General features: G+C 40.9%; 1 protein-coding gene and 4 long non-coding RNA genes across 6 annotated transcripts in view; 3 read left to right on the top strand and 2 right to left on the bottom strand.

Annotated features, from left to right (window-relative positions):
- Positions 1-2,362: 2,362 nt before the first annotated feature.
- LRPAP1 (LDL receptor related protein associated protein 1) lies at positions 2,363-33,392 on the bottom strand. The gene is made up of 8 exons (XM_075194365.1): positions 33,147-33,392; positions 22,161-22,305; positions 20,489-20,613; positions 19,157-19,277; positions 12,003-12,158; positions 11,761-11,843; positions 5,552-5,728; positions 2,363-2,604 (listed from the first exon to the last, which is right to left on the bottom strand). The coding sequence occupies exons 1-8, from the start codon at positions 33,315-33,317 to the stop codon at positions 2,536-2,538; spliced, it is 1,047 nt and encodes a 348-aa protein (XP_075050466.1). The 5' UTR covers positions 33,318-33,392; the 3' UTR covers positions 2,363-2,535.
- Positions 33,393-38,655: 5,263 nt separating this feature from the next.
- On the top strand, positions 38,656-82,040 carry LOC142129537 (uncharacterized). Of its 2 annotated transcripts, none has more exons than XR_012685905.1 (7): positions 38,656-38,811; positions 60,969-61,057; positions 61,584-61,774; positions 80,220-80,279; positions 81,004-81,050; positions 81,317-81,397; positions 81,768-82,040. It is a non-coding gene; the product is annotated as an uncharacterized LOC142129537 (long non-coding RNA). The 2 variants fall into 2 exon arrangements; XR_012685870.1 differs by having other exon boundaries at positions 60,969-61,041.
- An 18,914-nt stretch (positions 82,041-100,954) lies between these two features.
- On the top strand, positions 100,955-105,595 carry LOC142104192 (uncharacterized). The gene is made up of 2 exons (XR_012679524.1): positions 100,955-101,174; positions 105,241-105,595. It is a non-coding gene; the product is annotated as an uncharacterized LOC142104192 (long non-coding RNA).
- A 30,110-nt stretch (positions 105,596-135,705) lies between these two features.
- Positions 135,706-141,894, top strand: LOC142104197 (uncharacterized). The gene is made up of 4 exons (XR_012679528.1): positions 135,706-135,826; positions 138,280-138,445; positions 141,206-141,270; positions 141,667-141,894. It is a non-coding gene; the product is annotated as an uncharacterized LOC142104197 (long non-coding RNA).
- The window catches only part of LOC142104203 (uncharacterized), a 7,338-nt gene continuing 4,042 nt past the window's right edge, over positions 140,884-144,179 (bottom strand). The window contains exon 2 of the long non-coding RNA XR_012679530.1: positions 140,884-141,251. This is a non-coding gene — a long non-coding RNA (uncharacterized LOC142104203). The remainder of the gene's footprint in view (positions 141,252-144,179) is intronic.

The following is a 144,179-nucleotide window of genomic DNA, read 5'->3' on the forward strand; positions in this document are numbered from 1 at the left end:
CTATCACATTCCAGTCACTTACATTATATATACAGTATATACAGTGGTAGAAGTGGGGGTGTATACGGTGGTATGTCATACCGCCACTTCTACTACTGTCTTCATTGTAACACTATCACATTCCAGTCACTTACATTATATATACAGTATATACAGTGGTAGAAGTGGGGGTGTATACGGTGGTATGTCATACCGCCACTTCTACTACTGCCTTCATTGTAACACTATCACATTCCAGTCACTTACATTATATACACAGTATATACAGTGGTAGAAGTGGGGGTGTATACGGTGGTATGTCATACCGCCACTTCTACTACTGCCTTCATTGTAACACTATCACATTCCAGTCACTTACATTATATATACAGTATATACAGTGGTAGAAGTGGGGGTGTATACGGTGGTATGTCATACCGTCACTTCTCCTACTGCCTTCATTGTAACACTATCACATTCCAGTCACTTACATTATATATACAGTATATACAGTGGTAGAAGTGGGGTGTATACGGTGGTATGTCATACCGCCACTTCTCCTACTACCTTCAATGTAACACTATCACATTCCAGTCACTTACATTATATATACAGTATATACAGTGGTAGAAGTGGAGGTGTATACGGGGGTATGTCATACCGTCACTTCTACTGCCTTCATTGTAACACTATCACATTCCAGTCACTTACAATATATATACAGTATATACAGTGGTAGAAGTGGGGTGTATACGGTGGTATGTCATACCATCACTTCTCCTACTGCCTTCATTGTAACACTATCACATTCCAGTCACTTACATTATATATACAGTATATACAGTGGTAGAAGTGGGGTGTATACGGTGGTATGTCATACCATCACTTCTCCTACTGCCTTCATTGTAACACTATCACATTCCAGTCACTTACATTATATATACAGTATATACAGTGGTAGAAGTGAGGTGTATACGGTGGTATGTCATAGCCTCACTTCTCCTACTGCCTTCATAGTAACACTATCACATTCCAGTCACTTACATTATATATACAGTATATACAGTGGTAGAAGTGGGGTGTATACAGTGGTATGTCATACCGACACTTCTCCTACTGCCTTCATTGTAACACTATCACATTCCAGTCACTTACATTATATATACAGTATATACAGTGGTAGAAGTGGGGTGTATACTGTGGTATGTCATACCGTCACTTCTCCTACTGCCTTCATTGTAACACTATCACATTCCAGTCACTTACATTATATACACAGTATATACAGTGGCAGAAGTGGGGGTGTATACAGTGGTATGTCATACCGCCACTTCTCCTACTGCCTTCATTGTAACACTATCACATTCCAGTCACTTACATTATATATACAGTATATACAGTGGTAGAAGTGGGGTGTATACAGTGGTATGTCATACCGCCACTTCTCCTACTGCCTTCATTGTAACACTATCACATTCCAGTCACTTACATTATATATACAGTATATACAGTGGTAGAAGTGGGGGTGTATACGGTGGTATGTCATACCGCCACTTCTCCTACTGCCTTCATTGTAACACTATCACATTCCAGTCACTTACATTATATATACAGTATACACAGTGGTAGAAGTGGGGTGTATACAGTGGTATGTCATACCTCCACTTCTCCTACTGTCTTCATTGTAACACTATCACATTCCAGTCACTTACACTTTCCCATACCGCCACTTCTAAATTTCCACTTCGACCACTGTTGCAGATCATAAACTTTATTTAGTGAAAGGGGAAAATCCAGTTCATAGGAATAAGCAATATGCAATATGACATTTCCTGTTTTTATTGGCGTACCAAGTCCCTCTACTTATAGTGAAGTCAGCAGTTTTATTAAAGGAGCCAGTAATATTGAGTATGCAGCCCATCCATTCACTAGGAACCAAGGTCATCCGTCAGGCAAAAAAATAAATAAATAATAAAAATTGATATTATGCAAGTTAGTCAAGCCAATTTCTTGAGAATATACTATGGATTGTACAAGTTCAATACGTGTTTCCTACCTTTGGCAAAACACACTAACAATATACTATAGGGGGGGGAAGACTTTTTCCTCCAAGTAGTAGATTACTTTGCTGAAAGGTGGATAATTACAGAGATTTAAATCCCAGCAAAAAAAAGATTTATTCTGTTTCATACAAAATGTTTATTCCATCTCTAAAGGCAATTTAAAGTCATCTGGCTCAATAACACACAAAACACAGCATGATGAATGAACATACAAAACAAACAGTAGAATTTTCATATCTATAAAACGTGGTAATTGGCGCTAATCAATTTAAGTAAACTCTACTAACGCTAACAGATTTGGAATATTAATTCTTAGCTGATAAAAAAAAAAAATATGAACACATTTGTGTAGACAAATGGACAATTAGACCGACAGCAGTCACGGAATGTAATCTGATGGACACATTTGGAAAGTGACGCCTCTGGTCCGGGACGTCACGAGTTGCCTTTAGAACAGCAGGAGAAATGTCTATGTTTTTATATCCCGCTTCTTTCAGAGTTCATTGTGCGAGAGTCCATCTTTGGACACACGGCTTGTCAAGTCTTGCAGATGTTTCTTCACCTAAATAGGGAATAGGATATGGCTGTATAAAGTGTTCTTTTTAATGAATAATCTACAACACACTTCAAAAGGCAGTTACATACAATAGAGCCACGTTGGCATAATTGCAAACAACCCTCCAAAAATAGTTCATGTCTGAAATTTTGGCTGACTTTTTCAAACCACTGGTCATCTAAAAAGACGTGCAGTACTGGATGTGGGCTGAGGGGGGCAGTCAGTGAAAAGAGAGAGTGGAATGTATTATATAGGATAAAAAGGCCACAAGGGTACAGGAAAGAATGTACTATAGCAGTGGTTCCCAAACTGTGCGCCTAGGTTCCATGGGGTGCCTTGGAGATCTCACAGGGGTACCTCGGGCAGGGCCAGTGGTAACCAAGGCTGGGGACTACTTGGTGATTATTTTGGCTTAGGGGTGCCTTGAAAATTTTTTGGAGACCCTAAGGGTGCCTTGAAATGAAAAAGTTTGGAATCCACTGTACTATAGTATAAGGACAATATGGGGAAAGCAGTCACAATCAATTTAAAGAACAAGAAACACATTCACTGCTAAATTGTTCCACAAAAGGAGGGGGAATACACCATTTGCATTAGTTAAAATATAACTCAACATACGGTGATGAAGCTCATTCACATTAACATGAACCGGTCAGGATCAGGCTAGTACATTAATGTAGCAGCCAGGTTTACATGCCAATATACATGCCAGGTTTCAGGTTGCCAATCGCTGGTTTAAGGAATCCAGCAGTACTGGGTATATTAATTCTCCTGAGTCTGTGATACCTCACAATTAGGTAAATAGGAGTTTCCGCTTGTGAAATAGTTAAATTGAAGTACGGATGTACAGGGAATAGTTTGTTTGTAAATGTTGCCGACAGGTCCTCGTTAATAATCACTAATAAAGGTTGACCCATTTCAATATTTAAATTTATAGTCCTTAAAACGTAATGGATCTGTGCAAACACAACTTGCCAAAATGAATGAAGAATTGACCAATATTCACCAAGTATCTGATCAAGCGATTACATTGCAGTTGTGCTGCAGTATATTCTAATTGAATGCCTGAGATGTATATGTAAGAATGCACAACTTATTTTTATTGAAGTGAACATTTTAATTTGATTAGTGAAAGTCTATGGTCTCCTCTTAATTACGCTAATGAACAGAAATTTCAAAAAAGTTGGAAAGCTGGTCAAAACATGTTGGAAAATAAAATAACTTGTGATTATATTACAAAGATTTTCCAACATCCTAATGTTTAAAAGATAACAAAAATAAAACTCTGGCCCTACAGTTTTGCACATAAGTAAACTACACTAAAATGCATATAGGGAATATTTAATTTAAAGCAAGTACAACAGCCTTTCATGTCCTTAGGACAGAGAGCTTAAGTTTCTCCCAGCAGTATAATTAGATCATCTAAAAAAAGGACATTTATATTTTTAAAAAAAACCTTTTAGCACAGCGATACTCAAAAAGTTATAAATGGCAAAATAATATTATGTGGCTATTATACTGCAGCAGTCATTATATCAGCAAAATTAAAAACATTATATAACCACAAAACAATATTTTAAGCAAAAACAGTGATCATGATGGACAATCATTTTATCTAATGCACAAATCATGTCACCAACGTTAATTTCTTAACGGCAGCTGCCCTTTGGATCAGTGTGCTCATGTCAAAGTAAATACGACACATCAATAGGTTCGGTCCTTTTCTTGGGCACATCAACCACATCAGACAAATGTCAGGAGCTGATGAACATTTTACTGCTGATGAATACAGATTGTGTTCTTTATTAGTTCCCAAGATTACGAATACTCTGGAGTGGCTCATAAAAGCTGAGGAAACCCTAACGTTCATCCGTCTGCCAAAGCTTTGTTGTGTCCATTCCGTTAAATGTACAGAAAACGCTTTAACAGGGAATAACTAAGGGATACTAGATCCTTACAGACAATAAACTGTTTATAAAGACGCAATGACCATTGGGACCAATAGGTCATGGCGCATTTGTCATTTATTGATCAAAGATGCACCTAGACGCAATATTTTGTCTCTAACTCCGAAAGTGTGACCGTATATAAGACGGATGGTGGCTTCAGACCTGCAGCCACCACAACGTAGTCATTTAAGACCTCCCAATGGCTAAACTACTAAATGACCATCATCTGTCGGCCAGCTAACATTGGTTAACGTCAGAACGAATGTGGTGGCCTTGAACGTTTAAGAAAAGCCTTGGGTACCTGTGAAGTGGCCAAGAGTTGCCTTACACAGCGCTTAAAGCGAGAAACAAGATCCGTTATAAATGTTCACAATCAACATTGGATCCTATGACCGCAATAGTGAGGTAATCAGAGATTTCCCTGGTAAAGGGAAGTCTGGGGTGTTGTAAGCACTGATTGATCCAGTGTAACCTGGATCTAACACTCACTGACATGTTAGCTGTTGTTAGATACAGGTTACAATCAATCTATCACAGCTTGCAATCGGGGTAGACCCGTGACAGCTTCCGTTGATAGAATTAAAACTAAATGAAAAATAAAAAAAATAAAACCGCCCTCTGTCGCTACGACCCCTATAGCTATGGCACATCTTCTACACAATATACATAAGTGGCATCACTGAACGAATCATGGAGGAACTTTCAATGGTTGATCTAAGTGGGTCTGTAGCTGGGAATCATGGCAAAAAGTGATTTTTGCATATCTGTGATTATAATGTTTTTTTTTTTTAAAAGAAGTATAAAATTGATGTCACTATGTATACCTAAACAAAGCTCCATCTATACCTCAATCTTCAAACAAAACCAATACGAAATTCAATTTGCGTACACAAAATTGGAAAAGTATTCTTTTTTTTTTCCCCGGTCCCAAAGGGGTTAACAATGTGACTATGCCTTGCAGTTTGTACTTAATACAACACATATATGCCGACGTACATACACACCTTGTACCCCAGCTCCTTGATCTTCTGCGTGAGAGCGTTGTATTTTTCTTTGCTCTTTATGATGTGCTCCTTGTCCCCGCTTTCTGCGATGTGTTTCAGCTTCTCATGCGAGATTTCCAGCTGCTTCTGATAGTGTTGGTGCTTCTCAATTTTTGTTTCAAAATGCTTCAGTTCCTCCTTCAGGACATGGCGAGAGATAGGAGACAGAGAACCTTGGTCAATTCAATTACCAACACAGCCTAGAACAGACACTGACCTGATAAATATATTAATGCTATTCCCGCCAGCTCTAAGCAACATTATCTCAGGGGAGTAGATGTGAGGATACTTGAAAATCAATATCTTTTAAAACTAGAATTAGAAGTTGCTTAAAAGGACAAAATAAACTTCAAAACAGAAAGCATTACATAGTTACATAGGTTGGAAAATATAAAAATATAAATTAAAAGGACACTGGTTCAAGTTTAAATTTTTATAAACTCGTAAGGGGTTGTTCCCTATTTAGCGGGGATCGTAGAACATCTTTCTCCCTGCAAAAGAACTTAATGATTAAAACATCATCTGGAGATGGTGGAAAGACAGACAGCAACCTAAACTTTCTACGTTCCAGGTGATCAATGGAATAAAAACATTCACAGAAAATTGCACAAGATAATAATGAGAGTCCCGATGTCACCGAAAAATTTAATTTAATGTTCTCAAGGGATGGGAAGCAGGTCAAAAAATGGAGACTGCAGCCATTATAGCTGCTATGATATTACTGTATTACTGGCCCCGCGAAAGAATCCACCAATCCACACAGTGGAATTATGCAGAACCAGTCTACAAACAGTGGCTGGGCAGGAAGGGGGTTATATGTAACATACAGATGCAACCTTCAGTTATTTTAGATATACTATTCAGTGGGTTAATACACTGCCTTTGATTATATTAATATACTGTATATTATTCATCATCCAATTTATTTACATAGCGACAATAATTTCGTAGCGCTGTACAGAGAACTCACATCAGTCTCTGCCCTATTGGAACTTACAGTCTAAATTTTCGAACATACACACAAACAGACAGAGAGACTAGGGTCATATTTTGATAGGAGCCAATTAACCTACTAGTATGTTTTTGGAATGTGGGAAGAAAGCGGAACACCCGGAGGAAACCCACGCAAACACGGGGAGAACATACACACTCCATACAGATAAAGGCCATGGTCGGGAATTGGACTCATGACCTAAGTGCTGTGAGGCAGAGGTTCTAATCACTGAGCCACCGTGCTGCGCCTCTTATTGTCATACACTTGGTATTCAAAGTGAAGTGTACCAGCTGCCACTAAACAGAGAATATTAGCGGAGAACGCAGTCTAATAATTCACCAAAAGTCAGTGACATCACAGAGACAAAAAGTGGTTTGATAGGCTGCAACTTCGTGAATATTGATCTAGCCCCCAAAATGGCCATTTCTACTGTCTAGAGGCAACATGACTATTTCAAGACACCAACCAATTTGTAATTAAAACATTAATTTAATGTAAGTAAACAATAACACACAGCCATTGCGTTTCCACAACATATAAAATACACATCCACTGCAATTTATCAGATAGCATTAATAAAACATAATAACAAAAATCCACCTTGTTAAAGATAAGATACGGTTCACGACGTCAGAGAGCACTCAATTCGGAAACTATGAGCCGATGCAATAGCTAGTAGAAATATCACTTTCATAGTCAAGAACCGTAATTCTACAGTTCAAAAGGCCCTTGAAGCATATTAAGCACCAGGTGCAGATCCCAGGGGGCCGATGGTGGAACATATGGAGGTTGGATTTGCAGGACTCCTTGCAAGAAGGTCCTGACATCCGGAATGTCTGCAAAGCGCAGGTGAAAATATACAGAAAGGGCCGATATCTGTACTTTCCATGAACCTAGATGATGGCCCGCATCCAAGCCACCACGGAAAAAAGCCAGAAACCGTGGAAGACAAAAGGCAGCCGTGTGGCATGGTCGGCTCTCACACCATCTGATGTAGGTTCACCAGAAGCAGTAGTAAATACGGGCCGGAACTGGTTTTCTAGCCTGAAGGAGGGTGGAGAGAACCCTCTGTCCCTCCACAGGTTGGCCTCAACAGCCATGCCGCAAAACTGAGCCGAGAAAATTCCTGATGTGTGAATGGTCCTTGCTGAAGGTTTTCTCGAAGAGGTAATTTCAGACCTGGACCTACCGCTAGCCCCAAAATTTCTGTGTACCAAACTCACCTTGACGAAGCAGGAGCCACTAGTATGACTGGGAGTCCCCCTTGCTTCACTCGTCAAAGGACTCTAGAAATCATACGGAAGGGAGTATAGTGTTTTGACGCAATGACATCAAGTCCAGGTCCAGGATCCCCCATTATAGGACCAGAGATTGGATGACCTCCGCATGCCGGCTGAGAAAGTCTGCTTCCCAGTTTTGCTGATATAGCAGGAATGTGGTTCTCTGCCCAGGTCAATATCCGAGTAGCCACCCTCATTGCTCCTGTGCTTCTGGTGCCCCGCCTGTTGACATAAGACACTGCCGTCGCATTGTCGAACTGCACACGAACTGGGTATCCGTGAAGTATCGTCTGGGCCTTCTCTAAGGCCATTATCATGGCTTTTAGCTCCAGAATATTGATGGGGAGAGAAGCATCCCGAGAGGTGCAGAGTCCCTAGAGCCGTAACTTAAGTACCACAGCCCTTCATCCTGTCAGGCTGGCGCCTGTGGTTACTAAGATTCCAGACTATGGGGCAAAGTACCTTTACACTGTCAGATTGTCCTGGACCATCCATCAACTAAGGGAATGAAGAAGGCTGCCATTACTACCCTTTATTTTTGTAAACACTCTTGGTGCTGTCGAAAGGCCAAATGGGAGAGCTCTGAATTGGTAGTGAGACGGTCCCACTGTGAATCTGAGAAGGGCCTGATGAGCCTTCCAGATAGGTATGTGAAGGCAGGCGTCCTTGATGTCTATAGACGTCATGAACGGATATGGTTCCAGTCCACTGATGATGGACCTGAGGGTTTCCGTTCGAAACCTGATGACCCGTAGGTGTCGGTTTAACTGATATATATCTAGAACAGGTCAGAACGAGCCGTCCGGCTCTGGGACCAAACAGCGATTGGAGTAAAACCCCTATCTTTTTTGGTGTTCTGGAACTTGGCAGATGACTCCGGTGGAAAGAAGAGAGAGGCAACACATGTAAGCATTTCCTTTTTCTTTTAAGGGTCGCGGGGCAAGCTGGTTGTGAAGAACCGGCGAGGTTCCGGACCCGATAGGTGTATCTTGTATCCTCTGAATCCAACGGTCTTCCGAGGACGCTGCCCAGTGATCTCTGAACAGTAGCAGACGTCCTCACACTCCCGCCGTCGCGAGGAGGAGAGGGACATTGACTGTCAAATTGACTGTTTTTCTGGAAGCTTGGGAGATGGAAGTTTCGTGGAGGAGGAAGACCTACTTCTATACGATTGTCCTCTAGAGGCCGAAGTTCTCGGTCTATGTGTGGTTCCGGCCAAAGGAGCCCCCACGAAAGGACTGTATAAATGAATTAAACCTTGGTGCCCTAGGTTTTGGGACATTTACTGTGAGGAAGCTGCTTTTGCCTCCTGTGGTCTGGCAAATTATGCTATCCAGTTCAGGGCCAAATAACACTCCCCCTGAATAAGGGAGTGATTCTAAAGACTTTTTTTGATTCCGTGTCTACATCCCAAGACCTGAGCCATAAGGTTCTCCTGGCCGCTACTGCGTTTGCAGAAATAGATGAAGAAACGGAGGCTGCATTCTGGGCAGCCTCGTATAAGTATCCGGAAGCCTCCTTGAGATGCAGGGTAAGGGGAGCAATATCGAATTTTGCAGACAGCCCATGTCTCCATAGCCCTGGCAACCCATGTCGATGAAAACATAGGTCTGAATGAAGTACCTGCCGTTTCCTAGCTTTTTTGAAGAGACTTTGATCTGATGTTCTAGTCTCTTCTAGATCCAGAATACCGAATATCTGATGAACTGCTACTACGAGGTCATCAATACCTTGATATCTGGAAGACTCTTCTGAGTCTATAACTTGTGTAGAATCAGAGTCTTCTATAAGCTCACCCTCCTCCTCTGACAATCCCGCTGAATCAGACAGGGTCAGAAGGGGATTAGTGAATCGGTGTCACTTATTTTTGGGTAAGGGTCTTGGCGCATCCAAGAACCGGTTTAACATATCAAGTCCTCTAACTAGGGAAGCTGACCAAGCCGGTTCTCCTGTAGGAAAACCACCGCAACTGCTGGAATCTCTGTTGGTTTAGATAGCAGCTTAACCAATGTCTCAACCCCCCCGTGTCAGGGCATTTGCCCATGATGGCGTTTACGCTAGTGGCGGTGCGTTGACCTGTGCCTGCACGGCTAGGGTAACCCTGCTGCAGTCAGCACAAAGCGCCCCCGGGTTCTGTAGTCCCATTGGTAACTTATCTTTACACTTGGAACAGGTATAATATTTACCCGAGGTGCCTTTCCACTATCAGACAATCTTTTAAGGGAACAGTACAACTGTAAAGGAATTAAATAAAGGCAATTAAATAAAGGCAATCACTCACAAGCAAACAGAGAAATACTAACTAGTCTATGACAGAATCAAAAATGAGTATACCTTGCCAAGGCTATGTGTTATGCAATTAGTATTCTATAATTTTATTCTACTGCAACAACAACTTTAGTTTCAATATACCCCTATCTATTATATAGAGATATAAGAAAAGTGGTACTTAGCTTTCCAATCAGGCTAAAATATCTTATGGAGCAGTAGAGGTCTGTTAGCAACTCAGTGTCCCAGAGAATGTCTGCTGCTCTTTTTCCCGGGCAGTGTTTGGCACCCTTGGAATAGCTCACTTGCTCCAGAGTGCAGGGGGAAAGGGGGACTCTGTCCTTAGTACCATCCGATGGCACTGCTTTCCTGCTCCTCCTCGAGTTTTCTGCTGTTAAGAAGGCTATCTGCTGCATCTATATTATGCAGCAGTCGCTAGTAGCAGATTCCTGGTGGCCGTTTTTTTCCTGCTGGCACAAGAACCACCCCCTCCTTTGCTGAGGAGAGGACTTGGTACAATCCAATATGGCAGCCGTCGTTCTGATTACCGGCACTCTTTGCCGATTTAGACAGGGCCAGTATCTCGATCCTGGATCAGCCTGGCAGTGGCTATAAGCCGCTAATCAGTGCTGACTGTTTTTAAATGAATAAAAGAAAAAAACAAAGTAAAATAACTTTCGATGTTAATGAGTGCCGCCCGGCGCTCACTGTCTGAATAAGTGTGCTCTGTAAGCTAACAGAACACACTGCTGCAAAAAATAAGTTAAATAAAGAGAAGAAAAAATGAAATAATTTCTTCCTGTCATAAAAGTAAGCCCAACTCCCTTGGGCACTTAACCAAGACTGAAGAGGCTACAGGGGGTTGCAGAGGGGAGAGGTTTGTCAACTTATAACAATACATTAACATAGTTAACCTGTTAAGTGCCAACCCCACCTCCACTCTCACAACCCGTGGTAGCAGTGTCCCCCAGATAGGATGAAAGAGAAATACTACATAAATTCAGATATTCCAGGACTAAAATCTTGCAGCACTGCTGTGGCCTGTTGCTGCATGGTCACAATACGATAACAGAGGGCACTGATTGGTCTGTGTGTGAGGTCGTCTTGCAGATCATATTTACAAACATGCCTTTATAAAGATTTCCACAGGATCATTATTGGATATACGTGTACACTTTAATGCTACAATGCAGCTGAAACGTTTAAACTCTCCAATTTAACGGAAAGGCAGCAAAACGGTTATGATTTCAGATTATATTTTTTAGCAGCATAAAACTATTCTTGTCCTAGTTTCTGTGATGGTGGTAGTGAGTTTGCAGAGCTCACTATTCAGTACAATTGCCATTGTTTCACTATCCTTGCCCATAATCCCTTACTCTCCCCTCCCACACCTCTACTGTCAATTGCGTAGAGGTTTTAGAATCTTCTCGTAATGTAATAGCTTGGGGGTTCATAGCCTAGCGGCAGGGGACATGTATGACATCACTTGGGGCGCTGTACAATATAATTAGGGGATTGTCCAGGCCCTGAAAGCACTAAATATATGACAGAGAGCAGACACAATTACTAAGAGTATGAATAATGAACTGCATTTAGTAAGAACAGGTTTTATTATGGAACTTCCTTACCTTAAATGAATCCAATTCATTATCCGAAAAGTTTGCACCTTTTGCCAAATCCCACAAGTCATTCACTCGGGGTTCATTAAACTCTGAAATAAACATTTAGCACAGAGTCAATATTAAAACCATGTTAATAAACAAAAAGTTTGTGCCCCCTCATTTCATTCCCTAAACATCAAACTGTCCCAACACGCGACCAGATTCTGAGAATGAATTCCATTATCAGAGTGTATCTTACAGCATCTCACCTCTTCCACCAGTGAACCCTTCGTGGCTAATCTTCCGCAGACGTTCAAACCCGTGGTTGATGCTTCTGAGTTTTTCTTTGAGATCTCCGTGTTTGTTGTGCAAGTCTTCTGCCTTAACCTCGTGCTCATCTGGGTCAATAACATTTTTGTGAATTTCTGTTAAAAAAAATAAAAGAGAAAATTAATGAAAAACAGAGAAGGGAAATATTTATTGTAAATGCATAAAACACAATATAACACAGTGTTTCCCAAACCCAGTTCTCAGGTACCCCTAACAGTGCATGTTTTCCATATCTCTTTGCTGGAGCACAGGTGTATTCATTACTGACTGACACATTTTCAAAGATGCACAGGTGGTATAATTATATCACTTGTAACCTGGAAAACCTGCACTGTTCCCTGAGGACTGGGTTTGGGAAACACCGATATAACAGAACAGTCACCTCCCTCCCACGCAACATCTTCCCACTATTACACCACCAATTAGACCCAAACATTACTCCTACAAAATGACCGCACTTCCAGGGGGCTGGCAGAAATTTGTCCACCTTTATCTGTCCCCTTTCAGGCCCCTCGCCCAGATCTCCTTACTACATGCCTGCCCGCTTTTATTTTGTACATTACTAACAATAAAACAGTGTTGAAGCTCATATAAATGAATCAACAAAAGGCACTCCAGCCCACTACTAAGAATTTGTGCAAATAAAATTATTTTTCCATATTCATTGTATCTTTTCTCATTATTTGGCAAATCTGCCTTTATTCCAGAGATTGGATATTGGCGAAATGGTTTAAAAAAAAAAAAAAAAAAGGGTGTATAGAAAATGTGTAAAAGAAAAGAAGCTGTGAGTGTTCAGTGTTCATCTGATATCAAATGTTCATTATATTATTTTAAATATTTCGCCAATATCCAATCTCTGGTCTTTTTGTTAGTCAATTATGTTGGAAGCGCATCCTTTCTGGAACATGGTCTCTATAATTGAGAGGATAATTCCATTAAAGAGGTTAGTTCGCCTTTCCTTGTGCGATAGCTTAAAAAAAATTTGGGTCGCTTTTATTTTGTGTCTGCCCCCTTTGTCTATCCATCCCACCTTGTCATCTACTTCAACTTCCTTTGAGACCACAGAAGCACAAGAGCAGCCATTGTAGCAGATATCAGGTGTAGCTCTGGATTCTTGTGACAGATATAGAAAGTCTTGTTTAACTCTATAAACCTAACTGGTGCTTCCATGGTTGCAAAGAGGGGGAAAGAAAAGCTCAACCTCTGTGGACAGCTGAATTTGGAAGAAGAAAGAAGAAATGCGTGAGCCGAAGCCATCTAAAGATATCTGACGCACAAACAAAGTCTGTTGCGCACGCACATTCCAGCATGACGCACTGTGCCAGTGTACATTATATTGTACATAAGAGAACAGCGAGCATGAATTCTGTACCACATCAAGGAAAAGAAGACTTGTGAAAAGAACAAAACCATGGAAGGAAGATATTAAAAAATAAAATAAATGTTGTTTTATTAGAATTTTGAGAAGATAAAAAAAAAAAATCCTGACATCAGACCAGCGCACACTTAAGTTTGTTTTGCTTTCTCGTCTTACTATTTGCTGCCCGTTTCTCTATAAAACAAATGTCAGTTAAGGTTATGGATTAGACTTCCAAGACACATTTGCCAGAGGCTTATTCAAACCCTCTTTGAAGACCTTTGCTTTGTTATCATCACCTGCACTTCACCGTGAAAAGAGCAAGTATTATTTCCTGAAAATCCACCTGCAAATAACAAGTAAACATTACACTTGTTGGGCGCTCTTTATGGCCTGACTTTGACTGCCTTTGGCACAATATTTGTCATCTCCCCGTGAAAGCTTTAGATTCTCTTTAATTGCCTCTGTACTGAAAACACAGCTCCTGTCCAATACGTTACTTAAACAAACAAAAGTTACTTTGAAACCTACATTGTCATAAAATACAATTCCAATCTGATAATATTAAGTGAGAAAAAAAAAAAAGTGTTATGAAATATTATATTCAAAGAGAATTACAAAAAGCATCTGCATCAATAGCAGTTATCTGTGTAAATTGCAGAAAGATTAGTATGTGTTCAAGAGGCTGTAAAGTAAGATCTCCAGGAAGCTTTTTAATTTTGGTATAATTTAAATATGATTATATAATAATTGGATATATGATTTTCATTTCATCTAGAGCTGCATTTGACAACACAATTTTCGGGCATCAGCACTGTGCTGTAGGGGGATCCTGTAATTTTCACTATCTATTATCCAGTCTGTGAAATCCTGCTTTCCTCAATTCCTCTCCCTATTTCATGACACTGCCCTGTCACATGCAGCCCTGTCCTCACTAACACACCCACATGGAGAGGTCAATGGGATATATTTACTAAATTGCGGGTTAGAAAAAAATAGAGATGTTGCCTATAGCAACCAATACAATTCTAGCTGTCATTTTGTAGAATGTACTAAATCAATGATAACAAGAATCTGATTGGTTGCTATAGGCAACATCTCCACTTTTTCAAACCCGCAGTTTAGTAAATATACCCCAATGTCTCCAACTAGACAAATTCACTCATCCCCTGACATGCTATATGCAGCTGTGAACACTTGGAATATTCAATCGTTTCCTGCTTGTTCTATCTACACTCACTTCAAAAACTGGGGACAAATGGACAAGTAGGAGATAAAAAGGACTCGGACCATAGTCAAGCACACCTTAATAATAATAAAAGGATAAATATATATCCTATGGCTGGTTCCATACTGTGAGATTGTCAATTCTTTTGAATTTTCTGTATTCCTACATTTATTCATTCGACCAAACAAAAAAATAAAGAAAATAGTGTTCTGGTCTTTGTCCAAATAATTTAAAACAAAAAAAGAGAATATACTCAAACTAAATAGAATGCAAACAATAAATACAGTCATGGCCAAAAGTTTTGAGTATCTCTGCTGCCTTGGTTTTTATGATGCCAATTTGCATATACTCTAGAACAGGGGTGGGCAAACCTGTCCTCAAGGGCCATATCCAGTTCATGTTTTTAGGATTTCTTTAATCATGTACAGCTGAGTTAATCTATTTGACTGGGTCAGTAATTATCCCACCTGTTTCTACAGACAGAAATCCTAAAAACATGAACTGGATATGGCCCTTGAAGACAGGTTTGCCCACCCCTCTAGAATGTCATGAAGAGTGATCAGATGAATTGCAATTCATTTCAAAGTCCCTCTTTGAAATGACAATGAACTTTATCCCAAAAACATTTCCACTGCATTTTAGCCCTGCCACAAAAGGACCAGCTGACATCAGGTCAGTGATTCTCTCTTTAACACAGGTGAGAGTGTTGACGAGGACTCTGTCATGCTGATAAAGTTAGAATAACAGACTGGAAGCTTTAAAAGGAGGGTGGTGCTTGAAATCATTATTGTTCTTCCTCTGTTAACAATGGTTATCTGCAAGGAAATATGTGCAGTCATCATTGCTTTGCACAAAAAGGTCTTCACAGGCAAGGAAATTGCAGCTAGTAAGATTACACCTAAATCAACCATTTATCGGATCATCAAGATCCTTTTCCAGCATGATGGAGCACCTTGCCATAAGACAAAAGTGAAAACCAAGTGGCTTGGGGATCAAAACATCTAAATTTTGGGTCTATGGCCAAGAAACTCCCAGACCTTAATCCCATTGAGAACTTGTGGTCAGTCCCCAAGAGGCGGGTGGACAAACAAAAACCCACAAATTCTGAAAAATTCCAAGCATTGATTAGACAAGAATGGGCGGCCATCAGTCAGTATGTGGCCCAGAAGTTGATTGACAGCATGCCAGGGCGAATTGCAGAGGTCTTAAAAAAGAAGGGTCAACACTGCTTATATTGACTCTGCATAAACTTAATGTAATTGTCAATAAAAGCCTTTAACACTTAATGGTAATGGCTGGTAATTTTACTTCAGTATACCATAGCAACATCTGACAAAAAGGTCTAAAAACACTGAAGCAGCAAACTTTGTAAAAAAACAATACTTGTGTCATTTACAAAACTTGATTGTACAATGATTCTTATTGAAATGAAACACAAAAAATATTCCAGAACTTTTCATCAGAGACTGATCTTCCTGACACAGGTTTATTACTACAAATTAAGCCATGATTGAAAGATTGAAGATTAAAGGACCTCCAAACAAAAACACTCCTATAGACCTTCCACCTAATACTAAATGCTCTGTTCCCAATCTTCCATCTTAATTTACCTATTGCAGTCATCTGTACTCAATAAGTAAAGTGATGTTTAAGATAACATCCTTCTGATTGAGTCATTCAGTACAGGTAACAGTAAATAAAAAAGGAAGGAGCAGAACAATGTTGGGTCATGTTGAGTATCTACTCAACATGACCGATTGATGAAGGTCCAGATTTGGACCTCCATCAATCTACATGCAGCCAGATAGTAGAGTATAAAACTCAACACCATTGTTCCTGGAACAAGAACCAGTTCTCCAACAGCAAAGTGATCAATACTATCTGAAGTCACAGAGCCCAAGAGCAATGGCCAAGTGCATGTAAACCTCTCCTGTGTAGGCGATTTCCACTATTCACTGAACAGAAGTGGTGTACATGAGGGGGCACCATGTAGGAAAACATGGCTCTCCAAAAAGAACATTGCACACATCTCTAGGTTGCCAACGTGGTGGCCAAATGGATGATCACAATGGCTTCTACAAACATGTCTCCTTGACAGAAGAAACCGCCACACGCTGATCGCAGAATACACAATGCTGTTTGATGGGCACTTTAGACCTATTATGAATTGCAGCCTATGTGGGTACTAAAAGTCCACCAATCCTAAAACAGACATCGGATCAGATTTTGGACGGGGTGGATATTATTATTATCGTTTATTTATATAGCACCATTCATATTACTCAGCGTTGTACTGAGAATATGAAGTAATTTGTAATTGGGCAGCACAGTGGCTCAGTGGTTAGCACTTCTGCCTTACAGCACAGGGGTCATGAGTTCAATTCCCGACCATGGCCTTGTCTGTGTGGAGTTTGTATGTTCTCCCTGTGTTTGCGTGGGTTTCCTCCTGGTGCTCCGGTTTCCTCCCACACTCCAAAAACATACTGGTAGGTTAATTGGCTTCTAACAAATTGACCTCTAGTCTGTGTGACTGTGTGTGTTAGGGGATTTAGACTGTAAGCCCCAATGCTGCAGGGACTGATGTGAGCGAGTTCTCTGTACAGCGCTGCGGAATTAGTGGTGCTATATAAATAAATGGTGATGATGATGATCAGTCCCTGCCCCATTGAAACGTACAATTTAAGTTACCAACCACACACAAAATCACTCACACACACACACTGGGGCCCATTTTGTATGAAGCCAATTAACCTACCAGTAGGTCTTTGGACTCTGGGAGGAAACCGGAGCACCCCACGCAAACATGGAGAGAACGAAGAAACTCCACACAGATAGGAACCTGGTAGGATTGAACCCAGCTCTGTGAGGCAGCAATGCTACCCACTGTGCTACCTTCCTACCCAATAGTAAATGTGGTCAGATGATGCCTGTATCTAGTCATCCTCCCACAATGTGATCATGCCCAATAATATTCTGAACATCCGGATCTTACAGAATTGGACACACAGAATTGTTTGTACGTTTATGGCCAACTGTGATAGATCTAGCCTCTGGATTGTAAGCTCTGACGAGCAGGACCCTCTCTACGCCTCTATGTCTCTTGTCCTCACTTTCATTGTCTACCTCCTATGTAACTTATTGTGTTACATATTGTGTCCGTTCAACTTGTTGATTTGTATTCTACTTGTTTTTGCTCTCCCATTCTTTGCTATTTTGTGTGTTTTTTTGTTAATATGTTTATCAGTATGCCATGATTTGTTTACCGACTGTCCGGAGCCGCGGAATTTACGGCCACCCAGTGATGTAACTGAGCAGCCAGATCGTCTGATGTACGGTCAATTAGTCTCTTCCTATACAGAGACGTTTTATGGAATCCAATACAATACAAAATACCTAGGGAAATTACCCTGTAAATAAATTACAAACTGAACTTTATGTGAATAATTAGGAACATCTTACTCCTTTGCATAGAACTGGCAAATCATAAGTAATTAAACTGGATAAACCACTGCTCTACATCCAGATATGATTAATTTATGACAACAGACCACAAGGGGGGACCAAATTACCATGACAAATACACCATATACAGATATGCAAATTCAGAGTGTTTTTTAATTATTTATGCAGCGTAAGATATAAGATTTCTCACAATACAGAGGTTTTTAAAACACACTGCCCGTGAAGAGCTGTAATTCATATATGTACAGAGAGAATTTTGGCTAAATGACCCAAAGAACCACAATGACTTGTACATCTATACAAAACACATCTAGGGGTACATCTATCAAGCTGAGAGTTTTCTGGCGGGTTTGAAAGGTGGAGATGTTGCCTATAGCAACCAATCACATTCTAGCTATCATTTTATAGAATGTACTAAATAAATGATAGTTGAATCTGATTGGTTTTTCAAACCCGCCGGAAAACTCTCAGCTTGATACATTTACCCCCTAATCTTAGAAGATGAGAATGCTGCATAACTATTCACCAGGAGCTACATCACGGGCAAAAAGAAACGTTACCCCTGTGTGCGAATCAGTTAGGTCTGTACAGGATAATTCTGTTAAGTAGAACACCGCCAGCCAATCACAGCCTTTACCACCTCTCCAGAGGGAAGCAGGACAATGAATCACTGTCCTCTTAAAAGGACAATTATACGAAACAAGAAATAAAATGATTAAAGGAGTTAACCAGTTTCCAAGGCACCTTTGTTAAAAAATAAAAATAAAGATCAATTGAACTATTTCCATCATCCCTAGAGGTCTTAAACATGGTATAAAGGGCATTGGATGAAGGACAAAAAGTTGAAATTCTCAAAAACACAACTTGCCTTTAATCTAATTTTGTAAAACATAAAATTAGGATTACAATTTTTTTATTCAGGTCAAAAGGCAAACAATAAAACAACCCACAAGCTTGTAATTTAGCAAGAAAGAATATGATCCCCCTCCCCCCCAAAAAAAATAATGTGCAATTTTGTTAGTTTGACTAGGTGCCTCGATCTGTACCTTCAGTCCTGCTGACAGTGTCTAAGAGTATGTTGTACTCATTGGTCTTTTCCTTATGATGGAGGAACTCCCGCCACAGGTTATCCAGCTCATCTTCCGAAAATTTCCCAGAAGCCTTTGCCTGTGGTAGGAAAAAAATACTATGAAATATTGCGCAATAAAACTGCCTAAAATACATCTCGTTCAGCTTCTGCTTGCTTTATGTAAAGAGAATTTCAGGTGCTGTAAGGTTAAAGAGATCTTCACCTTCAGGGCTTGTTCGCACCCATCTGCTTTATCAGCTGCTAACTAATACATGAGAAGCAGCACAACTAATTTCTTATTCATTAACATGCTACCAGTATAACAGATTGTATTGGTAATTGCGCAATATATCAAAAGTGCATGGAAAACTGGTTTAGCATCACTAAAACGGGTGTTAGTTCCATGGGTTTCTACCCATCAGCTCAGCACTTGTGTGTGAACAAACTCTGATGGAGGAGTGTTTGTATCCAAGCTTAACTGTAAATTGCAATGTATTTGTTTGCTACATGCAAAAGCACGAAGTATTTATTCTGCATGAACATTTTTTTATTTTTGCCCTTTGCACTGCAACATGGTCTGTCCAAGTGCTAATCTGCACCCTCTAGAATGCTTGGACGCCTGGTAATGAGGCACTTGGTGTTAAGCTGTAGCAGCACCAAATGAAAGCCTTCCAACCAACACACAGAGATAAAGTGATGGTTGATTCCAGTTTAATAAGGAGCATAGAGGTAAGCACTGAATTTTGCAAACTACAAGAGTACCAAAGGAGGGACCCCCGAGTGATATACTAGTCTGGGGCACGGGGTAACTAGGTATGACCATATCTCCCCCCTGAAAACAGAAAGGCAAGGGTAAAACTCTAATGTTAGGATTGTTTTCTTAAGTAGTAAAGCAAGTATCTTGGCTAGTCCAATCACAAACTTATTATCAATACAATCATAAGAACAGTGCTCCCTTCTACTCCTATGACAAACAGTATATTCAAAATGTACATTCAAAAGGACTTGGAAATAAACCTCTAATAAAACCAGCACATATAGCTCAAAATAAAACGTTAGGTGTAAGCACTGAAAATGCTTTTCAGAACATTAGTATTGATTGCTTGGTGGCAGCGTACTAGAGGACACCATCTAATGTGTAAATCCAGGACATGTATGTTTTAGCTTTATCTTGCGTTAGTGTTACCGCTAAGCGTGCTTGTAGAGCCTGTAATGACTTTCCTGGCAGTGGTGCCTGGAGATTGGAACGACTCTCTATGTAATGTATAGACAGTGTGATATTCCCAATGACCCATAATGTAACTCTTACCTTGTTCCACAGCTTCTCTAAACGTGGATCATTTAACACGTCATTTTCAGTGCCATCTTTAAGATAGTTACTGTCTTCTGTCTGTGTTTTCTTTTTCCCATCCAGTCCATACTTGGTCAAAATAACTATTGAGAAAATCCATAAAATGAAACATCATGAACTGTATAACGTATAGACAAAAGGGATTTAATACTATGGTTTCGGTTATTATAAATCTCCTCGGCACAATTACATTAAAGCAGAACTAAACATAATGAAATATTTTTTCAATAAACTGAATACTTTCCTTAGGAGCAGTGTACTCTGTGAAGGTAACTTACTACTCACAAAACATCTGCTGTGCTAAAAACAGCTTTGGAACTATTATAGGTCAGTACGTCTAGATTTCTACATAGGTTTACAGAGAAAGATGGATGCCTTTGTGGGAGAGCAGCAGTGGGCAGCAGGCAGAGGGAATAAGATGAACAAATTGAAGGCATTCCCACTGAAATATGGAACAGTGCACCAACGCACCTCATTTTGCAGAGCAGTGTAAAAATCAAGATATTTTTTGAGGAGTGAGATTATTGTAATGGAATAAAGGGTTGGAGAGCGTGCACAGCTATTTTCATTCCACAAAAGGATTTTAGTTCAGCAGCAGTTTAGAGTTGGGGGTCCTATACTGTGTATGGGCAGCACGGTGGCTAAGTGGTTAGCACTTCTGTCTCACAGCGCTGGAGTCATGAGTTCAATTCCCTACCATGGCCTTATCTGTATGGAGTTTGTATGTTCTCCCCGTGTTTGCGTGGGTTTCCTCCGGGTGCTCCGGTTTCCTCCCACACTCTAAAAACATACTGGTAGGTTAATTTGCTGCTATCAAAATTGACCATAGTCTCTCTGTGTGTGTGTGTCTGTGTGTGTGTATGTTAGGGAATTTAGACTGTAAGCCCCAATGGGGCAGGGACTGATGTGAATGAGTTCTCTGTACAGCGCTGTGGAATCAGTGGCGCTATATAAATAAATGGTGATGATGATGATGAATGGGACGCGTTCTGCTCTCCATGTTGCAGTTTGACAGATAAGCGCACTACGATGTAATGAAAGGTTCCTCACCCAATTATCATTCTCATGATAAATATGAGCCATAAAGCAGGCTGATCCGAGCAGCAATTCAGTTGAAAAAGTTTATTTAATGTAAAAGACGAGGAAGAATGAACTAGAGCATTTCCATTACCGTACACATTCCCTCCAGTGTATATAATGCAGACTATGGTAGCCCTTATTAAGCACAAGCCAAGATTACACCGGTGCCTGCGACTAGGTATAAATAGATTTTTAATAATAAATCAGTTCCGTCTCATGGGTGCAGCTCCACTTTAACTCCCATTCATACAATATTCATTGTTCTGGTTATTAATCCTCTCTAGATAGGTGGAACTGAATGACTGCCTCCAGCGTAATGATCTCAGACAGACGACCATGATTGCTGAGTAACCAGAGGACTGCACACTACATCCTACAGGAGATTAGATGGGTTAAGGCACTGGTGGTCATGCGTGCCAAGGGGCCTGATCCAATCAACTCATCCCTGCAAGAGGCACATTCCATAAGAGGATTAGGGTAAAGGTTCAGAAATGAGTCACTTGAAATTGATGCTTGTAATCATAAAATAAAAAAAAATAATAATACTTACCATAGAGAGATCGCCTGAGCTTGGCTTCTTTTTCTCCATCGTCGTCTAACCCTTCCGCCTTCAGCTTTTTCCAGTTCAGTTCGTCTTTTTCTTGCATCTTTAGATCGCTGTGGAGTTCTGCAAACTTCACTGCAGAAAGTTGGAGCTAAATCAAATACAAACAAGAGGAGGCTGAGAACGTGCTCCCTCGATTCCAAGCACAAAACCAGTGAGGCGGAGATACAGGCTGGAGAGTAAAGTACACAGCACATCTCATTAATTATTATTTTACAATTAGTTTCCATACCTACACGGAGTTGTACCCCCAACGAGTACAGCCCTGGGGGTCCCATGTGTCCAGGACCCCACTGATTGGCAGCTACTTGCCCGTTGCTGATCCCTGTTGCATTATGTCTCCATTAAGAAAGATTAGGGATGTTGGGTGGGATAGAGAAGAGTCATTGGATAACTGTGATTCAGGGAATTTGTGGGCTGAGTGATAGAATATTTAATTTGCCTGTAATTTTTCTTTGTTTTATCTTTCAGGTTTTTTTTCTTTTTTTGTCTGGAGTTAGATACGCACCAAATCTATATTTTGATATTCAGATGAATGGGGAATACTTTTACAAAAGGTTCTGCCGTAAAACAAACGGAATCCAAATCCTAACTTGCATATTAAAAGTAAGCAGGAGGGGTCTATTGGTAGAAAAGATATTCGTAACATTAGCCCTGGAACGGAATCCTCTGCATCTTGCACAATAACATTGAATGATGATTCAGATTCAGCCGTGCAACTCCCAAACTCAATCCTGAATCCAGTACATTCTTAAAAACAGATATGGTACATGTCAGTAGCTGTCCGAGCTGTGCTTTTTCATTGTCAACTTGCTGACAAAAAACAAACAAAAAAAAAACAACAACAGTAACAAAAAACACTGCATCAAAATAGCAATTAAAAAAAAAAGTAAAGAAAAAAAAAAAAAAGTGATGCGTCACTTGTCGTTTCATATAAAGGCGAGTTTGACAGCAAATCCTCCCAAACCAAACTCAAATCGCTACTCTGTACGGTTGGCATCATCGAGATGCTCCGATTGGCCACATCTGGGCTTAGACCCTTCTCTTTCACACAGGGAATGGCTGAGATGGAAAACTGTGCTGTAGTTAACTTTTGACTGCAGGTTGTTTGAGCAAGGCCCAGTTTATCTCCTGCCCATCTGTGTGTCTCTAATTCTGAAGACTTACGACATAGGTACTCAGAACCTATAGACTAGAGTTAACAAAGAGCAGTCACTATTGTCTAATGCAAAGGTAACAATATAATCTTATGTTGTATTAAAGAAACAGTAAATGTATTGGAGAGAAATGTAGACAATTCAATAGAGCTGTTTTATTACTTTGCTCACTGGTCTACCACAAACAATTATTTCCATATGCTGTAATTACGAATACAGGACAACATAATATTTAAAAGTTTGTGACTTAAAAAGCAAGTACAGAGCTGATATAACAAAAAGTTGACTACTAAAAAGGACACATCACCTGCTGCAGGTTGTCATATTAGGAGGGAGTGGATTCTGTGAACAGATAGTGATTGACAGGTCCACTGGGTTGACCTGTATAAATAGGCTTTGTGGATTGGTGGAAATATACATCGGGGCAGTGATGTCACAGCAGCTTAATCTACATAAGATCACATCAGGACACCGGCCTAAAGATGTGGAAGAGGCATCAACTGTCTAATCTAGGGGAGAGATAATACGTTACTTTTTAACAATGCTGCACTGGAATGTCAGGTTAACACTGAACCGGTTCATATGTGAAAGATTATATTCTGTGGTTTAGTAGTTCCTTGAATAGTCATTCCCACTGTTAGGATATTGCTAGCTGTATTGTCCATAAGGCAGTGTTTTTACTGCATAACTAGTTTTATATATAACTGAATGTTTACAAGAAAGAAAAAAAAGAAAAATAAAAAAAATGATATATCATCATCATCATCATTTATTTATATAGCGCCACTAATTCTGCAGCGCTGTACAGAGAACTCACTCACATCAGTCCCTGCCCCATTGGGGCTTACAGTCTAAGTTCCCTAACACACACACAGACAGACACACACACCAACTCCCTCGTGTACGTCTGAGCGACAAAGAAGGCTCCTATAAGTATCAGCGGTGTTATCGCAAACAGCCAATCACAAGCAGCTCACTAGTGAAAATAGATGACGGGGATGATAATGCGGCCAAGCCTGATAACCTGCTTTCTCAGGGGTATAAAGGTCTTTTACCTATTCTACATCCATTCACCACCCTTACTGCACTAAGCCTACATTAGAACGCATCTGGCAGAACTCTCCCGGCGCAGATTGGCGTAAGTGGAAGAAACACACAGATCTGTTTCTGCACCTAGGCGTGCGTCCACTTTCTGGACACGCCCAGAGCCATTTTAACGCTCCATTTGCTACACGGACTGGACTAGTACATCAGCCCCATTATGTGCGTCTCAATACCTCACACACATGAAGAAAACGGCCATCGGGTATAAAAGTATTTGCATGTAAAATGGAATCAGTGGCCTAGAGGTGGTTGCTGCTGGTGGCGATGGTGGTTTCAGCAGCTTCTGGTGTACGATATTAATGTAGAGAAGAAATCAGTGCTTGGGATGGGCTCCTCAGATGGCAGGATGCTAAGGTTGGGCGTCATGGGTGTAATTAGAGACTTTAATAGTCCATATAATTGCAAGGCATTTTAAGTTGAGGGGAACATGGGGGAGAGGAGGAATTACTTCATGTACCAGGAACCCCCATCAGTGGGAGCAGAATTTGAATTTGTTCTTTTGGTGGGTTTTTTTTTTTGCTTCATTTTCAGCCTGAGAAATGGATGACTTGTTTCTTAGCAGCCTGAAGAACTGTATTTCTGATCTTTACTGTTTGTCTGCACTAATATTTTGCTCAATAGAACACTGGTATCTAATATCAATGAAAACAGACAGTCCTTTTCAAAACTCAGTTTCATGTGAAGAATTAGATAAGACCATTTTAAGTTTCACCACCTAGGTGCAAAAAATATGCACAGACCACAGCAACCAATCTGCAATTACTATCAATTTAGCATTGGTTAATATTTTGTCTGAACTGAAGCATTAATTTAAATATGAATGGTAGCAGTAAAAAGGGCCAGACATGGACTCCATTGGCACCAAGATGTTAGCAGCAGATCCTTTAAGTCCTGTAAGTTGCAGGGTGAGGCCTCCATGGCTCGGACTTGTTTATCCAGCACAGCCCACAGATGCCTGATTGGATTGAGATCTGAGGAATTTGGAGGCCGTGTGAACAAATTGAACTCTTTCTTATGTTCCTCAGACCATTCCTGAACATTTTTTGCAGTATAGCAGGGTGCATTATCCTGCTGAAAGAGACCCCTGCCATCCGTGAATACCTCTGCAATGAAGGGATGTACTTGGTCTGCAACAATGTTTAGGTAGGTGGTACGATGTCATAGTAACATCCACATGAATGTCAGGACCCAAGGTTTCCCAGCAGAACATTGCCCAGAGCAGCGCACTGCCCTCTTCCCATATTGCATCCCGGTGCCATCTCTTCCCCAGGTAAATGACGCACAAGCACCCTGCCGTCCACATGATGTAAAAGAAAATATGATTCATCAGACCAGGCCACCTTCTTCCGTTGCTCCATGGCCCAGGTCTGGCATTCACCTCTCCAGTGTAGTCGCTTTCGGTGGCAGATATGATCTGTGGGTATACAGCCCCATACGTAGCAAACTGTGATGCACTGTACGTTCTGACACCATTCTGTCATCACCAGGCATTTGTACTATAGTAGCTCTTCTGTGGGATTAGACAAGACGGCCTAGCCTTCGCTCCCCACGCGCATTAATGAGCCTTGGGCATTAATGACCCTGTCACCGGTTCACCGGTTGTCCTTCCTTGGACCACTTCTGGTAGGTACTAGCCATTGCATACTGGGACCACTCCACAAGAGCGGCGGTTTTGGAGATACTCTGTACCAGACATATAGCCATCACAATGTGATGTGTGTATACATACACACACACACACACACACACTAGCTGAAGTAACCGGAATTGCCCATTGACTCTTCAAGTTATTAAGTTACAAATGAGTTGGATGTAACCGTCAACATTTTAAAAATAATTAGCAGCTTCAGCTTTTCCAACACACTCATGAGGTGGCTGCCCAGTGTCGTTTTTGTTTTTATATTTAAGGTCATCCAAATCCATCCAATGGACGGCCCAGAACAGGCTCCCCTGGTCAAAGTTCTGGTCAGCCTAAACCAATAGGAGGTTCGACCAGGACCTGAATCCTTCTTAAACCTGGCCAGGATCCAACTGGACCACCTTGCGTTGGTTTCATTCCAATCGGTGAATAAACTAAAATATATATATATATATATATATATATATATATATAAAAGCACAAGATCAATATAATAAGGCGCTAGCAACCACACTGTAACCACCAGTTTATATAATTGGTATAAAAATGTGCCAGATGGTCAGTCCCGCAATAAACACATATAGCTCAATTGAAGAGCGGCAGCCGCAGATAACTTGTGTCCAGGTGGTAAATCCGGAAGAATTGAGGTAACTGTTGATAGAGAAAACAAGTAGGGCGCCCAATGTGTAGTATCAGATAGAAATGGGGACGATATAATAAACTGCGTACCGTAAGGATTCCAGGATCAAGTGGTATGGTAGGAGTTCCTCTTCAGAGGTAGTACCTCCCCCTCACCCACAGGATGATGACAATGTGGATATAAAAGCACATATAGTGTAGTATAGTTGTGTTATGTAACACCAATTGTGATAAATCCTCCACCACTATCAATAGTGGAAGCCCAACAACCAAAATGGCTTGATATTAGGTATACACCTCCAAATAAAAACAAAAAATCTGCGTACCAGAAATCCTGTTATACAAGTAGCGTATGTGTGCTCAGGGTCAACAGTCTCCCAGGTATAGGGGTTTACATCTAGCAAAGGCAGCCAGTTTATTATATCGTCCCCATTTCTATCTGATACTACACATTGGGCGCCCTACTTGTTTTCTCTATCAACATATATATATATATATATATATATATATATTTTACACACACAATTATAATTCAGACCACTGTCACCGGATCTTACTGCATGCTTCAGCCCAACTATCATCATCAACTGTGTGACTCAAGGAAATACGCGACACTAAACACTAATTAGCAACCAACATATGCCCCAGGGGCGGATCTAGACAATTTTTCTACCTGGGGCGATTTTAGGGGGGGGGGGATGTAGGCCCCGCCCCCCTTTCTGATTTCTAAGGCTGCCGGCGGCTGCACAGTATGTGTAGGTCCGCTCGGCAGTGACAGTGTGCTGCCCCGCTGCTCTGAATGTGTTTAAAACACAACCAGAGCAGCCGGGCAGCACACTGTCACTGCTGAACGGACCTGCACAGTGTGCAGCTGTTGGCAACAAGCCCCTGCTAGGGGGGGGGGCGATCACCCCGATGGCCCCCCCCCCATGTTCCGCCACTGATATGCCCACAGCTTACAGATTGTACAGTAAATAACTGATCACAGATCTCTAATTAACCAGTGAGCAATAAGATTTCTTGTGCTGCCCTGATCACTATTCAGAATTTCTTTTGAACTTTTACAGAAGTTGAGCCAGACATGGTGTCTTCTGTACGTTTACCACTTACAAAACACAATATATTTAGATTACATTATATCTTTTTTTATTATTTATTTTTCTATACAGCGAGTATTTCCCATAGGAGACAATAGACTTTGCAAGGTCTGACCTGCGGAATTCCATTACAGCGTAGTTTTGTTGTTATAATTTGTAAATAAGCAACGTTTATACTTGTAATAGACTTGAAAGTGGAAGAAGTGGAAAAAAGGAAATGCAGTGAAATATGCCATAGTCAACACTTTAATAATTAGAAGAGATTAAAACACGTAGGTTTAAAGCACTCCTGGGTGATCATTGTGCAGTATGTAGCAAGAGAAAAAAAAATATGTATTATGTAGTTCAACAAAAAAAAACAATACTGATCACCTTGAATGAAATTCTATTGTATCTGTATTATAAATGGACACCAAAATCTTCTGGTGTTAGATCATATTTTTAACTGGAACCCACATATATTAGCAATGGTTTCACAATTATGAATAATGTATTGCTTAATCTCACAGCTGCACAGAATTTCAGTGATTTGCAATGAGCAAAAAGTCCTTTAATTCATTATGAAATATTTTAAACACTTCTATCTCACAGCACTGGGGTCATGGAGTTTGTATGTTCTCCCCATGTTTGCGTGGGTTTCCTCCGGGTGCTCCGGTTTCTTCCCACATTCCAAAAACATACTAGTAGGTTAATAGGCTGCTGACAAAATTAACAATAGGCTGTGTGGGTGTTAGGAAATTTAAACTGTAAGCTCCAATGGGGCAGGGACTGATGTGAGTGAGTTCTCTGTACAGCTCTTCGGAATTGGTGGCGCTATATATATATATATAGATTATGATTTTGTAATGACTTTGCCCTATTAATTTGCACACATGTACTGTAAACACTAGTTGGTCCATATATACATTTTCATACATTTATTCCATAATGTTATTACGACAAAAGTAAAATATTAAAAACATAGTTTTTAGATTTATTGCAGAACAAAAATAAATGTATTAGATAACTATGTATAAAACAGTTATACTGTAGATGAATAGCCACCAATTGACTGTATTAATATATTGGGCTTTATTTCAGTTTTTTAGCTTTCCCCAACCAATAATAATGTGTGCTTTCGCTGTATAATGTAATTTCTAAGAGATTTATATAACAATACATACTTTTACGTACTAGACCAAATGGAATAACAGAATACAAGCACGTCATAAAATTAATTAATAATCAATGATTACTACCTGAGTAAACACTACTGAGATTTGTCCAACAGCCTATATTTTGAGCATAAATAAATGGTGATGATGATGATGATATCTGAGGGTGTTGATAGACCACTAATTTCTGTCAGATCTTAATTAATACAGCTGTTTGTTTTTTTAAGAACCAACTTTTCCATATTAAATTCTATAGTAATACATAGTTGTATTACTATAGAATTTTTAATATTGTGATACATTTTACTGAAATAATCACAACCACAATGAGTACCAACATATCATATACTCAGCCTGGCAATAAGAATAAAAAGAGGGAGTACATTGTTATATTATAAGGAAAAATAACCAGTCTGAAGTAGTGTATTCATGTCAATGTAAGGTGACCAGGTGAAATTATTTCCAAGCTGAATTTGCCAAATTTGTACTGAATCTCACGCAAAAAAAAGAAAATAAATGGTCAATTCTTACTTTACCATGCTTTCCTAGTGATCATATATCCATGATTAGTAACATGTTGCACATAATAAAAGCGAAGTTATTGTTACTGAATAATTACTATGGATATGCATAAACCTGTATATGACAAACATACACTTGTTATATTCAGCAGTTATATAATATGAGGACAGAATATTGGAATTCTATGACCATATTAAAAGTACAAAGTGACCGTTTTTCCCCAGGCCAAGGAACTTGAAAAATATCCTTAATATCTATAATAGACTTTGTAACCTGCCTAATATGTACCTCAAAGACAGATTAATGTTTGTATTTTTACTCAAAATAACAATTTACTGGAGTTAAGGATGTAGAAAAACTGAATACTTATTAAGCATTGAAACGGGAAGATTTTTCAACCATTCTTGGTCTTAGGTTAATGAGTGGCTTGTCTCAGCTTTAAAGGACACTTGTGGACTTCAACATATTCAAGAATGTCTCCGACTAATTAACTGGGAAATGGGGGGAGGGCGGCTGCTAGCTACCCCCAAACTCAAGTGTGGACAGAGACACTGATCTCTATATTAAACAGGCAATCAGTGAGTGTACATGGACTTTCTAGAAAATCGATGATGTATCCCGTGTGTTGAAAATGAGTGAATACTGCATCCATGATGCATCACCTGTTTCATACATCATCGTCACCATTTATTTATATAGGGCCACCAATTCTGCAGCGCTGTAAAGAGAACTCACTCACATCAGTCCCTATCCCATTGGGGCTTACAGTCTAAATTCCCTAACATACACACACAGACAGACTACGGTCAATTTGTTACCAGCTAATTAACCTACTAGTATGTTGGTTTTTGGGGGTTTTTTTGAGTGTGGGAGGAAACCGGAGCACCCGGAGGAAACCCACGCAAACACAGGGCCATGGTTGGTAATTGAACTCATGACCCCAGTCTGTGAGGCAGAAGTGCTAACCACTGAGCCACCGTTCTGCCCCATACCCTCTGTACACAGAAACACTATTTATCAGAGGGATTAATACTCCCTATGTTTTCGTCAGATAGTGCTAAAACCATTACAGGTGAAAAGCAGAGTAAATGCGCTCATCTAAGTTCTCCATAGCGATGGGCGAACGTAAAGTGGGTACACAGTAAACACAGGGGTACTTGTAAGGGTGACACCTTTTCTTGGGAAAAAAATGCAGTCCTCCCTATGTCCACTATGTTTTTGCCCCATTATTAGCATTGGTACTCCGTAACATTTTTACCCGCCAGGACAATAAAGTACTGGCAGGGTGGCAACCCTAAGTACTTGGTGAGAAAGAGGGTAGTAAGGGGGAAGCAGTTTTGTCCCCAGAAAATTTTGCCAACTGGGTGGTATTAAGAAGCAGCCAAGTGGGGTAGTTGTAACACTTTGCAATAATAATGAAAAATGTTGGAGGTTACTGCCCACACCTGCCAGGACTGGTCAGACTGGTGGTCAGTGGTCTAACACACACTGCTGGCTGTAGTGCTCACATAGCACCTGTTCTAATAGGATAAACAATAGTTTATTCTATTATAATAGGACTCTGTTGGGCTCCAAGAGCCAGGTGGCAAATAAAAACAGACGGGTGAAACACATACAGTATTAATCAGTATGCACAAAACATTCAGTCAGCAGAGCAAATTACACAATATATGTATGAAAGCCATCAGTCACGCCAGGGTTTCACAACTTGTTTTTAAACATGTATCGCCTTTTGATGGTAACCAAGTACCCTTAAACTCATAATAAGTGTCCCACAATCGGACTACATTTATACCAAACCACTCCTTACACCTTTTAAAGTTTTAAAAATAGCCGTTTAGTTTTGCATTATCTATTCTTATCTAATAAATTTATGCTAATTTCAGCTACATTCAACAGACTGAAGCATTCCCATCCCTTGAAGCTATCCTGAAGCTATCATTGGTTGAGAACCAATATTCTCCACTCCCTACATTAAGGGGCAGATTCAATTTGGTGCAAAGGGACTCGATGTGTATCTGGATCAGTCCGCGGAGACACATCACTTCTGAGTTTTTAACAGAAATCTGCGCTCATTTTCCCTCGCGTTTCATAGAGGTGCAGAGTAAGATAAGCCGATATTTCAGTACCATATTCGCCAATAAAGTGCGCAGCTGGATATTGAGGTGGCTAATTTAATGTGGCCCTAAATATATACAGTTTAAGTAGGAGTTATACCACTCTGCCTCCTGTGATATAGAATATCACAGTATATGGAAATGACCACATGCCATCAATGCATATCCATATGTATGTCAGTTACTATGCTGTACCACATCCCATCCTCCCCATTCTAATGGAGTAGGTCACATCACACACAGCGCGCGCTCTCTCTCTCTCTCTCTCTCTCTCTCTCTCTCTCTCTCTCTCGAGAGAGAGAGAGAGAGAGAGAGAGAGAGAGAATTAAACATACATGCATAGTACATTGCTAGCACAGTATTAGTTTTGCACATACATACATAGTGCATTGCTAGTACAGTATTACTTTTGCACATACATATATTACATACATACATGCATAGTACATTGCTAGCACAGTATTAGTTTTGCACATACATACATACATAGTGCATTGCTAGCACAGTATTAGTTTTGCACATACATATATTACATACATACATGCATAGTACATTGCTAGCACAATATTAGTTTTGCACATACATACATAGTGCATTGCTAGCACAGTATTAGTTTTGCACATACATATATTACATACATACATGCATAGTACATTGCTAGCACAGTATTAGTTTTGCACATACATACATAGTGCATTGCTAGTACAGTATTAGTTTTGCACATACATATATTACATACATGCATAGTACATTGCTAGCACAGTATTAGTTTTGCACATACATATATTACATACATACATACATGCATAGTGCATGGCTAGCACAGTATTAGTTTTGCACATACATACATACATAGTGCATTGCTAGCACAGTATTAGTTTTGCACATACATATATTACATACATACATGCATAGTGCATTGCTAGCACAGTATTAGTTTTGCACATACATATATTACATACATACATACATACATAGTGCATGGCTAGCACAGTATTAGTTTTGCACATACATATATTACATACATACATACATGCATGCATAGTGCATGGCTAGCACAGTATTAGTTTTGCACATACATATATTACATACATACATGCATAGTGCATGGCTAGCACAGTATTAGTTTTGCACATACATATATTACATACATACATGCATAGTGCATGGCTAGCACAGTATTAGTTTTGCACATACATATATTACATACATACATACATGCATGCATAGTGCATGGCTAGCACAGTATTAGTTTTGCACATACATATATTACATACATACATGCATAGTGCATGGCTAGCACAGTATTAGTTTTGCACATACATATATTACATACATACATGCATAGTGCATAGCTAGCACAGTATTAGTTTTGCACATACATACATACATACATACATACATAGTACATTGCTAGCACAGTGTTAGTTACAAGCACTGCATCCTGCCCATTGTACAATACAGAATAACATTCTGGCTATGGAGGTCACATGGCTCACTCACCCGCTGAGCCTTTTCCCAGACTTGGTTCAGCCTCTGTATCCGGAACTCGGCGTTCTCTCCTCCCGCCCGGTTCTCATTCACCTCCCGGGAATACTTCCCTCCGCCCTGGGCCTGGGCCCCCAGCAAGGACAGGGAGCAGAGCAGGGACAGGCGACACAAGACAACATACATGTCTGCACAGCAGAGCGGTGGTGCACAGGGACACAGGAGACGCCGCTGCCGAATGTCAGGCCTGAGGATCCGGCTGCTTATTGGTCACCCCTTGACATGGCCCACGAACTCCCTCCTCATTGGCTGATCCCGAGCACTTGGATCCGCCCCCTTCAAATGTTAACTCTAGCAGCGCTGTGGGAGTGTGCAGCATTGTTTAGCATCATTACCTGCAAAGGAATGCAAGGATGGGAGCCAAGGAAGAGAGGGGCTGGAATAAAGAGACCTGTGTGTAGCATAGAGCAGAGATATTTTAATATTTTAAACTAAATAAACTAAACTAATAAACTAAAAAGTTATTAACACTAACTGCAATGTTAACATAAATCAGGGTTTGATCACCTGTTGCTGTCCAGCGGCTGTAGAACTATAATTCCCAGCATACCCTGAGAGCCCTAGGTTGATAGGACATGCTGTTGCTGAGACCTTTAGTTCTATAACATAAATATTTTTTATTTGGGTTATTACTTTGTGCAATAATGCTGTTTGCTAACATAATGTGCCTTATTGTCATTTTATTCTTTTTATTTATTTTCTTGCTACTTGATTTTACCAACTACCTATTTTCTACAGGATCAATAACGAATGAAGAGTGGATGTTGGATATAGTTGCTTGAGGGGTGTTAAATCACTAATTTGGAAGGTATTCTTAACGCACAGTGCTTAAGACAATGTCAAATTTATTGAACTTCATGCATTTCATCCAGTAGAAAATGATCTGCCCCAATTATCTATTGCATGTTTTTCTGTGGTGAATTGATTAAACTGATTGTAAGCTTGCGAGCAGGGCCTTCTCACCTCTTTGTCTGTTTTACCCAGTTTGTTTATTAGATTATTATGTTTGTCCCCAATTGTAAAACGCTACGGAATATGTTGGCGCTATATAATTAAATGATGATGATGATGATTAAAATGATGATTGAAAGCACAGGTAACTGTCATAGGGAAAGGTCTCAAGGATGTGATTTTCTGATCTGGAAACTGCAGTGTGTTAAAGTGAGTTCAGTCATCCTAACATTAAAATAAATGAGAAACGCTATTTCACTGGCACACCACAGTGACTCGAGGGTCTATCTAATGGTTCAGGCCACCCTAAGATAATATGCTAATAGCACCATACGACTTCCATGCCAGGCTAATGCAAGGTAGGCAAGCCACAACTCATCCTTAATTTAAAATCCGACATCCTTCACCAACAAACACCAATGTTTATGTTCCCGTGTTTTCCGAACTCATCTCGACTTGGCTTCTTAAACGGGTCATGGCTGTCTTTGTCACTCATTTCGTTTCCATTAAAATCTGAACTGTATAGGGAACCTGAGGTGTGAACGAGCGTTACTGAGGGTGAAGGTGGAGGGGGCTGTCACAACTATGGCTGTAGTCATCCTTGTCTCTTCTACTCACTTATCCTCAAGTGCTTGCTCAAGGATGATTCCGTGTCTTCACTTTTTACCATGGGAGTATGTCAAAATTAAAACTATACAACATTTTGATTTCATGTTTTCTTTTACTTTGGAGAGAAACTATTCTCTTATGTTTTAAAATGAATTTCAGTTTATATCTCTGCTTGTCTGTCACAATTTTTCACCCCAAAAAATGTCATGTCCCCCAGCTAAAAGCCTAGTCAGCCTATTGGATGATCAGGCCCTGGTGACTCGCTATAAAATTACTGAATGCAGCAATTTGACAGTGTGGAGGGAAAACACAAGCAAGTGGCCATATGGTGTATGACAACATTTCCGGCAAGCTTGCTATAAACTCCTATAGGAGAATAAGCCGACACTGTGATTGTCGTAACTTAAAATGGCGACAGTTACATTGCTGGTATTAAGGGGGTAATGTGAGGACCCGGCGCCTGTATAATGACCAACGTCATAAAGCGTGGGGGTGGTGGCTTCAAACACCGTTAACCTTAATTTAATTTAAGTTAATGTTTTTTACGAATGGTTGGACATTATACAGGCTCCGGGTCCTCGCATTGCCCCCTTAATACCAGCAAAGTAACTGTCGCCATTTTAAGTGATGACAATCACAATGCAAGCTTGTTCTCCTGTTGGCGTTTATAGCAAGCTTGCTGGAAATGTTGTCTGTCACTTTTTCAGTAAGTTTCCATTTCCTACATGTCGGGATTACGCAAATTGGCATTTTACTGTCACTCTTGTCGTAATTACCCTAATCGTCATTTTGTGCCCCACCCGTAAGTCAAAGGGAAATACCTGTTTTATTCACCTGACTTTTGTTAATTGAAAACGTTAATAATTTTTCATGAGGACAACAAAAAAAAAATCTTATACCTACTATGTATAGCAGGAGTTGAAGAGTGAACCAGTGTTAAGGTACTAAACTCACCGAACAGAAGAAAATATATGAAGAGAGAAATAACAAAGTGGAGGAATTGCATATAAGTATAGCTGGTTATATTACTTATTTACTGGTGTACTGAGGTTCTACTCTTAGAGTGAAGAGTATAGGGATAGTGTGGGGAGTCCTGAAAATATGGATTTGTATTATTTCCTTTTGCTAGTGCTGGACTGCGATATCTATATCAAGGGCAATAGAGATTAGGGAGAGAGGGTGGTTGGGTTTGAGAGACCAAGTTTCACCTGCTTTAAGTGATATAGATGCTGAGCAAACAGATTGCTACTGCTGTCAGATGTTGTCGGACTACAGGATAAAGCTGCCGAACAGAGAGAATTGAGCTTACTACCCACCATTTTGTGTGAATACAGGTCAGCCCAAACCATTCTAAGATTACAGGGAAAGTTGTACTTTTTGTCATGAAAATCTGTGGCTGCATTTATTCAAGAGTCAAGTGATGAAGTATCATGTTATTAGTTGTGTGTGATTGAACATCATTTATTTACGTGACTGTGTTGGAATTCAAGTTGCTCATCTGCATAGAGTGAGAGGTAAAGCTAGTACTGCAATGGAAATTATAGTACTACAAGTGCCAGCATATCTATGGCTGCCAGGGCCAACTTTGTAGTGCAGCTGTGAAAAATGCATTTAAAAGCAAACACCATGATAAAAAAGATGTTATAAATAAACACCCCCACACAACACAACACTCTAACCATTATAATTCTCATCTGAATTCTGTGGTGCAAGTGGTCCTCTTCTTTGGGTCCACCAGGCATTCCGGGTTAATAAAATAAAAATCCCTAATATGATGATGAGAGACTTGCTAGTTACCGAGCTGTACCCAAAATTACACTACAAGGCATACAAGGAGGTGAGCCAATCGCGGGCTCACCTCCGGCCAATCAGTGCTCGCCGCATCATTGCCCAGCGCCCTGGCGACGACATATATTCAATCATTGTGAGTGACACTGGATCAGTATGATGGTGGAGACAGACCTGGAGGAGAAGACGTCTAGATCAAGTAAGAAGACGTCGGATTCAGAAGAGAGAGCTGCGGCAGAGCCCTGAGGACAGCGGCAGTCGATGGACCACAAGGAAATGGAGGCTGTGAGAGGCAGGTAAGACCTTTAGGAAACCATCTCGCAAGCCCATGCCTGCAGTTTATACCCTGTTACATTTTCAGGCACAAGGCATGTGGAAGATTTTCAGGCACTAGCCCCGTGGCTCCTTAGGTTTATTGTTAGGTCCACTTTAGTTGGGCATAGTGTATAGCTTAGAAGTCTGTGGGGCGCAGTCTTGCTAGGCTTAGAGCCTAGGGGCCCATTAGGAAAGACACTTAACATCAGGTGTAGCCTGTGGCCAAAACAACTCGGGCATTAGGTCTGTGGGGAAAACTTAGGCATCAGTAGGATTTCAGCCCCTGCCACTTAGAGACCGCTCTTGGTCTGGCATTTCTCTCTTTTCCCCGTCGGCCATTTTCGTGTAGACACTTAAACCTTTCAATAACTCCGTCATTGTGTCCTTGCCCTTATTTGTCAGGCTGCAATTAAATTTAGGCTTTTGAGGTGCTTCCCTGGTACAAGATCAGACCCGGCGCTACCATTAGGCAGCTTCCTAGGGTGCCAGACTGTTGGGGGTGCCCCTGCTGCCCAGAAAGAAGAAATTTCTTTGGCACTCATGGGTGAAGTAACGTACGGAGAGCAGCTGGCACGGAGCACACAGCCCCTACCTGTCCCCAGCTGGCTGCTCACGCTGACGGGCGGCTGTATCACCTCAGGCCTACAGGGTGCATTATGGGAGAGAAGCACACAGAGGGGATCTGACATGTGATTAGTTCCCCTCTGACTATTACAGGGAGGACGGAGCAGCAACAGGTAAGTGGGGATGGAGGGAGGATTTAATGTGCTTGGTGGGAAGCTGATGTTGAGGAGGTTTGGAATAATGAGGGAGTTAATTATGAGGGTGAGAGGATTAATCGCCATATTTGCCAATAGCGTCATACTGGCCCTGCTGTCAAACTATATAAATTTCGGGCTATTATAGCAGGGGGCGGGGTCAAGATGACACCATTAGCTCCTCCCCCACCCACTTCACTAACAAAGTGGGTAGGATGCGGGAGGTTGCCCTGCTCTCCCGGGAGCCCGGGAGAACTCTCAAAAATTCGGGAGTCTCCCAGACATTCCGGGAGAGTAGGCAACTATGTCAAACGGGTGCTTTTAATGAGGCTGAGGTAGTTAATAATTAAGGGATAATGAATATAAATGGGATTATTTAACAATGTTGTTGTAAATTAATTATGGTGACGAGGGAGTTAATGATTTAAAAAGGGGGTAAGGATGTTGAAGGGGTTGTTATGATGAGGCTAAAGGATTCAATGACCGTGAGGGGGATGATTGGGAGTTAATGCTTATAAGGGGGTTAATTTGTAATGTTGGGGGGGTTAAATAACGATGGGGAGATTAATGTTGATACAGTGGTTATTATGATAGTGAGAGATTTAATGATTTTAAAGGGGTTAATGACAGGATTGATTGATGAGGGGGTTAATGATCATGAGGGGTAATTTTTGAGAAGTTGGGGGGTTACTTATGATGGGCCGCTGCTGTGTTCTTGGCTCACAGAATACAATTTGCCAGCCACTGTCTGCATGTAATGTATGGGGATGGTATTATTGTAATGTGTGGGTAGTGGTGATCGAGGTATTTGGGTAAGAGGTGTAGAACTGTCTGCGTTTAAATCAAAAGCAGAGGCTGGAGAGCTGTGAAAACGTCTTTACTATGTGGTATATACTGAGAACTGAAGATGGCTGCCGGGTGTTTCCTGTCAGCCAGCACTTCCTGGTTGGCAAGTGGCTGGCAGTGATGTCACTTCCGCCAACCACACATAGCATACATCTACAAGAGGGGTGGGGTGGTATTGTGGTAATGTGTGGGGAGAGGGGTGGGGCTGTTGCTGGCTTATTATCATAAGTTTTTTGTTTTTTTTTGCTTTGTTTTGAAATCTAACATTTGGAAACTCACCACCTGCGGTTGCTCTAAATCAGCGTTCTGCATCAGGCATCAGTGCACCTGGACTGCAGCCTTAGAAGGGGAAGGTAAGTGGCTATTTTTAATTTACAAAGTCAAGTGTGGGTATTGGGGGGGCGGATGGTTGATCGTTTGCCTAGGGCGCCAAGAAATGTTACACCGGCCCTGGTCAGGCCCCCATTAAAGATAGGCTTTTGGAGTATTATATTGTCCTGTCTGTTGTTTTTCGGCTTGGCTGATTGGAACTGTGGATATTTTAGAAAGGGTAGTACACGACACGTAGTGTTAGAAGATAACGTTACGCGGCATACTGGTCACATAGGGCATTGTTAGGGCCAGGGAGCTGCTGCTGTTACTGTTGTTGTTAAAAGTGGGTGGGACATACCAGTACGTTAAACAGCTCTGTGGGAGGGTTGTTGTGTATCGCCCCATTTCCTAGATGCCATTCCAAGGAGACGACCATCAAGAGGAGACAGCGACTATATAGCTAGTATTCCTCTTTTGTTTTCTTTAGGTGAGGCCCTCACCAGTAAATTGTTGAGTAAGATATTCAGTTTGGGGTCTTCCCTGTCACGTATATCTGTAACCCCACGTCCAGGTCCAGACAAAAATCGAGTAGTTGGCATTAGGAGTAGAACGTAGTTTCTCTACTCCCACACACCACCTCGGACACCCTGTCTCCTCCTGACTATACTTACTCCAAATATTTGTGGTTGTTTATCCTCTTCCTAGACTGAAGCGGTAGGTGGAGGATTGTTGCTGAAGATGTAGCGTGATTGGCAGGTGATCTGATTGACAACAGGTAAAGTCTGTTACAGTAGCAAAGGCCCTTTAGCAGTCAGAGTATTGCAAAATGTCTAGGGAATATTCAACACCCCGATTGGGCAATGGCTGCACTATTCACCAACCAGAGAGAAGAAAATTATTTGTAACTGTCTCTACCCAGTACCCAACTGATAAAGACTCCTATTATATATTACACTTTCACACAATGCTATAATTAGCTCTTCTGCAAATCATGTTCTCCGGCGCGATGTATACTTTAAAGGATGTTTTCTGAAGTGGAAATGTCTCATTACTCTACCAACAGACCTTCTGAGCTCCTAATTGCACAAGTGCCCGTACAATTAGACATTTATTGCACCAGTACCGTACTTAGCATGCACGACATTAATAATTAGTTTCCCATATTTGACAATTGGGGCCAGGCAACTATCCTGCGAGACATGAGAGATTCGATGGGGGTGAATTGATAAGTACATTGTGCTCTCTATTAATGGATTCACCTCCTCTGCTCATATAATACTAAATTCCTCTTTCTTCAGTATTGCTGCTTGGGAAAAAGTATGGAGAGAGGGGGGAATAACACACTGTAGGTTGAAAAAGCATGAAACTATCAATGTTAAGGGCTACACAATGAGGGTGCTGTGATCTGACTTCATATCCAGGAAGTAAGGGCTGAATCAAAGGCAGCATTGTTATCTGTTTATCCTGGATAGAAGTATTGTGTCACAGTGTAGTAGAATAGAATAAACAATGTAACTCTACCGGTGTATTTAGAGTAGCACTCTTCTATTTAGTAATTAAGTCACTTTAGTTTAGTGTAACAAGCTTTTAGCCACCCGTGGGTGTGTATTAGTAAGGTGTGTTACTGTAATAGTAGTGTCTGATATGTGCTGCTGGATTCTCAGATGGTAGAAGATCACCCAGCAGAGAGTGTCCAGCTATGTCCAGATGTCAGCACTATTTAAGTGAAGACCCATGATGAAGTGCACAGATCAGGGTACTTGACAATTATACTGACTTCCCGTTCTCTGCACCATTGGAGCTTACATTCTAAATTCCCTAACACACACAGGTCCATTTTTGTCCGAAGCCATTTAACCTACCAGTATGTTTTTGCCTTCTTCTTATATTTGCACAACCACATGATGTGGGGACAATGCAATAAATGGTAATACACGTTCGATCACCTGCTCTGGAAATCAATGTAGTATCCGCTTCAGTGACACTTGAGCATAACCGATATTGTAATAATGAAAATTAGAAAATATAAGAAGGCTTCCACCTTTGCAAATCTGCCAGTCAACACCATTCGCTCACTTTTAGGACTCCTTTGCTCATACCTCCCAACTTTGGAGTGCCAGGAATCAGGACAGGGCACGTGGATACGGTCAAGAGTCAAAGGGCTAGATTTACTAAACTGCAGGTTTGGAAAAGGGGAGATGTTGCCTATAGCAACCAATCAGATTCTAGCTTTCATTTATTTAGTGCATTCTACAAAATGACAGCTATAATCTGATTGGTTGCTATAGGCAACATCTCCACTTTTTCAAACCCGCAGTTTAGTAAATATACCCCAAAGAGTGAATTGACTAGTGACACATGTAATGATGTAATGACAGTTCTTGGTCTGACTCCAAAATCATGTCAATTTATTTTACCATGTGAACTATACACATCTTTGTATAATGACTGTCCTCCTTTTTATGTAAGTATTACCGTGGAAAACCCAGCAGTAGATCTGACCTTTCTGATCCCTGCAAGGGAGTTTTTGACAAGCTTTTAGCTAGACAAATGAAGGAAACTCTTTTTTATTGTACATTCATTATATTTTCTAAAACATAAACTTCTTTAATTATCTTTATTGTTATACTTTGTGCTTGAGGTTATTTCCCAAGCAGAATCAATTACACAATGAGATACTTTTAAAAAAATATTTCTTTAAACAAAGCCGAGGGGAGATAGTTTTTCATGCAAAAAAAATTTTTTTTTTCTTTTACGTTGAAGTCAACAGTTTTCTATATATTTTAGCTATCCCAATGAACTGCACAAGCAAGGGATTCAACGTTTCTCTGTGTATTTATAATAGATTGGGCCTTTTATGACTTAGATGCAGCACAAAAGCCTATTTTGACATGCAGAATGCACCCATATTTCCAGCACAGGTCATTGGTGTACAGAACAAGGCGATTTTAGGGGGGGCGATTTAGGCCCCGCCCCCTTTCTGATTTCTAAGGCTGCCGGCGGCTGCACACTATGTGCAGATCCGCTCGGCAGTGGCAGTGTGCTGCCCCGCTGCTCTGATTGTGTTTAAAACACAATCAGAGCAGCCGGGCAGTACACTGTCACTGCTGAGCGGACCTGCACAGTGTGCAGCTGTCGGCAGCAAGCCCCTGCTAGAGGGGGCGATTGCCCAGATGGCCCCCCCTTGGATCCGCCACTGGAACAAGGTGACAGTGGTTGCAGAGGAACAGAAGTTTGCACTAGCTGATGTAAAGGGTTGGGTGGAGTTAGGGCATTCAATGCAAAATACAACAGGTTAGTCAGTACACCTAGGTCTACGGAGCAGTGTAAAGACTAGATTTTAATTTGTGGAGGAAGATTATTGAAATTAGGAAAATGGGTGAAGAGGGCGTATGTTAGGGGTGTTCATTTCCATTCCACAAAAGAACATGATTTGTTCACCAGCTTGTAGAGATGCGGTCTCATATTTGCCCACATTTTGCACAGTGTAGAACCAAGCATCAAACACACAGAGCGCCACCTGTAATGGAGACCCAGATGTCTCCTCATTCTTATGTTTAAATTGAGCTTTAACCGGGACTTAACCAAGCAGTATTTTTATGAAATGGAATGTTTAATTTAATGAAAGGATGGTAGTGAAGTAGCAGGGATGTGTCTTTTTCGTTGACAATGACACTTTTGCATAGTGCACCTTGTCAGATTGTTTCACCTCTTCATATACCTAGACACACTATTAGTTTGTGAAGATATCTCCCAAACTAAAAGCCTTTTGCCCTGTGCACCGAGGTCCAACGATCTGTAAAATGTGCTAAATTATATGGTTTGCTAGTACTCCTGGGGGACCCTAGAACCTACTGAGGGGTCTATATAATAAGATGCAGTCAGCCATAAAAAATAGAGAAAACAGCAGTGTTCTCTGAAAAATTAACATTGCATAACTTATGAAGGGTTAAGTGCAGGAGAAATAAAAGATTTCTCGAGCCATAACCCAGTTAACATTTATTAATGCAGACCCCATATATTAATATGGGGTCTGCAAAGTTCTCCAACTCATTAAGTTTTGAAAAACTTCTCAGGGTGGAATTGACTGTCATTTTCAATGGGATTCAGCTGAAGCCTCTCCGGTTTCGTGGATCCCTCACCTGTGGAAGTGCTATGAGCATGCGCATAGCTCACCTGTGGAAGTGCTATGAGCATGGCATAGCTCACCTGTGAAAGTGCTGTAAACATGCGCATAGCTCACCTGTGGAAGTGCTATGAGCATGCGCATAGCTCACCTGTGGAAGTGCTATGAGCATGCGCATAGCTCACCTGTGGAAGTGCTATGAGCATGCGCATAGCTCACCTGTGGAAGTGCTATGAGCATGGCATAGCTCACCTGTGAAAGTGCTGTAAACATGCGCATAGCTCACCTGTGGAAGTGCTATGAGCATGCGCATAGCTCACCTGTGGAAGTGCTATGAGCATGCGCATAGCTCACCTGTGGAAGTGCTATGAGCATGCGCATAGCTCACCTGTGGAAGTGCTATGAGCATGGCATAGCTCACCTGTGAAAGTGCTGTAAACATGCGCATAGCTCACCTGTGGAAGTGCTATGAGCATGCGCATAGCTCACCTGTGGAAGTGCTATGAGCATGCGCATAGCTCACCTGTGGAAGTGCTATGAGCATGCGCATAGCTCACCTGTGGAAGTGCTATGAGCATGGCATAGCTCACCTGTGAAAGTGCTGTAAACATGCGCATAGCTCACCTGTGGAAGTGCTATGAGCATGCGCATAGCTCACCTGTGGAAGTGCTATGAGCATGCGCATAGCTCACCTGTGGAAGTGCTATGAGCATGCGCATAGCTCACCTGTGGAAGTGCTATGAGCATGGCATAGCTCACCTGTGAAAGTGCTGTAAACATGCGCATAGCTCACCTGTGGAAGTGCTATGAGCATGCGCATAGCTCACCTGTGGAAGTGCTATGAGCATGCGCATAGCTCACCTGTGGAAGTGCTATGAGCATGCGCATAGCTCACCTGTGGAAGTGCTATGAGCATGGCATAGCTCACCTGTGAAAGTGCTGTAAACATGCGCATAGCTCACCTGTGGAAGTGCTATGAGCATGCGCATAGCTCACCTGTGGAAGTGCTATGAGCATGCGCATAGCTCACCTGTGGAAGTGCTATGAGCATGCACATAGCTCTTCCTCCGTTCACCAGCAGCACTGGATTGCCGATAAATACTAAAATCAGTTTGTGGAGCAGGACTTCGCCGGGGCTCCCAGAACAGTGTCGGCATGGCAAATTGCATCGGTCTTTAAATATGCATTGCATTGATGCGTATTGATTGACACCGCATGACTTTAATAAATAGACCCCTGTATCTTGGTTTTTTGAAGAAGCAGCCTCTTTTGGATGTGTTATCTTGGAATGTTTGTTTTCATAAAACTGAACTGTGGGTTTTTCGCCAAAATAATTATCATACTGAACTAATGGTTATATTTTAGAGTAATTCATTTGCAAATATTTTTCCTGATTCAAACTGAAAACAAAAAATATTTAAAGATGATTTTGAGTGTTAGAAATGGATTATAATGTTTGTTATATTTGTGTTATAGAACTTGTTGTTTTGCAGCATCATACTTCTACAATAAACCCCTCTGACCCAAATGTTCTGAGTTTGAGAAATATTCCTAACCATGTCTAGTAGTAAACACTTTTCCCAAATAAAAAGGGGTTTAGAACAGATTTTATATATTGCAGTTATTATCAGCTTTGGTGGTATCTAATTTGATTGAAGTTGTGCCTTTCATTTAAGTTGTTATATGATACTGGGCATAAGATCGATGATAGGAAATGTTTAACAGTTTACCTGGGGTAATTACTTTAAAATAGAGGTTAACTTTCAACAAGTTTAACTGCAGACTAATCTTTTTGGGATTATTTTGTAACACATTCACTGTAATCTTAAATACCACTTTTCTTACTGATGTTTTGTTTTCAATTCTGTTCTTTAAGCACTGCTTAAGGTATTCCTTAAACTTCCACTACTAAGAATACAGTGGTACCCCATGGAGCCTATAAGTTATACTTACCTACTCTCCTGATACATCCCGAATCCTATCTCTTCTCTTTTAAAGAGGGTGGGGCCTTGATAATGCAATTTGCCCTTTGGACGTCCCCTCTGGGAGTTTGCTATAAACTACTGCAGTCCTAACATGCAACCACATATCCTCCTTTCAGTGTCCACCGCATAAAAGATCCACCTTTATTGTTAGAGCCTTGTTTAGATTCGGAAACATTTGCTCTACAAACGTAGGCATAAAAATGTATGTGTATGTGTTATGTGTACATGTTGAGTCTCACGTACCTATTTGTGCACACTATAATAATGTAAGGAAGTGTTATGTCCTCTCTCACTCCCCTTTGTTCCCTTCATAGTTTTGTTTGTAAATTATTCAAGTTGTTGTGCCAAGGAATTTTTGTTCCTGCCATAAAAGACGTTGCTGTAGGCATTGACATGCCTTTGGTGAATTGTGTTTCAGAAGTGGCAAACAGATCTGCCTAGGGTACAGACACTGATCGTCCCTGGTTTATTGTCTATATATCTTTCTTTAATAAATCCCTGGTACCATTACTTTATCCACAATCGGTCAATTTCTTTACCATAATAGCTTTTGCTGAAGTTCTTGGTCTTTTTTGTAGTACGGAGATGCAATAAACAATGTGGATTGTATTTCCTGTAGATTATTAATGCGTAAATGGTAAAAACAAATAATATGTCAGAATCCAGAAAAACAATTTACTGTAACTGGTAATAGTGACAATGAGCCAGACAGCCCTTCTATCAGTTACATAATAAGGTGTTTTTCTTTGCAAAGAACAAAACAAATACTAATACTCTTCGTACAAGGAATCCTGTATCCTAATTTATACATTTTATAAAAGATGGAAATAAATATCAAAAGCAGAAAAGTATTCATTATCATGTCATCTGGTGCTCCAATCCCCCCCCCCCCCCCCATAGTCCAAAAACATATCTGTAGGTTAATTGGCTACTGACAAACAATGGACCCTAACATGTGTGTGTGTTTCTGTGTCAGTACATGGCAGGGAATTAGACTGTAAGCTCCACTGAGACAGGGACTAAAGTGAATGATTCAATATTCACTGTGTAATTTGGTGGCGTTATATAAATAAATGATAATAAATAAATAAGCTATACAATTATTTCTTGATTAATTTGCTAATTAGAGCAAATATTATATTTAGAAACTGAGATGTTTAAACAACTCAATTAGTTATCTAAAAGTTAATCATTCTTCAATAACTGCAAAATAAATAAACTCCTCTTTGTGATATTTAAAGTGTGACGCTGGGGTTTTATTACGTTAACACATCACATAGTACATACCCTTCATGAGGCAATAGGTAAGTGAAGGCACACAAACAATTTATGCAACACAAACGGGCGAATTGCTTACGTAACAATTTGACCTTCACTATTTTAGCCCATTAACGATAAGAGATGTAGTAACAAAGCTATTTATTAATTAAGTCATGCTGGGACAGCTACACCGATAAGCAGCTATCCCGGCAAATAGTTTTATACCGTTTCCGGATCGCAACGACGAAAGAGTATAGTTGCCGGTTCTGTCCCAGACTTTTCACTTCACATGTGCACAAAGTAACGACTGGAGGGGAGGACCTCGGCTTTTGCTATAGGGAAGGGCTGTTAACAGCATCTTAAATTGGCACTAGCAATCTGATACAAGCTGCTTAAGGTGACTCTGGCAAATGTAAGAGTACCCCGGGTAGTGAAAGCTTGGCATATAATGCTGAGATCAGGCATTTGGTGAAGGGTCTGGTCTGAAGACGGGAGTTGTGGGACAAGTGAAAGCTCCAAATTTGCAAGAATTGAAAAAAGTGTCTGTGGAAAGAGTGAAGGGCCAAAAACATAGGGAAAAAGGGCGAGCAAGATATGTTACTGTGGAATCTAATGCCACTAGCCACCCACAAAGAAGAGAAAGAAGAGGCAAGACACAGTGTAAAAGACGGATTACCAACTATAGAAACAAGTGGGCAGGGGTCCGGAGCCAATTTATAGACTTTGTTAGCGCAATCCCAAATAGAAAGGGAGAGAGCCACTTTCAGGTGAGACTTTGCCAGCACAGGATGGAGAGGCAGGGGTAGCCAGAATAGAGAAGTCAAGGTAGTCAAATTAAGATTAAGAGATTCGGCCTCCAAGGAGACTCACAATTTAGTTGGTAATATCTGGCATTTTATGGACCAGATAAAAGTGGAGGTAATGTATTGAATAAATTTAAAGGTTTGCAGAGGGATGCAGATAGGGAGGACCTGAAAAAGAAACGGAGTTTAGGGAGAATATTTATTTTGACTGAATTTATGCGTTCGACACAAGAGAAATGTTGTGGATACCAGGAAAGGAGATCAGCTTAAATGGTGGATAGAAGTTGATGGTAGTTTGCTTGGTAGAGTTTGTGGTATGATTTAGGGAGACAGACTCCAAGATATTTCAGCCTGTACAGATGCCACCTGAAAGGAATGGCTTATTTCACGGAAGAGGAAAGGTTAAAGTCCAAAACTTCTGTCATTTGAGCATTAATCTTGTACCCAGATAGAGAACCACAAGTCTCAATGTCCACCAGGAGAACTGGGGGGGAGACCTGACAGAGCTGTCTTAATACATGGGTACGCTGGAAAGTTCCTCGGGGCCTCATGAGCATAGGGGCCTCATAGGTTTGCCAACTTTTCAGTATATTCAGGAGATTTATTCAGAACATTCAAACTCTTATTATTAAAAGGTTTCGGTGAACTAATCACCTCAGAAAGTTTGCAAATGTTTGTGTTGAACTCTTGATTAAAATAAATAATTCAAAGTAATTTTGTACTGTGCCATCTCCATCTGTATACTTCGTATACTCTGTAATAATGGCTCAATGACTAGAGCAAAGATAATTGGGGACAGATTGCAGCCTTGTCTCGTGCCGTTAGTGATAGTAAATGGGCTACAGACCACACCATTCTCCTGTATGGCAGCTGATGGGGAATAATACAATGCTGACAAACTGGAGAGGAATTTACCAGTGAAACCAAAGGGGAGAGGTTGCGGAACATGAAGAGCCAGGGAATCCGATCAAACACCTTCTCCACATCCAGTGCTAATACAAGGGATGGAAGCCTACTTTTATTAATAGTGTGAATTAAATCAATGGCCCGTCTGAGGCCTGACGGCCAGGGACAAAATTGACTTCATCTGAATGAATTAAAGAAAGGTTAAGGATGTTCAATCGGGTGGCAAGATTTTTTGCAATGATTTTTAAATCGACATTGAGCAATGAGATGGTTCTATAGTTGGTACAATGAATGGGGTACCTACAGGTTTAGGAATGACTACAATGTGGGCACGGGTGGTGGCCAAGTCAAAGGCAGCCCCCACTAGAATTGCATTAAAAAGTTAGGACGTCAAAACAGGAGAAAAGTTTTTTATAGTATTGGAAGATGAAGCCCTATGGGCCTGGAGCAGAGGAAGTTTCAACGATTTAATGGCTTGTTGATTTTTCTCTAGTGAAATATTGGCGTTTAAAAACAAATTATTTGCTTAATTCCTTAACAATTTGAATGGGGTAATAAATAGGAGGCTCTTGGCACCACGACCGATCTCACCTATCAGAGTGCGGGCTCATTATTTATATAACTTGTGTGCTAACATAGTGTCAGCCTTATCATAGAAATGCTGATATAGTTTTTTAAAATTTAGCTGTGGCTCCTCTGGAAAATAAGGAATTGAGCTGACCTCTGACTCCATCAATCTTGGTAAGGAGATCAGAAGAAGGTGCTAATTTATGTCAGGATAGCACTCCGTCTTATTGTTGGCGGAGATTTTAATGTTGTCCTTGTTACCGCCATGGACAAATCTTCTCCCTCCTACTCCCTGAATATTCCACACTTGCCACTTTACTCACACTCCACCATCGGTAGGACTCCTGGAGACTGTGTAACTCCGAAGCCAGGGATTATACCCATTACTCTTATTACCCCCACAATTTATATTAGTGTATAAATATTTTGCACATAACCCACTCCCTCACTCCTCATGTGAGTCAAGCAGGCATCATTCCTCTCTCCTGGACTGACCACTTGGTTGTATTCCTCCTCCTTCTTAGACAACCGCCGCGGCAGATGGCGCTTAGATGACTCACTCCTGCTTAAATCTATCCACTTGCCTCAACATTAAAGCATCAATTTCTCAGGGGTAGAATTCCTAGAGATTGCCCCGGAGATCATATGGGAGGTCCACAAAGCCACTATTCGGGGGTCATTTGATTAGCCTAAATGAGTCCTCTAGGAAAAAGTCAGCAGAGAAGATCTCATCCCTAGACCCATTCTGACCTGGCCGTACTTCCCCAGATTTACTCATTGAAGGGTCAACTTAGCACTCTCCTTTCCCAGAGTGGCCACTGTACTCCAACAGCACTATTACAATAAAGCTGACAAAGCTGATTCAGTGCTTGCTAGAAAAATCTGAAAAAAAAAGTTGCCTTCAGCCATATTGACAAAATTCTTCAGTCTCCTACAGGTGACGTCACCTATGAACCGTTGGCGATAGTCCGAGAGTTCCGGGACTTCTATTGCTCACTCTATACCCTCTCATGGTGACCTCCCGGTTCATACTCTGGAGGATTACCTGCTAATCTCTCCCCTACTTAAAATCACCCTAACACAGCAAACCGCTCTGAACTCAGATATAATCTTGTCTGAGGTCCTGGTGGCCATCAAATCTCTGAAAGCTTCGTCTGCTCTGGGCCCTGATGGCCTCACCCCACAGTACTAGAACCCCACAGGGTTCTTGGCCCACATCTGATGAAATTCTTTAATGAAGTGCTTGAGGGGGCTTCCTTTGACTCTGCTACCACAAGGGCTAACATTACTGTTATTATTCATTCTTTTCCATTCTAGTGGCACTGACAAAATAATACCTTGGGGTCTTCATCGCCAAACATTACCACCACCTCTTTCATGCACACTTCCCTCGTATTCTTGCTCAAAAAAAATTAGATCTTATCATTTGGTCGTACCTTTATATTTCTTGAATCGGCCATATTAATGCAGTTAAGATGAATAGCCGCCATAGACTGCTCTATCTCTTCCAGACCTTGCCCATCTGTCCCACCCCCCATGTTTTAAGTTTCTTGAATTCCACGTTTCTAAATTCATTTGGTCTATTAAATGTCCCCAGGTCCGGCTCAAGGCCCATCAGAGGCCCTCGCAGGGAGGGGGATTCCTGATTTCCATCGCTGTTGGCTCTCCGCCCAACCTGCTCAATGTGTCCTGTGGTGTGGCTCTATGAATTCCAGAGTCTGGTCTAGTATTGAGGCAGGGGGTCTGGGAATGCTCTTGCTGTCTACTCTCCTATGGCTCCCATGAGATTGTCGAACAAAATGCTCCCTACTCCATCCAGTCATCTCACTCTTTGACAATTTGGGACTCCTCTTCTTAAAAGTACAGCCTTTCTCCTCACCCTTCACCTGTGATACCATTATTCAACTCCTCAGATTTTTCTCCAGGCCTTAACCCTAATGTATTTCAGCTGTGGCACTCGCGGGGAATCAGATACCTCAACCAGCTTACCTCTTCCATGATATTTCCACAATTTTCCAAAATCGCTTTCTCATCTCTTCAATACAATTTTACCAATTCCTACAACTACGCAAATTTACTAACACAGTCAAAGCTGGCCTTTATTTTTGTCTACCTATTACTTTTGAAACTCTCTGCCTACGTAGGGCCTCATTTCTGAACTTGCTCTAATTCTGCCCACAGGGGGTGCTGTTTCATTGGTATAATGTGCCCTCGTGATTTCATAGAATTCTTTCTGACTACTCTGACCGCTGTTAGCTGGGGTGCTCTTTCCTCCATATTTGGTGGACGTGGCCAAAACTGACACGTTTTTGGGCTGAGATCAAACACCTGATTCAAGAGATTTTCCAGGTGAATGTGCCCCTGGAGCCTAAATTTTGTCACCTTCCTCTGGGAGCCCTCTGGGGGACTCATCATCAGAATAAGTTGGCTAGACATAGTCTCTTGGCAAATCTCTTGCCAAATCGCAGCGGACTGATGGCCACAGACTCCCCCATCCCTGCAGACGATAATCAATAGAGTCTGGGAGACTCAACGAATGGAATACATGACCAGCATTAACCGCAATTCATTGAGTTCTTTTGCCAAGGTGTGGAACCCGTGACTTGCTTTCTTTCAAGCTCATTCACCATTCTCATAACTCCACTCTACTACTGCTTCCCCCCCCACTTCCCCCCACCCTTAGCTTTTCTCTACTAATTTTTTGCTTCTCCTCACACGGAACTAGCCACTCCTTTTCTCTATTCCTACCTTTTCTCTCTTATCTCTTCCTTTCTCCTCTTTCTTCCATCTCTTTTTCGAGAAATAATCTTGGTCATTCTTTATTACCATTTATAGTCTTCTCCTGATTTGAGTTATAATGAAAAAAAAAAAAGTTGTGACAAAAAAGAAATATAAAGCATGTCTATTCTTGAGTGGGTGCGGTGTGGTGCAGAATGGTGAAGTCTCTACCTAGGAGGTATTTGAGACACCAGGCATCATATAAATTGAATATAGTAAGATGTAAGGTCAATGACTGAGCATCCCTAGCAAAGGAGCAGGAGGAACGGAAGGGGGCAGAACATGTTTTGTCAATTGTAGTGTCTAACACCAGCTTAAAATCGCAACCAATAATAAGATGGCCTTGAGCCACTCGCCCAATGTGTCCAAAAACCCTGGCAAAAAAAGTATTTTTGGCCAGAATTCGGGACATAAAGGGAGACCAGTGCCAATTGCTATCAGACAACTACAGTCTAAGTCAGTATGGGAATTAAGAGGCATAAAATCTTGGAGTGGATAAAAATGACTACACCTCGTTTTGAAAGTCAGTGGATGAAAAGTAAGTGTGGGAGAACCGTTTACCTTGCAGGCGTGTGTGGTTACCTGTAAGGTAAGTTTCTTGGAAGAAGACAGTGTCGGCTTTCTCACGCCTACAGGCGCTCAACACAATTGTATGCTTGTTAACAGAGAGAACCTTCATCTCCATCTAAAAGCTGAAGAATGAAAGAGAAAGGTCAAAAGCTTGTATACATAAACTGAAATAAGGGAGACCATTCCCCCGGGCTAGGAGGGTAATGGAAAATAGAGGAGAGAGAAGAGGAGAAGATATTTGGGGTGGGGGGGAGACCCAACGGGTGTCAGAATCTGCCTCTGCCTACACTGCATCATCGCCCCAGGATGCTGCTTTGCTTCTGCAGCTCATGGCTGCTGGGCTAATGTTGGAGCTGTTATTGTTCTATTGCCTGTCCCTTCACTCGCAGGAGTCAATCTACTGTTCCTGGTTAATTTCTGCACCTGTGTTTTGCCTATTTATGCCTGCTTCCCACAGTGCACCTTGCTGGTCATTGTTGTTATTGTTCTAGTTCCCTTTGGCTTACTGCAAGCTGCTAGCTGTCATCCCTGATCCTGGCTATTCATCTCACTCAGCTTGTTCACCTATATCTGCTGTTGTATTTTCTGCTACTTTATGCTACTTTCCTGTGTCCAGTCACTCCCAGATATCCGTTGTTCATACTTAGCTATACCTGGTCTGTGCCTTCCCTGCATTATTTTGGATTATGATTGTTCAATAAAACTGTTATGTTTTTCATCATACTTCTGGCTCCATAGCTGTCTTTACTAATTGCAGCAATTAGCACAGAAATGTGACAACAGGGCCTAAACCCTTACAAGGGGGACCTGACAGAGGCCCATGGAAAAGGGAAAATGGTTTATTTTTAGCTCTCAGGATGTAAATATCATTCTCATTTACTTGATATAAATCATCTTTGCTCCATGTATTCATATCAAGAACCTTATATATACTGTGATGCTGTAGTTGGGTGTATACCCATTGAAGAAAAAGGCCGTGCCTGTGGAAACTAGGCCAGGCTGCCTTCTGCTGGGGCTGGTTGAAGATTGGGAATGGTACCCTGACATTTTTTTAAATAATTTGCCTTTACTTTAAGCAGTGAGCTGTAAATGGATCCTTTCTATACATTGAGATCCATTTTAGGTTTGCGGACGATGGACCATTGAGTTCCACTGGTGCAAAATAAATGTGCTTTTCAGTGCACATGAGGGGGTAAATGTATCAAGCTGAGAGTTTTTCGGCGGGTTTGAAAAAAACAATCAGATTCTAGCTATCATTTATTTAGTACATTCTAAAAAATTATAGCTAGAATCTGATTGGTTGCTATAGGCAACATCTCCACTTTTCAAACCCGCCGGAAAACTCTCAGCTTGATACATTTACCCACAGGTGTTCTTCGTAAATAACCCCAGTGTGCCTGTACATGGGGAAGCGTAAGCGCTGACTCCATGCCACACACGGCCTTTTTGGCATGGTTTAGGCATTTTTAAGTAAAGTGGTAATTTATCAAAAACCTAACGCAGAAGATATCAGAGATATCTCCTGTATTAGGCAAAGTACTGCACAATCCAGCAATTCCCATAATACTCAGTGGGGACTGTGGTACGGGCAAATTTATCAAGCTCTGAAAACCTTAGTTTTTCGGCACTTGAGCTGATGGCTAATGCCATCTTCAGATGGCATTATCCATGCAGTCTTGTGCTGTTTAGCGAAAAATTACTTGCATGTATTCGCAGTAAAGACTGTGAATCCATGGAATTGTCATTAGGAAAAAGTCATCGCTATCGGACGACCTGTCCTGACATGACTTATTAGTAAATTGCCCCGTTAAATAATCTGTTATTGCTGCGATGACAGATGATACTTAATGGGGAAATTGGTAAATAGGCCCCTAAATTCTCTACTGTACAAGCACACACACACACACACACACACACACATCACAGACACACTAGGGTCCATTTTAGTCAGCAACCTATTAACCCACCGTATGTTTTTAGAGTGTGGGAGGAAACTGGAGCACCCGACGCAAACATGAAACATACATGGAACATACAAACTCCACACATATATAGAGCCCTACCATTCTCTTGCATTATTCTTCCATTTCAGTTCACTTTGATTTTGGTAGAATTATACAATGTCTCTGTGTAGAAATGAGGAAACAATTATGCCAGCTCTGTGTAGTCAAAGTATAATTTTATTTACTGTGCGGATGTCAGACGCCATTACTGTACATAGGGAAAGTAGTAGCAAAGGACAAAACCGTGGACATTTACATCAATGGGGACAGCAGTGGAAAATAATTTTTTATGAGTTGTTTCTGATAAATCAGTTCACATGAAGTTAGTTAAAGGGACTGATATAACCTGTTATACTGAGTTGTTGATGAGCAATTGGGTCCGTGCAGCTGCCATTTGTCTCCTGGCCAGATTGGCAGCACACTTTGGCTGTATATAAAAGTCCAATTGTTTTGTTATTAAGGGGTTAAGTTTGGATTTTATTCAAGCAAGATAAGTAAAGTACAGTAGTCTTCATGTTTGTTCATGTATCTTGAGTTTAATCAAATAAAACTACCACAGATGGGTTATCTTACAAATGTTCAACACTTAGGTCTGCAAATTGCCTTATGTGATGATAACAAAATCCCTGCTGTGTGACAGGATTAGAAACTACAGGAAGTAAAGGGTTTATAGGAACAGTAAAGTTCTCACTAGATATTAGTTTGGCTGATAGCCTCTTTTCTAGAAATGTCTATATACACTGTTATTTGGAAGGCCAACTTGGCTGTTTTAGACTTAATTTTGCACTTTTTGGCATGTGTATGGGAGCAAAAAAAAAGATCCCGACCTATATTTGATAGGGAGTCATTACATGTCAAATGGGAGGGATGTTAGATGTGGCCATTATTGTCAGACGGAGCTAATGTAGAACGGTCAGATTATTATTATTATTATTATCCTTTATTTATTAGGCGCCACAAGAGTTCCGCAGCGCCGTACACAGCACAAACAGTAGACTAAACAAGGTAACACATCACAAACGGTTAACAAAAAATACCAAAACTTCAGAGACTCCAGGCAGGCTAATGCAGTAAAAACGGAGCAGAAGAGCAGGTATGGAGAACAGAGGGAAGAGGGCCCTGCTCAAATGAGCTTACATCCTAAGGGAGGGTAGACAGAACACAGGCACACAGGGAGCAAGTTGAAGAAGTGGGGAGAGAACAGGGGGCGGGAGGAGAGAGGGGAAGAACAGGTGGAGGAGAAGTTAGGTGGAAGGTTGGTAAGCCTTTAGGAACAGGTAAGTTTTGAGTGGCCTCTTGAAGGAGGACAGATTGGTAGAAAGACGGATGGAGCGAGGGAGGTCGTTCCAGTGAAGGGGGGCAGCACGGGAGAAGTCTTGGATTCTGGAGTGGGAAGAGGTGATCAGAGTGGAGGAGAGGCGACGGTCATTGGCCGAGCGCAGGGAACGGGCAGGGGTGTGAATGGAGAGGAGGTTAGAGATATAGGGAGCAGTAGACTGGGAGAGAGCCTTGTAAGTGACGGTCAGGAGTTTGAAGAGGATTCTGTAAGGAATGGGGAGCCAGTGTAGGGCAAGGCAGAGAGGGGAGGCAGACGAGGAGCGGCGAGAAAGGAAGATGAGTCTTGCAGCCGCATTGAGTATAGAGCGGAGGGGGGCGAGATGGGAATGGGGGAGGCCGGTAAGAAGGAGGTTGCAATAATCAAGGCGGGAGATGATGAGTGCGTGGATGAATTCAGATTTTCAGAATTCAGAATTTTCAGAATTCAGATTCAGATTTGCCCATAAAGGTCAATTGGGCGTCCACGTCAACCAGTGTATGGCCAGCTTACTGTCGGCCAGTAGTCACTGTGCAAACCAGGATGAAATGTGTTCATTCAAAAGTAGTGAATATTCTTTTATAAACACCATTAATCATTTACATATAGATTGTAAGCTCTTTGGTGCAATGAACTTGTTGGATGAATATCTTTACATTGTGCACTTTTTCCCTTGTCTATAGCTTGTAATCTTGTTTTCGGTGTTGCTGGAATTGTTTTTAAATTCTCTGTGTCTGTTCATTACTGTATGTTAAAGCCACTATGGTCTTAATGATATAAAACACAAGTATGTGAATAAAAAAAAGCCCCCCCCCCCAATTCCTCCTCAACAGCAGTACTCTCCTCTTGCCGAGTGACAATGTTTTTTTCCTGAGAGTAATACATTTTGGTGGTACTTGGATCAATTGATCCTAATTGCTTGAGCTGAGTGCAACATTTCGCTGTTGGTTTATCTGAGGTAGAGAAATGTTAAGTTTAGCTGGAAAGGGGAGATGTATGTACCTGAGAAACATCATGTGAAAGAAGAGGGGATTTGTGCAGGGTAATATCAATGGGGTCAGCTTTATTGTAGGACCAGCAAGACCGGGTAATGTTCTTTGTGCCTAGTGAATGGAGTATGCTCAGGGCCGCCAAGAGGGGGGGAGCGGGTACTATTTACCTGGGCCCGGGTATGCCAGGGGGCCTGGGGCTGCACTGCCGACTTTTCTTTTTTTTTTTTTTATAAAAAAAAAAAAAAAATTCAACTTTTTTTTTCATCCAAACATTTTCCATGTTGGGGTGGGGGGGGGGGGGGGTAGGGTTTGGGTTCGGTGGTGCGCTACAGTAGTGCCAGCTGTGGCGCACAGACATTGCGATGACGTCACGCGAGACTGTGCTCTTGCGTGACTTTGTGGAACTTGTTTACATCCTGTGACCGCGCCTGTAAGGAGCGCGAGTCACTTCGGTGCAGGGAGCAGGGTGCAGGCTGCAGGCAGCAGGGAACAGGGAACAGGGAACAATGTAAGTAGAATTATATCCTTTGTTCAACATATAAATAGTCACTCTTTTGAGGCTGGCTTTCATTAATGCTTGGACTCTCCTTCTGATGCTATGATATTTAGAGGCTATAAGTTATCTAAATCAACATTATTGCATCTCACAAAGTAACCATAATATTTGTGTTTGCAAAATGAATATAGCTGGAGTGGATTATAGGATACATTTTAAATGTTACCCACTTAGATGTAACCACAAAAAAATGTACTGATCCATTAGGTTTATTAGATACACATGCTAATACAATGACTTTGGTCATCCACATCTGCACTTTATACTTTTTACAATAAAATAAGTCACATATTTATTTATTTATTTCTGTACAACCAGACTTGACAATCAGTTAACAATCAGTTTGTCAATCAATCAGTTTACAATTGTAACCTTTTAAATAGCCTTAGTGAATGACACTGAAATATGCCTCTTAATTTGATAATGTTTGAATTAATCTGACAGGTCCAATTTACTCCTAATTTTATTTAAAATGAAAATATAAATCCTATAACCAATTATGGAAAGGGAGGTTTTTCATTATAACATCTGCATATCTTACACTGAAACTGCTTGGACATATGTCAAGCTCCTGCAAGCGGGTGCTGCACCAATGGTGTACGCAGCAATGCAGGTTTTTTTCGGTAGGAGGGTGGACTAGTGCTTTTAACCTGGTAGACATGGGGCGGCCCCAATTATGCATAACCACGCCCCAATTGTGTGACCACTCCCACCATAGCCACGCCCCAAATTTTTTGCCAACTTTTTTCTACCGTACGTTAGGGGGCCCCATGAGGTTTCTGTACCGGGGCCCTGAATTCCTCTTGGCAGCCCTGGGTATGCTCCAGAGAGGTAAATCAGGCTCTGCCAACATGCTTCCGATTATTAGCAGAAGTCAATGGACATGGCTGAAGCTTTCAAAACGGGTGTGTGAAATGTGATTGTTCTATATTCATTACAAGATGGCACATGTGTTTACTTTTGGATTCCCAGAAGTGCATTGCTCCTACCCCATCTGTATTTCCCCTGAGCAAAAGAGACAAATGTTGCTGCATATGATGGGAGGAGCTAAGCGCATTGGGGAGTTTCATGCTGAATGCAGGCTAGGCACAACCTAGGCACAAGATAGGCACAAAATATACCTCACTTTGCACCCACATGCAAAAATAAGATTCTAGGCCTGTTTCATTACGGAACATAAATGCCGATACGTGCCGTATTTTTCTCAAAATTGCTCGGCGTATACTAAGAAGCGGACAATGCGCTAAGTGAGCACAACAACATCAAATTCATCTTCGAGCGCAAAGGACCCTTACCACAGTCTGCGATTTTGACATCTCAAAGGTAAGTGTTTTTCTATCATATCCCTTGCACCACCTACAGATCGGGTGTAAGTTCCGATTACTAGTGATGACGGTCACGTATACACTAGAACATGTGTTTGCAATGAGGGGCAACTGTAAAAATTCATTCTATGTGCAGTAAACATTCATAAAACCCTAAATAAATGTATTTTACGGAGATAAAAAATGACCTTTTTTTTTACTGTTTTGTCATATTGTTAACAGGTGACATTATTTAATATTTGTTTCTCTGTACGTTACTTTGAGACTTTAGATTCTACATATGTATTCGAAGATACGTATCCTGCAGTGTATTGTCTGTTAGACTAGAGCGTACCTAGACCCTTATTCAACAAGAGACGTATCTTCAGATCTTTTTCTTGTTGAAGATGTGCGCATGCCCGATATGCACGCATTTAACAAAAGTTTGGCATGCAAATGAATCAGAACCACAGAGTTGATGGACAAGATACCTCAATGAGCTTAAAAAGGGGATAGATGTTCCTGCTCAGAGCCGTAACTTAAAATTCTAGCGCCTGGCGCGAGAATGTCATATGCCGGCCCCTAGCCCTCAATTTTAACCAAATGAAGCTAAAATATTCCTAAACTGCGCCCCCTTCAGCCCCTATCACACAGCCCTAGTTATGGCCCTGTTCCTGCTGCAGTCCCTCACCGCAAGACCTGATGTTAGGCCCACACTCGTTACATTTCCCAAATAGGTAAGTAAGTGTTTAACTGTGTATGAGCTAGATGGAAAAGCAGGGGCATTTGCACATGAATATGCCGCATGTCCACATATTCTGAGGTTCATGAGCCTCTCAGTCTTTACATGGCTGATGCAGTGATATAAATATAAATGTTTCATGTTTCTTTTAAATTTTATTCCTATTAACCACTTGACATAATTAAAATAACACTTTTTTACACTTGCCCTTAGAATGGCTTTTTTTGCAGGCTCTCTTCATTTAGCTAATTATCTGCCTGACCTTTAAGTACTCTTTCCTTTCGTTTGTTCTAATCACATTGTGATCTATTTCTGGCTGAACATATAGGAATTCATTAAGGGGTAAAGTTTAATTTTTACATTTGGAAGTCTTTAAGACAAATGTGTTCTTAGTCACAATGACTTATTATCTTATAGTACACTGTGACTTCAGCAAGTGGATTAAAGCATACTTGCCAACTCTCCCGGAATGTCCGGGAGACTCCCGCATTTTGTGAGAGTCTCCCGGACTCCCGGGCGAGTGTGGCAATCTCCCGAATTCTGCCCACTTCACTAGGAAGTGCCCCACTTCCTAGTGAAGTGGGCAGAATTAGATCCCAAACGCCGCGATTCCCGGTGAATCGCGGCGTTTGGCCCCGCCCCCGCTGTCAAATGACGCAATTTGCGTCATGACGTCACAGGGGGCGGGGCCGAAATGACGCGATTTCGGCCACCCCGCCCCTTCACGCCCCCCTCCACTGGCTGGCTCCCGGAAGGGAGCTGAAGAAAGTAGGTAAGTATGGATTAAAGGTATATTAACCTTTCATATTAAAGTATTTAATTACTGAACAAATGCAGAGAGGTCGTGGTCTGCAAACTATTGCTCTGAGCCTACATTTCTCATTAATCTCAGATAATCACACTATCACAGGTAATGTATTTGATAGCACAAAACTTCTTTGAGAATGTTTCAGAGGAGATTCTTCTGAGGAGTTATTTATTACTCATTTATGAATGGTTATTTATATAGCGCCAACATATTACGCAGTGCTTTACAGAGAATATTAAATCATTCACATCAGTCCTTGCCCCGGTGGAGCTTACTATCTATATTCCACACAGACACACACAAAATATTGTAAGAAGCCAATTAACGTACCATTTATCTGGACTGTGGGAGGAAACCGGAGCACGCAGATGAAACCCACAAAAACATGGGAAGAACATACAAACTCCACTCAGATGGTGCCTTGATTAAAATTGAACCTGTGACTCCAGCGCTGTGAGGCAGCAATGCTATCATATTGAGTTGGACTGTTTGTTATTTTGTATTAGATACCCATTTTCTCTGCTGGGTACATGCACCAACAATGCATACACATACATCCATATCTAGTTTTTTGGGTATTGAAGACTTGTGACTCCTTATGCCGTTATAGGAGGAAAGGGGGAGGGCATTGGGGGGCAAGCACAGGGCCAAGCACAGTAAGGGCATGTTTACATAATTGCAACGCAATCAGACTTGGACGCCTCTGCATCTGCAGATGCGCCTATTAGGAGGGTATCTCTTGCAGGTGATGGAGGGCCGGTGCAACCATCAATGACTATGACTATTACCCACTTCTGATTGGCTAACTGTATGATGACCTCTTCAGCTGATACTACTTTTTTCATTAGCGTTGCGGCTATTTAACATGAAGTCGCGCCCATCTATTCACATTAGCTAACTGACATCTCTATTTGGACTACTTGAACCTTGTTTAAAATGTCTGCTGATATATTATTAAATAGGAGTCTCTTTCTTTCTCTACTTGTGTTTTTCTACTCATTACTGATATTAAGGGGCATATTCATTAGGTTTCTGCTCCGTGGGAACGCGCCGGAACGGACCGTAAAGTCAATCCACGGTACCGCAATAACGTGGATTTTCGTGCGCACCCCATAGGGTTGCGTAAGAAAATCCGCGTTATTGCGGTACCGTATTACCGTCAATACTGCGCAGGTTCCGTGGTAACGCGCGTTACCGCCGACCGGAAACCTAATTGAATATGCCCTTAAGAGTAATATGTGGCCCTTATGAGGGTTAGAGGGCTGCCCAGTGGCCCCTGATGTGTATCAGGTTACCTGTCACTGCCCTATCATCTTTGGAATACACCCTTAATTAATTACATCTTTTACATTTGTTGGCCTAAAATGTTGCTTATTGCTGTATTAATTATGTCTTATGAGTAAGCAGACATCAGGCTTTTCTTTGTTATGTGTGTCACATTTAAACAGTTTAACATTTTATATACATTGGTTTATTTCCGCAGACAAATGTGCTTCCTGTATATGATGTGCCTAGATGGGGATAAAGGACCGGCACTGGATTACCACCAAATCAGAGTATGCATAGAAATCGGTACATAAGTAAAAGGCTATGTAAACACATACTCAGTGGTAAGCCCTGATCCACCCGGGCAGTGTATTAAAAATTGTAGCCAATACAAAGAAGCTGTGTGCTTGGAATTTTAACTCGGCATCCTGCTTGCTGCTGGATGTCCCCCATATCCATTGAAGTTTTGGCAGCAAGTTTTACCGAGTAGGACATCACCAAAGGAGGATCAGAGATGGCAGCAGCAGTGACAGTAGAACTCTCTGGGTCCAACAGCTAATTTGAGATGTTATCCAGTAGATCTTCAAACCAGACGTGTCCTTGGTGTGGTACTCATGAAACTCATCAGAAACAACTTGTAATGTCCCACTGCCCTCACAAGTGTTTAAATGTTTTATCTGTGTGAGAAGATGATTATATGGAAGGTAGGACACAGAGCTGATGTAAAGTGCAGCCATCTCCAACTGCCATCCGCATGCCGTTATATCTTAAATCAAAAGCACAGATGATGGTTTCTTTAATCATTCTAACATAAATCCTTCATTTTTTGCAGACAGTGAGTTTTATACCTTAACTACTGTAACTCCAAATGCATGTACGCCATTATTGTGGATGCAAGCAACTTATATACAAGCTGGTTATCGGTGGTGATCTGGAAGTCACATGAGAATTGGCGAATTATGACGAGTCTCTTGTATTTTAATCTGGGGGAAGTCTCATAGTGGACTAGGATTACAGGATGAGGTAAGGTTACAGCTTTGAATGTGGTTATGATTAAAGTGATAGTTATGATAATGATTTGAATTAATAGTAGTTTGTAGTTAAAGATTGGGGTCAGCCAGACATTTTAGATTCAAGGTAACCTGGATCTAACAGCAGCGGACATTTAGCCACTCTTAGATAAAGTAGGAAACAAATGGTCTAAGCGGCCCGATATTTGTATAAATATATTGATATACAAATATCGGGGCGCTCAGACCACTTTTTCCTGCTACTATTTAGAATTATTGATGGAGATGGGATACCCAACTGAGTCAGAGCAACACCACACCAAACACCACTATACAAAAGGGTTAGCGCTGAGAGTCATATCCCTATACTGATATATACACCCCTGTCCTACTCTCGCTGAGCTTTCCTACACTCAAGTAAATCACCGATAATATTATTGTTCAGCTGTCACATGATTTCTTATCGGATTCCATTGCGAACCTTATGAATTTGAGGGTTCAAACCAAATTTAAGAATTTGAATGAAAGAAACAATGAAAATATAATTATTCAACCAATGGCTTCACTTAATTTGAAGAATGATACTTGGGAAATTAAACATATCTTGAAGTGACGATTATTCAATCTAGAGTTTGTTATTGTTGTTGTCATGACATTTGGAATCTTTCAAGATTCCATTGTGGCCACCAGACAGTTTTCTGTGCAGTAGAGTTTGGATTGGAGAAAAGACAAGTTGACTTCTCTGAAGTGTCTTCACGATTAGTTGAGATAAAAAGCTGAGAAAATGTTGGAGAGTGGTAACTCCATATCTAGTCTTGTTGAGAGCAAAAGTAAGAAGGAGAATGAGATTTTCAAACCTTCAGCATCTGACCATGGAGGGAAAGAGGTAACCAAATCATTCCAGAAAGATCCACTAGGGCCAAAAACAAGTTGCTTCCTTCAGAAGGGACTTTTTTTTTTATTTCTGTCATCATAGCAGGATCTGATATATGCCCTTAGACTTGTATGAAACACAGGTAACAGCTCTGTGGTTCCTTGAGTACCTCCAATATTTGTGTTGATACTAACCAGGTATATGCATGGCATATGGGGGGTGTTAATGTGAGCACCCTCAAAAAGTTGTCTCCCATACTATGAAATACCAGGTTTTTAGCAGTAAATGTTTTGTGGCATTTCATTTCTATTCCCTCTCTTACCACATATTTTCAGGTTTTATTCTATTTTTTTTAAAAAAACAAAAACAAAAAACATTGGCATTTTTTTCATACTTACACAAAACATTAACCATATTTTTATATCCAAAATAAGTAACGTTCTGTGTTCTCAGCGTAACTCCAAATGGTTTGGCTATAGTTAAACCTAAAATTTACTTAACACCTGTTATGTTGCTGTTTATGTAACCAGATGTAGGATATTTTTCTAAAAATCTCTTAGTGGACTAGGATTATAGTCTGAAGTAAGGTTACACCTTTCAAATTGGTTATGATTAAAGTGATGGCTGGGGTAAGGATTTGAATTAAGAATGGTTTTTAAATTAAAAATTGGGGTCAGTCAGACACAAGTATCCCCTGTTAGCAGGCCCGGCGCTCCCATTAGGCAAGGTTAGGCAGTTGCCTAGGGCGCCGGGCTCTGGAGGGTGCCACAGAATTAAAATTACTTTAAAACTGTGCGGCGACCGCTAACCATACCTTCCACAGCCGCCGCACAGCTTCAGATAAATCCACGGGGAGGGGGAAGGGGCTATGGATCACCACCGTCGCCCTCCCCTCCACCAGCTGATGGGATGCTCCGTCTCCTCCCCTCCACTCACTGACTGTAGGGCGTGACATCATCATCACGGCCCGACAGTGTCAGTGAGTGGAGGGGTGGAGACGGAGCAGAGAGGAGCAGCTTTATAGAGGCAAGCTAAGATATGGAAAGATGGGGGGGTGGCGTGGATTTTGAAAGTGTGCCTGTGAAGGGGGGGGGGGGGGCGGATTTTGAAAGTGTGCCTAGGGCGCCAAGGACCCTAGCACCGGCCCTGCCTGTTAGATTCAAGGTAACCTGGATCTAACAGCAGCTGACATTTAGCCAATCTTCGATACAGGTTACACAGGATCTGTCTGTGCCGACGGGCAAGGGTTATCTGTCTCAGGATGCTTGGCTTTCCTACACTGAGGTTAATCCCTGATAATGTTACTGTTGTGCGGTCACAGGATTTTTTATTAGATCCCATTGTGAACTATTCATTTTATGGTTCAAACCAAGTTTAAGAATTTGAATCAATGAATCAACACAAACATAACTATTCAGCCAATGGCTCCACTTAATTTGAAGAATGATACTTGGGAAATTTAAACATATCTTGAAGTGACAGCTATTCTATCTAGAGTTTGTTATTGTTGTTGTCATGGCATTTGGAATCTTTCAAGATTCCGTTGTGGCCACCAGACAGTTTTCTGTGTAGTAGAGTTTCGTTGGGAGAAAAGACAAGTTGACTTCTCTGAAGTGTCTTGACGATTAGTTGAGATCAAAAGTTGAGAAAATGTCGGTGATAGGTAACTCCTTATCCAGTCTTGTAGAAAGTAAAAACGATAAGGAGAATGATATTTCAGCACCCTCAACATCTAACCATGGAGAGAAAGAGGTAACCAAATCCATCTAGAAAGGTCCACTAGTGCGATAAACAAGTTGCCTCCTTGAGAAGAGGCTTATGCCTTTCTTTCATGATATGAGCAGGATCTGATAAATACCTTTAGACTTATGAGTAGGAAGCCTAGGTAGAAGCTCTCTGGGTGCTTGAGTTCTCCCAATATTTGTGTTAGCACAAACCATGTACACGCATGGATAATGGGGGAGGGGGGTATATGTGAGCAAAAATATACTGGTAATATTTACTGCTAAATACCAGATATTTAGCAGTAAATTATATATTTTGTGGCATTTCATTTATATTCCCTCTCCTACCCCATATTCTAAAGTTTTATTGTATTTTTCAAACATAAGCATTGTATTTCATGCTAACACAAACCATAACCCAAATTTCTATAGCCAAAATAAGTAATGTTCTGTGTTCTCAGCTTAATGCAAATGGTTTGGTTATAGTTAAACCCTCTAATCCTTTCTGAACACCTGGTATATTGCTGTCCATATAGCCAGATGTTGGACATGTTTAGTAAAATAGTCAGTATTTAACTTATGTGCAAAACAGAAAACTAATTTGCACCCTTTCCATTGTAACATGGTTTTGTCCAGGAGACTTAAATAAGAAACTTCTTAATTTAAGATCCTTAATGAATCAGGCCCTATGATACTAAAACATATTATTTCAATACATTCATTTAGTTGGTTCCAGAGCTAGGAATAAATACATTAGTTATGGTCTTTTGGACATTTATTATGAACTTTATTAACTGAGAACATTAATGCAGGTTTACATGAAGTTGAATGATGCACTAAAAAGATTTAATAAGGAGAAAATAAGATATTTCATATTATGTCATACAATTGGGAGTGGCCAATGTACTGTGCACATACAGACTCATGGATCAGGTTCTGTAAGAACATTCTTAAAATGAATGCTAAGTCTATTTGAATTGTTTTAGCTGTAACATCATGGCGGCAGTTTGGCAATGCTCACTGCTGTTGCCTGGTGATCTGTCCAATCAGGTGCAGTCTTCCATACTCCACGTTCTCAATAGTATGATAGCAGCTCCAGGCACGGATGACTCTGGTTTGTTGCTGGTTCTCACAAATAACAAGGTTCCCATGTCAAACTAAAGGGGAACATTAACGTTACCAGAGGATCCTCAGGTGGACTCCTGTAGTGTATGTCTCACTGCCAGACAGGAGATGGACCTACTGGGCTGTTGTGATTTATCAGAGAGGGACCTGCCTCAAGCCATGGGGAGGACATGTCTGATGGAGAATAGATATGACACAGACCGCACAGCAGGTGGGGTAATACAGATAGCACAGGCAGAGGCAGATTATCTATTTAGCAAACTAGGCTCCTGTCTAGAGTCCAATGGACATTGGGGGGCCTGGATTACTTGAACACATTTCCACATGTGTTTTTTAGAAAATGAGGGGGAGGGGTGGGAAGGGGGTCCAAACTAGCATCTTCTCTAGGGCCTCATGGAGTCTTAATCTGACTCTGGCCATAGGGAAATTTGCAGCATCCAATAAACAAAGTCAATACCAGGAATTAAGTAGGTCACATGACTCAGCATCAGACAAAGGATGACTCAGGTCCAGGTTCAAACATTTCTCAATTGTAAAGATTTATGAAATTTGCTGGTGCTATGTAAATAAATGATGATGATGATGATGATGACTGGAGCAAGTCAGGATGCTGGGCACAGGCACAGCAACACTGCATAGACTCTTTCAGACAAACAGTACCATGTTAGTGCCCAAACTAAGTGTAGAGCCCTCTTTATATAGGGCCTACACTAGACACAGGTGGCTCATTAGGAATATTTGTTCAGGACTGATGTAATTCACGAGAGACAGAATAGCGTCTAACACGTCACTGGAGAGTAGTGACTTCATCATTGTGCAACAAGGAAACAGCATCCAAAGAAGCCTTAATAAGTCAGAGTTAGGAGCCATCTTGGAAATGGGTATGAAGTGCCAAGAGAGGCAAAACTAATGTAAATAAATGTAAGTTAATAAACGTTTGATTGTATTGCCCTTTGATATAGTGTCATTGTTAACCAAAAAGAGCCATATTACATGGTGCTGTAAGTGAGTTCTTGTAAATGGATTTATTTGTGGACATTGATAGCGCAGTTTAACACTATTGAAGCGAAAAAATTTTCTTGACTGAACTGTTTTATTTATTTGTTTTATTTTCCCAAGGATTTTGCATATGGGCAACCTAAGCCTAAAAGGAAGCGTAGAGCCCCTGCAAGGTTCAATGATCTTCCAATGACCATCCAGTCCTCCTGGAACTTTATGGAGGACCATAATTATTGCAAAATGCCGGAGAAAAAACTGCGTCTGCAGAGAGGCTTCTACCTGCCTGTACCCGAAGATCTCTTTTTTGAAGACATGCTCTCAGAGAAGCCAAAGTACAGGAGCAGGACGCAGATGAGATCCATGGAATACTGGGAGCAAGCGGCTGCAATACTGCCTCCATATATGGGACCACCACCTGCAAAAGACTGAGAGACTGATATCTTTTTATATGCAAATCTAGCAAATTAAAAATATTATATGTAGCGTTACATATATTATTAAAAATATATGTTACATTCACAAATGTTCAAGTTCATTGTGTTAATCCAACATAATTTTGGTGTTCAAACAAATCTACTTGACTTCAGTTAAGGATATAAGTAATTTTTTTTAAGTTAAATCAGCCTTGAGGCAAACTATGGGATTCTGCCAGCTAACTTACGAGAGTTTAGACTTATTTACTTTTAGGGATGTGCACCGGCGACTTTTGGTGTCTCGTGTTTTGTGTTTTGGATTCAGATTTTCTTGATGTTTTGGGTTCGGATTTGTTTAGCAAAACACCTGCCGAAAGGTTTTGGTTTGGATTTAAGGTTTTGGATTCTGATTTTTTTTGAAAAAAGCATAAAAAGTTCAAAAATCAAGTTTTTGGGCTTATTTTCACTCCTACGCTATTATTAACCTCAATAACATTCAATAACAATCATTTCCACTAATTTACAGTGTATTCTGAACACCTCACAATATTGATATTAGTCCAAAACGTGCAACGAGGTATCTTTCTGGACTGCGTAGTGGAGTGGTCCCCACAATATAATAAGAAAACCATCAACTGGTCTTAATCGCACCAAAAAATGTACCTGGACTGCGTAGAGGAGTGGTCACCACAATATAATTTAAAAACCCTGAACTTGTATGATTCGCACCAAAAAATGTACCTGGACTGCGTAGAGGAGTGGTCACCACAATATAATTTAAAAACCCTGAACTTGTATGATTCGCACCAAAAAATTTACCTGGACTGCGTAGAGGAGTGGTCACCACAATATAATTTAAAAACCCTGAACTTTTATGATTCGCACCAAAAAATGTACCTGGACTGCGTAGAGGAGTGGGTCACCACAATATAATTTAAAAACCCTGAACTTGTATGAATCGCACGAAATAATTTACCTGGACTGCGTAGAGGAGTGGTCACCACAATATAATAAGAAAACCATCAACTGGTCTGAATCGCACCAAAAAATGTACCTGGACTGCGTAGAGGAGTGGTCACCACAATATAATTTAAAAACCCTGAACTTGTATGAATCGCACAAAAAAAATGTACATGGACTGCGTAGAGGAGTGGTCACCACAATATAATTTAAAAACCCTGAACTTGTATGATTCGCACCAAAAAATTTACCTGGACTGCGTAGAGGAGTGGTCACCACAATATAATTTAAAAACCCTGAACTTTTATGATTCGCACCAAAAAATGTACCTGGACTGCGTAGAGGAGTGGGTCACCACAATATAATTTAAAAACCCTGAACTTGTATGAATCGCACCAAATAATGTACCTGGACTGCGTAGAGGAGTGGTCACCACAATATAATAAGAAAACCATCAACTTGTCTGAATCGCACCAAAAAATGTACCTGGACTGCGTAGAGGAGTGTTCACCACAATATAATTTAAAAACCCTGAACTTGTATGAATTGCACCAAATAATGTACCTGGACTGCGTAGAGGAGTGGTCACCACAATATAATAAGAAAACCATCAACTGGTCTGAATCGCACCAAAAAATGTACCTGGACTGCGTAAAGGAGTGGTCACCACAATATAATTTAAAAACCCTGAACTTGTATGATTCGCACCAAAAAATGTACCTGGACTGCGTAGAGGAGGGGTCACCACAGTATAATTTAAAAACCCTGAACTTGTATGAATCGCACCAAATAATGTACCTGGACTGTGTAGAGGAGTGGTCACCACAATATAATAAGAAAAACATCAACTGGTCTGAATCGCACCAAAAAATGTACCTGGACTGCGTAGAGGAGTGGTCACCACAATATAATTTAAAAACCCTGAACTTGTATGAATCGCACCAAATAATATACCTGGACTGCGTAGAGGAGTGGTCACCACAATATAATAAGAAAACCATCAACTGGTCTGAATCGCACCAAAAAATGTACCTGGACTGCGTAGAGGAGTGGTCACCACAATATAATTTAAAAACCCTGAACTTGTATGAATCGCACCAAATAATGTACCTGGACTGCGTAGAGGAGTGGTCACCACAATATAATAAGAAAACCATCAACTGGTCTGAATCGCACCAAAAAATGTACCTGGACTGCGTAGAGGAGTGGTCACCACAATATAATTTAAAAACCCTGAACTTGTATGAATCGCACCAAATAATGTACCTGGACTGCGTAGAGGAGTGGTCACCACAATATAATAAGAAAACCATCAACTGGTCTGAATCGCACCAAAAAATGTACCTGGACTGCGTAGAGGAGTGGTCACCACAATATAATGAATAAAAAACCCTCCACGGGTCTGAATTCCCCCCAAAAAAATTCTGGACTGCGTAGTGGGGTGGCCCCGGTACCCAATTTAATACCGGGGCCACAATATAATAAATACACCCTCAACTGGTCAGAATTCCAGGGAACAGATGGCGGACACCGGATGGACGTCTAAAACCAACATAGCAGTTAAGGGCGCAGTTCCTCTTTTTTGTGACTGCACAAACAATTAACGTAGTAATAGAAATGACAGGTTTTTTTTTTGTTTTAAATATAGAAAGAAAGAATGTAGTACTAGAAATGGCAGTTATTTAGTTTCTTTTAAATAGAGAAAGATAGAAGGTAGTACTAGAAATGGCAGTTCCTCTTTTTTGGAACTGCACAAACAGTGATGAAAATGAAGGTAGAGCTGTTGGCATGTCACGGTCCTCTTCAGAGGACAATCTCCTGACCAGCAGGTCTTTGCACCGCTGTAGACTTGTGTCCGCCGGAAACAGAGACACAACATACGCTTTAAGCCGAGGATCGAGAACGGTGGGCAGAATGTATTCCTCTGACTTTAAAAGACTGACCACCCTCGGATCCTGGCAAAACGTACGAAGGGCTTCATCCACAAGAGCTACATGCTTGGTGGAATCGCAATGGTTTACCAGCTCCTCCCTCACTTCATCCAGCTGCTTCTGCAAAAGCCTGATCAGGGGAATCACCTGACTCAAGCTGGCAGTGTCGGAACTGACTTCTCGTGTGGCAAGTTCAAATGGCTGCAGAACCTTGCACAACACGGAAATCATTCTCCAGTGCGCTTGACTCAGGCGCATCCCCACTCCTTTTCCTATGTCGTAGGTGGCTGTGTAGGCTTGAATGGCCTTTTGATGCTCCTCCATCCTCTGCAGCATATAGAGGGTGGAGTTCTAGCACGTCACTACCTCTAGTTAATTTAGATTGCAAGGCATGTAAATACTTTGAAGATAAAAAAAGCAGGCTGCACAGACTGTGGAGCTAGAAAGTGAAATTAAATGGACCACGTTACTTTGGTGGCTATCTATGCCCCCCCCCCGCCCTACACTTGTAGTTGAATATAAAAAAGCAGCCTGCATAGACTGTAGAACTAGAAATTCAAATATACAAAGAAATGGACAAAGGCTGTTTGTAATCTGTCTGCATCAGATCCCCTCTCCACTAGGAGTAAAATAGAAAACTATTCAGCCATTATATAATCTAGAATATAAATAGAAATTGAGAAAGGCAATTTGGTATCTGTCTGCATCATAATCATCAACATCCTCCTCACCCCCAGCTACATCAATATCCTCCTCCCGGTGTACAACATTCACACCTTCATTAGCCAAATCTGTAACTGGACTGTGGGTGATCCTTCCAGCATATGCAGAGGGCGTGCTGCAAATGCTGGATGGAGTCACCTCTTCCCGTACAGTGATGGGAAGGTCAGGCTTCAAAACCACCAACACCCTTGGACTCGCCTTGGGGATTTGTGATGTCATCTGTTTAGAAGGCAGAGTTCTTTGCTGTTTTGTTGTTGTTGCTGACAGCATAACTCTCTTACATTTTTTGTAGGGGGGGAGGAGGAGGGCTTAGATCCTTGGGTGAAGCTGGACCACTAGTCATGAACACGGGCCAGGGCCTAAGCGTTCCTTGCCACTACGTGTCGTAAATGGCATATTGCCAACTTTACGTTTCTCCTCAGATGATTTTAAGTTTCTCTTTTTGCTATTTTTTGAGAACTTGGGCTTTTTGGATTTTACATGCCCTGTACTAGGAGATTGGGCATCGGGCTTGCCAGACGACGTTGATGGCATTTCATCGTCTATGTCATGACTGGTGGCAGCAGCTTCGGCATTAGGAGGAAGTGGGTCTTGATCTTTCCCTACTTTATCCTCCAAATTTTGGTTTTCCATTATATGTAGCACAAGAGAGCGTACCCCTAAGCCACACACACTCGGCAAAGCCTTTAAAAATTATATGCGGCACAGGAGAGTACCACTGGACTTGTCACGACTAGTATAGCGTACCTGCTATCGTTGGCACTACTCGGAGGAAGGTGCGGAGTCTAACGTGCCCCTGGTGTTCACCAGGGACCCCCGCAAGGAGGTATGGGCTTAACTGCAGGAAACACGCAGGTCGCGGTCCTTCCACGAGTCAGATAGCGAAGTACGAGAGGAATGTCAGACAGGCTGGGTCGGCAACGGTGCGGGCAATGCAGGTACACAAGGAGAATCCGAAGGGGTAGTGAGTCATGCCAGGTCGATAACGTTCTGACAGCGAGGTACAAAAGGGAGATCCAAAAGGGTAGTTAAGGCAATCCGGGTCACAATGGTCACAGGCAAACGGCAATAAACTGGAGGAAGGAAAAGGTCAGGAAACAGATAATCACAGGAACACTGGAACGCTGGCGGACAGGAAAGAACCTGAAACTCTGGCACAGGAAGTGGGGTCAGAGAGGCTTAAATAGTGCTGCTAGCCAATGCCCTCAGCACTAGTAGTGCTGTCATACTCCAGCGCCGTAGCGCTAGTCATTCTTTAGCGCCGTAGCGCTATCTTCATGCAGCGTCCCGTTGCCTCGCAATGGGAACGCTTTCAAGTCTGTAGCTGGCCGGCCGGGCGGAAGGGGAAGTGACGCGTCTGGTTGCTATGCAGACGGGCGGGCGGCCGCCGAGCGGCGCCTGACAGTATGCCCTCCTCCTTCTCCCCTTTTTTGAAGGAATCTCTTGAGTAACTGAGGAGCATGAAGGTCCGGTTTATCCACCCAATATCTTTCTTCCGGACCAAATCCCTTCCAGTGCACAATGAACTGTTGTCGCCCATAGCGAATACGGACATCCAGAATCCGGCTTATCTCAAACTCTGTTCCAGAGGAGGTTTGAACTGGAGGAGGTTGAGATGGAGGTACAAAGAACCTATTAAGCACCAATGGCCGGAGTAGGGAAACATGAAAAGTATTATGGCATCGTAAAGAAGCAGGTAGCTTTAGCTTTACACACACAGGATTAATAACTTGTGAGATGATGTAAGGACCAATAAAACGTGGAGCCATTTTCATAGATGGTACTTTGAGTTTTAAATCTTTAGTGGAAAGCCATACTTGATCCCCTACCTTCAATAGAGGAGTAGCTCTTCGGTGGCGATCTGCAAAGGTCTTATGGTGCTGTGATGCTTTTTGCAGAGCTGCTTTGGTTGTGGCCCAAATGAGAGAGAATTCTCGATAGAGTGAGTCCACCACCGGAACTGAGGAGGAAGAATTTGGAAACGGATCTGGGATAATAGGATGCATCCCATTCACAATAAAGAATGGAGAAAACCTGGTAGATTCATGGACATGGTGATTGTGTGAGAATTCTGCCCAGGGAAGGAATTGTGACCATCTGCTTTGATTATCAGCGGTAAAGCAACGAAGAAAAGTCTCTAAATCCTGGTTGATCCGCTCGGTCTGACCATTAGTCTGGGGGTGATATCCCGATGAGAATTTTAACTCCGTACCCAGTTTTTTACAGAAGGCCCTCCAGAATTGGGAGATGAATTGCACTCCCCTGTCAGAGATAATTTCCTTAGGGCAACCATGAAGTCTGAAGATCTCCTTGATAAATGTGTCGGCTAAGTGACTGGCCGAAGGTAGACCTGAAAGAGGAATGAAGTGCACCATTATAGAAAATCGGTCAATGACAACCCAGATGGTATTAAATCCAGAACTGCAGGGAAGGTCAGTAATAAAATCCATGGCTATGCTCTCCCAGGGAGCATCAGGCATAGGCAGGGGTTGGAGCAAACCAGCAGGAACTTTCCTGGAAGTTTTGTGTTGGGCACAAATGGTACATGCTGCAATAAAGTCCCGTATATCAGCACGTATGGTAGGCCACCAGAAACGACGACAGAGAAGAAATGTGGTCTTCTTTATGCCAGCGTGACCCGCGATACAGGACGAATGGGCCCAACGCAATACCTTGAGACGTAATTGTGGTTCCACAAATGATCGTCCTGTGGGCAAAGCATCCTTCAACGTATTGGTAATAGCAACGATGTTACAAGGGTCAATAATGCAATGAGGAATCGATGGATTCAGGCGGTCTGTATCATAAAACGAACGAGATAGAGCGTCTGCCCGCCCATTTTTAGCACCTGGACAGAAGGTAAGAATCATATTGAAGCGGGCAAAGAATGATGCCCAGCGGGCCTGCCGAGGATTCAAACAGCGAGCTTCACGAATGAATGTCAAATTTCGGTGATCTGTAAAGATGGTAACCGGAAAAAAGGCTCCCTCTAATAAGTGTCGTCATTCCTCCAAAGCTGCTTTAATAGCGAGAAGCTCCTTGTCTCCGATTCCATAATTAATCTCGTTGGGAAGAAATCGTCTGGAGAAGAACCCGCATGGAGAATGGGTACCTGAAGGTTTCTTTTGGAATAACACGGCTCCAATGCCTATTGAAGAGGCGTCTACTTCCACAAAGAAAGGTCGCTGTTGATCCGGCTGAGAGAGAACAGAGGCCGAGGAAAAGGCTTTCTTCAGAGTAGTAAAGGCAGAAACAGCTTCTGGAGACCATATCTTAGGATTGGCAGATCTCCTAGTTAATGCTGTAATTGGAGCAATAATGGAAGAGAAGTCTTGGATGAACTGTCGATAATAATTGGCGAATCCAATGAATCTTTGGATACTTTTAAGACCCTGCGGTTGAGGCCAATTCAAGATTGACGACACCTTGGTGGGATCCATCTGTAACCCAGAGCCAGACACAATAAACCCAAGGAAGGACACTTGGAGAACTTCAAAAACACATTTTTCCAATTTGCAATAGAGATGATATTTGCGCAGTCTTCGTAAGACCTGCCTCACTTGTTCTTGATGAGAACTCAAGTCTTTAGAAAACACTAGAATGTCGTCTAGATAAACGACTACGGAGGTATACAACAGGTCTTGAAAGATGTCATTAACGAAACTCTGGAAGATGGCAGGGGCATTGCAAAGACCGAAGGGCATTACCAGGTATTCGAAATGACCATCCCTCGTATTGAAGGCGGTCTTCCACTCGTCACCCTTCTTTATACGAATGAGGTTGTAGGCCCCTCGTAGGTCTAATTTAGTAAACACTTGAGCCCCGCTGATCCTGTCAAATAGATCGGAGATAAGAGGTAACTGGTACCGATTCTTGATGGTAATACGATTCAGGGGTCTATAGTCAATGCATGGGCGCAGAGACCCATCTTTTTTCTTGACAAAAAAGAATCCAGCCCCAGCAGGAGAGGTAGACTTGCGAATAAAACCACGTTCCAGATTCTCCTTGATATATTGAGACATTGCCAAGGTCTCTGGGCGAGAAAGGGGATAAGTTCACCCCTTGAGTATAGGTTGATCGGGAAGTAAGGTGATGGAGCAATCCCAGAACCGATGGGGAGGTAATAACTCGGCCTCAGTTTTACTGAATCATCTCGCTATGGAGGGCTCCTACCATTAACCGAATAGGTGAGGTGATGAAGGAGATGGAGCCACTGCTGACACGGTTCCCATCAACTGCCGTTAATGATAATGATTGAGGCAAGGGGAGAGTTGGAATTTGAAGCCCAGCAACGAGAGTGACCGAAATGAAGTTCCCGGAGGAGCCGGAATCCACAAAGGCCGTGGTGGAGAAGGGACCTCTAGGGGTGCTCAGGGTGACTGCCATAAGAAGCTCAGGGGTGTTTTTTGAGTAGGGAGCAACTGTGGATACTCCTAAACCGGCCTCCCTGCTACCGTTTAAGAGGATGGGTTTCCCGGTCTCTTAGGACAGACCTTGAGAACATGTCCGGAATCGCCACAGTAAAGGCAGAGACGCTGCCTGAAGCGCCTCTCTCTTTCTTCTGGGGATAAACGGGAACGTCCTACTTGCATGGGTTCATCCATAGGCAAAACTGGGTTTTGAAATTGAGGAGCCAGACGAGAAACCACCCGCTTAGAGACAGGACGTTCCTGGGTGCGTTCTTGATAACGTAGGTCAACTTTAATACATAGCGCAATTAGGGTATCAAGATCAGAGGGAAGATCCCGAGAAATTAGTTCGTCCTTAATATGGTCGATTAGACCTTGCCAAAAAGTTGCGACCAGCGCCTCGTTGTTCCATTTCAGCTCTGACGCTAAGGTCCGGAACTGGATGGCATATTGCCCGACAGATAAGTTGCCTTGACGCAGGTTCAGCAAGCTGGTGGCAGCAGAGGCTACTCTCCCAGGGTCATCGAAGACTCTCCTGAAAGCTTCAAAAAAGGAGCCGGTGTTATTAAGAAGAGGGTCTCCATTCTCCCACAAAGGTGAAGCCCAGGCTAGTGCTTGACCACTCAGGAGGGAGATCATGAACGCCACCTTCATACACTCTGAAGGAAATGCTCCTGCATTGCACTCGAACTGGATGGAGCACTGGTTCAAGAAACCCCTGCATTTCTTGGGATCTCCATCGTATTTTTCAGGCGTGGGGATACGCATGCCAGAAGTTGCAGTGGATACAGTAACCACACTAGAGGACGCCACTGAGGAGGTGGTAATGGCTGGAGTAGCAGGCAGAGAGCCTTGTAAAGCATCGAAGCGTGTAGCGATACCTTGGACACATTGTAGGAGATGTGCTTGGGCTGCTTCTTGCTGTTCTACTCGCTAAGCCAAATGGATGAGAAGGTCCTGGGCTGAGGGTTCACCAGTTCCTTCGGTAGACATCGCCAGAGTTTACTGTCACGACTAGTATAGCGTACCTGCTATTGTTGGCACTACTCGGAGGAAGGTGTGGAGCCTAACGTGCCCCTGGTGTTCACCAGGGACCCCCGCAAGGAGGTATGGGCTTAGCTGCAGGAAACACGCAGGTCGCGGTCCTTCCACGAGTCAGATAGCGAAGTACGAGAGGAATGTCAGACAGGCCGGGTCGGCAACGGTGCTGGCAATGCAGGTACACAAGGAGAATCCGAAGGGGTAGTGAGTCAAGCCGGGTCGATAACGTTCTGACAGCGAGGTACAAAAGGGAGATCCAAAAGGGTAGTTAAGGCAATCCGGGTCACAATGGTCACAGGCAAACGGCAATAAACTGGAGGAAGGAAAAGGTCAGGAAACAGATAATCACAGGAACACTGGAGGACAGGAAAGGACCTGAAACTCTGGCACAGGAAGTGGGGTCAGAGAGGCTTAAATAGTGCTGCTAGCCAATGCCCTCAGCACTAGTAGTGCTGTCATACTCCAGCGCCGTAGCGCTAGTCATTCTTTAGCGCCGTAGCGCTATCTTCATGCAGCGTCCCGTTGCCTAGCAGCGGGAACGCTTTCAAGTCTGTAGCTGGCCGGCCGGGCGGAAGGGGAAGTTACGCGTCTGGTTGCTAGGCAACCAGACGTGCTATGCAGACAGGCGGGCGGCCGCCGAGCGGCGCCTGACAGGACTTATACTGCTGAATCAGTGAACTTTGTAATATATCAGTACCACTGGACTTATACTGCTGAATCAGTGAACTTTATAATAGCAGTACCACTGGACTTATACTGCTGAATCAGTTAACTTTATAATATATCAGTACCACTGGACTTATACTGCTGAATCAGTGAACTTTGTAATATATCAGTACCACTGGACTTATACTGCTGAATCAGTGAACTTTGTAATATATCAGTACCACTGAACTTATACTGCTGAATCAGTGAACTTTGTAATATATCAGTACCACTGGACTTATACTGCTGAATCAGTGAACTTTGTAATATATCAGTACCACTGGACTTATACTGCTGAATCAGTGAACTTTGTAATATATCAGTACCACTGGACTTATACTGCTGAATCAGTGAACTTTGTAATATATCAGTACCACTGGACTTATACTGCTGAATCAGTGAACTTTGTAATATATCAGTACCACTGGACTTATACTGCTGAATCAGTGAACTTTGTAATAGCAGTACCACTGGACTTATACTGCTGAATCAGTGAACTTTGTAATATATCAGTACCACTGGACTTATACTGCTGAATCAGTGAACTTTGTAATATATCAGTACCACTGGACTTATACTGCTGAATCAATGAACTTTGTAATATATCAGTACCACTGGAGTTATACTGCTGAATCAGTGAACTTTGTAATAAATTAGTACCACTGGACTTATACTGCTGAATCAGTGAACTTTGTAATAGCAGTACCACTGGACTTATACTGCTGAATCAGTGAACTTTGTAATAGCAGTACCACTGGACTTATACTGCTGAATCAGTGAACTTTGTAATATATCAGTACCACTGGACTTATACTGCTGAATGTGTGAACTTGGTAATATTGCAGTAGCAATGCGCTTATACTGCAGGATTGGTTTTGCAAATTTTGTTGCAATTAATTTTTTTTAAAATTATTTTTTTGTATTTTTTTTTATAACTTTTTTTAAATTTTTTAAACACTTGGGAATATTGGGGAAATAACTATGCCCTTAGATGCACAGAGCACAGGACACAGGACCACTGGACTGAACAGGACACAGCACAGGACCCAGCAGCACCACTGAACTCAAAATTGACAGAGCACAGCACACAGCACCACTGGACTGATACTGCAGAACACAGCACAGCACAGCACAGTACATCACAGAACTAAACAGCACAACACGAGATCTACCAGGACAGAGGACCACCTAACACACCCTCCCTCTACCCTGATCAATGCCCGAGTGAAGATGGCGGCGACTAGCGGGGAATTTATAGGATCCGAGCATCGCGAGATCCGACAGTGGGATTATGACTCCGAGCCTCGGTTTCAAGTTTTCATTTGGCTCCAATACCCGGATCTGTCTCGGATCCGACTCGGATCTGAAACGTTCGGGTGGGCTCGGATTCACGAAATCCGAGTGCGCTCATCTCTACTTACTTTACTATCTAACTGATAGAAAATGGACTAAGATGGTTATTAGGCGGACAGATTGTCGTCAACCAATTGTCTCTGCACACATAACAATACTGGCACCAGCTGGTACCAAGTATAGTCATCCACAGATCCTGTACAGGTTTTCGAGGTGTTTTTCGAGTCCGGTTAGCAGTAAAAATGAAAAAGGTGTTGGGATGTGAAAAGGAAAACTTCACCTTTAGTGGAGCTGTTGTAATTAAATATGCCCCCACAAACATCAAATAGACGGGGGGCGTGCAACTGGGACCCACAGTTACCAGAAGCTGCCTATAAAATAATAGTAGAGCTCTCTGAAAGCTGTTCTATACAGCTCTATTGAGAGCTATGGACAGCTTTGGAGAACGACTTTGCGTCATCCGGAACAATAATTAGCAAGCAGGCAGAGTCCACCTCCTGACCCTCCTGTATGTAACCCCATCTACTCTTTTTAGATGTCACCAGGTCCACAACTGTTTCACACATCCTGTGAGCTGCCTCCCCCGCCCTCTCTGGGCACCACAGCAATAACACACCTGGCCACCCGGCGGCGTTTATTAACAGAGTGGGTTGCGGTTGGTCAATGGGCCCACTGATGACAAACCGGGCTGGCATGACATGCCCAATGTATGGCCCAGGTCTGACACACACACACAAACGTGCGCAGTGTATGTATATATATATATATATATATATATATATACACACACATACATATACACACTTAGTGGCCACTTTATTAGCTACACCTGCTCCTTGTTGCAGATATCTAATCAGTCAATTATGTGGCAGTAGCTTAATAAGTAAAAACAATTTGTTAATGTCTTGGATAAGAATGGCAATTGCTTCAAATACATTTGTAGATTGTTCACTGGACCAAGTATGGAAAAACTAAAAGCTGGAATCTTTGATGACCCTCAAATTCATAAACTTATCAAGGATTCTAAGACATTGGAGAGGGTCAGAAGCAATTCATTGGCCAAAACTGGGGTAAATTTGTACAGTTGTGAAGAGTTCATTAGAAAATGGACTGTAAATGACTACTAATGCTATACATAACATAGCAATACAGAAGCAAAAACAGCTCATGATCACATCATTTTGCCTATTTTTCACACTTTTATATTAAATACAGTGCCAAAATCAAAACCAAAATCTTTTACTATTTTGGGGCAAAACACCTAAACACGAAGATGTTTTAGAACCAAAACCACATCCAAAACCAAAACACGGGGGTTATATTATATAATCTCTCTTTCTCTGTGTATGTGTCTCTCTCTCTCTCTATCTATATATATGTATATATATATATATATATATATATATATATATATATATATATATATATATAAACAACCACTCTAGCTCTGACTATGTATATGACCTTCAATAAATACATGTATAAAGTAAATTAAAAAAATGTAAAATGTAGGCACAAAAGCTGTTGACCGATGGGAGATATTGCAAACTCCCAAGTCATTAACAGAGAAATAGATAGAGCAACTCACTAGATTCAATAATAATTAGTATTGGCTTATTAATGATTGATGTATTATTGAATCTAGTGTTCTACTTATACCGTGACTGTCTTTAGGTTCTTTATATATATATATATATATATATATATATATATAGATATATATATATATATATATATATATATATATATGTATACACATATATATATATATATATACACACACCTACATATATACATACCTACACACATGAGGATGCATTGAATTCTTGATAAATAAATCAAAACTGTGCATAGCCCATAATTCAAAAAACAGCATCCGTAGTTGTAGAGTTGTTCAACAAACGAACAGACCAACACCAGCAATTAGAAAAATACAAAATTTAATAGAGAAAAATTGATAGATACTTCACAATAGTATGCCCTGCCCAACGATCGTTTCGGTTAGGTTGCTTTCATCAGTGGCCCCTATTAAATTTTGTATTTTTCTTATTGCTGGTGTTGGTCTGTTCATTTGTTGAACAACTATGGATCCTATATACATATACTGTATATATATAATCTAGTAAATTAATTATACATTTTAGGAATGATTATCAAAAATACTCTGTATAACTGAGTAATATATCATTATGTTTCAACAGGTAAAGAATCATGTATGTCTTCCTCTGAAGACGTTGACAAGACTGTCTCCAAAGATGGAGGTAGGTCTTTAATGACATTCAATACACACCACAGACAAAGGGAAAAAAAGTTTCGTACAACCAGCCATTGATTTGCATTCAATTAAGATATGGCACAAAGTTATGTCACCAATAAGAGACACCCTGCCACCATCATCATCACCATTTATTTATATAGCGCCACTAATTCCGCAGCGTTGTACAGGGAATATTTATCAATGCTTGCCCCATTGGAGCTTACAGTCTAAATTCTGTAACACACACACTAGTGTCAATTTTGTAATCAGCCAATTAACCTATCAGTATGTTTTTGGAGCGTGGGAGGAAACCGGAGCACCCCGAGCACACTCATGCAAACACGGGGAGAACATACAAACTCCACACAAACTTCACACAGATAAGGCAGAAATGCTTACCACTAAGCCACCGTGCTGCCCTCCAGATGTAAAGCATACAATCAATCCAGTATAACATAATTAGCTGTGACACCAAAGTAGTTGCCATTGACCTGTCAGACTAACAAGTCATACCAGTCACACACAGGAACACTTGTCTTATACACTGGCTAGGTATACACATTTCAAACTCTGCTCACTCTTATGTTTATTGCCCCTTCCTAGTCTATTCCCCTCATGCCACACTATCACAGCAGGGGGACTGATACACCCTATGCAGCAGCCGCTCCGAATTTTAACAGAATGTTATAGTAAGTAAATAACATGTTATCTGTGCATTGTCTTTCTAGTGAATAAAGAAGGAAGGCAGGAAAAGGAAAGGCAGCTTCTGTAGAAGGTACAGTAAAAATAAATAGAGAAATGTAATAAAAAATGTATATATTTATTGCATTTTTAAAAAACATTATTGTGTTATCCCAACAAGCGCCCATCTTCCATACGGCAAAGCCAGCTCCAACAAAGAGAGGTTTGGATAAACCACAACATTCCACCTCTGTACCGATACAAGCAAAGAAGAGAAAGGGTCAATAGTTTGTGTTACAAACCTTTATTAAAAATGTCACATGCAGTATAACAAAAATAAGCATTATGTTCTATTTACAGTGAGTGAGGATGCCGAAATACCGGAAAAGATTCTGCCCATGATAGAGGAAGCATCCTATCCTATACCCGATTCTGAAGAAGGTAAAGCTTGCCAATGTTTTTTTGATATATAGTTTAAGCAATACGTATATATCTAATTATATTTTTAAACTTTTTGAACCATAATAGTTTCTCAAGGTTATGTCATATCCTATAATTTGTTATTTTTTGGATGCCAGTTCCAGATGTATGCCAGGCAACTCTGGCGACATGCTATAGTTAGTGACGATCAGTTTGCTTTAATCTATTACAAATGGAAAACTATATTATATTTTGGATGAGATTTTAAAAAATAAAGAAGTCTCAGAAAATGTGCTTTCACAACAGGTGTCCTCACTTATTCCTGTTAAAGAATGTAATTTAAACTATAAACTATTCTTTTAGATGTTATATCTTATATTTATTTTGACAGATACCGCACAGGACTTTCAAATGTTTTAGGAGAGCTTCATAGAGTTGCAAGACGTGCCCAGTCCAATGGTTTGCCCCCACAGTAACATTGGGAGAGAGTCAAGCTGTCATTTCCAGATTTGGGAGAGTTACACACTTTGCAAGACAAATGGAAGACAGGCAGGAGACATTCCGCAGAGGAATAAGAGAAAGTACAAAGGGAACGAGAGTCTCAATAGACAGTTTGATATGTGAAATGCGTCAACATTGAGAAATTCATGTAAGCAGCAACAAAGACCTAAGTCTTCATCAGGCTCTGGCCACAGGCGTATTTGGAGTGACAAATAAACAAAGTCAGGAGTTAAGTAGGTCACATGAATCAGAAACAGACAGAGGATGGCTCAGATCCAGGTTCTACTGGACTGGAGCAAGTCAGGTTACTGGGCACAGGCACAGCAACACTGCATAAACTATTTCAGAGATACAGACCCATGCTAGTGCCCAAACTAAGTTATATAGGACCTACACTAGACACAGGTGGCTCGTTAGCAATATTAGCAGCCTGAGGCTGCATAACTTAGCCCCATCCCGCTATTCAGGATTGATGTAAGTCATGAGAGACAGAATAGCATCTAACACATGACTGGAGAATAGAGACTTCATCACTGTGCGGCAAAGAAACTGCATCCAAAGAAGAGCCTTAATAAGTCAGACAGCTAGGAGCCAGCCTGGAAATTGGTATGAAGTGCCAAGAGAGGCAAAACTAATGTAAATAAATTATAAAAGAATTTATGAAACACTATTAGCGCTCCAAGATATAAAAGCAGCAAGACCAGTTTCTAGCTAGATGATACACACATCTAGAGAGCAATTGTAGGAAAAATATCAAAGTTTTTAGAAATAGTTCAGCGCTGATCTTACCTCAAAATAAAGTTATTGCAAACTCAAACGTGACATAAGCTTAATCTATTATGTGCTGAAATCTTCATTCATAAATTCATAATTCCACCAAGCATGTAAAAAATAAATAAACACAAAATAGTGCAAAAACGTATATAAAGCTAACAATTGTATCTAAACAATGTTCAATCAGCCAAATAAAAAAAGTGAAGCTATCCTTGTGAAAGGGAGGCTTACTGGATTTTTTCTTTTCTATTCGCTTTTTCAATTTATGCAGGTGATGAAAATCTGATTCACCATAATGGTAACACATTTGCTAAAAAATATCTTGAGTGAATGCCCGTAGTCATTTCTTTGTATAATTCTCTCCAAATGGTTACATCTCAAATGTTGTTTCTCAGGATTTTTTTCCAAATTGTGCCCAAAAACAAAAGTGAAAAATAGAGAAGCCTAGCGTAATATACTGTTTTTCTTAAAGCTTCTTCGTTACAATATAAAAATACACTCACTTAAAAATACATATAAAATAAATGAAGGTGTACAAAGGTACCAGCAGATGGAATCATATTGGCAGTATATAAGTGAATAATATGCTATTTTACTGGGATTTCATCTTATAGATGCCACATCAGTTCTCTCCACAATGTTATAGCACTGTAATACGGGTCCCCAGTTCCTCACACTGCAGTCTCCAACCAACGCGTTTCAACTGTCAACGTGCAGTCTTTTCCAAGTTGTATGAAACACAGTGTGTTGGATCCATATTTAAACCCCAACTAGCCAATCAAAAGGATCTGTGGAAGAGTCATGTCATTTTTGATTTTTATTAAGAATTCCCAGGAAAATAAGTATACAAAGTATATTTCTTCTTTAATTCATCTAAATATTTTCCTAACTTCAAACTTAATCATATTTTAAGACTTCTAACGATTTTAATATTTGTTTGCAGCTGGAAGTGACGTATCACATTTTACTATCTAGTCTTCATTAGTCTGAAAATCCAATAGAATAAAAAGAGGAATTCTAAAAAAGTTTCATAGCAAAAAGCAATATGAGGATTAAGTTCTATGTTGGAAATATTAATGGAGCAATACACTGTTCCGTAACCAGAAGTGATGTGCGCACCTCCGTCACTTTCGGTTTTACAATTTCCAAATATCAAACTTCAAATAGATGTATATTTGATTGATGAAAACAATTTCTATTCCCAACCTACACAAACACATTCATAAGAAGTCTAGATGCAATATCTAATGTCTATCGCTTTGCCAGCAAAGTAACATTACCGGAAGTGACATTACACCATGATTACTATGTCAACAAACATAGATTTTAATCCAAAATCAGCAATGGCAAATTCAACAAAGTTATTACCAATTTGGCTATCTATTTAGAGATGGATTGCTCTTCCATAATTTTTTATTGAGGAGTCTAGATGTAATATCAAATGTCTATCACTTTGCTAGCACAGTAGCATAACCAGAAGTGACGTTACATCATGATTACTATGCCAATAATCATAAACGTAAATCTGGAATATCCCAAAGGAACAATAAAGTTATAGCCAATTTATATTGATCTTTCTTAATACATTAAAAAAAATCGAGCAATCAAATTATCTTTATGAAAAGGTAATATACCAATTATAATATATAGGCCACGTTTTAGACAATATTTCATGTCCTACTAGGATTCTAGTCATCTTTAATCATACATATCAATTTGGCATTCAATATTTACATATATATCTCAATGAGTAATAACACATCATTAGTAAATCTTGAGTATATGTACCAAAATACAGACAGTATTACTAGACAGACAAATTATATACAAACATTTTCAATGTGATTAATATTATTCTTGAACAGCATATGTCAGGTTTGAGTTTGCAATAACATAATCCTTAGGTAAGATTAGCCCTGAACTATTTCTAAAAACCTTGCTTTTTTTAAATAAATAAATGTGAGTTCAAAACAGTTTGATTGTATCGTCCTTTGATATAGAGTAATTGTTAACCAAACAGAGCCATATTACATTGTGCTGCTAAGTGAGGACTTGTAAATGAATTTACTTGTGGACTTTGAATGTACAGTCGGACTCTATTTAAGAGAAAACTTTCACTGAAATGTTTTACTTATTTGTTTAATTTTCCAGAGAAACGACCATATGGACAACCTAAACCAAAAAAGAGGAGTAGAGATGTCTCTACAAGGTCCACTGTTACGAAAAGATTTATGGACACTCAATCCTCCGGGCATGCTATGGAAGATCATAACTAGTACTAAAAATCGCCCAAAAAACAGGGTCTCAAGAGAGGTGTGTACCTGCCTGTTCAAGAAGATATTTTTGGGAAGTTATGCTGTCAGAAAACCCAAAGTACATGAGTAGGTCACAAATGAGGTCCATGAATTACTGGGAACAAGCTGCTGCCATTCTGCCTCTTTATATGGATCTTTCATCTGCAAAGCACTGAGTCTCCCATGACCGAAAGTCTAATTTATGTATATATGAATCTAGTAAATGAAAGATATTAAATATATTATATGTAGCATTACATATATTATTAAAGATATTATATGTCACATTCACAAATGTTCAAGTTCATTGTGTTAATCCAACATAATTTTGGTGTTCAAACGAGCCTACTTGACTTCGGTGAAGGATATAAGTAATTTTCAGAACTTAAATCAGCCTTGGGTCACATTTTGGGATTCCGCTACCTAACTTACGAGAGTTTAGACTTATTTACTTGCTTTACTATCCATTAACTGATGGAAAGTAGACTAATACGATTGATAGTTAGAAAGACTGCCAATCAGCCAGCTGTCTCTGCACACATAGCAATATTGGCACCAGCTGGCACCGAGTATAGTCATCCTAACAACCTGTACACAAAGGCCGTTTTTGAATCCCGTTAGCAGTAAAAATCAAAAAAGTGTTGGAGCGTGTAAAAGAAAACAACAGCTCCAATGGAGTTGTTGTTCATTAAAAATGCCCTCCACCATCAGCAAATGGAGGGCGGACCTGCAACTGGGACCCACAGTTACATGAAGCCATCTATAGATTAATTGTAGGGCTCTATGGAAGCTGTGTATTGAGAATTATGGACAGCCTCACACTCTCTTATACACATACATATATCTCATACACACAGACTCACACTCCCTCATACACACAGACTCACACTCCCTCATACACATAGACTCACACTCCCTCATACACACAGACTCACACTCCCTCATACACACAGACTCACACTCCCTCATACACACAGACTCACACTCCCTCATACACACAGACTCACACTCCCTCATACACACAGACTCACACTCCCTCATACACACAGACTCCCACTCCCTCATACACACACATATATCTCATACACACAGACTCACACTCCCTCATACACACAGACTCACACTCCCTCATACACACAGACTCCCACTCCCTCATACACACACATATATCTCATACACACAGACTCACACTCCCTCATACACACAGACTCACACTCCCTCATACACACAGACTCACACTCCCTCATACACACAGACTCACACTCCCTCATACACACAGACTCACACTCCCTCATACACACACATATATCTCATACACACAGACTCCCACTCCCTCATACACACACATATATCTCATACACACAGACTCACACTCCCTCATACACACAGACTCACACTCCCTCATACACACAGACTCACACTCCCTCATACACACAGACTCACACTCCCTCATACACACAGACTCACACTCCCTCATACACACACATATATCTCATACACACAGACTCACACTCCCTCATACACACAGACTCACACTCCCTCATACACACAGACTCACACTCCCTCATACACACAGACTCACACTCCCTCATACACACAGACTCACACTCCCTCATACACACAGACTCACACTCCCTCATACACACAGACTCACACTCCCTCATACACACAGACTCACACTCCCTCATACACACAGACTCCCACTCCCTCATACACACACATATATCTCATACACACAGACTCACACTCCCTCATACACACAGACTCACACTCCCTCATACACACAGACTCCCACTCCCTCATACACACACATATATCTCATACACACAGACTCACACTCCCTCATACACACAGACTCACACTCCCTCATACACACAGACTCACACTCCCTCATACACACAGACTCACACTCCCTCATACACACAGACTCCCACTCCCTCATACACACACATATATCTCATACACACAGACTCCCACTCCCTCATACACACACATATATCTCATACACACAGACTCACACTCCCTCATACACACAGACTCCCACTCCCTCATACACACACATATATCTCATACACACAGACTCACACTCCCTCATACACACAGACTCACACTCCCTCATACACACAGACTCCCACTCCCTCATACACACACATATATCTCATACACACAGACTCACACTCCCTCATACACACAGACTCACACTCCCTCATACACACAGACTCACACTCCCTCATACACACAGACTCACACTCCCTCATACACACAGACTCCCACTCCCTCATACACACACATATATCTCATACACACAGACTCACACTCCCTCATACACACAGACTCACACTCCCTCATACACACAGACTCCCACTCCCTCATACACACACATATATCTCATACACACAGACTCACACTCCCTCATACACACAGACTCACACTCCCTCATACACACAGACTCACACTCCCTCATACACACAGACTCACACTCCCTCATACACACAGACTCCCACTCCCTCATACACACACATATATCTCATACACACAGACTCCCACTCCCTCATACACACACATATATCTCATACACACAGACTCACACTCCCTCATACACACAGACTCACACTCCCTCATACACACAGACTCACACTCCCTCATACACACAGACTCACACTCCCTCATACACACAGACTCACACTCCCTCATACACACACATATATCTCATACACACAGACTCACACTCCCTCATACACACAGACTCACACTCCCTCATACACACAGACTCACACTCCCTCATACACACAGACTCACACTCCCTCATACACACAGACTCACACTCCCTCATACACACAGACTCACACTCCCTCATACACACAGACTCCCACTCCCTCATACACACACATATATCTCATACACACAGACTCACACTCCCTCATACACACAGACTCACACTCCCTCATACACACAGACTCCCACTCCCTCATACACACACATATATCTCATACACACAGACTCACACTCCCTCATACACACAGACTCACACTCCCTCATACACACAGACTCACACTCCCTCATACACACAGACTCACACTCCCTCATACACACAGACTCACACTCCCTCATACACACAGACTCACACTCCCTCATACACACACACAGACTACATTACACTGACCTGCTAATACTCTGTTGCCTCCAGCTTCCACTGTGGCTTGGGGCAGTGTGGGTAGGGGGCGTGTCTATGCTCTGATTGACTCAGTGACTGTGTGATGCAGGAAACCGCTCAGTACTACAGAGCAGCGCAGGCTGCTGATCCTCCATGTCCTCCATCTGGGATCAACTGCACGTCTCAGCCCAGCCCCATGTGGAAAGGTCACCTCAGGTCCTGCTATTCATCTGTACCTGGGAATATCAGTTACACATATATGTTATATGGTAACATTATTACCATATAACAGTTTTATCAACTGACTGCACACTGACAATACTGACAATACAAGTTCATTTATAAAACCGAAAATACTGTGACTCAGCAAACCACTGGTTGTCACTGCACCTGGGTTTACACACTGCTACATATTATATATCTCTTACATTTACATTTACCTATAATATAACTCAGGAAAGTAATGGGAAATGAGAGCTCCCTTTATTTCAAATGTTATATGTAATGAATTTTGGATTTTTAATACATTGGTTTTATACATGATTTATACTACGTGACTACACGAAACAGCGTCTCATGGATAGCACCAACTCGGATGTGGTGTAAACATGGGGGCATTCTGTGTGCTTAAACAGCTCTGCGCTGTTCTACAAAATCCAAAACACTTAGGTACGCTTCACCCCCCACCTCACCCTCCATATTAGTTCATTTAAAAAATCATTTACACAAAACAAGGTCTTGTGTTAATGATTATAGCACTTGGGCTCGTGAAATAATATCCATGGAGATATATATATATATATTTATTTAAAATGCAGTAATGAAAACTAATTTATTTTTCTTACGCTAGTCACAGACTCAGGGACAGTTCCAAATGTACACCAGGCAGCACTGGTGGCATGTTATAGTTAGTGACGATCAGTTTGCCTTAATCTAGTACAAATTTTATATTATATTATAGTATATTATTGTATGTTATATATGTTATAGTACTTTTTTAGTATATTATATTTTGGATGAGATTTTAAAGAATAAGGAAGGAAATGTGCTTCCACAATAGGTGTCCTTGCATATTCCTGGTGAAGAGCGTAATTTAAATTATAAACTATTCTTTTAGATGTTATATCTTAAGTTTATTTTGACAGATACCACATAAGACTTTCAAATACTTCAGGAGACCTTCACAGAGTTGCAAGAAGTGCACGGCTCACTGGTTTGCTCCCACGGTAACATTGGGAGAGAGTCAAGCTGTAATTTACAGATTTGGGGGAATTACAAATTTTGCAAGAAAAATGGAAGACAGGCAGGAGACATTCAGCAGAGGAATAAGATAAAGTATGAGGGGGATAAGAGATTCGAATGACGGTTTGACAGATGAAATGCGGCAGGAAGGAGAAAGTCATGCATCAGGAACAAAGGCATAGCCACCGTTCTGGAGGAAATGTCAGCCACACAAGATAGAGAAGAACTCTTGCTTAGGGCCCCATGGGGTCTTAATCAACCTCTGATAATACGGACCAACTCTATCTAAGAGAAGATTTTCACTGAACTGTTTTACTTATTTGTTTCATTTTCCCAAGGAAGGTGTACAGATTTCTCTACAACATCCAATGTTCCCCCGAGATCTATGGACACCCAATCCTCCAGGCATGTTATGGAAGACCATAATTACTGCCAAAACTTACAGAGAAAACGGGGTCTCAAGAGAGGTGTGTACCTGCCTGTCCCAGAGGATATTTTTAGGGAAGATATGATGTCAGATAACACTAAGTACATGAGTGGGTCGCAAATGTGGTTCATGGATTACTGGGAGCAAGATGCTGCCGTTCTGCCTCTTTATATGGGTCCTTCATCTTTAAAGCACTGAGTCTCCCATGACTGAGAGTCTATATGAGAGTATATATGAATTTAGTGAATTAAAGATATTGGAGATATTATTAAATATATTATATGTCACATTCACAAATGTTCAAGTTCATTGTGTTAATCTAATATAATTTTGGTGTTCAAACAAGCCTAGTTGACTTCGGTTAAAGATATAAGTTATTTTCAGAACTTAAAAATCAGCCTTGGGGCACTTTTTGGGTTTCCGCTACCTAACTTACTATAGTTTAGACTTATTTGTTTGCTTTACTATCCATTAACTGATGGAAAATGGATAAGAAGGTTATTAGGCAGACAGACTGCAGTCAGCCAGTTGTCTCTGCACAGATAGCAATACTGGCACCAGCTGGCACCAAGTATAGGCACCCAAAAAACCTGTACACAAAAGGATTTTTCGAGTTCCGTTAGCAGTAAAAATGAAAAAGGTGCTGGGGTGAGTAAAGGAAAACTTAATCTTCAGTAGAGCTGTTGTTAATGAAATATGCCCCCAACAAACATTAAATAGAGGGGTGACCTGCAACTGGGACCCACAGTTACCTGATGCCGTCTATAAATTAACAGTAGAGCTCTCTGGAAGCTGTTTTATAGAGCTCTATTGAGAGCTACGAACAGCTTTGAAGAACGACTTTGCGTGATCCTACTCTCATTTCGCGTAATGGGCGGAGATTCCAGAAGGGGTTTTCGCATATTTGTTGTAGGCGGAGGGGCATTTTTGAATAACTACAACGTTGCTTACTAGCTTTAAAAAGAGAAAGATAGTGAAAAATCTTTCTGGATGAGCCCTAAGGAAACCTTTAATCAGTTATTGTCCTAACAATTGTGATTTGAATATTGACTTTGTACAAAACATATATAAGGCATATACTACTGATAGTATTAATAATGATGTACAAATGTATGAATATAGAGATGATTTATGTGTTACATCGAAATTCAAGTTACTCTGCCCCTATCTTTCATGGTTTCTGCAAATGAGTAAATCATATCATGTATTTCTTCACCAAGTCTATCGAAAAACCTCACGTCTCGCTATTTATCTGTTCCTGGGAATATCAGTTCCACATATATGTTATATATGGTAACATTATATTTATTCCCTATAGGATATGTAACATTTTTATCAACTGACTGCACACTGACAATGTAAGTTCATTTATAAATCATAAAATCATTGGTTGTTGTCACTGCACCTGGCTTTACGCTCTGTTCCCTATTTTATATCGCTTACATTTATAGTTACCTATTATATATCTCAGTAAAGTAAAGAGATGTGAGAGCTTCCTTTATTTCAAATGATATATTTATTGATTTTGGGATTTTTAATATATTGGTTTATGTGCATCCAACTATTCACTTGCCTTATACTCATGGATAGCGCCACCTCTGATGGGGTGTTAACCTTTGGGGCATTTGTGTTCTTAAACAGCTCTGTGCTGTTCTCCAAAATCCAAAACACTCAGATATGCTTCACCCCTCACCTCACCCTCCATGGTAGCTCATTTAAAATATAATGTCCACCAAACTAGTGTTAATGATCCTAAAGAAATCTCTCTCTAATATATAGATAGATAGATAGATAGATAGATAGACACACTTAGTGGCACCGTTATTAGTTACATTTGTACACCTGCTCCCTCCTTAATACAAATATCTGATCAGCCAATAAAGTGGCAGCAGCTCAATGCGCGAAAGCATGCAGACGTGGTGAAGGGGTTCAGTTGTTGTTCAGACCAAACACCAGAATGTGAAAGAAATGTAATCTATGTGACTTTGACCATGCAAACTTTGTTGGTGCCAGACAGGGTGGTTTGATTATCTCAGAAGCTGCTGATCTCCTCAGATTTTCACTCACAATAGTCTATAGAGTTTACAGGAAATGGTGCGCAAAACAGAAATCATCCAGTGAGCAGAATGTGGAGTAAACAACATGAATGGGTACATCTAGTCTTGTATTAGTGCTGCAGGCTGGTGGAGGTGGTAGAATGGCACACATTAGGCCCATTGTAGCCCACTGTTCTTATTGTGTATATATATATATATATATATATATATATATATAAGAAAATAGGGATACTCTGCACTCTCCAAACACATAATTAATGCTATATCAAGTACTGTTCTATATTAAAAACAGGGAATGTTAGTTCCACATATTGCAATATATGTTAAGCTGACCAACTGACGCCAAAGTCTTCCCATTCTGGTCAGTCCTAACATGATCAAATGCTATGCTATTTTATCTGGGCTTAAGGCTTACCTGCACACAGCTTTTAAAGGCAAGTCTTTCCCTAGCACTAGCAGCCATGGGAGACCTGGGACTCACCTGACACAAGTTGGAATTAATTAATGTAAAGAATGGGGTGCAAGAGTTATGGGACTTACATTGTATAAACAAAAACAGACATAGGTCCTCTGCACTCACCATGTACAGACTGGGGTGCAAGAGGGGGTTGCCCACATTGTATAGACAAGAAAACAGGGCTACTCTGCACTCTCCAAACACATAATTAATGCTATATCAATATATATATACATAACACTCTGTTACACATCTACCCAATGGGGGAGATACAGGAGGGGCAATTTTAGGGAAATGAGGGGGCAATTTTTGTATAAGTATATATAACCCCATCACACTCCCCTTGTCTTAAGTACCCGTCCCACCTAAATCTTAATCCAACTCTGTATGTGGCCTTTGATTGGGCGTTTTCAGGAGATTTATTTTTATTTTTTTATTAATTAAAGACATTCCAATCCCCAAAGAAGCACCCCCATAGCATTATCCCCCCACCACCATGCTTCATGATAGGGATCGTGTTCTTGGGATGATGCCCAGTGCTAGGTTGTGAGGTCATCAGACCACAGATTCTATCAGCACTTGGTATGTGATTCTTCCACATGTCTTCTGACAAACCCTAAGTTAGATTTCATGTATGTTTTTTTTTATCAACAATAGTTTTCACTTTGCAAATTGTAATGAAATTCTACCAGCTCATCATCAATTCGTCCACCAACTTCGGGCCCTGGTGTGGTAACTTTTTATCATTCAATAAACCTCCTTCCCCCTATTCGTGCCTGATTCCCAATATATATATTTTAATGATAACAACAGCAAAAAATGTGTTTTCCACCACTCAACCATTTTCTAACAAATACACCTGTGAATATCACAGCTGAGACGGCAATGTTATAACCTTCGTATTTTATACCTACATAATTAATGGAGCTAATTACAAGTACAGAGTCAGTGTTTTGGTAGCAAATGAACCAGTTGGTATGCTTATGAATTGCCTGATTATTTGCTCTCTTAAATAGCAAAATGGTGCTAATGAAAAGTGTATGGTTTTTTTTGCCTTTTTCTGCACAATAACTCCCACAAGTTGAGATGTCCACGTATTGCTGGGGTTTTGAACACCTAGATAATTAATTGCAAACACACAAAACAATGAGTTTAGGCTTTACTTCAGTGCTGAATTAAATAAAAGGGGTGAGGTGTGTAAATATAGGCACAGTGGGCCTGATTCATTAAGGAACTTAGGCAAGAATTTGAGTAAGTTTTCTTACTTAAGTTTTCTGGATAAAACCATGTTACAATGCAAGGGGTGCAAATTAGTTTATTATTTTGCACATAAGTTAAATACTGGCTTTTCTTCATGTAGCACACAAATACTTGATAGCTTAATTGTACACTGAAATGTAAGGTTCATCTAGGAAAAAACAGCCAGTATTTTACTTATGTGCAAAATATTAAACTAATATGCACCCTTTGCATTGTAACATGGTTTTGTCTAGGAGAAAACTTAAGTAAAAAAAAATGAGTACTTTCCTTAATGAATCAGGCCCAGCATCATGTTTTAGCAGCCTGCACTCTTATTAGATAATTATAATCACACTATGGCCACTTATCTTGCAGCCGATGCACAATAAGAAGTGGGCAGCGAGGTGGCTTAGTGGTTAGCACTTCTGCCTCACAGCACTGGAGTCATGAGCTTGATTCCCGACCATGGCCTTATCTGCGTGGAGTTTGTATGTTCTACCCATGTTTGCATGCTTTTCCTCCCACACTTCAAAAACATACTAGTGGGCTAATTGGCTGTTATTAAATTGAGCCAGGTCTTTCTCTCTCTCTCTATCTGTCTGTGTGTGTGTGTGTGTGTGTGTGTGTGTGTTAGGGAATTTATACTGTGAGCTCCAATGGGGCAGGAACTGATGTAAGTAAGTTCTCTCTACAACGCTACATAAGTAGGGGTATTATATACCAATACCTGCTTTCAGGGCCGCCTTCAGAAATTATGGGGCCCAGTACTGGCCCCCCCTCCCGATGAGCACCCCCCGGGCATCCCCCTTGATGAGCGCCCCTCCCCCCCCCCCGCAACGCATACTTACCTGGGGGCCTGCTGTCTTGCAGTCCGCTCTCCGCTACTCTGTCTTCAGCCTGGCTGTCACCGTGACAGCCAGGCACCAGAATGCGATCGCAGGGGTGGAGGAATCATTCCCCCTGCGATCATGAGATCAGTCACAGGCAGAGCACATGATCGCAGGGGGAATGAATCCTCCACCCCTGCGATCGCATTCACGGTGACAGCCAGGCTGAAGACAGAATAGCGGAAACCAGCGGACTGCAAGACAGCGGGCCCCCAGGTAAGTATGTGTTGCACTGTTGTACCGGGCTCCCTGGTGAGCCCGGGTCTGGTACAACAGTACCCCCTGTACCCCCCTGCCTGCTTTTGATGAAAAGCAATCAAGATACGCTTAACGCTCATCAAGAGATGTAACACACTATTTTTAGTTGCAAATATCTTAGGATACAGGCAACTCAAAGTAAGCAGGTAACACCGCAGGTTTGCGGCCAGCATTTTACATGTACATTTGGGCCACAAACTTACACTAAATGCAATCAACTGGGTATTTCTGCGTTTGTATAAAAAATTCAAAATTGCAGATTATGCATTACAAACATAGGGAGAACCCTGTTTTAAGGAGAGGGAGTGATCCGATGCTTGTCACAATGCACTCTGATGATAACGCCTGCCATAAGTCATTCTGCATTCTGCAATCCATTGGCATTTACTCTTTGCAGAAAAGCCCCAGAGCGTACTGTGCAGGTAAAATAAACTTGCGCACGTAACAAAAAATTTAAATACAGAGAGCATGAAAGGCAAAGGTGAATCCTCTGTGAAACTCTTGTGCCTGGCATAGTAAGGCACATTTGTATAATTAAACAATTACAAGCTTCACTGAGTATTGACTGAGTTGTTCATTATGTGCCCTAATCATTCATCATTTAAATAACATCAGCATTAAACATCGCTGTTGCTTTCCAGATTCGGTCACAAAGTGTTGAGTTGACTTGTGTATGTGAGCAATTCTCTGTCATTTGTAAAACTACCCTCCAAAGTGCAGTTTTGTGTGAGTTTGTTTTCTCGCTCACATTGGTATGTGGCATTTTGTGCTATTTGGGGTAATGCACAATTGTGTTTGGCAAGAAACGATTTCAGTGCAGTTAAAGACCAAACTTGTTTTCTCTGGAGAGTGTGTAAATAACAGATCATACGAATTACCACGCCAGTCTAGAGATGGATCTGACCTTTAATCAGGTGGAGGTGACGCAGCATTTAATAATTAGCAAAACTTTGAATAGTGGTGATGGTTTAATTTTCTACTGATCACCTGCTGAGAAATACAAAGTTTTCTAAAATGTCACCTTTGGAAGCCTTCATCCTGGCTCGCTTCATTTTACTTTGCAATTAAAAATATATGAGAAAATAGTAACTTAATAACTTTTTTAAGCACTTGCATCTGTTAACTGGAGGCTGAAGTTCTCAAGTCACACGGGGGCAGTGTGACTCCGTAAAGCCTCTGTATAGCAAAGCTTCATTATGCAATTACGGTTGAAAGTCTCAAACAAATCATCCATAATTACAAACTCACAAACAATCTAATCTTGGAGTGAAATGATAACATCAGAGCTTCAATAGATAAGTGACATATTAACATATCCTAATTTACAGTAATTTTTCAAGAGGTGGTAAATGCCTCTAAGAGTCATACTTTTGCTCCAATATACTTCTGTTTAAGGAAGTATCTAGGGTGCAGAGCATTTTTTAAGGTGTGTTTGACTAAGGTCATAGCACGTTATTGGATTCAATCTTCTATTCATCCGGATCTTCCCAGTAGCCATCAGAGCACTGAAATACTGTTACATAGAAACATAGAATTTGACGCAGATAAGAACCGCTTGGTTCATCTAGTCTGCCCAATTTTTTAACCTATGGTAACCTCAAACCCTATTTGATCCTTTATTCTTTGTAAGGATATTCTTATGTCTATCCCAAGCATGTTTACAGTGCTCTACTGTATTAGCCTCTACCACCTCTGATGGGAGGCTATTCCACTTATCCACTATCCTCACTGTGAAGTAATTTTTCCACATATATCCTCTGAACCTTCTTCCCTCCAGTTTCAGTGCATGTCCTCGTGTTCTAATACTTCTCTTCCTTTGAAGAATTTTTCCCTCCTGTACATTGTTAAACCCTTGATATATGTGAAAGTTTCCATCATGTCCCCCGTTTTCCCTTCTTTGCTCCAAACTATACATATTAAGATCTTTTAGTCTTTCTGGATAAGTTTTGTGCTGTAGACCATGCACCATTTTAGTGGCCCTTCTTTGTATAGGCTCTAATGTATTTATATCCTTGACTTGACATATGACCTCCAGATTTGAACACCGTATTCTAGATGAGGCCGTACCAATGACCTATACAGTGGCATTATTACTTCTTTCTGCTACTGATTCCTCTCCCTATGCAGCAAGCATCGGACTTGCCTTTTTCATTGCTTTGTTACATTGCTTAAGTCACCTGAAATAATGACTCCTAGATCCTTTTCCTCCTCAGTAGTTTCCATTATAGTGCCATTAATACTATATTTAGCCTTTGGGGTTTTGAGACCCAAGTGCATGATTTTGCCTTTTTTGGCATTAAACTGTAGTTGCCACTCTCTTGGCCATAAAGGAGTTACAGGGGTGAATTGATTTTGTGGAAGGCAGTGACCTGTCCCCTTATGTGATTGAGAAAGAGAAGTCAGGAAGTCTACATGCAAAAGGGACATAGGGACTATGGGTAGGGTAAGCAGGAAGACACCAACTGAATAGAGGGTAGGGTCACCAACAGCAGACGCCATAAGGGGGGGTACAGGTTGTACAACTGTAAGGGGCTTGGGCAGATTATGGGGCACAGACAGACCCCTCATAGTCAGACCGCCATGTCTGAGCATTCCTCTGTGATGCAGCGGCTCCTAGACACTGATATACTGGGAGCGCCCATGGCATGGTGACATCATCAGTCCGCGGTTGGATGTATTATATACTGCATGATCTGTTTTCACTTATGGCTCGATTTGCATATCTAATATATAAAAGCCTAGCAGTGTGTGTTAGTGTGTGTGTGTGTGTGTGTGTGGAAAAAACTACCGGGTGACAGAGTGCTCAAGCTGCAGCGCCACCTGCTGGGCGGAGTTATATACTACACTGACCTACTAAATTCTTAGCATTATCTAATATATAAAAGCCTAGCGGCGTGTGTTAGTGTGTGTGTGTGTGTGTGTGGAAAAAACTATTTTCTCAGAAAGGGCTCATTCAATTGACCTGAAATTTGGTATACTGACATTATTTGACAAAAAAATTATAATAGTGAAGTCAGTTAACTTCCATCATCCCCCCTTACCCCCGTGGGAGGGGTAGTAAAGGCTAAATTTACGAGTTGAGGGCTCAAACTCATTTTCGTGAGGTAATTTTACCTCATGAACACACATGCTGTGTTAGTGTGTGTGTGTGTGGAAAAAACTACCGGGTGACAGAGTGCTCAAGCTGCAGCGCCACCTGCTGGGCGGAGTTATATACTACACTGACCTACTAAATTCTTAGCATTATCTAATATATAAAAGCCTAGCGGTGTGTGTATGTGGCGATGAAGATGACAAGAAACTTTTTAACACCTTAAGTAGCTTGATTTGACTAGAATGCATGAGTATCATGCACGGGTTAACTTGTATATATATATATATCTAATATATAAATGCTTAGTGGCGTCTGTGTGTGAAAAAAAAAAAAGAAGTTGCAGCGCCACCTGCTGGGGAGAGTTATACACTGACCTACTAAATTCTTAGTGTGTGTGGGGAAAAAAATTCAAAAAGGGCTAAAATTTGGTAGGGCTCAAACTCATTTTCGTGAGGTAATATTACCTCATGAACACACATGTGTAGAGGCGTGCGTTAGTGTGTGTGTGTGTGTGTGTGTGGAAAAAACTATTTTCTCAGAAAGGGCTCATCCAATTGACCTGAAATTTGGTATACTGACATTATTTGACAAAAAAATTTGAATAGTAAAGTCAGTTAACTTCCATCATCCCCCCTTCCCCCCGTGGGAGGGGTAGTAAAGGCTAAATTTACGAGTTGAGGGGTCAAACTCATTTTCGTGGGGTAATTTTACCTCATGAACACACATTAAAAAGGCCGCTTGCGTCGGAAACTAACGCTCTTCCCCTGAGGAGGCATGGGCTAGGTCCAAATGCATGACAAGAACCTTTTTAAGACCTTAAGTAGCTTGATTTGACTAGAATGCATGAGTATCATGCACGGGTTAACTTGTATATATATATATATATATATATATATTTATTTATTTATTTTTAATAAAAGTTTTATTGGATTTTACAAAAATAAAGAAAACATATATGGAAAACGAGGGGGGTAGAGAGAAAAAAGGGGAAGGCAGGTAGGGACAATGTGTAAATGAGAGCATATATAGTCAGAACAATAGTCAAACAGCAATTATACAGCTGAACAGGAGATATATTAACAAAAGAAAGAGGCTAAAGATAACTTATATAAAAAGAGGGGATTGAGTGAGTTCTCTATGCAGCACTTCAGAATTAGTGGCGCTTTATACCATGGCCTTATCTGTGTGGAGTTTGTATGTTCTCCCTGTGTTTGCGTGGGGTTCCTCCGGGTGCTCCGGTTTCCTCCCACACTCCCAAAACATACTAGTAGGTTAATTGGCTGCTATCAAAATTGACCATAGTCTCTCCCTGTCTGTCTGTCTCCCTCTCTGTCTGTGTGTGAGTGTGTGTCTATATTAGGGAATTTAGACTGTAAGCTCCAATGGGGCAGGGACTGATGTGAATGAGTTCTCTGTGCAGTGCTGCGGAATTAGTGGCGCTCTATAAATAAATGATGATGATGATGATGATAAATAAATGATGATGATGATTCTGATTTGACAGAGCTAGGAAGACAGGACCACTTAAATTTGCTTTAGCCCTGTGACAGGTGATTATAAACCTTAGGTGGCATTTCCTACTGGATTTGTTTTATTTTGTTTTATTTAGGACAGAGTTGAGAAATAATGGAAAGAAGGATTCTGTGGAAACGACAGGTGGTTTACATAAAAAGGTACATAGGATAATTTAATATTTCATTAAGAAATGAATCTGCTCAGTTCCTCTGTGGCTTTGACCCAGGAGGGATCAAGGTAGATTGCACCAGGATCAAAAAGCGTTGCAAGAAAGAAAAAAGATTGTCGGAGACCACTGCAGAGGACAAGAGGTGGTGGAGAGAGGCACGTTCAGTGCCAGGAGCAGCAGGAAGACGGTGAGGGCAGAACCAGAGAGTGGTCATGGAGTAGGACAGGGAGGCACCCACAACAGAGCTGTCACTGTTCCTCCCCCAGGCTCCTGTCAACTGGCTGGACCTGGTAATGGTTCCCCATGTCTGTCAGCCTGTCCTCAGGCCTCAGCAAGCCCCAGGAATTAGTCAGCTCCATTTTTGCAATCAACACAGGCCCTCACCTGCCAAAGGCCTTAGTAGCCCCAGGCTTCAGTCAGCTCCAGGGCACAATCTGTCACAGGCAGCAAAAGGACACAGCAGACAAAAGTCTCAGTTAGCCCCAGAAATCAGTTAGTCCCAGGGCTAAATCTGCCCCAGGCCTCAGCCCCCTGTTAGACTACACCCACCAACAGACCTGAACCCACCATGAGGCCTTTTACAGGCAACGGGCTTCACCAAGACGTTAGGCCTTACTCAGATACAGGGCCTCACCCCGGATACAGGTCTTGATCTTGATCGTGTCAGACATTTTAGCCTGTGTCACTGTGGAGATCCAGGGTTTTGCTGCAGCCACATGGCTGGCGTATGTACCCCTGACATAGGTAGATTCAGGTAGATTGTTCTCACACTTCATGTTCAGTTTATTGCATTGCCTTGTACTGCACTGCACAATTTGTTGTTGTGTAGTATTGTTGTTGTACAATAAGTTTGTGTTTGTTGTACATTTTATCTGATCAACCATTAGGCTAAAACAGGCTGCAGCCTAGGGTGCTGAAAGATTTTCTGCCTATTTTTTTTTAGTTCCTGTGGTGGAGTCTGTCTGGAGTCATAGAGGATCAGTAGCCTGCGCTGCTCTGTAGTACTGAATGGTTTCCTGTTCAGGAGACTGTTCTGGGCTCCGGTTGCCTGAGAGACATCACACAGTCAGTCAGCCAATCGGAGCATAGCATAGACACGCCTCCTACCTACACTGCCCCAAACCACAGAGGATGCTGGTGTCAGCACAGCAGGAACAGGTCAGTGTACAGATCACTGCTGCCAGAAACACCAGCTGCCCCTCTCCTGCCTCCTTCTGCAAGACATCCGAACTGCCCCACGCCCTTTCACTATTCACTGCCAATCACCCCATCTGCCACACTCCCCCTCCCTGCTGCACACCTATCATACTCATATTACTATTATTATAAATATATTATGGTTTCATTTTTTAGAATTAAAAATAGCCTGTGGAACTGGCCCGGGGGCAAATGCCGCCTGCCCCTGGGTTGGGGACACTAAGGGGATATTAGATTAGCGCATCCATAACTCTGTTATAAAACCAGTGCCGGAGTAGAGCTTCTCCCTCTAACTGGGGCTCTCTGTGATAGCTTCTACAATGCAAATAGGGAGGTTATTTAACAAGGAATACATGTACCAGCACGATCCTCCTTCTGTTGTAGCCATCTAACCAATTTTTTCTTTTTTTTGCAACAAGTGGAACTGAGCACAAAACCAGGACCGGGCTTTTAGCCCCACTACATATGCTTGAGCCGATTAGCTGGCTCACCCATGCATACATCCCTGGAGGCTATCCAGGTGAAGCAGGAAGGTAAGTCTTACCGTGCCCAGCCAGTATTATTCAGCTAACATATATAAACAGGGTGGAACCCTGACAAATTATATAGAAAAACACAGCTGGACTGGTAATTTGAACACCAATCAGGGTAGATAAATAATCACTTTATTTTGAATTTGGATCTCTTTATTTTTTAAATGTGCCTGGTTTAAGTCTTATCCTTTTTCATTGTGTATGTTAACATTTTTATTAGTGGTACATACTATGCACATACAAATGTTTTTCTATATAATTTGTCTTTACTAGATGTAGCACTGCTATAATGTTAAGTGTGTCTTTGCTCTTATCTCATGATAAGAATAAATATTGTTATACTGATATAGACATTTTTAACTTTAGAAATATTAATATGCATAGCATCAGGGATTATTATACTTTCTTTCCTAAAGTGTTACTCAGCTGCCTGGTTATATTTTAGTAGCAAATTGCATTGATAATTGACTTTCTGTTGCTGTGATAAGCAGCAATAACAAAACAACAGCCTTATTGTTAATAATAAATAGGTCCGTTGCAAAGACAACAAAAATATGTATATTCACTGACAAATTATCACATAATGTTTCTGCTTGTTTTGTATATACCTAATAAGATTGCAAGCTCCTTGGGCAGGGATCACTTCTCTCTGTTACTCTAAGCACTATTCAGTGGCGCACGCAGGGGGGGTTTCTGGTTCTCCAGAAACCCCCCTCCCCTCCCCTCCACTAACTAAGTGCCCACCATAGTGGCACTGTCCTATACAGCAGCCGCGGCGCTGTCAAAGAAGCGTCCGCGGCGGACACTTCTTTGACAGTGCCGCAGATGCTGTATAGGACAGCGCTGCCGAAACGGGCAGGCGCATGGGTCAGGGGGTTTCCCCTGACAATCCTGCGTGCGCCCTGCTATTATTTATCTTTTAGCTTTGTATATTGCTCCCTCTACTTTTACATTTTTGGAAAGCACTGTGTAAAGAGTCCCACTATATAAATAAAGGTATTCTTACATACACATGTACGTTATCGTGGGATATGTATTCCATAATCCTTTCATATTCAAAACACAATATAAACAGTGGTGGATTAAGCTGATCTTGGGCCCTGAGTTGTACATAGACCATAGGCCCCACCTCACACGCAACTCTCAACTACATATCAAATATACATTATGCGCATACTTGCCCATTTTCCCTGAATTTTCGGGAAAATGGGCAATTCTTGGTAGGCCTCCCAGTCTCCAGTTAGAGTAGGTCATTCTCCCACACCATGGTCACTTCCTAGTGCAGTGGTCAGGATGGGGGCCTCCATGATACGTATCGCAGTGAATCGCATCATATTGGCCCTGCCCCAGCGACATAATGATGCAATTGCGTCACAACGGCGTGGGGGGCGGGAACAAAATTATGTGACTAAGCGCCCTGCCCGCCCCCTCATCACACTTTACCTCCTCTCTGGGATTTCCCATAGAGGTAAAGAAAAAATTATTATTATATGACACACCATGCACTGCAGGTGTTATTTTTTTAACAACTCCATTGCAACTACTTTATAAGCAGATGGATATTCCTCACCTTCTTTCAAGTTCGGGGTGAGTCATTTGGGGTGCAACTTTTTTAAATAAATAATAATAAAAAAAATAATAATAATAAAAAAAATAAAATATATATATATATATATATATATATATATATATATGCATCATATATGCATATATAAATGCATCATATTGCTAACAAAGCACTCAGTTGTCCCATTGACCGTAAGAGAGCTGAATTCCACCAGCACATCGATATTATGCCAAAACATTTTATAAATCGTCTACATTACATTAGAACATACCCTGTAGTTTATAGCTGTAACTAGTGTGCAATAAATCTGACCTCACTGTTGTTCCAGAGATGTTATAGGATATACATCGTAAATACACTATAAAATACTATAGTTTCAGTCTTTTCATGCCCCCATCCTCCTTCTAATATTCATCTTATTACTGTATTCCTATTATAAAAAATCACATGGACACCAGCTTAAATTTAAGGCTACAGTTTTATTTAGATATAAAATGTATATATAAAAACAGTGAGAGCAGGGCAGTTAGCGAAACTATTTGCAAAACCAAACAGTGGAAGGTCAGACCATTACGCCACTGGTCCCAGGATATAATCCTTTACGATTGGCCGGTGCTACCTTCTGGCAACAGAGTGACTACACCCCTTCTGGACTCGACAATGATGTGCCCACACAAAGTAGGTCAAGGGAATCTCCACACAAAAGGACCAAGAGTTTGGTTGCTTCGAAGAGGGCAGTGACCCTTGGCCAATCAACGGTCGCATCATATGCTTACTAGTCGCTGACTGTAATGCTCTCCTTCCTACTGTGTCTCATCTGTGCAAGGGAAGAAAGGGTTAGTGTAGACATTAAGGCAAGACATTCATGACAATAGCAGGGTGGGATGAAGGTATTCGGTGCAGGAAAAGCAAGAGACCCAACATACACTGGGGTGAAAATATATAGCGAAGCTTGGAACCCTCCATGTGGATCTTATTGGATGGGTATGCGGGTGACTTAACCCCGAATGGGTAAGTGCATGACAAACCACACATGATTTAAGTGTGTTTGGCTTATGGCCTTTCTTATATTAAAGTATTTTTATCATTTTCAAATAAGCATTGCATAAACGATTGTATTGTGTTTCCAAAGCACAAAGTAATTTATTTTAGCAGATGCAATAATTTAACAATTCAATACATGATTATAATACAGTACAGCCAATACCAAAAGATAAATACATACCGCTACGTTCGCTTGCGCTAGCTGCGCTCCCACGTGTACCAGTGCACAGTATTTCACTCCAGAATACTGTGGTCAGAGAATGACTGAAGCCAGTAGGAGCACAGCTATATTATATACACTCAGGATTAGACTTACTAAGCTGCGGGTTTGAAAAAGTGGGGATGTTGCCTATAGCAACCAATCAGATTCTAGCTGTCATTTTGTAGAAAGTACTAAATAAATGAAAGCTAGAATCTGATTGGTTGCTATTGGCAAAATCCCCACTTTTTCAAACCCGCAGCTTAGTAAATCTAGTCCTTAGTGTTACAGAGAGAACAATGCAGATGACGTGGCTTGCTTCTATAGGTCCAGACTTCAGGTGGGTCCAGTGTAAACAGGTCACAGGCTAGTTCAAACAACCCACTCCAAGGCTGAGGGTCAACATTCCAGATGATTCTCCCACCCAGAAATCAGTTACAACTAGTCCATTAGCATTTTATAGTCGGTATCACTTTAAGTGTTTTATTCCCTAACATCACTAACTAGAGTATGCAATGTGCAATCTCTTCGGCAAAAGAACCGGACAACTGCTGATAAACAGGGGATTAAAATGACACCAGACATTTCCTATAACCTGAACCTTAAATAACTTTTAAAGTGTATATATAGTCATAATATATAAACTAATAATAAACTAAATACTATCTGCTCATAAATCACTGTGGATTGGAATCATTATAAATATGAAATATATAAATAACTAAATGTTAGAGTGCGTGTGCGTGCGTGCGTGCGCATTTTACCACGTGTAGCGTGGCATACTGATTGCAATCGCACGATAAAACAATATTAACCAATATACTTTCGTTCATCCAATTATACGACTTCGACACTTATCATAGAGTAGCTAAAAAACGGCACTGAAAAAGTTGTGTGCCGATCAGTATCAGTATAGTATCAATCCACATAAATAAAACATCTAGTATCCTGATTCAAAAGAAGAAGTTATTTCTCCTTAATGGGATCTGATCATTAAAATAAGGAAAGTGTTTCTTTGTCCCCTAGAATGATCTGTTCCTGGATCTAAGTATAAATAGTTAGAGAACAGAACATTCCGACGGTTAAGTTATAGTATTCTGTGTCCTCAAGTAGCCTGACCCTTAAAGATTTATACTGCAAACAGCTTGCTTCAGAAACTACTAGAGGAATGTTCCTGCGTTTATATGAAGGTGACAAGTATAAAGTCCCAGAGAAGTGACATTGAATACTCATTTTGACTTTCTTTTATCCTTTAGAACTGCCATGGAATGCTTTCACTTTAAAGTGCTTCAAATTCCGTATCTGTAACTCCAGCGCATGTTTTATGAAAAGATAAGCAAAGATCATCAGTCCCTCGAGGAAAAATACAAACAAGCATAAATTTGCTGTAGGAAATATTTAAAAAGCAAGTAAAACTACTATCTGACATTGGAATATATTAAAGGCTGTGTATTACTGAGCTGAATAATGTTCCTGAAATACCGGAAGGGTTCTAAGTATGTCCGTCATTCTCTCTTTCTTTCTATTGATTTATTGATTTTTTTGAAGACATATTTAAATTAATTTCAACTCTGATTTTGTCATCAAGATAAAGTATACTTGTGAAAACTACCACTGCCTGACTGGTTAAACTAATAGCACGACAGAAAGAATCATGCTGTGGTTATCCAACCTGTCCTTGGTGCTGGGTGTATTACAACATGAAAATGAGTAGAGTGGAATAGGGTTTATTGTATGTGAACCCTGTTGATGTGGATATGTTGTAGCAGTGTGTCCTCCATGGCACCTACCTGGTGCTGTCCTTGGGTCGACCACCCTACAATAGTTGAGTCACTCACCCCTCAGGGTAATATGAGTCAGAGTAGGCAGACAAGAACCAGATGCATGCCGTTGTGATATAGATAAAACAAGTGTGAATAGGTGAGGCAGGTGAAGTGCACAAACAATTGGTAACAATAATGGGTGCCAAGTCATCTTTGGTGATGAATAAATAATGATGCATTTATTTGTAATATAATTATTTGCAATTTCTGAATAAACAGTAATAAGTGGTGCACGTTAAATGTCTTGCAGCATAATCGTCACTCTTCATCCAATCCTCAGTGTATATGGCAGGAAAACATCATATTGGTGGATGGGGGCTTGACGGAATCCCCTTCACCAATATTCCTAAAGCCCCTCTTCTCCCTGTGACCGCTCTTTAGATCTCACATTAGTCTCTTATTGCTTACCGAATGCGACTCTCTTTTCACTCCTGTCACATTCCACCTTTTGACTTATGATATGTGTAAGCTCTGCTGTGTTTGGACACTACCAGTGTTAATACCATACTTACCAACTTTTGCAGCCTGCTGTCCAGGAGGGGGCTCCATCTTGTGGGCGTGGCCACGTGAATCGCACCGTTAGGCCACGCCCTGTCAATCTTTGCCCATTTCAGCCTATTGGTGGGTGGGGGCGGGCCAGGATAACGCGTTTATCCCGGCTCCCACCCACTTCACAAACGAGGTGAGCTGGACCCGGGATGTTGTCGTGCTCTCCTGGGAGTCCAGGAGAACTCCCAAAAATTCAGAAATCTCCCAGAAATTCTGGGAGAGTAGGCAACTATGGTTAATACGTTTGCAAAGCACTTCATACATACTGTGAAAAGACATTTTATTAGTAGAAAAATAAGATAAAAGGTTATTAGAGAAAGTAAGACACCTTGTACAGTGTTTTGCCCTGATGCCCAAACATTAAAACAATGACCAATCATGTGCTACTAACATTAATACTTTTTTGCTAAACCACAAGCAGTGCTCTCTAATAATCTTGCATTGTACACACTTAAATCCCTGCTAGAGTGATCTCAAAAGCTTGCACTTCTGAATTAAAAAGCAGAGAGAAATCTGACTGACAGCTTGGAGCAAGAGAGCTTTCATATCTCATGGAGGATGTAACAATTTTGGATGAATTGAATCCTAGAACAGTCATCCAGGACACCATAGAATCCTTCTTTTCATTATTGCATAGTATTCCTAATGATCTAGGCATGTCTTTCACTAATGCAGTTTACAATTACCAATAATCTTTAATACCCATGGTCAGTCACTGTTTCTGTAATCACCTCCGTCTATCAGGGTTTTCAAAGGAGTAAAATTCCCTATGATTTATTTATCAATCCTACAGCTAGTGATAGAACCTTGTCCCAAACCCTCAACCTATGTGTTGGTGTATAGGTTAGCAAATTTGATTCTTATTATCTAAATAATAGAAAATCAAGTTTTTGTAGCATCCCATAAAATTGTTTTATCTGTTCAAACAACTTCAATGTTGTCTCTTTGTCTGGATGAACAGATGGTTGGACCAGAAGTAATCCACTAAATTAGTCCATAGTTGTGGCACAGTACATTGTTTGCTCTGACCTTTTGGTTGAGAGCTTATAAAGTCCAGGTGCCCCACTTGGCCAGCTCTGGGCCATGGTATCTATGACCCCCCACAGCAGGCAACATAGGCCAACTTGTCGGTGATAGACAAAGCAGGCAGCATTGCACAGCGTTTCTGGACATGTATTGAGTAACAGGTCTTCCCTTTAGTTGGGCTTATTTATAAGTGACCTTTGCTCCTCTCCCCTGCTAGTTTAAGTATCCATCAGTCTACCACTTGGTGATCCTCACAGCTTTGTATTACATTGATTTTGGAAAGTTCATCAACTTGCTCATAAACATCTCCAGGGTGTCCCACCTTTAGTTGTCTGGTGGTAGCAGTGATCCATAATTTGTTCCAAGCGATAGCACCTCTTCAGATGGGCGTGCTATTCATTGTCCAACCATCTTGCCACCAACATATCAGCCATGATGTTAAACCTTTGAACAAAGCCAAGCTGTCAGTGTAAATGATTAGGGGCCAGTTGTGTCTACAACTACTTGTAGAATTGCCATCAGTTCAGCCTATTGAACCTCCTTCTTCCGTTTGACAAACAATGGTCTAAGTGGTCAGTTGCATAGCAACAACCATCCACATCCTACCCTGTGATGCTACTTTAGCAGATCCATCTGTAAAACATTGTTTATTCAGATGTCAGAACCTCCCACAATGGAGCTTTGCTCACAGTAGACTCATCAAGCATGTTTAAAGGCAATTCTAGTTAGTCAGATGCACCTATTTGCTGGGATATTGCTTCTCAAGCTTTCCCCGTTCCCCCGTTCCCCTACAACTTCCATTTAATCAGAGTGTGCCTTTGTGTCACACTTGTTCTCACAACTAAACCTTCTTGTCTGATCCAACCTGCAATGGCTAAGTCTATTCTTATAGTCACAAATTATACTTTAGTTGTTCAATCCATATGTTGAAGTGCAGTGTACACTAACAAATGTTTTTCCAGCACAATGCAAACATAGTTCTTAGGGTGGCATCATACACTACATAGATAATTTTCTCTTGTGACATAAACCTTTACCAGAGTTACTGAGAGTACAACCCTGTTTCTGGTACAAAATTGTCAGGTTGCTCCTCAGTAAAAAAAACTAAGTCCTCACAACCCAAGCAAATTATATATAATACATATTTTACTTAGTTGTGGGTGCAAAATCAGCTTACACGAATAGTAGCCAGCAGTATCAAAGGCAGTATCTCAGTATGAAGTAGCTTACACAAATGAGGAGCAGCCGTTTCACCCAATGTCCTCTGAACAAAGGGGATCATCTACCCTATATGCATGCTACTTATCTCACTGCGGCAATGGTTGACCAATCATGACTTGTTGAGTAGCAAGAAAAATATTTTCTCTAAATGGTGGGCAGATGAAAGTGTTCAGTATGCATCATAATCTAATCACATTCATCCCACCATGTTTAGACTGTGTATTTGGTTTCTTTGACACCCTCTGCTGAACATTCATTAGCATTGTGAGGGCTGTTTTGGATGATTCAGGGGGGTTTACTAGACTCAGTGCCATTCACTCATTGCTGATTATAGCATTTGCTACCTTAGTGTTCATGCTCTGTATTATTCCAGTCTTCTTGTGTTCTGACCCTGTTAGTTCAACGATTAGTCTGTCTGCCGCCTGTACCGACTTCTGCTTGTTTTTCATTACTCTTGAATGCCGCATGCACTGACCTTGGGTGATTATAGGATATTGTAGTCAGCTGCCTGCCCTGACTTTAGCTTGTCACAAGGATTCTAGGACTTCCACTGACTTCAAATTGTTACAGTTCTTCCTGCCTGCTACTCACACTGACTTCTGACAATCTGCTGTTTAGTATTATCGGGGTTTAGTCTTCTATATGTCCTTGTATGCACCAGTATATAGACATAAACCCATACTATATCACAAGACCTAGGGGCAGCTGAGTGCCAGTGAGTATATCTAGCAGTATAGGAAATAGAGGGTGGTATAGGTGAAAACGGGAACTTCAGTTCTATAGGTTTATTTAATAGCTGGTGGCAAATGTTACAGACACTTATAAAGTCAGCTTTACTTTCCCATGTCAAATACTACCTTAATAATGGCAAATTATCAATTCACTTAAATAAATCAGGAAACATTGATTAAGGGAATAATATTTTCCACTTTTGAGCGTCACAGTACAGGACTGGACTTATTAGCCTGACACAAATAATGCAATTGGTAAGGAAACATAGGGTTAAAGTAGGTAAATTTATCCACATTGGGATTGGCAACCTATGTTTGAACTGTGTGCAAAAGTACAAAATTATTTGTACATTACCGCAGTATGAGTCATTTTTAAGTTTACACTTTGATTTTTGAGGAAGAACAATTGAAGACACATCACCCGATGTACTGGCGCCACAAGGGAGAGACGGACAATGGGATCATTCTAAACATCAAAACAAACACTAGACAGATGAATATGGCTACACAATTGCATTAGAAACTAATGTTATTGTTTTTTTGTCGATATATAAAATGTTTGTCCTTACATTTTATACCATTGTAACTTGATATGCAAGAATACCCAACGGGCATCATTACTAAGTTGCCATGGCAATTTGCCTTTTATCCCACAAACATTCTGAGAAGTCTTGTAGCTTGAGGATAGGAGTATAGATTTTGTATTATACAAACATGCACTTTACAGCTATTTACAGATGAACATGATTTGCCTGACAGATGGTCCTTGAATAATCAGGTAGAATGAAACTCTCCAAATTTAGCAGAGTTTTTGCATAACATAGTTGATACTTTTAAACTCCGGTAACTATTACCATGAAGTACTGCTACCTTGGAGACAGAACCGCTTAATAAAGAAGTTTCTTTGGGGAAGTATTACTCTCAGAATTGATTTTGGTTGTTTCAAGGAGACATGTTTTAAAGCCTGTGTGTAGAAGCTACGTATACCCAGAAATTGAAAAAGTTATTTATTTTTCTTGATAAAATAAAAATGAATGTTCTCCTATTCCAGCAATAATGTATAGGTCTTCTGGTGGATCCCAAAGTGCACCTGTCATAGATAAATCTTATTCCTCCAGTATCTCTCATTGTATCAGGATTCGAACGCAGAGCTTCTGCCTCTGGGGACTGCTTGTCTGCTGACTAAGCTATTCTGGCTGCTGGACAGTGCCATCCCTTTACTCTGTGTTCTAACTCATTGTTTTCCTGGTGTTCCAGGATGTTCTAGCTCCATCCTCTGATTTCCTATATAAGCCTTGTCTGTTCCTGTCTGACTCACCAGATTATTGTTGCTGCCTTCTGCCTCCAGTTATCTACTATTCGTGTACCAATCTTGGATTGTCCTCAACTCTACCTCTGACTGAGCCCTGTCTTATTTTCTTCACTGTGTGCCGACCCCGGCTGCCGTTGACCCTTCTTTATTATACCATCTTCTAGTGGCCTACCTTCCTTCTTGCCACTGGACTCCAATCTCCGGACCATTACACATTGATATCTGCCAGATATTCAGGAAGAGTTATCTGCACAGAGCTGCAAGGCCAACCACCTAATTTATCAGGGGTACACTGATTGGATTACAATTACATTGATGCTGCATGATATTACTTACTTACTAAGTGACCCATTCTACATTATCAGTCCACTAATGCTACAACATGAACATAAACGATTCATCAAGGCACATATACTGAGTGCAACCAGCGTTCAGTATTATGCGCACATATTTAGGCTTTATGTCCGCCCAAATTCAGCAAGGTGCAGACCTCAAGATGCGTGAGCTTTTGGAATCGTGGGCTCGTCTGCTTTGCTCTGCTACACCGGATGCAGTAGGATGCGTCCAATACATATATGGATTATAAATTCGGAATAAAATGCACAAGAGAACATAAAAAACTTGCATTATTGTTACCTAATGATAATAAAGGCATTAATGTAAAACCAGTGTGTCCCCCCCATGAAATTTTATTAGAATATTCTTAATGTCTACTGAGTGTAAAATACATTTTTACAGTTGCTTGGGATTGCAAACACATGTTATAGCATGCATATGGGACTGTCATCACTACTGATCAGGACTTAGACTAGCTCTGTAGCTGGAGCAAGAGATATGGCATAACAACACGTAAATTTCAGATGCTCTGAGCTTGATTCAGATGTGACTGTGTGTGCATGAGTTTGGCACACCCCCTACATTAAATTCACTATGGCAAAACACCCCTTCCTCACCCAGTTCACTTCCTGAAATCGTAGGTTGTAGTAAGTGTGCTTCACGCTCACAGGCGCACTGAACAGGACTGTGTTCACGGACGTTTCTGACGATTCTGGGCATGCGCAGAATGATTTTACGTACGATATGCTCAAAATCGGCAGATACGTGTCTTCATGAATCAGGCCCTAAGACTGCGTGATATGTACACTTTAATCAACTTCAACCTGAGCTTTACTCTTCTAAGATCAATCCCTGTTCAGAATTGCCTTTCTATATAAATTAACCACTTTGGTTTTAATTTTAACCATGGCTGAAGAGATAAATTAGTAAGATTTCTTTTTTTTTTGCTTCAGATTTAATTAGTAACTGTGGATAGGGGCCTTAATAGTTAACTAACTTCTGATTGGAAACTGGGTTGTGAACTCTAGAACCATTATTTTATTGGAACTGCAAGCTCTGCAGATCACTTAACTTACAGTAAATTGCCAGCACTGTGTCAACTTGTTTAATATTGTATGCCAAATAAACTACAGTCATCACCTCCTCTTCAGTAATGTGCCTGGAAACACCATACAGACTGACCATTTTGAGAAAGTGAAAGTAAAGTATGTAATTCCTTTGTTCCATTCTGACAGTATAAAAAAGTTAATGTAAATGCAAATCAGGGATGAAACCATGGCCTCCATTCTCTGTTGCATTATCACGTAGTTTCAATCTCAGGTCAGTCTAAGAATATCTTAAGACATTCCAATTAAAAATGATTTACAGTTCTATAAAGGCAACATCACCTTAACTAGAGAATATAATTAATGTCATGTCCACTACAAATAGTGTCTCTTGAAATTCTCTTGTTTCTTAGTGTTGTTTGGAACCAACGTTTCAGTTTTTAAAAGCTAAAGCTTCACATGCATTGAATAATTTTCTCTGCGTGCCGTGAAGCAATTGGAGGAGCAATTCACTGAGGCATGATCCAAATACCCAATAACAGTTCAATCAAGGAAACATTTCCCTGAGGTAACAAACCACCGGTACTGGTTTCACATAAATAAAACATGGATATTGTCCTTATTGTAAAACATTTTGTAAAAAAAAGTCAGTAACAAGCGATCAGCCATCCCTAGATATATTCCAGGCCTAGTCATATACTGTTGACATTGTACATAACAACCAATCAAACATTTATTTTCACGGGGCTAAAAAGGGCAAGAGGGTTAAAATGGCGTCAATTAAATTAAAAATTAAACTAGTCTATGAATAGCTTCAAATTGCATGTATAATATGATACTCTACAAATGTTAAATTTGAAATCATTGATAGGAAGTGAAAATGTTGGTGCTAAAAAAAAGTTTGTTTGTAATGCTAATTTAACCATAATTTTAGCTTACTACTTATTATACATTTTCAGGGTAGCTTTTTGCCTCTTGAAACTTTCCTACCTTTACTCAACACTATAGCGCTCTCTCTCTCTCTCTCTATCTATCTATCTATCTATATATATATATATATATATATATATATATATATATATATATTTGTGGCATTTGTGAGGGTTATTTGCCACACCTTAAAATCCCAGAGAGTTTGCAGCTACAGCCTGCAGACAGGGTTAAATTCCCACTTAGTCTTTCCCACAGCACACAGACACACAGGTGCACGACATGGGTGTGATTGATGTGGTGTGTGTATGTGTATAAAAGGTGTGTGGGATCTGGTGGGCGGGGCTTCTGATGCTGGCAAGCAGCCGGACGATAGTGAGGGGCTGAGGTCATAGTTAGCTTGTCAGGAAGCCGTTACTGCCTTAGAAGCCTGGGCCTGGACTGAGGAGTCTCTTATTTGGTGATTTCTACTATGTATGTATATATATATATATATATATATATATATATATATATATAGTATATGTGTTAGAGATGGCCACTAACCCCCGTGTTTTGAGTTTGGATCTGTTCTTTTTTTGTTTTTTTTTAAATAGCTAAAAAATGCTAAGATGACATTTTTTTTGTTCTAACATTATTATTAACCTCAATAACATTCATTTAGCAGTCATTTCCAGTCAATATTTGTCAAGTGACAAGAACACTGCTAATCCTCCTGTTTCTGTATGAGCAATAGCACTGAGCAATGGCACTGGAGACTGGAGCGTGACAAGAACACTGTTACCCCTGTTCTGTGTGAGCAATGGCACTGAGCAATGTCACTGAAGAATGGAGAGTGACAAGAACACTGCTACCCCTCCTGTTTCTGTGTGAGCAATGGCACTGAGCAATGTCACTGGAGAATGGAAAGTGACAAGAACACTGCTACCCCTCCTGCTTCTGTGTGAGCAATGGCACTGAGCAATGTCACTGGAGACTGGAGAGTGACAACAACACTTCTACCTCTCCTGTTTCTGTGTGAGCAATGGCTCTGAGCAATGTCACTGAAGAATGGAAAATGATAAGAACACTGCTACCCCTCCTGTTTCTGTGTGAGCAATGGCACTGAGCAATGTCACTGGACAATGGAAAGTGACAAGAACACTGCTACCCCTCCTGTTTCTGTGTGAGCAATGGCACTGAGCAATGTCACTGGACAATGGAAAGTGACAAGAACACTGCTACCCCTCCTGTTTCTGTGTGAGCAATAGCACTGAGCAATGGCACTGGAGACTGGAGAGTGACAAGAACACTGCTACCCCTGTTTCTGTGTGAGCAATGGCCCTGGATCTGCTGGAGAGGGAGGTACTTATGGAATCCAAAACCTGTAAGATCTGACGATGCCACAATGGCGTTTTGCCTCGATTTGGATCCAAGGAAGCGGGAAAGTACTGAGCCAACCCGGCTCGTTACTCGGATTGGCAATGTTTGGGGGGTTCGGTTTTCGGAAAACCGAGCCTGAGCATAACTAATTCAAGGGTGCATGCCACAGATTTTTCTTTTTTTAGCAGAAAATTTAGTACCTTAACATGAAACTGTTCCTTTTGCAAAATTGACCTTTGGGGCACATTTATATGGCTGCCACTGCAGAAAAAGTGTCTCTTTCCTGGAATCATTTGGTTTCTGGTTGTTCCTTGGAGAGTGTAATCTGATCTCTGAGTCTGAGACAGTCAACAAGCTCCTTGGTGGTCACGTGATGTCAGAGGAAGGAGGGGGATTGTTTATACTATGAACGTTACAAAAACAGGAAAATAAGAAATTACCTTATATCTTGGCACTTAGTAATATTATTTGTTATATAGTACGCTGATCATGTTAAAGATATAGAATTTTTTGTTGTTTAATTTGTTCCATTGATTTTTATAATTCCTTTGATATAAGAAGCACAGGGTTTAAACTTGCCAACTCACCCGGAAATTCCGTGATACTCATGAATTCCGGTTAGGTCTCTTAGACTACTATAAGAGTTGGCCATTCTCCCGCATACAGTACACTTCCTAGTACAGTGGGGTGTCATTTTGGCCTTGCCCCCATGAGTTAATGGCACAATTGCTGCATCCTGTGTTACCATATAGGTAAACTGTTGAAATAAAATAAAACAATGTAGTGTGTAGTAAAAGTAATAGAAATATAAGGAAACTGGTAGAAATGTAATAGTATAGATAATAGTATGTATGTATATATATATTGTAACAAAAGGAGGCATTTAGCTGGCAATATACAGAGAAAGCAGGGAAGTAGAGTAAAACATTTGTGCAGTAATGCACCTAGAGTGAAGACTTATGTATGAAAAGCAATAGTTTAAATTTGGTTAAACTTACATGATCTGAAATCCTTCCTCTCAGCAAACAGACAGGGCGTGTCTGGTTGTGCAAACAGAGGCAGTGATGGGTGTTTTCTTTTAAAGAGAAGGTGGGTGTATCACCTGTCCATCAAGCTAAGGCTGGGGGAGGAGCATCATGTATAAAAGCTTGTTTGTTTCATTTGTTCAGGGAGACCAATGCTGGGTGAGCTGGCTGGTCCTGAGAGAGAGCTGGACTATGTATAGCTAGTGTTTAGGGTCTCCATGATTGCTGTACAAGTATACAGTGTCAAACATTTACCATCCTGACAATAAAGCACCATAAAAAGGAAGTTGTTGTTCGCGTGTGCTTCTGCAGTAGCGGGCTCTTGCCACAATATATATAGATATATATATATATATATATGCGGATAGATAAACAAGTATGGCGCTCCAATGTGTAGTATTGATAGTAATATGGGAAGATGTAATAAAATGCGTACCATATAGATGAAATCAATGATCGTATGGTAGAAACGGAGTTCCTCTTCTGAGGTAATGTCTCCCCCTCTCCAACAATAGCGATAATGTGGGTCAAAAAATAGAGAAACACAAATAGTGTAATAGAGTTTATATAATGTATCACCACATGTGATAGACCTCCACCAGGATCAAATGTTAGCCCGGCACCAAATGGGTTAATCTTATGAGTACACCTCCAAAAACACCAACAGCTTATACTGCGTACCAGATGATTGACGTCCGGCAGAGTTCACTCTGCATCATCTGGTACGCAGTATAAGCTGTTGGTGTTTTTGGAGGTGTACTCATAAGATTAACCCATTTGGTGCCGGGCTAACATTTGATCCTGGTGGAGGTCTATCACATGTGGTGATACATTATATAAACTCTATTACACTATTTGTGTTTCTCTATTTTTTGACCCACATTATCGCTATTGTTGGAGAGGGGGAGACATTACCTCAGAAGAGGAACTCCGTTTCTACCATACGATCATTGATTTCATCTATATGGTACGCATTTTATTACATCTTCCCATATTACTATCAATACTACACATTGGAGCGCCATACTTGTTTATCTATCCGCAGTTACTACAGCCCTCCGGATTAACCATCTGGACCCAAGTGATTCAAGGCTGCCGCTCTTAAACGAGCTATGTGTTTTTATCGGGACTGATTGTGTATATCTTGGTATATCCATCTACCAGTTATCTATACTGGTTGTTACGTTGAGGTTATTAGCGCTGTTTATATATCTGCTGTGTGTTAAATATATATATATATATATATATATATATATATATATTATATTGTAAGAAGTATATGTGTTGAGATATAGTTTGATGCATAGATGTATCAAATAGGGAATTAAATAGTAAAGTTTAAATATAGTTAAGTAGACTAGCTTAAACATATTTGTATAGAGAGGGATACTTGTTAGACTGACCCATTGTAAGTTGTCCTTGCATATAGAGTGGCTATTGAGATTAGACCATAAAACAAGGCTGTACAATGGATTAGAAACCTTGAACAACTATGTAAATAGAACAGTGTTTTGTCTATTGTACTCAGACATCAATAAACAGTCTCAAGGAAGATGATATAAAGGTCAATTTAGTGATGAAAAGGCATCTTAGACTTTATGACATCCTGCTTCCTTATCACCTACAGGTGAAATTCTTTAGGACATCTATTTACATCAAAGACATCACTTGGCTTGTCACCTTGGGCGCAGAATGATCCAAATTGGTTTCGGATCAGTCAGGCAAGTTTATATTGTGCTTATTTACATCAAAAACATCTTTTATGGCCCCTTGTGTTTTACGACACTCTGATAAATATAGTTTAGGGAGGATTGTATTGTGGGAAAGGACAAGAATATAGGAGCACATGGTGGGAAAATCAAAATCCCTGGCTTAGGATGGGGATAGTAGGGGTATAAATATGTGACAGTATGAAGTTAGTGCAGTTAAGTTAGAAGTTGAGTAAGGAGTACAATAAGTGAAGTGCAGGAGGAGATGAGAGACAGTTGGCGTTAAAACAAGAAAGAACGATCCTATTATGATATCAACTAACAGGTAGCTATACTTTTTATTTTCTTACAAGAATACAATATGCATATTGTTAGCGTCTGCAAAGTATGTTATGTGTTCTGTCATGTAGTTAGATAAGTAAGTGTATATAATGAGAAGACTTACTATCAATGAGTTTTTTATATTTTGCAACTTGTATAACCATAAATACATATTACAATAGAGCTGAGTTTTCATGTTGAATTTTTATTTTTTGAACCATTGCAAGCCTGATATATTATATTTGCAGACATATAGGAGAAACATATAAGATATATCTATGTAGATATATATTACTATCTATATATTAAATAAATTAATAGATTTAAGATATATATTAATAACGATTGCGACACCCCGCCCAACTCTGCAGTTGTAGTTCCACAAACCCGGGATCTCCCTGAGGGGACAAACATTTTTTGGGCAAGTGTGGGTGATGTGAACATAGAGAACTTACAATTACTTAATTTAACCCATTCCATCATTGTGGGGAATAAGGTCTAAATCATAACTGCAGTGTAAATATGGTGTAAATATGGTATATTAATTGAATCCATTGATAAGTTGAGCTACTAAAGTGTAAAATGTGAAGTCAACATGTCTGTTGTATGTGTTTTTTTAGGGACTCAGCACATCCCAGTGTGAAAAGATAGCTGTGTCACCTGTGGCAGCTTCAAAGAGCCCCTACTGTGAGCTATATCCTGACACAAGTTAGTTTTTGGAAACCGGAATAGACTTTCAGGAACTGCTCAACAGGGTGTCTGGCTCAAAGAGGCCATGTGCTGACTTAGCTATAATTTTATATAGACAAAAGAAGTCAGTTTTAAAATGTGCCACTTAAAATCAATAAAAGTAGTGATCAACCACATATTCCTCAATAGCATGATGAAGGGCAGCTCATATGCCAAAGTAAGCATTATACCACACAGAGAAGTTAAGGAAATTAGGGTAAGCTCTACTAAGACACTGTATCTAGACCTGTTTGCTATCAAAAAATGGACAAATTCATAGAGGATTTATTAATAATAAATTTGGGTCTGTGTGACGCTCCACAGAAAAGTTAGGTCACATAGTAGAATTGGGTAGTAAATCAGGCAACATGCAAATGGTGATTGAAAAAAGTATCACAGACCACAAACCCCAGGAGAGGGGAAGGTGTAATGGTGTCTTTAAAAAGCTGAGACCAGTTACAACAAATTGTCAGTCTTTTGGGAAAATCAATCCACATTGATAAGCTGTCCATCTTCCTAACCAATTTCCCATGGCACAGATTATACAACTCATGTAAGTGATACTCTAAATGTAACCCCTTTTATTTTAAACTGATTTGCTTGTGTATGTTATATTAGTTGTTTATTAAATGTTTTTCTTTATATCTGAATGCCCTGTACTTTTGTATATTAAATCTATAATTTAATATGTGGCGTCCTTAATACTCTAACAAATCCATTAGCCTGTTAAGAAGAATATAGCTCGACCAAGTTAACCCTTTGACTGCTGGTATGTTATTTGTTTTTTATTTGTTTAACAAGCTTAGTCTGTGCTTGAATTTACATTTGTGTAACAGTCTGGAGGTGTGAAGAGTTAACCCTTTGTTTGATGGTGTGGGCATTGTTAGCCTGTGGGTAGCTAGAAGCCTTGTGTGCCAGTGTGGTTCAGTATATTGGGGTCCTATTGCCCAAATAGAGTAGGTGGTGGCAAATCTGTAGTGTGGGGGGTTGTGAGCGCTGTTTGGGGACGATTCAGTAGGTCTATAACCTGTGTGATAGGTAGAGAGAGACTGCGGGCTGGAATCGTGTGTAACCTCATACAGTAAACACCCAAAGTCACGGCAGCTGGGAGCGTATTCGTGACAGTGGGTTTAAAATATGGCATAATTGCTGTAAATATTGTGGTCCTTCAAATGAGATATTACTTTGAGAGTGGATATTAGGGTGCTTATATTCATTATGGTCCTTACTCTGTTACACTTTAGAGCAATTTACATATGGAACAATCTGTAACTTAGGCAGTGCTATATTCAAACACAGTATAATGAAAATTGTATTTGTTCTAATGCATCACATTATATGATTTTTTTAGGTGTATTGTTGCTCACATTTATCTTTATGTATTTTGAGGCTCTTCTGAAGGGTATATTATATTATCACAGCCTGCCTAGTAAGATAAAACATAAATGATGTTATTGATGGAACCAATTCCCATAATACGCTCTTAGAAATTCCATCAGTCCTTTTAAGGGCTCTCTCTCTATTTGTGTTTCGCTTATTCCGTAACAGTGTAACATATTTTATGTATATGGTTAATCATTCTTAAACTCCTGAGATTTATATATATTGGTTCTTTAAAGCCTTCTCTATGTCTTTTTGTTTTTTACCATTTTTGTTCTTGTTTGCTGTACAATACAGTAACAACATTTTACTGTGCATGCGCAATACGGAACAGTGCATTTTGTGCTTCAGAGTTGGATTTATGAACACCTCCTCATGAGGACCCATGTGTTTTAATACTGTACAGTCATCTCCAAAAGTTCTGAGAAAGACACAAGTATTGGTTTTCACAAAGTTTGCTGCTTCAGTGTTTTTGACCTTTTTGTCAGATGTTGCTATGGTATACTGAAATAAAATTACAAGCATTTCATAAGTGTCAAAGGCTTTTATTCACAAGTACATTAAGTTTATGCAAAGAGTCAATATTTGCAGTGTTCACCCTTCTTTTTGAAGATCTCTGCAATTCGCCCTGGCGTGCTGTCAATCAACTTCTGGGCCACATACTGGCTGATGGACGCCCATTCTTGCTTAAACAATGCTTGAAGTTTGTCAGAATTTGGGGGTTTTTGTTTGTCCACCCGCCTCTTGAAGATTAAGCACAAGTGCTCAATGGGATTAAGGTGTGGGGATGGCCATGAACCCACAATTTCGATGTTTTGTCTCTGAGCCACTTAGTTATCACTTTTGCCTTATGGTAAGGTGTCCATCATGCTGGAAGAGGCATTGTTCGTCACCAAACTGTTCTTGGATGGTCGGGAGAAGTTGCTCTTGGAGGATGTTTTGGTGCCATTCTTTATTCATTGCTGTGTTCTTAGGCAAAATTTGTGAGTCAGCCCACTCCCTTGGCTGAGAATTAAAACCCAAGCATAAATGGTCTCAGGATGCTTTACTATTGGGATGGCACAGGACTGATGGTAGTGCTCACCTTTCCTTATCCACACAAGCGTTTTTCCAGATGCCCCAAACAATCTGAAAGGGGATTCATTAGAGAAAATGACTTTACCAAAATACTCAGCAGTCCAATTCCTGTACCTTTTGCAGAAAATCAGTCTGTCCCTGATGTTTTTCCTTAAGAGAAGTGACTTCTTTTCTGGCCTTCTTGACACCAGGCCATCCTCCAAAAGTCTCTGTCTCAGTGTGCGTGCAGATGTACTCACACCTGCCTGCTGACATTCCTGAGCAAGCTCTGCACTGGTGGTGCCCCGATCCCGCAGCTGAATCAACTTTAGGAGATGGTCCTGGCACTTGCTGGACGTTCTTGGGCGCCCTGAAGCCTTGTTCACAACTATTGAACCTCTCTCCTAGAAGTTCTTGATGATCCAATAAATGGTTGATTTAGGTGCAATCTTACTAGCAGCAATATTCTTGCCTGTGATGCCCTTTTTGTGCAAAGCAATTGTGTCTGGATCACTTATAAATACCTTATGGTATAAATTTATTTAAAGGAAATAGCGCAGGGCACTTATTGTTTATAATTGCAAATGTACTTATTTTTGATATTGTGTATATTTTGGTAAAGGAAATGACTTGTTTGGGGTTTTGTAACTTTGCTAGAGGAAATCTCCTATTAGGCATATGTGGGGATGAGTCTGTTTTGCTGATAGCAGGAAATGCTGGCTAAGTCTTTGGATGTGAAGTGTCAAATGCCTGCTCTGGCCTGAAGGCCCAGCAGGAGGGGTTACCTATCCTGGTTAAAATAAAAGGAAATAGCTGATCAATGTGATTTAGGATATCACAGATTACTGCAAAAAAATTTAAGTATAAATTGCATTAAAATCCATGTTTGGGGAAACAAATTGCATCCTGATACTAAAAATAACTCAGACCTTAGGGGGCTGGCTTAACCCCTGTTAGGCTGTGTCCAAAACTGTATAAAACAGAACTGGTTTGTACTGAAATGTATAATTTTTGTTCCATCTGCCTGATCACATGACCTTAAACCAGTGTGAAATATCCTTGTTAGGACTACTGGAGCTAAATAAACATCACTTGCTTCAAAGACCTGCTTGACAACTTCTTCCATGCTGAAATTCCTGTGACCTACAGATTAGATCCAACTCTAATCCCTTCCCAGCTGTACTTTTGGACCCAGTTTTCCGGTACCACCGCTCTGCCCGCTACCCAGCAGCTCTGGCCAGTGTGATAGGCCAGGGGGAATCCATCCACAATAACCATGATCTATAGGAAGAGGTCAGGGCTTCCAGCCCAGGTACACCAGCAACGGGTAAACTAATAGCGACAGTTACCGAGAAGGAACACAGTTCTGTTTGCCATGAAGGAGTCCAGTGGTGGCAGCATTTGGAAGCTCCTCTTACTGCGGTTAGAGGGCACATTTGGGCTAAAGAAAGGGAACGGTGGCAAAGTAAGCCAAGCCAGTTCCCAGCAACAACAGACAGGGTGGCATAGGCGGTCCATCCTGTCACAGCAATGATGACTGCATGTGTTTCCTTGCAAGTAACCATGGTTTACAGAGGAAGAACAATGATTTCAAGCACCACACTTCTTTTAAAGCTTCCATTCTGTTATTCTAACTCAATCAGCATGACAGAGTGATCTCCGGCATTGTCCTTGTCAACACTCTCACCTGTGTTAACGAGAGAATCGCTGACCTGATGTCAGCTGATCCTTTTTTGGCAGGGCTGAAATGCAGTGGAAATGTTGTTTTTGGGATTAAGTTCATTGTCATGGCAAAGGGGCACTTTGAAATCAATTGCAATTCATCTGATCACTCTTCATGACAATCTGGAGTATATTCAAATTGCCATCATAAAAACTGAGGCTGCAAACTTCATGAAAAATAATATTTGTGTAAGTCTCAAAACATTTGGCCATTACTTTACTGTACATCATATTAAGTATGATATTCTACTTTTTTATGCTCTTTAAAATGTATGATTTCTTTCTTAACTTGCCTTTAGTGCGTAATAATAAACTCTTGACTGACCTTTTTGCACATGTTTCTCTTGGTTGTGTATTCAAATGAACAATTTTATGGAGGAATAAAATGAAGGTCAGCTTCGGGGTTTGTTTTACTCAAATGCATTTTTCACCTTCAGGCAACTTCATTTGTACTTTTACTAACTTTTATAAAGTACGTTTGTTATCTTTTTGGCTATCTGTGTTTTTCCACCAAAATTTCAACGTTATCCGTGGACTTTTGAGAAAAGAAGAAGGACAAAATACAATTTTGCAGTGACTTCAAGACCAAAAGCCCCATCTAGTGACACCTGATGTGCATGGTCAAATCCCTTGGCCTGATTCATTAAATCAAGCTAAGCAAAAAAAGGAGTAAATTTGCACCTTGACAGAACCATGTTGCATTGGAGGAAGTAGGTAAATTTAAAATGCGAGGACAGATTTATAGTTGCAGTAGGTCATGGCCTAGATCAACTTTAAATTTCAATGTAAAAATAAAGCTATCAAGTATTTGTGTGCTACATGAAAAAGTAGCCAGTTTTTTCCTTACGTGCTAATCAATAAACTAACTTGCACCTCTTGCATTGTAAAATGGTTTGTCCAGGAGCAAATGTACTCATTTTTTCTGCTTTGCATGCCTTAATAAATCAAGCCTATAGTGAGATAAGTAGTGTACCTTAAGTTATAGGAAATGTTCACAGTAAAAAAAGTAAAAAAGTTCTTTTGTTTTGTGGGAATAATTTTCTGGCACAAAATGAACTATGTAATAAAAATAAACTTTGTGCCACAAGATAAATTTTGTGTGCCACGTTGTGAGTAAGAATATAATATTAGAATCACAAAAATTATTTTGGTACAAAGCCAATTTTGATATATTTTATTTCTGCTACAAATCCAATTTTGCTGTATTTTATTTGCATTACAAATACAATTTTGATGTATTTTACACAATCTATCAAAAACTGAGGACAGGAATAAATGAGTACAACTGTATTGTAAAAATGTACTATCCACAAAAGAGGCATAACCATATTATTGCATTATCGCTGTTGTGGAAAAGTCATACAGGTGTGAGTTCATTTCATGAGATGCTTTATTCTGTAACAAAATGGTTTTCTGGCTAATATGCAAAAATTCTACAGCTGCGACTTATAGGTTTCCGTGGCATAATTTGCTTCCTCCATTACCTATGCATTTCCCTTTTTATTTATTTCTAAAGTGTTATTTGCCTGCCATCACAGCTCTGCTCTAATGTCTAAACTCTGCAGGGCAGTCTGTTACTATGGTATTCCAGCATAATCAAGTAAAGCGTACCCAGAAGGAGATTTGAGGATGAAAGCAACTCCGTCTATGGAGACAGACTGGTCTAACATAAGTTTTATCATTTAGTAGTATGACTATATAAATAAGTTAAATTAATGGTAGTGCGATAAATAGGAATGATGAATAATTTTCTTAACTTACAACCATTAAAAGTAAATTTTTGACATCTGGGTTTTCCATTTGCAATTATAATACACTTATACGGAATATCCGAGTGAGTTGAAATCTATATTATATGTAATTCTCTCTAAATGAAAGAATTATATAAGAAAATGTCAAATGAAGGTCATCATGGAGGGAAAAGATATATATTGTATTAAAAAAGTCCAGATTGGTATTCTATGATAATCTCTGAAATATGAACTGAACTAGCCAGGGCAGCTGGGTGTTATGAACACAAACAGTGACTGATAACCCCTATAGAGAACCTTTGGTGTGGGATGCTTTTCACCATTATCAGCCACCTTTCCTGTTACCATACTGTTTACTGGTACTCGGAAGCTCCCCGTGGACTTAATCCCAGTAGTGTTGTTATCAGCCGTGAGTGAGGTGGTGTCAGGGGAACTTGCAGCTATGAAGCCACACATAAACACAACAAGAGAAACAGGACACAAAAGAGAATAGTCAATTGGCAGGCTGGGTCACAGGGCAGGAGAGGTACAAGAGGTCAATAAACAGGCAGAAAGTTCAAGGGCAAGCAGAGATCCAACAGGAAGGTGCTGTAAACGTAAGCAAGGTCAAACACACTGAATCAACTCCAGGGGGTAAATGTATCAAGCTGAGAGTTTTCCAGCGGGTTTGAAAAGTGGAGATGTTGCCTGTAGCAACCAATCAGATTCTAGCTATCATTTTGTAGAATGTACTAAATTAATGATAGCTAGAATCTGATTGGTTTTTCAAACCCGCCGGAAAACTCTCAGCTTGATACATTTACCCCCAGACCTTTTACCTGCTTAATTGATGATGAAATAACGAGGGAATAGCCCACACATGTCCATGAAATAGAATTTGAGTCGATTGTCCCATTACTTTTGGTCCCTTAAAAAGTGTGAGGCACATATAGAAACCGTTGTAATTCCTACACCGTTCACCTGATTTGGATGTAAATACCCTCAAATTAAAGCTGAAAGTCTGCAGTTAAAGCACATCTTGTTAGTTTCATTTCAAATCCATTGTGGTGGTGTATAGATGTCCCAATATTTATGGACTTGACTGTAGTATTTAGTATTCTAGGGCCTGATTCATTAAGGATCTTAAATTAAGAAGTGTCTTATTTAAGTCTCCTGGACAAAACCATGTTACAATGCAAGGGGTGCAAATTAGTTTTCTGTTTTGCACATATGTTAAATACTGATTGTTTTTTCATGTAGCACACAAATATCAACTTTAAATTTCAGTGTACAAATAAGCTATCAAGTATTTGTGTGCTACATGAAAAAACAGTCAGTATTTAACATATGTGCAAAACAGAAAACTAATTTGCACCCCTTGCATTGTAACATGGTTTTGTCCAGGAGACTTAAATAAGAAACTTCTTAATTTAAGATTCTTAATGAATCAGGCCCCTAGTGACTGCTGAAATCACAGTCAGCATTCACATCCCCACCACACAATACAGAGATCCTGCCCTCCTCAAGCTATTTCATCACCTCCCCCACCAGCCAATTCATCCCCCCTGTCATTTTTATCAACCCGTAGCAGACAGTTTATAACTCCCTATTCAATTCATTAACCCTCCTTTAGCCAGTTCATTACCTCCCCATTTTCACTTCATTAATCAACCCTCTAGCCATTTCATTAATCCCCCCATCCAATTCATAAGGTCCCCTCTAGCCAGTTCATTACCTCCCGATTTTTACTTCATTAATCCCCCCCCTAGCCATTTCATTAATCCCGCCATCCAATTCATAACCCCCACAGCTCTAGCAAGTTCATTACCTCCCCATTTTCACTCCATTAATCATCATCATCATCAACATTTATTTATATAGCGCTAGCAAATTCCGTAACGCTTTACAATTGTAATCATTAATCCCCCCCAATCCAATTCATAAGCCCCCCTCTAGCCACTTCATTAATCCCCCCAGTCATCTCTCCCCCTCCACATCCGATGTGTCACCACCCCCCCCCTTGTATTTAACAAACTGCACTTACCGTGCTGTCTTCTGTTCCTCCTCACTCCAGACACCGGTGCTTTTGTCTTCTTCACATGCAGCTAACAGCATCCTATGCTGTTAGCTGTACTGTCACTGCGGGCGCGCTCTGTGTGGTTAGTGTGGTCACGTGAGATGTGAGATCTCACGTGACCACACTAAGCAATACACTGCAGCCACACTGACAGGGCAGCTAACAGCATTGGATGTGCTGTTAGCTGCGTGATTGGGTACAGGGACATGCCTTGAGGCCAAGTGTGGCCCCATTAGAGGAGGAAGAAGCCGATCACCGGCATTTGAAGGGAAAAACAAAAACCCATCTTGTTAGAGTGCCGCGCTGCGCTCCCCAGTAATCAGTGCCTCAGGCTGCAGCCTTATCAGCCAAGTGGTTGATCAGGCCCTGGATGTCGGCCTGGCACATCTCGAGATGTCATTTACGTCTGTCTAGCGAGTAGCTCTGCATCAGCCCCAATATATGGAAAAAGCACTGGAAACATTTAACTTTTTTTTCAAGGTTTAATGCAATCTATGTAATAGTTAATATTGAAAATACTCTATTTCTTTCACTACCTGCTTACCGGGACTTCCATAGTGCATCTTGGGATTTATTTTTGCTTTCTGATATGCAGGATTATGCATTTATTATGCATTTGTTATGATATTTGTTGCTTTTTCAGAGCATGTAAACAGCCATTAAATGTAAAAATTGCTTTCAGTATGTCAGAGACATATACAAGATACATAAACATTTAATGTTGCTATGATGTTTAAGATGCTCTCTAAATTGCTCCTATGGAGGGGAAATGGCCTTTGATTTTGGAGATCCAAGAATCCCAAGCACATCTCGGAATTAATTTGCTCACCCCAGCATGAAAGTCGTTCCTTGGTGGGCTCTCTCTGCTCTCCATGGCTGCTGAGTCTTGGCCGTACTTGAACTGTCTGTAAAATATTCATACTCATATTTAGAGTTTACACTAACAACATTTATTGCAATTTATATCAGTGTAAAAGCTGCATGCCAAGAGGGAAGTCAGTGAGCCTCGTATATAAATTTACTTTATTTATCTATATTATGTTGAAGCCTCTAACAGACACTTGCGAAGCAGAACACATGTGAAATTGCGGCACATTTCGTTTTGTGCAAGATGACTGCCTCGCGCGCGCGCACACACACACACACACACACACACACACACACACACACACAGATGCAAGTCCACTTCTCACTGTCTTCCATACAAATCATACTTGCCTACTCTCCTGGATTTTTCGGGAGGCTCACGAATTTTGTGCAGTGCTCCCGAACTTCCGTAAGAGTAGGCATCTTCCCGGATGAATTTGCATCATTAAGCTCCGCCCCTGCTTGGCAATGCTGTTAATATGGCCATTTTGTAACAAGGGGAGCCACGCCCCTAATTAGAGATGGGCGGGTCCGGTTCTCCGAGAACCGAACCCACCCGAACTTTGGGTATCCGAGTACCGAGCTGAGCAGCTCGGTACTCTCCCGCCCATTCCGAATCCAAATCGAGGCCGAACGTCATTGTGACGTCGTCGGATCTCGGGACTCGGTTCTCGCGATACTTCAACTTTATAAATACACGCCTCCACAGCAATCCATCGCCATTTGACAGAGGGAGAGAGCAGGGTGTAGTCATAGGCTAATTAGAGCAGGGACAGAGAATACCATATTGTTCTTGCAATTGCTCTAACCAAAATCGCTAGTGCAGAGAGGAGGATAGAGGTTTATTATTTTTTCTTCATATTTGGCACTCCCCAGCGCTTTTGGGGTGTCCCCCATAATTGTGCATTAATATTTCTGGCTGTCAAAAGTCATATCTGTCAGCAGTATCTACTAAATAATTTGTAGCACACCTCAGTGTTTTTGGGGTGTCCTCCCTAATTGTGCATTAATATTTCTGGCTGTCAAAAGTCATATCTGTCAGCAGTATCTACTCAATAATTTTTAGCACTCCTCAGTGTTTTTGGGGTGTCCTCCCTAATTGTGCATTAATATTTCTGGCTGTCAAAAGTCATATCTGTCAGCAGTATCTACTCAATAATTTTTAGCACTCCTCAGTGTTTTTGGGGTGTCCTCCCTAATTGTGCATTAATATTTCTGGCTGTCAAAAGTCATATCTGTCAGCAGTATCTACTCAATAATTTTTAGCACTCCTCAGTGTTTTTGGGGTGTCCTCCCTAATTGTGCATTAATATTTCTGGCTGTCAAAAGTCATATCTGTCAGCAGTATCTACTCAATAATTTTTAGCACTCCTCAGTGTTTTTGGGGTGTCCTCCCTAATTGTGCATTAATATTTCTGGCTGTCAAAAGTCATATCTGTCAGCAGTATCTACTCAATAATTTTTAGCACTCCTCAGTGTTTTTGGGGTGTCCTCCCTAATTGTGCATTAATATTTCTGGCTGTCAAAAGTCATATCTGTCAGCAGTATCTACTCAATAATTTTTAGCACTCCTCAGTGTTTTTGGGGTGTCCTCCCTAATTGTGCATTAATATTTCTGGCTGTCAAAAGTCATATCTGTCAGCAGTATCTACTCAATAATTTTTAGCACTCCTCAGTGTTTTTGGGGTGTCCTCCCTAATTGTGCATTAATATTTCTGGCTGTCAAAAGTCATATCTGTCAGCAGTATCTACTCAATAATTTTTAGCACTCCTCAGTGTTTTTGGGGTGTCCTCCCTAATTGTGCATTAATATTTCTGGCTGTCAAAAGTCATATCTGTCAGCAGTATCTACTCAATAATTTTTAGCACTCCTCAGTGTTTTTGGGGTGTCCTCCCTAATTGTGCATTAATATTTCTGGCTGTCAAAAGTCATATCTGTCAGCAGTATCTACTCAATAATTTTTAGCACTCCCCAGTGGTTTGCGCTCAGAATGGATTCAAAGCAGTCCACATATGATCTAAATGAGCAACCAGGTTCTGTCACCAGTCCTGATGTTAGTGTTCCCAGTACGTCATCTGGCCAAGGCGATGTCAAACAACAGAGTGTTTTCAAATTAGTGCAAAAAACAAAAACCAAAAAAAAATTTACTGTATTGAAGCGAAAAAGAAGTGTAACTGAGCAAAAGTTAAGTGACGATAAAAAAAAAATTGCAAGCATGCCATTCTACACACGCAGTGGCAAAGAGAGAATGAGGCCTTCACCTTTGGCTATTAGTGGCAGATCCCAAAAAGTTACCCAGGCTACAATTGGTGCACAACTACTGTTACGCGTCAAAGCTGAGCTGCAAGATACCAGTGAGGCATTACAGGAGAATATTTGCTCTGATTCACAAATGACAACAATCCCTGTGGAGAGTCCATCCAACAGTGGGATGTCTAATCGTGAGCATTCTGCTGATGTGTGCCTTAATAGCCCGAGTGTAGCCGGTGATACCCAAATTGAGGATGCCACTTTGGAATTAGAAGAGGATGAGGGGGAGATTTGTGTAGGCGACGAGGGCGCTAATGAGGATGTTGATGAGGATGAGGTTGTTTGTGTAAGTCCTGCACCAGTGGCAGCAGTTCTGGCACGTGACAAGAAAAAGGCCATTGTCATGCCTGGGCATAAAACAAAAAAATCCACTTCTTATGTGTGGAATTATTTCTACCCAAATCCAGACAACAATTGTATAGCCATTTGTAGTGTATGTGAAGCCACAGTCAGTCGAGGGAGGGACCTTAACCATCTTGGAACCTCGTCTATGTTACGCCATTTAACGAGAGTTCATGGCAAAGTGTTGGGAAAAGCTGAAAGTTCTTCCCAAAAGAATACAAGCACTCCCTCATCAGCTAAGACCCTCCGCTCACCGACATACCGACGGCTACAAAATACACCCACCACACCATCCTCATCAATATCCTCAGTAGCGCTCGGAGTTAGCCCGGCATCCCACTTAAGGCTGGATGACTCCGGCACTATTATTGATTCCTCTGAAGAAAGCGTTAGTCCTGCTGCTGCTGTTGCTGCTGCTGGGGGTGAATCGTCATCCCAGAGGCAGGTGAATAAAATGAGCAGTCCTACATTTCAGCAATTAACTGTGAAACAATCATTTGCGAGGGGAAGCAAATATGACAGCAGTCACCCAGTCGCCAAGCGAATCACAGACGCCATGGCTGCAATGTTAGTGTTAGATCTGCGTCCAATCTCCACAATAAACGCAGCTGGTTTTTCACAGTTAATTGAGGTTTTGTGTCCGCGTTACAGAATTCCATCGCGACACCATTTCTCCCGTAAAGCTATTCCACAACTATACCAAAAAGTGTGTAAAAATGTAGAGATTGCGCTGAAAAATGCCATTCTGCCCACTGTTCACTTAACCACAGATATGTGGACAAGTGGAAGTGGCCAAACCAAAGACTATATGACTGTGACAGCCCACTGGGTTGGTCATTCACCTTCACCAGCAGGAACAGCAGCAGCATGTACACCACTACGTAACATTTGTCACAGGCAGGCCACTCTTTGTATCACCGGCTTCACTAACAGGCATACGGCTGACAATTTGTTACGCAAACTGAGAGATGTGATTGATGCATGGCTTATACCACTCGGACTCTCCCCAGGGTATATCATTTCAGATAACGCCAACAATATAGTGCGAGCATTACAGCTGGGTGATTTCCAACATATTCCCTGTTTTGCTCACACCATCAACTTGGTGGTGCAGAGCTTCCTACGAAATAACCGTGAGGTGCAGGAGATGCTTTCGGTGGCCCGTAAAATTTCAGGCCATTTCAGGCATTCAGCCACAGCATGTAGGAGATTACAGCAGCTCCAAGAGCAGTTTAACTTGCCCTGCCACCAACTTAAGCAAGAGGTGGTAACTCGGTGGAATTCCACCCTGTACATGCTTCAGAGGATGGAGGAACAGCGCAAAGCCATCCAAGCATATTGCACAAGTCATGACATTGGGAAAGGAGGGGGGATGTATTTCACTCTTGCACAGTGGGGAATCCTTTCAGTGCTGTGCAAGGTGCTGAAACCATTTGAAGTTGTGACATGTGAGGTCAGTGCAGACTCTGCTAGTTTGAGCCAAGTCATTCCTTTAATTAGACTATTGGAAAAGCAGCTTGAGAAAATGAAGGAGGAGCTGAAAGCAAGCAATTCAGCAAAGTATGTTGGCCTTGTCGATCAAGTACTTAATTCGCTTCACAATGATCCTCGAGTTATTAAGATCTTGAACTCGGATCAGTACGTTTTGGCCACTGTGCTTGATCCAAGGTTTAAAACCTACATTGAGTCTTTACTTGTAAATGAGCGAGATGTGAACTTTTGCAAGGAGCTATTGCTCAGCAAGTTGGCCGCTGAACTGGGCCTCGGCTTGACGACGTGTCCTCCTTCACTTTCTCAAGCTGTTGCTCGTAAAAAATTAAATTTCCAAAAAAGAAGCAGGGAAGACACAGGGGGCAGACGAGAACAATTTAACATCTGGGCTGGTTTGAAGGATTTTTCAAAAAAATGTGTCACTTTGCCCATAACTCCATCCAATATGAGTATAAACATGCAAAGGATGGTGGAGGATTACTTTCAAGAGGTAGTTGATATGGAAATGTCAGACAGTCCCTTTCCTTACTGGGAAGAAAAGCAGGCCATTTGGAAACCCATGTACAAACTTGCTTTGCAATACCTAAGCTGCCCACCCTCCAGTGTGTACTCTGAACGAGTGTTCAGCACAGCAGGGAACTTAGTCAGTGATCGCCGTAGAAGGTTACTTCCCAAAAATGTGGAGAAAATGATGTTTATAAAAATGAACTACATCTTCCACGAGGAAGGCCTTCACCATCCAAGACATCCAAGCACTGACTGTTCTCTAATGGCGGATTCAAGCGGCGATGAATTGATAGTCTGTGATGATGACGTACACACTGATGAGGGTGAGGATGAAGCTGAAGATGATGCCGATAACATCTTTTTAAAACTTTCTATGTAAGTGTAGGGTGCAATCTACCCCCAAAGAGGAAAGGGACTTGTGGCATTTCCATATCACATACCATCTTGAAAGGCTGCTGTTAGGGCAATTTATCCTTAAGGGTAGGGTGTCATAGACAGAGTGACCCTAAACTGGCTTTGTCCATTTTTCATAATATTGTACAGTCTATAATGGCTGAATTTTTTAGTATTTTATACAAGTGGAGGGGGGCCTAGAGAGACAGAAACCAAACTGGCTTTCTCCATGTCAATTAATATTGTACAGTCTATAATGGCTGAATTTTTTGGTATTTTATACAAGTGGAGGGGGGCCTAGAGAGACAGAGTGACCCCAAACTGTCTTTCTCCATGTCAATTAATATTGTACAGTCTATAATGGCTGAATTTTTTAGTATTTTATACAAGTGGAGGGGGGCCTAGAGAGACAGAAACCAAACTGGCTTTCTCCATGTCAATTAATATTGTACAGTCTATAATGGCTGAATTTTTTGGTATTTTATACAAGTGGAGGGGGGCCTAGAGAGACAGAGTGACCCCAAACTGTCTTTCTCCATGTCAATTAATATTGTACAGTCTATAATGGCTGAATTTTTTAGTATTTTATACAAGTGGAGGGGGGCCTAGAGAGACAGAAACCAAACTGGCTTTCTCCATGTCAATTAATATTGTACAGTCTATAATGGCTGAATATTTTGGTATTTTATACAAGTGGAGGGGGGCCTTGAGAGACAGAAACCAAACTGGCTTTTTCCATTTCTTTACATATTTAACTATAAGTGTAGGGTGTAATATACATTCAAAGACGATGGCTGCATTGCCAATATGCATAGATGGAGAGGAAGACAATCTGTTTTGTGTGTAGAATAGGCCTACCAACGAAGAATTAAACTGTTTTTTTGGATGATTTATTACCTCAACAATTAGATTACTTGTCTCTAAAACAGTTGGAGCACTAAATTGGGTTAATTTAGGCCCAAAAACATGGATTTTCCCAAAAAATAGCAAAACAAAACCAAACAAAACCAAAACCAAAACCAAAACACGCAATGGCGGTTTTGCAAAACCAAAACCAAAACCAAAACACGACGGTAATCCAGATCCAAAACCGAATCCAAAACCAAAACACGGGGGTCAGTGACCATCTCTACCCCTAATACACCTTTCCATTGGGGAGGTTTCAAAAGTTGACAAGTGGGATACAAATGTTTTTCAGGATTCTTAGCTGTAATTGTAAAGCACTACAGACTATGCTGGCGCTATATAAATAAATGTTAATAAATAATTACGGGCATAGGCGGACATGCACAGGCTAGAAAAACTAAAAATATCCCTTCCAACCCCTGCCTGCTTCCACTTTAGGACCCCAGCCTTAAAAAATTTACAACATTTAAATCTTTTATAAAATACTGCTCATTCAAACTTTATTCATGTGTAAAATAAGTCTCTCATTACAGGGGACACCATGATATCGGAACTGTCCTTATTTCCTGTGTCCTGTTTGTATTCTTTTAATGTAGACAGTGGCATAACTACTGCGGCCACAGAGTGCTGCAACTATGGTGCCCAGAGGTGAGAGCAGTCTAGCGATGAAAAGTCCAAAAGGAGGTTCATTGCGCATGAGTCAGCCCATGTGCATGCTCAGGGGGCAGAGCAGGGTTCTCAGGAGGATGAACTGTCATCTACCCCCACCAAATTTTTCTATGGGGTGTGACGATGGAAATTTATGCCCAAATGTACAAAAAAAGATAACTTTCATTTCTCAACATTATAAATACATTGAGGTCAATTTCTGGTTTTAGGTGTCTCTCCTGAGCCTCTGCTCCGCCCTTCTGACCTCAGGAGGATGGGCTGGCACCAAATTTTGCTTTGGGACCTGACGATGGAATGTTATGCCCCGACTGTATATATTATATTGTTATAATTGCACTATAAGCTGTCCGTGATTGGTACAAAGAGTGTCCTTTTAAAAGTATAGGTCAATGGCTATTGAAAGAAACTTAATAGCCTCCAGCTAAACTGGGAACTCAATCAAAATGCACTATGCCCCACAAATAAAAAAAAATCCAATTCTTGCATTTGAGCGCATTACAAAGTGCATCTCTGAAACTAACCCGCATTTACCAAGGAACACCCTGATCTGACTTCTTCCATCAGTAGTAGTAGATTAAGTGGGGGCACAAGGGATAAGTGCCCAGTCTCCAATCTCTCAGGTCCCCCTCCACCCCGACCAAAAACAGTTGCCCGAATACATTTTTTTTGCAATAAAAAAAATAGGTTGGCTAGGCTCATTGGGGCCGGCCATGATCTACTGGTGGCTAGCCCTGATGTGTGTCTGTTCTCCTCTAAGCAGGCCCCTCCCCAGAGACCAGCAGCCACAGTACATGCACTGCGCCGATCATCCTTAGGTTTATCTGCCCCTCCCCTTCCTGCTGCTCACCTCACTCTTTTCTGCTGCTGAGTGACAGTCACTATGGAGAACAGCACTTTTCTGGGTTCCCTCCAATCAACTTATCATTGTGTCCCCTTCAATCAGCCAATCACAAGCATTTTCTGGAATTGGATCCCTGGGGACTCTCAGCTGTAATCATTTAGTGCCAGAGTGAGGGGGCATAATTTTTATGCTTTTTTTTTATTATTTTTCTTTTACTTTAAACCAAGACAGATCAATTTAGTGGTGAACAAAAGTTTGAAGAATCTTTTATTAAATAAATATTATTTCAAAATTGTATTTGTGTATTTTGTTTTGTTTTTGAAAAACCCCAAAACTTTTGGAATACTGCACAGGGCTCTGAGGACCAAGAGGATTGGGAAGGCTCCAGCACTCTTCAAGACAAGACCCTCCCTTGTCATTTAGGCCCCAGCCCTGCCCTGACCACCCTAGACCATAGCAGCTAGACCCCACCAATAGGAAACTACGGCTGTGTTCCAGCAATACACTTTCATTAATTCTGCTTTGTAAATTTATTTGCCTAAATCTCCAGTCTATGTAAAATATTCAACACATTTGGCGAGTCAGCCCTGATTTGCGAATTAATTTGCAGGTCACTAAAGTTTGAATTTATGAGTAGGTTGAATAGATACACCCATTTCTATCCATACTGTAGGTGAGGGAGAAGATGTGAAGTTTGACATCTCAGAAAAATTGCAAAACTCAAACACTCATAATGTAACTAAATCTGGGGATGTCCCAGCAAAAGGAAGCAGGTATTCTGTATGCTGGAACTGAGCTACCCTTTCATCCAGACTCGGAAATATCGATGTGACATTGTAGAAGAGAAAAAGGGGGACATGTAACAGTGGATTAATATTAATGGAATTTATGTTTGCAGTATTGTTAATTTATGTCTTGCATATTATATTATTATATGATCCGTTTTAGTTTCTACTTTTGTGGATACCTATGTGTTTAGCTGCAATCCTTTCATTCTCTCTCGGGTATTGTAACTGTTTCTGTGAGCTGGGTGAGTCCAGTTCCCTAGGTAAGGAGGGAGTTCCCTTATTCCCCAGAGACAAGCTTCAGAGTTGGGGAAACTACAGAAGCATATTAATCTTGCTGTGTGCTAAGGTGATTGTTCCTGATAAAACATCTCTTTTTGTGTTCCTGAACATAAAGGTGGTATTTCTGTCTGCCCACCTACTGCTGAAGAGAAACTGTATTTAAGTTATATTGCTGTTTTCATGCTGTGTTTTAACTTCTGCTGTCAATAAGGAACGAACATTTATTTCAGGAAACCTACAATTCTCGATGTCTTCCTATTACAAAGAGAAATACAAACATTGCAGGAGAAATAGGGAGAGTGAAGGAGAAGCATCAGCAAGAGAAAGACTCATAGCAGGGGATTGAGAAATAAAGGAATCAAGGTTAGTACAGCAATAATGGACGAGAGTTGGAAACTGACAGTGGGGAGCTGAAAGAGCAAGGTCCAGTCAACTGAAAAGCAGGAGTTTGTCAAATCTATTTGTTGTCAAAGGCAGCAATTTATACTACTGAACATAAATATTTGGATATGAGTTGTCATTTTGCTGACTGAGAGCTCTGTTTAAGGTTACCCCTGCTGAGGAGAAAGCAGCCAAGTGACACTATAGTGAGTGTGCTTTTCCTTCTCTTCTTTCTTTTAGCAGATATTGTAGTTGCTGCTGGGGGCGGGTTTAATGTCCAATTTGACAGACACATAGGTGGTCCAATTGGATGAGATCCGGCGGTAAATGTATCAAGCTGAGAGTTTTCCAGCAGGTTTGAAAAAACAATCAGATTCTAGGTATTATTTATTTAGTACATCCTACAAAATGACAGCTAGAATCTGATAGGTTGCTATAGGCAACTCTCCACTTTTCAAACCCGCCGGAAAACTCTCCGGTTGATACATTTACCCCCCGGTTTCTGGTATCATTGGTGCCTGTGTGTCCGATTGGAAGATAAGTTCGAAGATAATCCTGCCTACCAGACTTCTCACAGCAAGCTCCCCACTTATGGAATTCCCTACCACACCCAATCCGGCTTTCCAACAGCCTTCAAATCTTTACACACACGCTGAAAACCCATCTCTTTTTTTAGAGCTTTCCTTATCCCCAATGATATTACACACATTGATGCACCCTTTACAAATGTCGCACAGTAAGCCACACTCACTTCTCTTGTTTCAGCTGTTCCCTCTTCCACTTAGAATGTAACCTCTCTAATGAGCAAGGTGCTCCATAACCTATGTTTTCATGTCCGCATTTATTTTGTCTACCTTATATGTCTGTGTTTTCCTACTGTAAGGCGCTGTGATAATAATAATAAAAATAAGTACACACACAGACTATTAGGGTAATCGTCTGACGGCCATGACTATGGTGCTAATGAAACAATTGATTTCGATAGGTTCATTATTGAGCTTCAGGGTCCTTTTACACATATACACTTCTGCAATATGCGGCCAATATCGGCTGCAACCATAAATCTGGCTATATTGGCGACTGCAACAACAAACATGTTCAGGGTCTTTAAACGTGAATATTTGCTGCACAGATCGCTTCAGGAACTCTCAGTGAGAGACTGGCTTCAGACAAACAGTGTGTGATATAAATGATGATTTACACCTATATTTGCCAACATGTCATTAAAAAAACTTGATGCTATAAGTTATTAGGAAATACCCTCATTTTATTCAGTAAATGAAGACAAAATTGTACAATGTGCTTAAAAAAACACATACACTGTACAGTAAAAAAAAAATCTCCAGTTTTTATTTAGGCGTAAAGTTCTTTTAAAAGTTGTGCATGTTTTAAGCTTCGAAAACTCTCATTTCCATTGTCTGCTCATTATTATTCATTCTGCAGCAGCTTAACACTGTGTTCTATTGGAGATCTTGATACTTTGAATTGCTGTTAAACTATGTCAACAAAATTTGCTCTGAAGTATAATTACTATCTGCAGAAGAAATTGTAATTGCAACAGTTAACAGGATGAATTCTTGTTTTACTCTCAGGACTAGATTATGTATTGTATAAATGTATTTGCTGAGCTAGCTACTTGCATTGAGAATATAAGACGTTACAATAGGATAAAATTGCATACAAAACATTGTACTGATTGGAGATGTCTCAAGTAAGAATTCGATTCCTTGAAAAGCTTATACCTTATGGTGGCAATTCAATATGTGCAAAGATGGGGTGCACATGATTCACCCATTAAACTTATTTTTTATTCATGTGCAATTCAATATATATTCCTTGATTTTGCAGAAATTGAAGGACAAAAAAGCAACAAGCCCATGACCAATTTTTTTCCAATAAGAAAATATAGGCAGCGATGAGCAATCTACCCCAACTCACTTGTAAAGATGTTGCAAATGCATTGTTGATAGAGTCTCTCAAATCTGGTCTCAAAGGAGTTAGCTGTCAGTTCTGCTGGTCGTGTACAGGCAGGGGGGGGGGGGGGGTAGAGAGTCTTTTGGGACCTCTCTACTAGGCTTGAGAAGGATAAGTGTACAGGGCATGGTGTGAAGGCAAAAGGATTAAAGGTGTGAATGAGGAGAGAATTGACAGAATGAGGTTGAAAAAAGGCTGGAGAGCATAAGACGATGCAGAGGTTGGGTGTCCGTGTATTGGCATTCTTGATGCTCATCAATGTCTTATGGCTTCCACCAAAGGGAATATTGTATAGGGCCAGTTTCTGAACAAGTTTAGTGTCTAAAATAAATCTCTACTGTGTTACTATCTTTAAAAAACCATTTTGTTTATTTATGGGTTATAAACTGTAAGTATAGTTAAAGTAGCAGATGTTTAATGGGTCTAAACTCGATGGGTGGGATCTTGATTTTTTTTTATAGACAGCAAGAGGAACAAAAGAGAGGAATTGGTCTAATGATCAAAACCTGCCATCCAAACAACCAGAACAATAGAGGTGGCTGTGAGTGACGAGATTGAAGAAATCACATTTAATCGGGCTGCAGTTAATCATGATGCCTATAAAAAGGGCCCAACAAGTATTTGCAGGTGTGGGTTTGTTGGAGAATGGCGTTATCTTGTAAGTGTTCATTCTTTTGTTTTTCATGTATGCTGCTTTTCAATTGATGGAGGTAGAACGGAAGGAGGAGGATGATGATGTTGAACATCAGCCCCAAATTCCGCAGAGCCCACACCGACTACGGACAGCATGTGTTTTTGCATTTTTCGTTTGAACCTGGACTCTCTGTCTGATCAGGCGGTAGCCCACATGTTCCACCTCAACCGCACTAACCTCCAGGGCAGAGGTTTCCATTAATCGCCACCACTATCACTCCCTGAATGTGCCGGTTGTCTGTGATGCTAACATCCGTATAATGAGTGTATTGGCTGGTTGTCCTGGGTCATGTCATGATGCCTATATCCTGAGGCACTCAGCCCTTTATGCCAAGTTTGAGTGTGGAGACATTTTTATGCACCATTATCCTTGCTTTATATGTCTCACATGTGCTAACTGCTGTAGATGTGCTTTCATTGTTAGCTAACATATGTGTCTAATTTCAGGTGATTCAGGATATTGGTGTTGCTCCTGGCTGATGACTCCTCTGCTGCATAGACAGACTCCTGCCCAGCACAAATATAATGAGGCACATATAGTCACTAGAGGTGTGATAGAATGTACCTTTGGATTTTTTAAGTCCAGGTTCAGGTGCTTTGATAGATCTGGTGGTGTGCTTCTCTATGCCCCTGCAAAATTTAAGACTTCTTCCGAGCTGCCCCTTGCACTGGAATGACCTTCCACGCTCCATCCGTTTATCCCCTAACTTGTGCTCCTTCAAACGGGCACTCAAAACTCATCTCTTCCTCAAAGCCTACCAGCCTGCCACTTAGCCCTCTTTCCATGCTCGCTCTCTTGTCCTGGCTCCTCCTTTAAAGAGGGTGCACTTGCTCCCCTCCGCTGACTCCCTTTGTGCCGATCGTCTGTTTGCCCTCCCTTTAGGATGTAAGCTCTTATGAGCAGGGCCCTTCTCCCTCCTGTCTCTCTACCTTCTATTCTGCTCCAACTTCAATATTTTTGCTTTCCCTGGAGCATCTGAAGTCTTGGTACTTCTCGTTTATTGTTCTGTACTGTTATTCCCTGTACTGTCCCTTGTGTGTACTGTGTTCGGCGCTGTGGAAACCTTGTGGTGCCTTATAAATAAATAATAATAATAATGTGGCTTTACACCAATTTAGCCCACAGACTATGGAAGTAAACTGTCTTTCTGCCATCTCCTCTTGGATATCCTTATATTTTCTCAAAATTAACATGTCCAAAACCAAACTCATCGTCTTCCCTCTTTCTAAGTCTTCGCCCCACCTTGATCTCTCTATCACTGTTAATAACACCTCAATCACATCTGTTCCCCAACTCTGCTGCCTTGGTGTCACCCTCAACTCCTTCCTCTCTTTTGTTCCATACACTCAATCTCTTGCCCAATTCTGTTGCTTCCAACTACGCAACATCGCCCACATCCAACCCTTCCTATCTCAGGATGCCACTAAAGCCATCATTCATGCTCTAATCATTTTCTGACTTGATTACTGTAACCTCCTCCTCACTGGTCCCCCCACTCTCATCTTGCCCCCTTCGTTCTTTACTCAAAGTGGCTGCGAGACTTATTTTCCGTTCACGCAGCTTTTCTTCTGCCTCTTCTCTCTGCCTTAACTTACACTGGCTTCCTTTCTTCTACAGAATCCTATACAATCTCCTCACCCTCACCTACAAAGCCCTCTCCCAGTTCACTGCCCCATATATCTCTAACCTGCTCTCCATTCACATTTCCTTCTTTTCCCTGCGATCGGCAAATGATCATCACCTCTCCTACACTCTAATCACCTCATCCCACTCCAGAATCCAATATTTCTCCTGGGCTGCACCCCTCCACTGGAACAACCTCCCACACTCTATCCGACTGTCCCCTAATCTGTTCACCCTTAAATGGGCACTTAAAACTGATTTGTTCCTCAATGCCTACCAGCCATTCGAGTAACCATCTCTCCACGCTATATTTCCTCTCCTCTCTCTTCCCTGTCTCCTTACTAGCTTCACTTGTACTTGATCCTCTCCACTAACTCCCCATTGTCTGTTTGCTCTCCCTTTAGTATGTAAGCTCTTACGAACATGGCCCTCTTCCCTCCTGTCTCTATACCTATTCTTCTGCTCCATCTTCTCTGTACTTGCTATGCTTGGAGCCTTTGGTGTCTTGTTATTATTCGCTTATTGTTCTGCACTGTTCGTAATTATAATACCAGCTGGTAATGTGCAGACTACAGAAGGGGGAGGCACATTAGAGACCACCTTGGCATAGTACTTTTGGCGGACCCAGTAGGCGTCCAGAGGAACATGGAGCAGGTAACCTGTAAATGATGTCCTGATGAATTTATATACTCATCCTTAGCACGTCTGCATCTCAACGAGGTGTGTAATGCTTCAACTGCACCAATCATCTGAATACAGCTTACATTTATTTGCTCAATAGCTTAAGCAATACGATATAAAGAAATGTTACTGTCAGTCTTTGTGCAGTGCCCACACCTCAAATGGGCTGCAATTTGAGACATATGTCTAGTTTGTGTCTCGATAAAGTGCTATTGTTGCAGCCGGAAATTTGCAATGGATTGTGCCATTTCTCTTCCTGGATCAAGTAAGTAGAGGAGGTTGTGATGGCTGTTGCTGTGTCTCTACAGCAGGGTCAGTGGGGTCTTCCTGGAGGCTAAAAACATTAATTAGGTATAGTGTCACTAATGTGTCATCTTCTTGCTCTCCAGAAGATGACATCTGTGCTTGTTCCAACTACTTGATGTGAAGATCTTCCTGTAGAGAAATAAAAACCGTAAGTATATTGAAAGTCACATAGAAACTGCTTGCAGATATGACACTGCAATTACATTACTATTTTTACTATACACATAGAACATTTACCAATCTCTAAAATCATTACTAGTACAAATATAGTATAGTCATGAAAATCATATTGATGGTTCAGTCAAACCAACCCACATTTATCTCTTTGAAGATGAGTGGTAATGTTTAATAAAATAAAATCATGTCACCCATTGACAAAAACCTCCAGCAATTGTATTATGTTGGGTGCACAAAACATATTTGAAAGAGGGTGGAGTGGTGTGAAATATTACACCATTGTGTGTGATCCTGTGTAGGACAGTCATCTATAATGCAAAACCATAATTTCAAATACCATCATAACCATGACATTTTCTGCCAACAGGTTGCACTCACCAGCTTCCTCTTCTGGGGCGACATCCCTGATTGAAGCAGGGGGACTTCTTGTTTGTGGTGACTCTGTTAAAGGCAAACATTAAAAAAAAAAAAATCTGCATTTCCTCAACAGTTATTAGTTCTTGACTCCTATGTACAATACTAATTTGATCAGCACCATCATCCTCATTCGCATGTTGACAGAGGCTTGATCGTTGGTTTGTGGAAGGCTTGAGGACTACCGGTATTCAATTTTTTCATTTATGCAGATCTCATTAGCTATGTGTGATACTTTGCTTATTATTTTTATTATTATAAGGTTGTTTTGGTAACTGCCATCTGGTTTGTCAACTCTTGCATGTTCTTCCAAAGGAGACTATTATGCCTTTCCATATATTGGATCAGGGCCGATGTTCCGAGGTTCGTTCCTTGACGACCTCAACTGACTCTTTGTGCAAATGCTACCTACTTGACCATCATTGTGATATTCATTTTCCAAACTGATGATTTTCGGTTTGTAATGGACACAGTGAACTTGTTACGAGAAAGGTTTTTCATAATGTGTGGCCTTTATTTGTTGAATAGGAAACTTTCTTAACACTTGTGTGTTTGTAGGTGATGGATAACTAGAAGTCATGGTGCTGTCTGGTATTGTGTTCTTGGTTTTACTCTGCCTATGATTAATTATACTTTCCTTTTTTGGATTTTTTTTTCTATTGGGGGTGTAATGGAAAGAATTGTGCTTCTAAGGAATTGGAGTTCTGAGATCTTAGACTTCGTTATTGTAGAAAAATAGAATTTGACGACAGATAAGAACTGCTTGGCCCATCTAGTCTGCCCATTTTGAATTTAAAGCTGACTCATGGTTTATGATGTGTCACTGTGAACAGAAGAGATGTGCAGTCACTGGTTTCTATAATCTTGATGTCTGCTCCATTTTCAGGGTAGTTTACTTTTCATCATCAGTTATTTATATAGCGCCACTAATTCCGCTGTGTTGTACAGAGAACTCACATCAGTCCCCGCCCCACTGGAGCTTACAGTATAAATTCCCTAACATTCACACACACACAGTCTAGGGTCAATTTGATAGCAGCCAATTAACCTACCAGTATGTTTTTGGATTGTGGGAGGAAACCGGAGCACCCAAAGTAAACCCACGCAAACACGGGGAGAACATACAAACTCAACACACATAAGGCCATGGTTAGGAATTGAACTCATGACCCCGGTGCTGTGAGGCAGAAGTGCTAACCACTATGCCACCCTGCTGCACTAAGCAGTACGTCATAAAGCTGTACCTCATTCCAACCAGAGGTGCTGCTGTTACCTTTACTTTTTGCTACTCCTACAGCTTTATAGTCAATCAGTTCTGCTCCTTCTCCAGCAGTTAACAAGCTGCACCTTTTGTCCGACTCTCCCTACAATTAATGCCATGGGACCACGTGATCTACTCTAGTGTATATAAAAACTCCAGACAGGAGACAGACGTAGGCTTATTGATAAGTGTTACATTGTCATCCTTACCTGACCACCTTTGAGCATTGGACAAAAGTATATGTTCATCCTCATCATCCCTTTGAGGACAACTTTCAAATTGCAAATCTATTGTCTCATCATGCTCATCCTCAAACTGCACGACTAGTTACTGGCACATCATTGTGATTTTATATGTACTTTGTTCTCACCACTGCTAGGACCTGACATATTGTCCTCAAAGTCTACAAAATGGGACTAAATAAAGACAGCTTTGTGTCACCATTTGGTAAATTGGGTGACAGAGGTTCACAAGTTTCATTATTATCTGTATTGGTTATAAGGGCTAGCCTGTCATGGACTTGACTTATATCTGAAAAAAAAACCATTTTAGAAATCGTGAGAAGAACATTAGGAAGTTATTAGTCTGCACCTTAGCCTGAGGTAGGGACCAAGTCTGATGTCCTATGTCTGAGACTTTGATGATCCACTACTCCATTATGAATACAGATCAGCTGAATAGGCGCCTTAACCCCTAGTCAAAATTGTTCCAAAGAGAGAACACTTATGAATTTTATCCCAAACTTGGATTCCGTGATGGTGTGTTTAAGATAAGGTTCCTGGTACCTGCTCATCGGAGGAGCTGTCACTTAGCCCCAACCCCCCTAATTCCTCAATAACGGCAGACACCCTGTGGTGTTTGGCTCCAATCAGTCTACCTGGTGTAGAATGGTGGTTACCCACTTTACCAAGCTCAGTTGCATGATCACCATGCTATCTGGGCATCTGCCCAAGTTTAGCCCTGCGTAGTCTTTCTAGGTAAAATCATGCTCTGGACTGACCGGCAGTATCGGCATAACATGGCCAACCACTAGAGTAGGAAGTACTGTAAAGTCTTATGCCAGCTGCTGTTGCAACTTCTCGAATTTCCACTGATAGACTGGGTAGGCCGGATAATTATAAGTGATGGTAGCTCCTTTAGGGAATGTTGTCGAAACTATATCTATGAAATGCATCTGGCAGAATTTAAGAACATTATAGTTACAA

The sequence above is a fragment of the Mixophyes fleayi genome, chromosome 1 (genome assembly GCF_038048845.1).
Source record: "Mixophyes fleayi isolate aMixFle1 chromosome 1, aMixFle1.hap1, whole genome shotgun sequence".
In the NCBI taxonomy this organism is placed as follows: domain Eukaryota; kingdom Metazoa; phylum Chordata; class Amphibia; order Anura; family Limnodynastidae; genus Mixophyes; species Mixophyes fleayi.

Excerpts from the sequence above, each read along its gene's own strand:
- LRPAP1 (XM_075194365.1), bottom strand. The coding sequence starts at position 33,317 with ATGTATGTTGTCTTGTGTCGCCTGTCCCTGCTCTGCTCCCTGTCCTTG. Across the intron at positions 11,844-12,002 it reads AGGGTTCACTGGTGGAAGAG|AGTTTAATGAACCCCGAGTG; the intron begins GTGAGATGCTGT and ends TGTTTATTTCAG. Across the intron at positions 2,605-5,551 it reads TCAAGGAGCTGGGGTACAAG|GTGAAGAAACATCTGCAAGA; the intron begins GTGTGTATGTAC and ends TTCCCTATTTAG.